General features: G+C 40.4%; 2 protein-coding genes and 1 long non-coding RNA gene across 5 annotated transcripts; 1 reads left to right on the top strand and 2 right to left on the bottom strand.

The window, feature by feature from the left end:
• Positions 1-41,706: 41,706 nt before the first annotated feature.
• LOC142138332 (uncharacterized) lies at positions 41,707-53,651 on the bottom strand. 2 transcript variants are annotated; one of them, XM_075194937.1, is made up of 11 exons: positions 53,548-53,651; positions 48,934-51,113; positions 47,974-48,107; positions 47,258-47,384; positions 47,020-47,144; positions 46,459-46,636; positions 46,108-46,258; positions 45,492-45,559; positions 45,079-45,152; positions 44,212-44,274; positions 41,707-42,662 (listed from the first exon to the last, which is right to left on the bottom strand). In XM_075194937.1, the coding sequence occupies exons 2-11, from the start codon at positions 51,086-51,088 to the stop codon at positions 42,600-42,602; spliced, it is 3,138 nt and encodes a 1,045-aa protein (XP_075051038.1). In that variant the 5' UTR covers positions 51,089-51,113; positions 53,548-53,651; the 3' UTR covers positions 41,707-42,599. The 2 variants fall into 2 exon arrangements, with proteins under 2 accessions (XP_075051038.1, XP_075051037.1); XM_075194936.1 differs by lacking the exon at positions 53,548-53,651 and adding an exon at positions 52,963-52,984.
• Positions 53,252-117,233, top strand: LOC142138333 (uncharacterized). 2 transcript variants are annotated; one of them, XR_012688011.1, is made up of 2 exons: positions 53,252-53,647; positions 117,026-117,233. It is a non-coding gene; the product is annotated as an uncharacterized LOC142138333 (long non-coding RNA). The 2 variants fall into 2 exon arrangements; XR_012688010.1 differs by lacking the exon at positions 53,252-53,647 and adding an exon at positions 110,555-110,742.
• Positions 84,283-86,015, bottom strand: LOC142140584 (uncharacterized). Its single transcript, XM_075198289.1, has 3 exons — positions 85,297-86,015; positions 84,826-84,909; positions 84,283-84,347 (listed from the first exon to the last, which is right to left on the bottom strand). The coding sequence occupies exons 1-3, from the start codon at positions 85,799-85,801 to the stop codon at positions 84,283-84,285; spliced, it is 654 nt and encodes a 217-aa protein (XP_075054390.1). The 5' UTR covers positions 85,802-86,015.
• Positions 117,234-121,896: the final 4,663 nt, after the last annotated feature.

The following is a 121,896-nucleotide window of genomic DNA, read 5'->3' on the forward strand; positions in this document are numbered from 1 at the left end:
CCCACTTTCCCCCCTTATATTTGCCCTCATTATGGAGCCCCTTGCAGCACGCATACGAAACAACCCCGATATCACGGGTATACCAACCTCCACTAGGGACCATAAAATAGCTTTATACGCTGATGATGTCATTTTATCACTGACTAATCCTCATATTACGCTCCCGAATCTTATAAAAGAAATTGACACATACAGCTCCCTTTCCAACTATAAGATTAACGCTGACAAATCCGAGATTTTGAGTTTAAATATTGCACCCGGGGAAACTCAGACACTCAAAACTAACTTCAAATTTAGGTGGCAATCTAAACAACTCAAATATCTGGGCGTATACCTAACTAAATCTTACTCCCAACTTTACGCTGCTAACTTTCCAAAACTCATTAATACAATAAAAACTGACCTCACACAGTGGTCTAAACTTACGGTCTCATGGTTTGGTCGTATAGCCACTATAAAAATGAATATATTACCCCGCCTCCTCTATTTATGGCAGACCCTTCCCATACATGTTCCCACACATGTTCTTAAAAACTTACAGCAATCCCTGTCAAAATTCATATGGGCCGGTCGTAAACCAAGAATTCGACTCCAGCTTTCATTCAAACACCAAAGTATAGGAGGCCTGGGCTTACCAAATTTAATAAAATATTATCAAGCCACTCACTTAGTGCAATGCGTACTTTGGCACTCTCCCCCAAATCGGCGGGTCTGGACACATATAGAAGCTGATTTACTCAACATATACTCACCCTCCTCACTGCTTTGGACCAAGCCCCAGCACAGAACCAAACTCTTAAACCATATCCCCACAGCTAAATTCTCATTATCTATTTGGGACCGAGTGACACGTATCTATGAACTTCGTTCCCAATACCCGCTGCTCGTCCCATTATGGAGATCTCCTGATTTCCCTCCAGGGATAAATCATAAAGCCTTCCATTACTGGACTCGCCACCATCTTCTATTTCCATGGGACATTGCCCCAATGAACATCTTCCCTACATTTGCGGAGCTTAAAAAAAGATACAATTTTCCCAATTCAATATTTTATCAGTACCTACAAATTAGACACTTCTACAACTCCCTACCTAAACCAGCCCTCGCAGCCCAGTGCTCCCCCCTAGAATCATTTTGCAAGCACCCAAACTCAACGAGAGGCCTCATATCCACATTATACCAACTTTTAAATAACTACGGCCTTCCAACTAAAGAACCACATGAAGTCGCTTGGGAAAAAGACACAGGAGAGGCTATAGATCCTAAAGAGTGGACCAAGATCAGAACCAATCTGGCTAAAACCTCTATCTCTGTTCGAATCAAAGAAAATTCATTCAAAATATATAGTAGATGGTACTTGGTCCCATCGCGTCTTCATACGATATTCCCAGCCTCTTCGGACAGATGTTGGAGAGGGTGTGGTTGTAGAGGCTCCCTGCTGCACGTTTGGTGGTCATGCCCCAAGATAATCTCATTCTGGCAGCAAGTCCACAAGTTAATATTCTCCATTACTCATATTCAAATTCCTGACTCACCGCTCTTTTCTTTGCTCCCTAGACCCCTTCCTAATATATCCCGCCCAACCCAAAAACTAATTAGACATATTCTTAATGCAGCTAACTGCCTGATCGCTTCGCACTGGAAGAGCCCGATCCCTCCCTCACTTACTATGACCATAAATTTTATCTGGTCAACATACAGATTGGAAAGTATAACCGCCACCCTCAACGATACCCCTATTCAATTCAAAGCTGTGTGGAACCCCTGGACATCCTTTTATGAAGCAGAACCGCCCCTATCTACCGTTTGACATTCATTCATTAATTTTAACTTATTATCTATTTGCTTAATTTTGATTGGAGACGACTGACTAAATACGCCATTCTCTTGCTCTAGCTACCATAGACAAACTCTCTCATCCTCAAATCTTTTTTTTTTTTTTTTATTATTTATTTATTTTTTCTCTCCCTCATCAGATACCTCCCTCCTCTTCCCCCCAAACCCCCTGTATGTCTACCCTCACCTACAAACTATTTCTCTCTGTATTCAATACACCAAATTTACATCTAGATTTTACACCACTTCATTTGTTATATGCCTGCAAATGTTGTCAACATGTTATCCTCATGTATTTATGTTCTTCTCCATTCATACAACTCTTGGCTGATATTATATATGTAAAATCCTGTTTAAATAAAAAATAAAAAACTTTGTTTCAAAAAAAAAAAACCTTTATATTTTCTAGTGATGTTCACTGTAATCATTTATGTTCCGTGTGACTATTTACTCCCTTTGTAACAGCTGTTTAGCTCTCTCCCTATTTACAACAGCCCTCTCTCCGATGCACTGCACTGGCTGATTCAGCTTTCTTATATGCAATCCCTCTACTCTCATTCCTTCCATACCATATATCTTTTTCCTTCTCACCATCCTTCCATGCACACATTAATACACCCTACTTACCTCCACCTCCCTCTCTCCAGCAACTTGGCTCAACTCTTATCTTCATTACTTCCATCCAATAGCCACTTTTTGCCTGCCTGCACATTCAAAGGGCTCTGCTCCCCACACCGTCTCTTTTTTTATTTTATTAAATAAAGTATTTTTATTGAGATTTTCACAACAAACCAACAAGTAAATACATACTAACTAATTACCCCATTTGTCTAATCATGTAAAATGTGCCAGTACAAAACAAGATTGTGCAATAAATTGTGAACAGGTTAATCAAACAAAATACATATATAGTATAACAATGTATTACAACCTATAAAATTGCAATCTGTGTCATTTAACAGGTTGTCAGCAAATTAAGATATCACAAACAGTTCTAAACACATAACTACGCAGGGCTGGAAGCTAAATGCAATATTAATGACTTCCTAACCAAAACAGATCACCCTCATGAGGATGGAAAACATATTGTGACTCGTACCAGTGGTGTCAAACCTTGTGGTATTTATGCATGGCTTTACGGCTTTCATACATAACCCGCTCATGCCTCCATACTGCCGTCACCAGATTGGTCCAATGGAGGATATAGGGGGGGTCAGAATCCATCCAACTCCTAGCTATAACCACCTTTGCAAAGGAAGTCAGAGTGAATACATATTTAAAGAGTGAGTTGCCTAGGTTCTACTCGAGTGTGATGACAAATAGGCAGACCTTGGGACACAGTGGAGGTGAGACAGGAATCGTGGAAGAGATGCAGTCCCATACCTTATCCCAAAAAGACTGGACAACAGGGCACATCCATAACAAATGCCAGAAACTACCAGGGGCAACCCTGCATCTATGGCACTTAGGCCTATCATGTCGACTTATCCGGCACAGCCTGTTTGGGGTCATATATACGCTGTGCAACATATAGAAGTGTATTTGGTGGAAACCGGGACAAGAAGTAGCATCTCTGGTACCCCTTATCACCATACTCCACTCATTGTCAATGAATGCACCCAGATCAGCCTGCCATTGACCTCTGGGTAAGTCTAGGCCCCCCGGGGACACCTGGGTAACAATAATGCATACAGAACAGATATTGTACTACAGGAACCCACAGAGCGCAATACATTCTTAACAGGAGAATCTAAAAGTTGGGACAAACCCATTGGAAACTGCATGCTCAGGGCATGACGTAATTGCAAATAATGAAGAATGTTGAGTTAGGCATCCGAAAAGCAACTTTCAACTGTTCGAATGATTGTAAATGACCATCTGTAAATAGTTGACCAATGGTATACATTCCAGCCCTTCTCCAAATCAAATTACCCTCTAACTTCATCAGTATCCGTGTCCAGCCCCTCATCCATCAGTAGACCATGTACCACCGACCAAATCATAGAGGCATGCCATATAATAGGAGTGACAGGGCCATATTTAGTTAACATACTGGTCCACGGGAAGGGTCCGTCTGCTCGCCCAGAAAGTGCCCAAGAGCAGTGTCCCAGGATGCGCAAAGCCATAGAACCAGGTGTGTAAGCTGGGAAGCCATGTAATAGATTCTAAGTGGGGTATTCATTTGTTCCTCCGGGTGCCGCCCGAATGAGCGCGTTAAAACTATTACCGTTTATACGGTAATTACTCGCTCAATTTCAGCTCGCAGCTCCCTGAGCAGCGAGCTGAAATTGAGCGAGTAAATTACCGTATGAACGGTAATTACGCGCAATATTACCATATAAACGGTAATAGTTTTAACGCGCTCGTTCCGGCGGCGCCCGGAGGAACAATTGAATACCCCCTTAAGATTGGGGAGCTCCTCCTGAGTTTTTGGTCCTGCATAAAGTATTAAAGCGTACCCTCGCTCTCTTACCTCTGCAGACCAGCAAAATTAAATGCTTATTAATTTTTTGAAACACGTGAAATGGTAAGTATATAGGGGAGTGTTGTAAGGATTATAGATATTACAGTTGTACAACCATTTTTATAAGGTTAATCCTACCAGTAACCATGAGAGGAAGTTTCTGCCAGCTATGGGATTTATTTTTAAGATGTTCAGTAATCGATTCAATATTTAGTTCCACATAATTGGACGCCTGGGCCATAATCCAAATGCCCAAATACTTGAACCTGGAGGTCCACAGCACTGACCAACATGATACACTGTCCACCCCAGGTGGAGGCTTTCAGCCCAGTGGAAACAGCAATGATTTGTTCCAAATTATCTTAAGGCTTGAGAAAGTGCCGAAACCCTTGATCACTTCTGAAAGGAGAGTCAAGGACCTATCAGGGTCCTCCAGGAAGACCAGCATGCGGTCTGCATACAATTCTATGTCGTCTGTGAACTTTACCATCTTGATGCCTCTGATGTTAGTGTAGGAGCGGACCATAGATGCCAAAGGTTTAATCGCTAAAGCAAACAGAGCTGGCAATAGTGGACAGCCCTGACGAGTCCCCCGACCCAGACCAAACCGGAGGGTGGTAAAGTCATTAACTGGTACCCAGTGGAGAATAGAGCAGCAGGACATGGCTGAAAAACTGGGGTCCAGCGCCAAAATTTTCAAGCACCTGCCAGAGATAGGCCCACTCGATCGCGTCAAATGCCTTGGCTACATCTTTTTGGAAATAATGCCAAAAAGATCAAACACAGTCCCCAATATATTTTATGTTTGAACCACAACATATAGATATTAGTATTGGGCAGATAAAAAACACCTTTTGCGCATACTACTTGTCGGTAAGACAGATATTAGTAGTTATTTCTAATCCGTCTGTTTAGATAGAGTTCAATAATAAACGCCCATAAAAGTATAAATATAGCATGAATATTATGATTTTTTTATTTCTCCTTTTTATTTTATTTTTTATATTGTATTTCTTATTATATTACATATACGCTGTGGATCAAGTAATGGTGATGGCCATCTAACTAACCAAGCCTTTCCGATTACTCGGGTGTGGAGAGATGTCAAAGCCTATTTCAAGATCATGGATTATAATTATGCCTATGAGACCTTTAAATAGCAGTTGGCTCCCCCTTGGAATTAGCTTTGAGAAAGTCCTGATCGTGACAGGACGAAACACGTCAGCTAGCTACCATCTTTTACTTTTCAAGATACTCCAAGTTTGTTCTGCGGAGAAGGAATGAATTAACAACACCTTACTATTTCTCCGTGTGGTGGAATGGACAATTGTTGCCAGCAACCCCTGGATATGTAAGAAGCCTAATACTTGCAGCGGAAGTGGAGCTCGACATCCACGGTTCCCACGGGACGACTGGCATTCAGTCGAGTTGGCTGTGTGTGCGTCACCCCTCTGGAGGATTTGGGGTCTGGTAAAGAACTCTCCGGGTATTGTACTGTACATGCACAGGATTTATCCGTTTGTTAGAGACTGTGATTTGACATAAATATCGGAGCGGCTGGGATTCAGGAGGACACGGCCGTTAACATCTATATGACATTTCACTGTATGCATAAGGAACTATTTACCAATTTTTGTGTTTTGGATCTATAGGGTTTTTTTTGTTTGTTTGTTTTTTCTATTTTTATTCCATTTTTATTTTTATTTTATTTTTAATTGCATGTCATGACACAATTTTTTGATGCGATCTGCCTTTTTTGCCCGGGCATGCCTTCAGGCATTATCTCTATGTTTTAGGGAGACACACATATATTTAGGAGTCTAAGGTTGTCCCTGTTTATATATGTTATCAAGGTTGCAGTAGTCGAGGCGGGAGATGATGAGAGCGTGTATGATGGTTTTGGTGGCATCTTGTGAGAGGAAGGGCCGGATGCGGGTAATGTTACGCAGCTGGAAGCGGCAGGTTTGGGCTAGAGTTTTGGGCTCTTTATGAATGTTTATAATATGATTTGTATTAAAAGAAGAAAAACATTAGTTAATGAACAAATAATTTGTAAAAAAGGAGAACGCAAATTTATTTTTGCAGGGGGGCACCAGACATGCTAGCACCGGCACTGAGTGGGGGTTCAATTTCCAGAACTGCAAGCCCCTTTCAGGTCTGAGATCACAATCAGCCAGGATTGGGGAGTGGTTCGGGATGCCACGGCGAAGGTTTTCCACCCCTGAAACCAAGGGAACCAGATTTCGAGACACCAAGACTAAATCTATCCTTAAAAGGCAATGGTGAGAATTAGAGTGGCAGGAGAAGTGTCTAACGCCCGCGTTCCTAAATCTCCAGACATCCACCAGCCCCATGTTCTCGATGAGTTTCCAAATGAAGTGGGCCTACTAGGCACAGCTACCAAATCCTCACACTACCTATCGCCGGCCACATCAATCACATTATTAAAGTCTCCTAAGCAAAGGGGTATCTGGAGCTAAGGCCACAAATGCAGCTCCCTTACACAGGACATCACTACTCTACGGGGTGGGAAGTAAATAGCAGGGACTGAAAGAGGGGTGTAGTTAAACGAGGCTCTGAGAAAAACGAATCTGTCCCCTGGATCAATTTGGACTTGGTCCAATACAAAATTAAGCTGTTTGCGGACCAGCGCGGAGACCCCTTAAAAATATCTGGAATGAGTGGCATGCAGGACCGGACTCGCCATCTGGCACTTCTGGCAAATGCCAGAAGGGTCGATGGTCAGATGGGCCGGTCCCAAGCAGTCGGTGCTCTGACCGCTCACCAACACTTCCTGGTCATAGAACAAAATGTGCTGCACACAGCACTGGGCGCAGCACATTCCGATCTGCACGGGTCCTGCAAGGCAGTTGTCGAAGAGCGGACAGACGATAGAAACAGACAGACAGAAAAGAAGCTGAGAAGGTAAGTACACAAAACTGGGGGGGTGAGAAGAGGAAGGATGCCACACTGAAAATGGGGGAAGGGGGATGAGAAAGGGTGCCACACAAAAAACAGGGGGGAAATAGAAAGGATACCACACAGAAAATGATGGGGGAGGAGGATACCACACAGAAAACAATAAATGTACACTGTTTAATGTACTTATTTGTATTACTCTCTTTATGAATGTTTATAATATGATTTGTATTAAAAGAAAAACATTAGTTAATGAACAAATAATTTGTAAAAAAGGAGAACGCAAATTTATTTTTGCAGCGGGGCACCAGACATGCTAGCACCGGCACTGAGTGGGGGTTCAATTTCCAGAACTGCAAGCCCCTTTCAGATCTGAGATCACAATCAGCCAGGATTGGGGAGTGGTTCGGGGTGCCACGGAGAAGGTTTTCCACCCCTGAAACCAAGGGAACCAGATTGCGAGACACCAAGATTAGGATTTGGGCCACTACTGTGTGGCATAATATGATTTGAGGGCACTATTGTGGCATAATAATGTCTCCCTTCCAAATTCTTTTATCAGCCATTTCATCAAAAACAATTCAGGGCTTCTGCAATCTGCCCACTCCGGCAGCCTGACTAATCTAAGATTGTTTCGTCATCTTCAGGCAGCATTGGTTAACATCTGCAGCTAAACCCGCAATCTCCTCACACAGAGTCCTCAAGTATCTGTACTCAACATCCCCAACTCTCTGCTTGATCTTCTGTAAGTCATGGCGTATGAGCGAGAGGTTGGCCTGCACCTCCCCAATCTTGTCCATAATCCTCTTCTCGGAGGATGTAATGGCCGACAAAACCTGTTGCAGAGAGGAGGGATCTGCTTATAATGGAGGCTCTGTGTCCGCATAAGGAGGAAAGGGCTGGGAAGCCAGAGGCGGCAAGGAGTCAGCCTGGGAACCATGCCCAAGATTCGATTGGTAAGCATACTTTTACAATTTGTCCGCAGCCACAGCAGCGTGTCTCGACTTGCCCATAGTTATGCTGTAAGGCACTTTGATGAGCCTGAAGCACAATCCACCACTTTCCCACCGCTGTGTTGAAAGCTCCCTCTAGTGGCGTACAAGAAAACAACCCAGATTATAGACCCCAGTGCTGTATGTACAGAGTTGAGAATTGGACATGAAGATAAGTCTCCAGATACTGCTACAATACAAAGGCCAAAGGGATAGACTCCTTTGCTGGTTTGGTAAAATGAAAAGGATGTTATCAGGTATATATTAGGGAATAAATAAGCAACCCTATTGTAGATATGCAATTACCACAGTCCAGAGTGGCTTGATTAGGTATAGGTGTGAACATTCAAGAGCCTTTGAAGCCCCTGTAGATAGATGTGGTGCATTAATATAGTGACAAAGTGGAGTCACCCATCCTCCCAACAGGGACAAAAGGAAAGTACTTCAGTCTGGATATTGCAATGTCAGTGACCAATTCTCAACATCTTTGCCCATTATTAGAATAATGGAATCAGTCAGAGCAGGCTGGTGGGATACTCACTGCGTTATTCAAACTTGTAGAAACACCTGCAGGAGGAATCAAGCCATATATGTGCATCCATTAGTGTCCACTAAATGGCGGTGGAATGACAGTGGGTAGTATCCTTTAATGTAACAAATCCCCCTTCCCCTCCAAACCACACTCGATGTGCCACTGTGGTCTCCCGCTGCCCTAGAGAGTGAGTGGTTAAGTCAGTGGAAAGTGCAGGTCTCCGTTCAGTCAGCCATCATCAGTTTACACCACATGCAGGGAGCTGGTCTCCGTCTATCAGGGGCTGCAAAATGGCACCTGTTCTCCACTGCACAATGGGGAGTAACTGTGCAATCTACCGCCGGAACCAGGGAAGCGACAACAGGGGGCAGACCCAGGCAGTAAATAAGAGGGGTGATGAGCCTCCAAACCGCAGTCACCATGCTCTTCCTCCGTCCGTGACGAGTTAATGGTGGCACCTGAGACAACACCTCCTCGCAATAGGCGGGCCCAAAAGTTGTAAGTCACATGCCCTGGACTCCCAAAGTCAGTCAAACCAGAGGCTACAGGTAACGGGGATACACCATACTTACCTACTTTCTTCAGCTCTCTTCCGGGAGCCAGCCAGTGGAGGGGGGCGTGAGGGGGCGGGGCGGCCAAAATCGCGTCATTTCGGCCCCGCCCCCTGTGACGTCATGACGCAAATTGCGTCATTTGACAGCGGGGGGCGGGGCTAAACGCCGCGATTCATCGGGAATCGCGGCGTTTGGGATCTAATTCTGCCCACTTCACTAGGAAGTGGGCACTTCCTAGTGAAGTGGGCAGAATTCGGGAGATTGCCACACTCGCCCGGGAGTCCGGGAGACTCTCGCAAAATGCGGGAGTCTCCCGGACATTCCGGGAGAGTTGGCAAGTATGGGATACACTGAGCCGCTCTGCCAGCAAGATCTGGGTCACAAACTGCAGGATAACGAATAGTTGAACAGGATATTATGGGAGCCTAGGATCCACACTTCCTACTCCATACTAAGCTGAGCCATGCCCCCTTTACACACCGTCTTTACTTGCCAGCCTACACAAACTGGACCAGCACCCAATCCCTCATTCTTACCCATGTCCTCCTCCTGGCTGCTGGTGACATTTCCACCAACACCAGGCCTCACTTAATGCCCACTACCTGCTTTTGCTCCTCATTTCACCCCAAACTTTTCCTCCCACCATGTACCACCAAACCTTCAAGCTCATTTTTGGCTCTAGTAATGAAATACACTCCCCGGCGCTCAAAAAGAAACTAAGTAAAAATGGGATAAGGATAAATGCATTTATATGTAGTAAGCATAAATGTAAATACATTTAAAAGTGAATACCACAAACAGATAAAACCACATATAATGCATAAATACACACATGTCATAAAGTATGAAAATTGTATTATGTCTGCAGACAGTACTACACAGCAATATACAAAAATGAGTAAAAAAAAAAGGGGGGGGGGGGGGGAAACAAGACAAAAAATAAAATCCCCCAAAAAATGGTAGAAACAAATCTAAAATAAAAGGGAGATGGAGTATTTATAGAGATTGTATGCTCTAGATAGAGATGCCAAATCCCTAATGGGTCTGCAACGGAACTTCCATGCAATGCTGCCTGAGATCGTCAAACAATGATCCCAAATACACTTAATCCTAGGCGATCAAGAGAAATTGGTATCTCATTTTTGGCTCTGCATTTCCCTTGATCCCCTTTTACTGTGCACTCTAGAAAGCTTGCTCTGTCTGCAACAAACACATCTATCCATGACCCACTCCTTTCTAATTACCTCAACCTCCTTGCCATTACTGAAATTTGGCTTCCTCTCTCTGACACTGCTTCCTGTGCATCTCTTACTTGTGTAGGTCTCTCCATCCTCCTTACTTTTTGACCTGTTGACTGACAAAGTAGTACAGTAGACTTTATGTCCCCTGAGTCATTTCTTATTTCTTTTGATGTCTATACCATCCAACTCTTCTCTCCGCTCCGTCACTAAGCAGTCATTTATTACCCCAGGCGGTTCTCCCAATTCCTTGACAACTTTGTGGCCTGACTTTCTCACTAACTTTCCACTGACTTAACCACTCACTCTCTAGGGCAGGGGTGGGGAACATTTTTTCTGCCAAGGGCCATTTGGATATTTAGAACATCATTTGCGGGCCATACAAAATTATCACTTAAAAATTAGCCTTACTTGGTCAAACATTTAATTAACTAACTCCTAATGTGATGGTTTGAACTGCTTCTCTTTGGTGAGGCATGTGATGTTAGCTGGCATTAATTATGTTGCTACTCGCAATTGCTTTTCCAGGTTTGCATCGATCAGTCTGGAGTGCATTCGACTCTTTGCGATGGTAAGTTTTGAAAAGAACTGCTCAGCAGCAGTAAGTTGTTCCAAACACAGATGCATATTTCAATGCATGTCTCCTCAAAGTGGGAATTCATCATTGCTTATGTAACGTTTATAGAATTCAGGCAGTAGGAGGTTATTGTACCTAGCTTTCAGCTCATCAGCGCCTTGCAGCTAAATGATTTTTTTGTAGACACATCAGCTGGTTCCACAAAGATGCTCAATTCCATTTGTTTACTTTTCACGTCCTTGAGTCTTTCATTAAATGCCTCAATTAGTCTACCAATTAACTGCCAATTTTCACTCCTTGTTAAAAAAAAAGGCCTTGATAAATGGAAGCTGAAAAACACTGAATAAATATGGGCTCTGAAATATGGCAAGCTATGCAACAGTCAAGCACCCACCCCACTGTCAGGCTCCCCTCCAATAGACCCTATACAGGTGCCAGTTAAGAAATTACATTGGGCAGCAAGTGTCAGCACAGAACCTATAATGGCCCAACTAACAATAAAGGTGACAGCCTCGGTTGCACTAGCGGTATTGGAGGGGTGTGGTGTCCTAAATGGCAAAAGGAGTATTGCAGCCTTGCCCTGTTGGGTCATCTCCACAAGAGGTTTTCTTGCGATGCTGACCAGAGTCCCGATGCCTCCTGAGGGGAATACCCCACGGTCGCTTCTTAAACTGTCTTACCTGGCAGGCCTGGGTTATGACTAGTGGTGTTGTCAGCTCTGGAGGTGCCCCGCCACCCAGGGCAGCTCTACTCAGTTTTACAGACCATACAGGTAACGGCAATGCAGCGGTCAGATACAGGCACAGGGTATCCTGCAGGGGGAGTGTTATCACAGGGACTTGCCTGCTCTAGTGAGGCTCAGTGTCCAGGGTCTGAGCATGGCAGCTACCGATGGATGGGACAGCTGTAGAACTGAAGCTACCCGAAAACATAGAATTATTGAATTTCGAGTTCCGCCTGCGGTTGCCTTAGCAGGGCCAGACCAAATGATTTCAAGAGCCTTATACGGCCTTCCAGCCAGACGTTCCCCACCCCTGTTCCAGGGTATTTCAACATCACCATTACTAGAGACTGAGACTGCTGCCTCTAAACATCTCATGCTTACATCTTCCTTTGATCTTTTCCTGTGGATGTCATCTCCTATCTATTGCAATGGACAACACCTTTGTGTTCTCTGCTCCATCTCCAGCTTCTCCAACTTGACCTTCCCACTCTCTGACTAACCACCATTCCTTCTGCCTCACCTAGCCTCCGCATACAGCCATACCTAAACACGCTTGTCCAATCCTCTTCACAGCCTTCACGATTCTTCTGTCCTATTACTACCTGTCTTGCACTTTTTCTGCAGGCTCTTTCTACAACAACACACTCAACGTAGACATAGACAATGCAGGTCAAGCTACCACACATTGGGCCTGATTCATCTTTGGATGTAAGTCCATTTGGGTGCTGTATCTTCCGTGAAATAACTATGCACATGCACGAGAACCAAAATGAACACAATTGCAGGCAAACCATTTCTGAACACAAATGACTCTTACAACGCTGGAATGGGGGAGGGAAAGGGTGGATGAACGTAGACAATATACAGTACAGTTGCACCATAATAACAAAAAAAACATTAATAAATAATGGCGCTCCTAAAAATTTGCTGCCCAGTACATACAAAAGTTGGAGGGTCCACTCTCTTCTAATATAATCTACATGAAAAAGAACGAATTTGTACTTACATCTAGCGCAAACTTTTGTAGCACATCAGAGTTGAAGACACTTTACCCGATCTGAGAGTTTCAGACAAATCTTGAAATCTTTAATTTTTACACTAGAAATCAAAATGAAACATATAATAGTTGTGAAGAGCGTTTTGTGTCTATCCAATAACGATTGTCGAATCTCGATTTGTGTTTCCAACGCACAAATATTTATTCTCAATAAGTAGCAGAATAATTCAAGCGAAATAATAATAAGTACAGCCGTTACTTATCGCAGGCGCTCTGGATCCAGTGTACAGTCATTCAATCCTGAAGTCTGTGGACAAGAAGTCTGTTCACTGGATGTGAGGCTCATGCTTATATGCAAACAGAAATACAGTAAAACAATGCAGATGATGTGGCTTGCTTCTATTGGTCCAGGTTTAAGGAAGGTCCAGGGGGTTGTAGATCATAGGCTGGTTTAATCTAAGGAATCCAAAGGTGGAGGTCATCTCTCCAGGGGATGAGCTCTGTTCTTCCCGCCATAACTCCAATTACAACCAGTTCATTAACATTTTTCAGTTAGAATCATATTAAAGGTTTATTCCCTAACATCAATAACTAGAGTATGCAATGTGCGATCTCTTCGCCGAATGCACCGGGCAGCTGCTGATGTAAAGGGGATTAATATTATATCAAACATGAAACATTTCCCTTAACCTGAACCATAGGTTTCACTAGTATGAATATACCTTCTTTATTAAACATGAATTCTACTATATTTCGACATAAATGACTATGTGTTGCAACTGCAATTAATGTGTCCTATTTACAAATGTTTATGTTTGTGCGAATGTGTGTAAAAGTGTTGAAACTGTTTATTGCCACGTGTTGCGGCTGGATACGCCCTTTCACGCCGTAGCGTGCTCTACGCATAATTTCAGACAAAAACAATCAAGTTTGCTCGATATTAATTGAAATGACTTTATCCAATTAGCTGACTTTGACAGCTACACCCTTTGATAGTACACCAAACTATCACATGATAACCGTTTCAAGTTCAGGATTATACAATATTTCTTCACAGACCAAGATCTCGGTATCTCTCACCACCCTTTCAGTCTCTTTCTCAGTGTTACTCCTAGGAGACCATTTTCCACACTTCAACAGAGTAGGAACACATTTGACACACAAACCAATTGCTAAGATGACACCAAGTATAATTAGAAGGAGCTTACCTACACTAGCAACCATTTCCTGTACCCACTCCCCTAGACCGGAGAACCAATTTACAGGGTTCAACCACGAGAACCAACCTGCCACCTTTTCCACGACATCATATAATGAAGAATTATGATTCCTTCGAAATTCCCATTTCAGTTGCAGAATTTCGTCCATCTTCCGGTCTATAACCTCTTTGGGGTCATCTGTATTATTGGTGATGTACGTGCAACACTTGACACCAAACTGGGTAGCCAAAGTCACACAGTATCCAGCAATAATAGAGGTAAGATAATTCAGTACCAACCTATGTTGCACCAACTACTTCTTGTACGCTTGTAGCTCCCTTCCAGTATACCTGAAAGTGTCATCATACATCTCGGTGATGTTATCTATCAATTTAGCTAGGTCTTAAATATATTTAAAATTTAACGTTCCCCGAGCGGTCCTGGTGAGGTCTAGAGCAACCATAACTTGAAAACCAGCAGTTTCACTAATCAATTTTGTAGCTATGGGCTCTTCACCAGGAATCAGATTTCTCTTGTGACGGTGTTCATACTGTGTGTGTATGTATGGTGATGATGTAGTCTTGTGAATACCAACCATTTCTTCATGAGTAATAGTCATGATTTCCGGAACCAGTTTAGCTAAGAAATACAAACCCTTGGAACTCGGAACCCAGGAATAAGCTTTCCTCCCACAAACAAAGTACACATCATCAGGGAGAACATAAGGAACAGTATGCCCATTAATTATATCACATAAGGTTTTGACAAAACTACCCATGCCTAGTGTCTCCATTTGTTCAAGACACGTGTCCGCATGGATGACATTCTTACAATTACCTATAGAGACCTTACCAATGGATACTTTCTTATGATTAGTTACACACCCTAATTTGTGGTGTCCATCAACAGTCCTGCTTATTGGTGACCTTGCAAGTCTCCCTCCAACATGAGTGTGGTGAGCCATTGTCTTATCTGATAGGTTAGCTTCCCAATTCTCCAGACGCTTTGCATGAGAGATGTTTAGGCACAGTAAAGATCTGTCTAAGGAGTATTGTCGAAGCTTCAGACTAGGGGACCTAGTGTTATTGTACCTCCCTTCTATGGGCCTCCCTCCCCTCAATTTGACTACCTCAGAGATGTTTAGTGGGAACGGCACTAGTCCTACGTTATGCTGTCCCTAAGGCACGTGTGAGCACACCCAGCACTCAGTTTGATTTAGAACTTTACCCACTAAGGAGTGATAATCCTCCAGAGGATGCCCGCCCATGTCCAGGGTACTGGTGGACTGGCATCGCTGGATGCACGTCTCTTCAACTAGGGAGTCACAGAACTTGCAGATACAATACTCATCAGACAATAGCCCCTCACACTGTTTCCGAGTTCCCAAGCTAGCAGACCTTTTCATAACCCCTGGACTAAGCTTGATAATGGGCTGCTCTGGGTATTCTACTAACTCCATCTCATCCGTATTACTACCAGAACCTGCCTCTGTCCTCCATCCTCCTTCGCAAAAATCTAATGTCCTAGAAAAAGTAAAAACAAGGAAAATCCTGGAACAAAAGAAAAACAAAAACCGCCACTCCATCGCTGGAAAGATAGTTCTGAGGCAACGTCTCTGGTTCATGTGTCTTGACTGCAGGCTTTAGGTCTCCCAGAACAGGTTTACGAGTGACAGATCAGTGTCATCGGTCTCAGCTTTATCTCGCACTTTCTCCGGGTTCCTGACTTTCCTACAGTGGGTGGAATGGACCCAAGTGTCTCTCTCTGCAACCTTCAGTGATGTGGTACTGGTCAGCAGCACTTGGTACGGGCCTTTCCAAAGGTCTGTTAAACAACCTGAGCGTAAGAAATTGCGGATCATAACATCGTCCCCAGGTTCAACATCATGACAGTTCGTTTCTGGCATACCAGGTGACAGCATTTTGAGTTTTTGTTGTTGTTGTTTTAGCTGTCTGCTCATTTTGATAAGATATTGTACAGTCACTTCATTATTACACTTTAAGTCGTCTTGCGGACTCACGATCAAATGAGGTTGTCGGCCGAACAGTATCTCAAAGGGGGACAGATTACGAGGAGGTCTAGGAGTGGTTCGGCTGCTATGGAGGACTAGTGGCAAAGCTTCAGGCCACGCTAACCCAGTCTCAGCCATTATCTTACCAAGCTTGTTATTAATAGTACCATTTACTCTTTCCACCTTACCACTGGCTTGTGGTCGGTAAGGGGTGTGAAGTCTGCTACTGATTCCCATGAGTTTACACATATTTTGGAAGATATCACCAGTAAGGTGGGTACCCCTATCACTTTCAATGATTCTAGGGATACCGAACCTACACACAAAATCTTGTACAATTTTCTTTGCAGTAAACACAGCAGTATTAGTGGCTGCCGGATATGCTTCTACCCAACCGGAAAACACATCAATACATACTAACACATACTTTAGATTCCTGCAAGCTGGTAATTGGATATAGTCAATTTGTATTGCCTGAAAAGACCCGTCTGTAGGAGGGATGTGGGATGGCTCAGTTGGAATAGTTTTCCCGACATTTTTCCTCAAACAAGTAAGACATGACATTGCTTTCTTACCAGCCTGAGAGGAACCAGTACATAGTTCTCCCGTCTCTGTCTGTCTATGACAACTCCCGGCTGTATAAAACGTAAAATCGACATTTTCTAAGGGGGTGTCACGTATGTCGGGCCTGGTAGTAAAGGTCTGGTTCAGGTATTCCATACAATCATGCGTATCAGTACTCTTGCCAAACTCATCATCACCAACCAGGGTCTCCTCACCTCCCACCCTTTGTGTCTCTCGAGACACATATGGAAGGTATGTAGCTGGATTTAAGGTGCTACATCGTTTGATGGTGATGTTTGAGGGTGCCATCAGAGCTAGTACCCATTTTGTGAATCTAGCTGAGGAAACATGTCTGGTTTTAGCTGAGTTTAACACAGCTGATACAGCATGGGGTGTATAGACAGTTGAATCATGTCCTAATACTACATCCACGCTCTTACTTACCAGTAGAGCTGTCGCTGCTACACTTCTGAGACATGTTGGGAGTGATCTTGCCACAGTGTCCAATTGTGCACTATAGTATGCTACCGGTCTGCTAGCGTCACCATTTTTCTGTGTGAGGACACCTGCTGCACAACCATCAGCTTCCGTACAGTATAGCTCAAAAGGCTTTTCATAATCAGGTATTCCCAATGCAGGCGCTCTAGTCAGACTATCTTTGAGATTAAAGAATGCTTGCTCTGACTCTTCTGTGTGTACGACACGTTCTGGTTTTGAGGAAGAGACTAGCTCCTGCAATGGTAATGCCAGAATAGAAAAACCTGGGATCCAGGATCTACAGTATCCACACATCCCCAAGAAGGTACAAATTTGCTTCTGGCTCTGCGGCAGAGTCATGAGTTGTATGGCCTCAATTCTGTCAGTCGTCAGATGTCTTAGCCCCTGGGTGAGACAGTGCCCTAAGTATTTGACCTTAGTCTGACATGGCTGTAACTTGTCCTTTGCCACTTTGTGCCCTGTTTGCGAGAGATGGAGCAACAACAATTTAGTATCATGTAAACATGACATAAAAGAATCAGAGCACAACAACAAATCGTCCACATATTGAATTAGAACAGACCCATTGCTAGGCTGGAAAGTTTGTAAACAGTCATGTAAGGCTTGAGAGAAAATACTGGGGCTGTCAATGAACCCCTGGGGAAGTCTGGTCCATGTATATTGCACCCCCCGGCAGGAGAATGCAAAAAGGTATTGGCAGTCAGGGTGAAGAGGGACTGAGAAGAAAGCAGAACATAGATCAACAATGACAGTGAAATGACTAGCAGACCGTGGAATCTGTATGAGGATGACAGCTGGATTAGGCACTACGGGGAATTGGCTCTCAACCACTTTATTAATTCCCCTTAAATCCTGGACTAATCTATAGCCCCTCCCCCCACTCTTCTTCACAGGGAAAATGGGACTATTTGCTATGCTGGATGAACGAATTAAAATTCAATTGCAACAGCCTCTCTATAACAGGATATACCCCTAGTTCCACCTCTGGTTTTAATGGATACTGTGGGATTTTTGGAGCTATCCTACCACTTTTTAGATTTACCATCACAGGAGCTACGTTTGCCATTAATCCAGTGTCTTGTCCATCTCTGGTCCATAGTGAACCCGGTATTTCCAGCAACATCTCCTTTACTTGAGAAGGACTCTGTTCTATAACAGTAGAGTGCAACATTAACCTTTGAGGGGTGTCTAATATATCCTGTACCTCATGCATGACCTTCTCTAGTATATCTAAGAACACTCCATCTGGGGTACAGTATATGACACATCCCATTTTACATAACAAGTCTCTTCCCAGTAAGTTAGTAGGAGCCGCCGCAGCCAACAGAAACGAATGCTTGGTATGCAGGGGCCCGATAGTAACTTCAGTGGGCTTAGATAAAGGATAATGTAACACTCTTCCCATTACCCCCATAGCTGGAATAGTTTTACTGGTCACCTGTAGATTGAAAGGAGAGGTTATCACAGATCTGGTCGCCCCTGTATCTACAAGAAAAGTTTGTTTCCTACCAGCTATGTCAACTATCATTGTTGGTTCTTCTCTCAGACTCTCTGTTAACCTCACTGGCTGTAGACTACAGGTATGACCTGACCCCTAGCGCTGACTATCGCTTTCCCGCACAGCATTTGCTGCTATAATATGCGCAGGTAGGTGTGAGTCTTCTAATCTCTGTGAATCCTTCCTTGGAGGATATTTATGTGTCCCACCTCTAGGGTTGTATCTGTCATTTTTACAATCCCTCCTAAAGTGTCCTTCTTCATTACAGTTGAAACATCTGATCAATCTATATTTCTTATTATGTGGGTTGTATGCTGGTGGTCGTGTATGCATTCCCTCTAGAGCCTGTATACTCACCGTCATCAACCTATCACTCTTCTCTTCCTTTTTCCTAAAGATATTTTTATCATGCTCCACAGCACACTCCCTAAGGGAATCTACTGTGATGCCTCTCCAATTAGGTAATGAGGTTTGTACTCTGGTTTTAAAATTTTCCCTAAGACCATCCATTAGTACTCCTACAGCTACTTCCTTGTGATGTGGGTCCTCACCTATGTTTGATATCCCAGTGAACCGTGTTATCGCTGCTATAGCTCTAATAAAGTAATCTGCTGCTGTTTCACTATCTTTCTGCTTAATGGTGAAAATTTTACTCCAATTTACTACTACTGGAAAATAGATGGCTAAATGTTTGATAATTTGTTCTATATTCTCTTGATTCACCTTATCTGTCAAGGTATTATCTTCCTCCAACGAACAATCTTTAATAAATTTGTACGTTAGTATTGGGAGGAAGACATGCTCTCAACACTACACGCCAATCCTTATTGGTTGGTTCGTGTGCATTTCCTAAGTCTTTAACAGATTTTGGACACTTTGCCAACTCTTTTCTAGGATCTGGGAATTCATTCATAGTGGAACGTAATTCTGATCTAGTCCAAGGACAATGCATTGTAACATTTCTTAAAGGAACTACACCATCCTTATCCGCCTTCCCATTGGGAACTGATATTGTGCGGACTGGATACGTACCCATCGGTTCACTATCTTCAGGATTAGCTACTTCAGTACTTTGAATATTATCTCTTCTAGTGGTCACACTACTCTCACCTATCTCAGCCATTGCCCCCTTTCCATACTTACGCTGAACCTCTAACATATTAACAGCATGGGCAATGGCTGAGATTACCGTGGGTTCATCCTCTTCTTCAGAAACACTTGCTTTAAACTGACTTAAAACAGGATATAACTTAGCAATTTCCTTTTTTTCATTTTTAATAACGGCTGTACTTACTCCTCCCGCCACACAGGGTGGCGGGGGCGCGCTTGCGCTGAGTTCTCCACGCTTTTCAACGGCTACTTCCGTTGTGCGCGCGCTTTTCGTCACGCCTACTTCCGCTGTGCACTCGCTGCTCTGCCACGTGTTACCTTCAATTTGCCACAATTTTAAACTATCATTATGTTTATTTCTCACTTTCGTTGATTTAATCAACCACACTTTATCTTTTACACTATTTAGTACCACTGCATTAAAACTCACTATTGTTGGGAAAGGCATAATAAACTCTTTGGTCATGTCGACCCACGTGTCACAATACGCAGTTGCGTATGCACCATATTTCTTGCACATAAGAAACCGTGCTGAACCAATAGGCCCTTCCTTAGGCAGTACACTGGCCATCTCTAGCGTATGCTTAGCACCCATGTTGAACAGTACTAGTCTATGCAGACCACACTTCCACAAATACTTTGAACCCTTTGCTACAAACACACTACCGCTAGAGATCTCTTACTGGCCGTGCACGTATTTGCTCAAGCCGCGTCCACTGGCTTCCTCTCGTACCAAACGAGGACCCCAACACAGAAAATATCACTGTGGGACCCAAGGGCTATCAGCTCCTCGATACCCTGGCTAAACCACAAAAATCTGTTGAGTTTATTACAACTGGTAGCACAAAGTCGATACAATCAACCAGCCTTTCCAATGTAATTCCTCCCCGCTGCCTTCCCAAGTTACAATCATGGCTTTCCTTGCCGTGTGGTCCGATCGCAATGCTTACAAACACTAACTATAAAAAAACATTGTGATTACTATTGGGAGCGCGCGCGAAAACTTCCTTTGTTTTTGCTCCCGGTATACCTGCCCCGTATTCCGCCCTTCAGTTGGGCAACCTGCCTCGTCAGACAGCAACTGAGCACCTCAACAATAAACAGTGTATCTACGTTATAAAATCACACACTATACACCTTTTCTGCGCAGAAAATCAAAAGTTCCCAACAATAGTAATAATGTCTCAGAGACTTTCACAAGTAATTATACTATACACATATAATAACTATCAAAACGATTGTTTAACCATGTGACAAATCTACCGGAAGTTCACATACGCTAAGCAGGAAGTACACATATGCTATGCAATACAATATATCAAAACGCAATATGACAGAAAAAGAAACAGTTTCTCTTTTGTCCCTAGATTCTAGTTAGCGCACCTTCAGATTATGCAAAACGGACATTCGGTTTCACAACACAGAGTAAAATTCAGGTTTTGAACACATTGCGTTCTTACCCGTATATGACGCGTCTCCACCCTTTGTTGAGGAACCGAAATCCCTTGGTCTTGCGTATCATCCGGCAACGAAACCTCCGCCGCGAGCCCCTAAATTGTTAAGAGCGTTTTGTGTCTATCCAATAACGATTGTCGAATCTCGATTTGTGTTTCTAACGCACAAATATTTATTCTCAATAAGTAGCAGAATAATTCAAGCAAAATAATAATAAGTACAGCCGTTACTTATCGCAGGTGCTCTGGATCCAGCGTATAGTCATTCAATCCTGAAGTCTGTGGACAAGAAGTCTGTTCACTGGATGTGAGGCTCATGCTTATATGCAAACAGAAATAGAGTAAAACAATGCAGATGATGTGGCTTGCTTCTATAGGTCCAGGTTTAAGGAAGGTCCAGGGGGTTGTAGATCATAGGCTGGTTTAATCTAAGGAATCCAAAGGTAGGGGTCATCTCTCCAGGGGATGAGCTCTGTTCTTCCCGCCATAACTCCAATTACAACCAGTCCATTAACATGGCTGTTCTCTCAATGATATATAATAAGCATTCTCTCCAAGGAGGTAGTATAGTCAGCAAATGTGCATGCCTGCTCACCAGCCATACATCAGCAGCATACTGTAAACACCATAACTCTCCTCCACAAAGTGGATAGGAAAAAAAGAATAATGCACTATATGGTGTAGTATTTCAAAGAAACCAGCATTTAATAAAAAGTAACATATAAAATGCACACTCACATTGAGTAGTTATAACATAAGCTTATCTGTAATTAAGGTAACAGATATACCATGTCCTCCGGTACAACAGGAACCTCCCACAGTCTCCGCACAGAACAGCCGTTTATTAACTGTATTCCAGTCGCTGGACAAGATATATGCAGATAAGCAACCTTTATTCCTTGTGGTGTGTATTCATTAAGGTGATGGGCTATCACTAACACACTGATCTCATACCTGTTTTTTCTGTCTTTTAATGCTTACCAACTGGACTTATACCTGTGGTCCTTAAGGATCGTCCAGGAAAATTGAAGTATTGAACTATCTTGAACTATAATATTTTTCCACTGAACTTGGGTTATATACCCCTGGTAAGGCACCATATTGTGCCATATTCTGTACTTTATACACTCTATTATCTTGGACTTACCAACCATTTCTAAGGAAGGCTGCCTCCATACGTGGAAGAGGTGTTTATGTGGACTTGTCTCTATATACCTATACAATACTGTTGTGAGCGCCATTGTTTATTACTCCTATTGTATACTATTATCTTTTCTGGTTTTTGTTTTAACAAGGCTGCACTATCAGATTGTAAATTTTCACGCAAATATGTGGAGAAACACAGACAGAATCTCTCAGAGAACTAATCGGTGTCAGAAAATATTTAATGAAAATATTGACCCATTTGACTGTACATCTGATCTAGATAGTCTATTTTGGGATGTAGAAAAACTACTGGTGAGAGAAACACGTATCTGGTGGGATGTGAAGGGTCTAGAACACTATATAGCAGTAGACCGCATCCCTAGGGGTCTACGTATTAACAAATCCCCCACCTTTGGTACCGACAATATTGAATTTATGAAAGAATGGGACCAAGCCCTACATAATTGTTCAATTAACTTAATGAAACTCATTTTCCATGAAAAAAGGAAGTTGTTTCATCAGGTAGAGGAAGAAAATAAAATTAAAGACTCCCTGTTAGAACCATTTAAGGAGAAAGAGGATTATCATATTAACGAACAGGTACTTAACAAAAAACTAGAAAGAGTGGAGACAGAAGTGATTAGAACTAAAGAGAAAAAGTTTATGAGGGATAAACACGACTACGATAACAAAAATATTAAACAATGGAAAAGACACACCATACAACACAATAACAAGAACACCCCCTATCCTGACAGTGCCCCTAAAACAGATACTAACTGGAAAACAGTTCAACAAGGATGAAAAAGATCACGATCTAGTCCACAGTACAATAAACATCGCCCCACAGAACACTTGCCCCTTAGGAACAGATTTGTTACATTGGATAGGGTGGATGCAAGTGACAGCGATGATGTTTTGTCTTCTGTCCGAATGCTACACGAGAGAGGGGGAAACAGGAGACATGTAAGAGAGAGTATAAATGTAGCCTCTACACTAAAACGCAGGCACACGGAAGAAGGGGAAAATGAGGGGGCATCCAGAAAGACAAAGAGAAAGTACAATACATCGACAATGGAACGCTAAAAAGCAATGGGATCTTTAATTTGTCCAAACAACAATTAAGTACATCAGAATTTTCATTACTTAGCAAAGGTCTCTCATTTGCCCCTACCACAAAACCTAGTAAGTTCCAAATGTTTATAGATATCAACAAATTCACAAGGAAACTTACGTTGAAAAGACATTTCGCTAGAAAAGAATCTGCTCTAATCTCAAATTATGAGAATGCGTCTAAATCAGGCCTTAAAGCCTATCTCAAAATTTTATCCACTTGAGTCCAGAAGCAGCCATATTGATCTGTTTCAAGAACTTGTAGTGAAAGATCTATGTCAGACAAACTATAAGAACCCGAGTAATCCCAATTTATCTAAACAAGAAACCATAGCCATGGAAACTCTCAGTAATAACAAAGAATTGATTATTAAACAAGCAGACAAAGGGGGCGGAGTTGTGCTGCTAGATAGATCAGCTTATATTGAGGAGGCTGAGAGACTCCTAAATGACGAAATATCGTATATGAGATTACAAAAAGACCCAACGGACGATTTTGTATCCACTTTGAGAGAAACCCTCTTAAAAGGATTACGTAAACACATTTTAACTAAAGATGAATATCAGTATCTCCTGGTTCAGAACCCTATTATCCCTATATTTTACTACCTCCCGAAAATACATAAAACTCTCAATAAACCCCCAGGAAGATCCATAGTCGCTGGTATAGACTCCTTAACATCCCATTCTTCTGAGTACGTAAATATATTTCTCAGTAAATACGTAACCAAATTAGAATCCTACCTGAAAGATACTACCAGCGTACTCAATATTTTCAAAAACTTTGAATGGTGCTCTGGATACACATGGCTTACTATAGACTTACAATCTCTCTACACAGCGATAGAACATAACAAGGGCATAAGCGCATACAGGGAGTTCTTAGACCCTGACCCCGATCTATCGGAGGAACATAAAGATTTTATATGTGAGCTAATTCGTTTTATTTTAACTCACAACTATTTTAAATTTTTAGAGACCTTTTACCTCCAGGTGTGCGGAACCGCAATGGGGACAATTTTTGCCCCGAGTTTCGCTAATCTTTTAATGGGGAGCTGGGAACAAACATACATTTATAATCCAAATCCCTTTTCTAAGAATATTAAAATCTCAGGAAGGAGATGATGAATCCATTGATTCTTTTCTGACATATATTGGAAACAATGACTACAACCTTAGATTCACTGCAAATCGTAACAAACACAACATCAAATTTTTAGACCTGGTCCTGACGGGTTCGGACAATAAAGTCGAATCCCGAAATTTTATGAAAACAGTTGATACGAATAGTTATCTACATTTTAAAAGTGGCCATGTCAGTAGATGGAAAACAAATATTCCCCTTTCACAGTTTTCTAGAATTAAGCGTAATTGCAGTAATGATTCTGAATGCAAAACTCAACTTTCCCTTTATGCACAACGTTTCCAAGATAGAGGATACCCAGATAAACTACTATCAGAAGCTTTGATGAAAACAGAAGAGACAACCAGGTCTGATTTAATGCAGTATAAAAACAAAGAAATAAGAACAGGCTATGTCCCGTTCATCACAAACTATAGCATGTGTGAACGTAGAATTAGATCAACATTGAATAAACATTGGGAGGTTCTGAGAATGGACCCCATCCTAGCCAACATTCCTCCTCTGAGACCTGATATTGTCTTCCGAAAGAGCTGAAACCTTAAAGATTCCCTAGCCCCTAGTATGATACCTGAAAACAACCCCAGTATCAGGAAAACATTCCTTGAAATAAATGGATTTAATAAATGTAACCACTGTAACATCTGCAAATACACAAACCCCAACAAGAAAGTGTTCTACAACTATGACAATAGTATGAAATATGATATTAAACAACTCATGAACTGCCAGACACCCTCTGTCATTTACCTGTTGGAGTGCTCATGTGGTCTGAAATACGTGGGCAAGACAAAAAGACCATTGAAATTATGAATACAGGAACACATCCAAAACATAAAAAACAGAATAGAGTCACACTCAGTGTCCAAACATTTAATTAGCACCCATAATTCAGATCCGAGTTTCCTTACTTTTAAAGGTATTGAAAATGTCCGTCTAGGGAGTAGAGGGGGTGATATCCAGACCAAGCTATCTAGACGCGAAATGTTCTGGATCTTCCAACTTGGCACTCTGGCTCCCGCTGGTTTTAATGAGGGTTATGAAATTGCACCGTTTTTATGAACTAATTTATTTTTATTTTTATCATCATTGTATATGTCTGTTTTTAGTATTATCTACCTCACTGTAATTTTATTGCCTCTACTATTGTAGATATCCATTTGGTCCTTTTTTATCATTATATGCTTTGTTACTTCCTATGTATATATATATATATATATATATATATATATATATATATATATATATATATATACGCCCTATGAGGGTAGTTACCACATGTGTTTACATCCATTCACTGTATTTATATTTACTGTATCTATTGATTATCATTATTGTTTTTACCATATATTGTCTCAACTATATAGGGTCACTGTCACGGGCACTAGGAGTTGCTTACCCGAGTTTCACCAGATGGAACTCTGCTAGAGAGGCGGGGTTATGGCACGCACCTCAAAGCAGGCAGGTAAATGGTTGGAGCGACACAACAGCAGGAGAGTAGAGATAGTCTGAGGAAGTCAGCGACTTGCAGCTATGGTTAGAGGAAAGTCAGCGACTTGGAGCAGTAAACTGGAGGCTGAAGATAATGTAAACACGAGGAGTGGACGTGGATAGGTGATGGTAGGTAGAGGAGGAGTCAGTGGTCTGCGTACAGCAAGCTGTACCACTGTAGTGATGGGAAGAATAGTACTGGTGCAGGTAGGTAGCAGGGTAGTCGGTGGTCTGCGTGCAGCAAGTTGTACCACTGCTATGAGAAGGAATGAGGACTTGTCCAGGTGCAGGAGAGTGAAGTTGAAAGGCAAACTGTGGCTGTATGGAAACAGCGCGAGTAGAGCAATGTCTTGTGAGGCAGAGATGGAAGGCACAATGAATAGTCTGTATGAAGTAGATGCCTTGCAGTGAGGAGAAGCTGGTCACAGCAGATATGCACAATAACGCTAAGTAGTAGCGTGAGGAGATATCGTAGCTTGAGTGAAAGCTTGTCCTAAATGAAGCAATGCAGTAACACAGTCTATATGGGTACTTGTACCCTGTGCAGCAAACAACAACGGATACAACTGGTATGCGAGCAATAGGCAATAGTCAATAGTCAGTAGAGCATACCCAGTTGTGTAGATCCGGAATCAGCTGAGAAGTGAAGCATTGTAGCGGTATGGGAACCGCCGCTGAGTTGAGCAGGGAGCAGCGTGGAAGCTGAAGCACGAGTAGAGCTGGAAGCAGTTTGGAAACTGTACACACGAATAGAGCTGGTAGCAGCTTGGAAACTGCACACAGGAGTAGAGCTGTAAGCAGTTTGGAAACTGCACACAGGAGTAGAGCTGGAAGCAGATTGGAAACTGCACACAGGAGTAGAGCTGGAAGCAGTTTGGAAACTGCACACAGGAGTAGAGCTGGAAGCAGTTTGGAAACTGCACACAGGAGTAGAGCTGGAAGCAGTTTGGAAACTGCACACACCTATAGAAGTTCACTGGGAGTGAGACTTCAAGATCAGGCCCCTACCTAAGGCTGCAGGTACCTTAAGTAGGGAGGGGTGAGTGATCAATCAATCATATTAGTGGTCAGGTGTAGTTGTTAAAGGGACCTGCGCATGCCCAGTGCGACAGGATGGCGGACGGCCGCGGTTCCACACAGGTGTGAGCGGGAAAGATGGAGAACCACGTACCAGAGTGGAGGCACTCACATTCCGGTGAGTGACAGTCACTATCACCCTACTGATCACTGTGATACACATACTAATGTTTATTTGTCTATATAGACTTTTCTGTATAAATATCCCCCCACTGTAATCATCCTTGTTGTTATACACACATATCCTGTATCAAGATGGCCGATAATGAAGCCATACTATTGAATATTCCTTCACCAAGATGGCCACCGCTATATACCACGTGACCTAGTATAAATTTGGGGCTCCGTGTAATGGTCATCTCTATCTATTGTTTCACTTCTATCCACGGTCACACTTATACCTTACTATCTATTGCCTGCCTTTTTACAAAATTGCGGCAGTACTGTAGTCGCGCATGCGCAGTAAGTCCGTTAGGACGCGCATGCACAGTAGGATCTATGCTATGCACATGCGCAAAATGGCGCAGCGCATCACTATAAATACCCCTCCAGCTAAGATCACTTATACTACCTCCTGAGGAAGTCCTGCTAAGGACGAAACGCGTAGGGGATCATTCTGTTCACTCCTGGGTTATATTTGGATCACCATACCATTAGTAATTCCTGTGTGGAGACTGTGGGAGGTTCCTGCTGTACCCGAGGACATGGTATATCTGTTACCTTAATTACAGATAAGCTTATGTTATAACTACTCAATGTGAGTGTGCATTTCATATGTTACTATTTATTAAATGCTGGTTTCTTTGAAATACTACACCATATAGTGCATTATTCTTTTTTTCCTATCCACTTTGTGGAGGAGAGTTATGGTGTTTATAGTATGCTGCTGATGTATGGCTGGTGAGCAGGCATCCAGTTTTGCTGACTATACTACCTCCTTGGAGAGAATGCTGATTATATATCATTGAGAGAACAGCCGTTTATTAGCTGTGTTCCAGTCTCTGAACAAGATATATACAGATAAGCAACCTTTATTCCTTGTGGTGTGTATTCATTAAGGTGATGGGCTATCACTGACACACTGATCTCATACCTGTTTTTTCTGTCTTTTAATGCTTACCAACTGGACTTATACCTGTGGTCCTTAAGGATCGTCCAGGAAAATTGAAGTATTGAACTATCTTGAACTATAATATTTTTCCACTGAACTTGGGTTATATACCCCTGATAACGCACCATATCCTGTACTTTATACACCCCTATTTTACTGTACAAATAAAGAGTCTGAGGGACCTCTGATTTGGAACAGAATCAGAATTACTCAGCATTATATCATACAGGTGTTGTGTATTTTTTCTGTTCACCAGTCGACTGAAATTCAAGGGAGATCTGACTGACATTGAAGGGAATTGATAGAAGTATCGGTGAACCCCGATACCCCAACAAGTTCTTAACAGGAAACACCAGTAAAAATCTTGTGTTCTTCAAAGACAACTTGTCCCTACAGGACTTATGCTTACAATGTTTCCAATTTGAAAGAGCCTTCAATAAAGACAGATTATCTCTCTCTTCTCCATTCCAAAAACCACAGCTCCCAGACTACTCCAAATCAAAGGCAATAGTATATGTCCAATTTAGATTCTCCGGTAGTCAGGTCGGTCCCAGCTACCTATCTTTTTTTTTTTTGTGTGTGTGTTTATCTCCATCTTTCTCGGGATTTTCTCCTGTCCAAAAAAGATTGGGAGAATGGGCCTGGAGCACCTATATCCTATTCATCCAAAAATCTTTACCTCTTATTCACAAAAATTGAATTTGTGCCTTTAGTCAAGTGTCTTTGAGGGCTATCAATCTCTTCACATCCCCACTCATCATTTTTATGGTCTCTTCTTTATCTTTGCAATCTCTTCTCTTTCGGATAGTCTGCTTTTTATTTATTTGTATCCAGACAAGAGTATTCTCTCTTCCCATTGTTGTTCTCCCTAAACTGACAATGGGTTTTATACTGGTCATTTTTTGTCCATTCTGATTTTGTAACCTGTTTCCTATGTCTGTGGCTATTTCTATATACTCTATCTTTCCATTCTCCATGATGTTTATATAGATCATCTTTCTTTTCCTCTAAAAAAGCTTTTTTATCTCTTTGGATTTTTTTTTATTTCCTATTTACAAGGTCTCTACAGTCTTTTTCTATCTTTCTTTCTATCTTTCTCTCTATCTGTTTACATTCTTCTAATTCTCTAAATGGATAAATGGACTTTTCCAAAGTCTGAATTTCCCCTTCCAAAAAGGCCATTTCCTTCCTCCTATCTTTTAAGATAAGCTGTATTAATGAAAATGAGCAGATATTCAGAAGGGCTCCATCATATGCGGACCTTCCCCTCTCCCCTCCCCCACCCCTCTAGCTGTGCTTTGAGCTCACTGAGTTACTGTGCTTATTGTTTACTGTGCTGTGCTGTCTCACCTCGTATTGTAATTTCGTTTCTACCTGTACGGCGCTACAGACACCTAGTGGCGCCCTATAAATAAAAATTAATAATAATAATAATAACATAAGGAATTATTGATAATTTATATGCACATTTTGTGGACATTAAAGAGTAAGACGAGGCAAGAAATAAACACTCTAGAATCTCGACTCTGCTCTTTCTTATCCAAACACAAATTAAACCCCTCACCTGATCTATTCACTCATATAGAAGCTGTCAGAGGTCAGCTTAACACACACACTTTCATGATATTTCAATATAAAAACATTTTTTGGGCCATTTTTGCTACATTTTTATTTGTGTATCAAGGGTTATAAAGAAAAGAATGTTACTAACTGAAAATGCAAATTCGTCTGAAAAGAAGTATAATTTGTGTGGGTACTGCACAGAAAAACGGCTCATAATGATGTTGGAATGTGATCAGCCCAAAAGTTCTAAAACAGGTTCAGCACACGAATGAAAAAACACTCAGTAGTGAAGGGATTAATGTCCAAGAAATGGAAGTGTTAGATTGTTACCTTAGTTCTAACATGAAAGTGCTAAATTTTTCATTCATATTGTACCTTCATAAGTTAAAATATCTTGGCGTCCATGTAACAAAGCAATATCACCATGCTGTTACTTTCCAAAATCAAACAAATCTTGGGACTAGCAAAACACATTAGGCATATCAACACAATAGAAATGAATGTCCAATAGAGATTACTATATCTCTTTTCACCCTACCAGTGTAAATCCCACCTCAAATGTATAAATTCATTCAACACATTATCTTCATTATCTTCTTGTTCAAGACTAAATATCTTGCAAGGATTCACTCAAGGAGGCGGACTGGGTATCCCAAATTTTAAAAAGTATTTCATAGTGGCACAAGTTGCCCAATGAGTTCAGTGCAACACGCCTTGATGTTGAAAGGTTTTAGCAATTATTGAAGCAGAGACCACCAAGCTGACATTGCTCTCTTCTCTCCTCTGGTTACTGTGATTGCACTGTCCCGATCTGATGGAAATTCAGCCAGTGGTGGATCTGCCACTGAAAGTGTGGGACCACCCGAACAAACTGTAAGCTCCCGCTCCACTCCCTTTGCCAGTGACCCTAATTTTTAGTAATCCAGTTTTTAAACTGGGATACATCTCATCGTTGTCTGGCTCATGGCTGGCAGATGGCATTGGGTTCTTAAATGATCTAACAAACTCTCGGACACTCCTGAAACATATATATATATATATATATATATATATATATATATATATAATGGTGGAAAGATGAGGGCACCCCAAGAGACATGTTCCATCAGTGGAAAAGATTAGAGCATGAAGTAAATTGAGGTAAATTATCACCGTCTTCCAGTGGAATGGTTGTTCTAGTAGACATACTGTCTATAGTTGCATTTACTCTTGGAAATGACTGTTTTTCCACCTGAGACAATTGTTTGGAAATCAATTCTTTCACCACTTGGTGTACAGGAAAACCCCTATTTTTCTTTAGATGCTCTTTACGAGAGCTATGAGTTGTGGTAAAAACTGACATTTCACTCATCCCCATAGACACACATATATATTTGAGAAAGTTTTACACATTATCCAGAATAAATAACTTAGGTGTCTCTTTAATTTTTCCTGATTCATCACTAGATCATTCTTCCTATATGTATATTGATAAGAGTCCTCTGCGCCACTGAGTGTATTCACATATATACAACTTCCAATATCAGATGGTAAACGAATGCAATACAGCAAATTGCATTGTAATTAAAAGAGAGAGAATACTTAAATTCAACTGGTGAGATGGTCCACGTGTCACACTGTGGTGGTTACTTCTTCCTCATAGGTATACAGTGAAACATGACATGTAAAAAGAAATACAAAATGCAACATAGTGCAACATCATTTAAGATAATACAAATAATTCAGCATTGTAAGGAATCCAATTGATTATTTAAACAGTCAAACGTGAATTCATATAGTAAGTTCCACTGTGTTCCCTCTCCTTTGTGGTTCTACTTACTAGACAGTAAATATACATTCGCCTTAAGTGCTCCAATGCTTATGGAGTATGATATAAGTTAATCCTTCACCGTCCAATTTTTATGTGAGAACACTTACAGGAAAAAAAGAAAAATCAGGCAGGGTATCAGAATATCTTTGTTTCTTTCTTGCATCAGGGATAATCCCTCGCGATATGTGGAAAAGGCAAAATAGAACAAATGTAATGTAATACCATTTGACACTAGAAAATATTTTTATTTGACATGGTGGCTGACATGGCAGCTTAAACCGAACATACAAAAATGGACCACAAACATGTATAGATATAAAAATAAGGAATAAAATAAAAAAAGAGGAACAATTGGGTGATAGATGGACCCCTACCAGATAGAAGTCTGAATGAGCGTATGATGGTAAATTCCCAGGAGTCTGCTCAAGCTTTGTTTCTCTGGTACTTCAGATGGTAATACAAGGATCCATTCTGTTCCAAAATAGACAGCCCTTACAAACCAAAGCGTTTCTACCTCTTAGGTCAGGTCTTTATCAAGGACGGGGCTGTTATAATTTGGCTCCCTTTTATACAGGAAGTCACTCAGATACAAAGTTCATAGGTCATATATTCATTCACAAAAATAATCTTCACATATTGTTTTAAAACAAATTTGCAATGCGTTCCAAATGTAAAACAAATAGGCGTAGCATGTTATTTGTCAGCAAACATACATCACTTGTTTTCCCAAAGGACGATTGCCCTCCTGTTGTTTTTATTCATTTCCACATCTCACACCACTCTCTTACGTCCCTTTATTATATAGATAATAAAAACTTCTGTACTGAAGAACGGAAATGTTTACTAAATATAAATATAAGGAGTGAGACGCTATTTGCGTTCCACTACTTGCTTCCTGTATAGTCCCAGTCTCTTTTTAAATTCCGTCTGTTGTCTTCTAAGGTTAACTTATTTGGGCCGAAGGTGTGACTCATATTGCGTTACTTACATGCCTTCCGAGATCTAACAAATCATAACTGAGGCTTGGAATGCATATGCTTTCCAATCTTAACTTCCAGTTTATCGGAAGTATATCTTATTTCTGCACTTATATATCTAAATTGCGTTACTTGCGTGCCTTCCGGGATCTAAAAAAATCATGACTGAGGCCTGGAACACATATGGGTTCCAAACTCAACTTCCGATTTATCGGAAGTATGTCTTATTTGTATATCTAATCGAAAAAGATCCCTTCCAAAATGCCCTTTAGCAAGTAGGTGAGGGTGGGGGAATGAATATTCCAGCAGTTAACAAATAAAATTAATAATAACAATATTGGTGCCTAATGAACTATCTTTATTACATATATTACTCATCTCATGATCAATATATCTTCTATAAAATACATATCTGCATTGAACATGCGGAATCATGTTCAATAAACCACATCGTCATTACAGTCTAAAACTTCTACATATTTGCATAATTTAAATGGGGCTTGGAGTATAAAACCCCTTTGGAACAATAAAATTGATAAAATACATATAGATATAGAAGGATGGAAGTAGTCACAGATATATAGAAAAAACATGGTTACAATGAGTCATACATGCAACTAATGTACCCCACATGTTTAATTAAACAGAATAATATGCAGCTTTGGTAACTTGTTATAACCCACATTATTTAAATGAGATGATTGAATGACATGGCCTAGGAAAAATAGATACAAAATAGAACAAAATAAGAAAACATAAAGAATAGGTTTATATCAGCTGGTGGATATTCAATCCAAGAACCATTTAAGCTCAAATTCTGCATTTAAACCATTGGGACTTAAAGTATTCAGATTATATATCCAGCTCATTTCAGATGTTGCTAGTTGCTTCTTAGAATTCCTAAATTTCCAATTAGGAAGTATCATTTGAACACCCCAAAAGTCTAAAATACTCTTGGGGGAACTGTTATGACACGACTTACAGTGGGAAGAGACAGAATGTGTTTCCTTTCTAATGTTGTATAGATGTTCTGATATACGTTTTTTTAATGGTCTTGTTTTTCCTACATACAGTAGGCCACATACATTTCAAAATATAAACAACATTTTCGTATTGCAAGTAATAAATTTGTTGATTCAATAAGTTTTACCTTTATGTGAGAATTCATTAATATTTTGAGTCTCATTCTTGATCATTTTACAACCCATACAATCTTAACATCTAAAAAACCCTTTTGTTTTAATAAGCTTTTTTGGAAGATTTTCTTTTTAATGGGCCTCTGATCAATTGATCTTTTAATCTTGGTGCCCTTTTGTATCTAAATGTTGGTTTTTCTGGAAGTATTTTATGAAGAATTGGGTCTTTATGTAGGAGATTACAATGTTTTTTTATGATTTTTTTCAAAATGTTTATATTATTGCCCATATTGGGTGGTAAATGCAAATTCTTTTTTTTTTTTTTTTTACTTTTTATTAGAAAGGGGGGGTATACAGGGACCAGAGGGAGGGATGGGGGGGGGTAAATGATTCACGCATCAAGTAAGAGAACGAATGTGCTTGCTTAGGAATATCTTTCCATGTCTAGATTCCACTGGAACTGGAGTGGAAATTGATTGTGATATATGGCCCATGGGGTTCAAATTTTGTAGAAGGAGACGGAGGAGCCCCTCAGCACACTAGTAATGTGTTCCATCTGGTAAGTGTGCCAGATCCGACTGCAGACCATCTGGAGTGTTGGTGGTGTGGAGTTTTCCAAGAGGCCGCTATTTGACATGTGGCAGCACTGATGATGTGCCTAAAGAGTTTGTGAGCAGATTTAGTGAGGTCTGGGATGGGTAGTGGTAGTAAGATATGTTTAGGGTCAGGTGGTATAAGATCATTTAGGATTGTTGAGGCTAGAGCAAGAACTGCTGCCCAGTATGGGCGGATCCCAGGACAGTCCCACCATATATGCATGAATGTTCCCGTCTGACCACAGTTTCTCCAACAATCAGCGCTGGTCTGTGGATATATTTTTTTTGTAATCTCGAAGAGACATAATACATCTATGCAACAATTTGTTAGCATTTTCTTTAATGCAAACATTTATAGAACAGTGAGCCGTACCATCAAATACATCCGACCATTCTTCCTCATCCAGTACAGTTCCCAGGTCAGCCTCCCACTGCGTCTGAAAGCGATCCTTAACAGTGGCAGAAAGTAAAGTATTAAATACAATAGAAATGAGACCTTTGGAGGTTGGGCCCGAAAGACATAGATTCTCAAATGTGGAGGGTGGTCTGGAAGAGAGTTGAGTTTTGACTGTTTGATCGTAGTGCCTAATCTGAAGATACTGATGGAACTGTCTCGGAGCAAAGCCACACTGTTCCAAAAACTCCGAGAATTGTGGAAATATTGCTGTTCTGGTTATATGGTTGAGTAACAGCAGTTTGCCTCTGCCTGCCCATTCCGTATACATAGAGCGAGATAAACCGGGCGTAAAGGCTGGGTTAGACCATAAGGGTACTAGAATCGAAGGAGTAGGAGAGAGGGAAGCTAAGCGATTGCATCTAGACCAAATTGATAGTGATGGGGCCAGGACTGGATGGGCTCTGACAGAGGCCGGGCGCTGTGTGGCTGGTAGCCATAGTACAGAGAAGATCGGTGAGCCACCCAGTATCTCTGACTCTATGTCCACCCATATCCTAGTTCCAGGGGGAGAATGCCATTGTACACACTGGGCCAGCCTCGCAGCGTAATAGTAATTGCGGATGCTAGGGAAGCCAAGACCACCCGCCGCGGGAGAGTGCTGTAGAATGCAAGCAGATATCCTGGGTCTCTTGTTCGACCATATAAACCGCATTATTAAAGTTTGTAACATTTTCAGAATAGAGTGGGGGACCCTGATAGGGAGAGTGTGGAATAGGTACAATAACCTTGGGAGCAAATTAATTTTCACAGACGTTATCCTTCCCACCCAGGATATCATGAGTTTGTCCCATGTTTTTAGATCTTTTTTTTATACAGGCTATGAGGGGGGGTAATTAGCTTGGTAGATATTTTCCACCTTTCTGGTGAGGGCTATGCCCAATTATCTTATGTATTCGGAATTCCAGTGAAAGGGGAAATTTAATTCTAGGAGTTGCTTTAAGTTAGGGGGAATATGGAGGTCAAGGATATCTGTTTTGGCTGTGTTTATCTTAAAGTTTGATATTGTGGAAAATATTTCAAGCTCTTGAAATAGGTTGGGGAGAGAGGTTAGAGGGTTAGTTAGAGTAAGGAGAATATCGTCCGCATAGAGGGCTATCTTATGGGTACTGGAAGGTAGTTGTATCCCCGTTATATTAGGATTTATACGGATTCTCATAGCTAGGGGTTCTATCACCAAGGCAAATAGAAGGGGAGACAGGGGACACCCTTGTCGGGTTCCGTTTCGGATAATAAAAGATGGAGAGGAGGCTCCATTCACCTGTACTGAGGTCGAAGGGTTATGATACAGGGCTGACACCCCTTTGAGGAAGCGGTCTTGGAAGCCATACGCAGCTAAAGCCTGCATCATGAAGGGCCAGCCAACGCGGTCAAATGCCTTCTCCATGTCAAGTGACATAAAAAGAGAGGGTTGTTTGTTATCATTAATATTTTGGATAAGATCTATGATCCGCCTAGTATTGTCCGCAGCCTGTCGACCCGGGACAAACCCGACTTGATCTGGATGCATTAGCCTGGGGAGCACGGAGTTAACTCTATTCGCGAGAATTTTAGCATATATCTTGAGGTCAACGTTTAGAAGTGATATGGGGCGATAGCTGCTACAAAGGGAGGGGTTCTTACCTTCTTTTGGGATTACTGATATCCGGGATCGGGTCGTCGCCGGGTCAAAGGAGGCTCCGTCAAGGATGGCGTTAAACCATGTGGTGAGTTTAGAGCTAAGGACACCTGCAAATTTTTTATAGTATTTGGCTGGGAAGCCATCTGGGCCTGGAGCAGAGGACACTTTCATGCCACGTAGGGCAGCAATGGTTTCCTCCTCCGTTATGTCTAAATTAAGGAATTCAATCTCTGCTTCAGAGAGCCGCGGAAGTTGACAAGAGCGTAAGTAAGCATTTATTCTGTCTTCTAAGTCAGGGGGGGGGGTGGAGATGAGGCGTCTAAGTTATATAACGTCGAATAATACATTTGGAATTCCTTCACTATCTGACTCGGGTTGTATGTCACTACACCCTTTGGGTTTTTAATTGATGTAATCGTATTACGCGTACGTCTCTGCCGCAGCCTCCTAGCCAGGAGAGAATCTGCCTTATCACTCTTTTCGTAGAAGAGCTGCTGGGTCCATTTAAGACTACGGGCTGTTTTTTTGGAAAGGACCGCACTGAGCTGGCCCCTCACTGCCGTCAGTTCTCGCAGGTGCGATGGGTCTAGTGAGCCCTGATGTTGAGCGAGGAGGGAGATAAGTCTAGTCTCTAGTGTAACTATCAGCTCTTTCTCTTCTCTGTGTCAAGCAGAGGCAATGCTGATGAGCCTTCCACGGATTGTGCATTTATGCGCCTCCCAGACTATGGATGGTGATAAATCAGGGGACTCATTCATAGCAAAGTAATCATTAAGTGCCTCCGCTAGCTCCAAGCATGTCTTAGGGTTAAGTAAGAGGGTGACATCTAGCCTCCATGTTAAGCTTTGTTTGGGGAGATTTGCTATTTGTAACTCAAGTGATATCCCCATATGATCTGTCCAGGTAAACGGATGAACCTCAGCTTTACAAAGTTTGCAAATTCTTTTTTTATGTTGATCCTCTTTTGAAACATTTGTACCAATAACTCTCTTCTTTTTGAGTAGATCTTCCCTATTTATTGTCATTATTCTACCTCGTGCCTTTTGTGTTTCTTCTACGGTATATCCCCTATCTCTAAATTCAAGTTCCATTTGATCTAATTGATCATTTGATATTTTGTCATCTGTACATTTTCTCTACACCCGTAAGAATTGGCTGTATGGTACTCCCTGGAGCCAGCTCTCATGGTGTCCACTATTTCACAATAAATAGGAGTTAACATCTTTTGTTTTTATGTAGCTTTTGGTTTTAATTATACCTTGTTCCACATACAAAGTAATATCCAGAATATTAACCAGTTCTTTACTAATGGTAAAGATGAAGACTATATTATAAGTGTTATTATTAATTGATATTGGCAAAAGGAATCCAACATCTCCAGATCTCCCCTCCATACAAAGAAAACATTGTCTATATACCAATGCCAGGACACCAGGTTTGCCCCAAATGGGTTTTCAGTTCCCAAAAACCGGCAATCGCAGCTAGCCATAAAAAGATTGGCATAGTTTGGGGCAAATCTGGTGCCCATTGCTGTCCCAGTTCTTTGAAGATAATAACCTCCATCAAAGTAGAAATAGTTGTTATTCAAAATAAATGTTATACCTTCTATTATGAAATCCATCATTCTATTAGAAAAATTAGCATTTTCCAAGTGGGATTGTATGGCTTTAATACCTATATCATGTGGTATAATGGTATACAAAGCAGTCACATCTGCTGTGACTAGTATATAATTTTCTCCCCCCTCCACCTGAAATAGTTTATTAAGAAAATCTCCAGTATCTTTCAAAAAGGTGGAAGTTGAGCTCACCAACGGTTGTAAATATGAATCGATATGTGATGATAGATTTGTGGTGATACTATTAATCCCAGATATAATCGGTCTTCCTGGGGGATTTTTTATACTTTTGTGAATTTTTGGCAGAATATAGATATGTGGAATAGTTGGTTCTTCTATTATGAAATAGTCAATCTCTTCTTCAGTTAAGATATCCCTATATTTGTCAATGACATTTTTAAATTTCTCTTTCATGGAATTAGTAGGATCTTGCTTTAATTGACAGTATGTATTTTGATCTGATAACTGTCTTTCTATTTCTTTATTATAATCCTCCCCCTTTATCAGCAGGTTTAATAGTAATAGTGTCATCTTTTTGCAATTTTTCTAATGCCAATTTTTCTTTTCTAGTTAAATTACATGTATTTCTTTAATTTTTCTTCTCTGAACCTAACATGGTCTTCATCTCATCTGTAATAAGCCTTTTAAAGCTTTCTATATAAGACCCTTTCATGTGGGTTGGATAAAACGTTGATTTTTTCTTAAACTTATAATTTTTAATCTCAGTTTCTGCTTTAGTTCCTACGTCTATATAGCAGTTTTCTTTTGATCTTACAGATAAAATAAATTTTTTAGCATGAGTTTATCAATATATTTTTGAATATCTATATATGTCGTAAATGAGTCTGGCATATACGTGGGAGAGAATTTTAAACCTTTCAATAAAAGTGAGATCTCATCGTCAGTCAATATTTTCGAACTTAAATGATAAATTTGGCTCTCATTATCTTGATTTTTAGCCCTCTCTTCCTTTTCACAATCTGTTATATTGGGGTTAGTTTTTTTCTTTTAATTTTCTTATAGGATGGGCTACCACCTCTTTTGCCCCTTTTGATGGTTTTCTTAATTAGTAACGTCTGGGGTTGATCCAGGATTTTTTCCATCTCTTCATGGGAAATGGACTTCTTTCTTAAACAAGGCCTTCACTCTCTTCTCTCAGTATTTCATATCTATTTTTGATGGGAATATTAATATTTTCTCTTGTTTTATACAGATCATTCCTTCTAAATCCATTTCTCCATGATGGATAAGAATAATGTTCTTCTTTTTCTTTGTAAGAGTCCCATTTATCATTCCTATATTTAAATTCTGTAAATCTCTTAGGCCTGATGGGACTTCTTCTCCTATAATTATAAGAGATTTCTCTTTGCTGTTTCTTTTCCCTTCAGTTTGATGGTACTGTGTCACAAATTTCAAACTTATATTCTTTCATACTTTCTCCATCTTCTATCTCACTGTCATCTATATCTGTTTCTATATTGATTGCTTCTACCTCTATCTCTCTTCTCTTTTGCAACTGAATCTCTTTTATATTTTTTCTGTTTCTTGTGTATTAATTCTTTAGTGTTTTTCTCTATCTTATATTGTACACTCTCTTTCAGATCTTCCAAATCTTTAAAAGATTTAATCAAGGTCTGTAAATTTTGGATTTCTTTATCCATATCAACCAGCTCTGCTTTTCTCTCTCTGACGATAAGATTCATCAAAGAGAAGGAGCAATCCCCAAGGATAGAATTCCATATTGTTTTAAATTGCTCAGAGGAGGACTCAAAGGAAGGTGCCTTAGTGACAATGAGTCCCTTCGGGATAAGGTGATCAACTTGATATCTCTCTAAAGTGGTCATTTCCCACCATATTTTATTTTCTTTCAATAAAATCTTTTCTAATTTGTTTTAAAACAATATGTGAAGATTATTTTTGTGAATGAATGTATGACCTATGTATCTGAGTGACTTCCTGTATAAAAGGGAGCCAAATTATAACAGCCCTGTCCTTAATAAAGACCAGACCTAAGAGGTAGAAACGCTTTGGTTTGTAAGGGCTGTCTATTTTGGAACAGACCGGATCCTTGTATTACCATCTAAAGTACCAGAGGAACAAAGCTTGAGCATACTCCCGGGAATTTACGATCATTCGCTCATTCAGACTTCTATCTGGTAGGGGTCCATCTATCACCCAATTGCTCCTTTTTTTTATTTTATTCCATATTTTTATATCTATTCAAGTTTGTGGTCCATTTTTGTATGTTCGATTTAAGCTGCCATGTCAGCCACCATGTAAAATAAAAATATTTTCTAGTGTCAAACGGTATTACAATACATTTGTTCTATTTTGCCTTTTCCACATATCACACTGAGGGATTATCCCTGATGCAAGAAAGAAGCAAAGACATTCTGACACCCTGCCTGATTTTATCTTTTTTCCTGTAAGTGTTCTCACATAAGAATTGGACGGTGAAGGATTAATTTATATCATACACCATAAGCATTGGTGCACTTAAGGCGAATGTATATTTACTGTCTAGTAAGTAGAACCACAAAGGAGAGGGAACACAGTGGAACTTACTATATGAATTCACGTTTGACTGTTTAAAGCAGGCCTGTCCAACCTGCGGCCCTCCAGATGTTGTGAAACTACGAGTCCCAGCATGCCCTTCCAGCTATCAACAGGTTGTATACTGGCAAAGTATGCTGGGGCTTGTAGTTTTACAACACCTGGAGGGCCACAGGTTGGACAGGCCTGGTTTAAAGAGTCTATTGGATTTCTTACAATACCTTTCAAAAGTGATTCCAAGACCGATAATCACACAGACAAAAGTGCATAAATAACCAGGCTGCCATCAGAGGGGTACTCTTGTACCGGGCCCGGGGTCACCAGGGGGCCCGGCGGCTCTCTTATATATTCATATTCATTCATTTGTTTTGTTTTTTTATGCATGTTGTTTGTACTCTGACCACAAGGGGGCGCCCCGACGGCCGACAGTGAAGCAGTCCTGGGCCGAAATGACGCGATTGGCCTCGTCCCGCCCTCCAAAATGGCGTGGTTCACCGAGAATCACGTCAAATGACATGATTCTCGGTGAGATTGGGATGCGGGAGAAATGCCAGCTTGCCCGGGAGACTGACCCGAATTTCGGGAGTCTCCCAGACTTTCCGGGAGAGTTGGCATGTATGATATATTCATAAACAGACAGTGTTGATTCAGGAGATTTCAGTTGAATGTTTGGCAGAGATATATGCATCGTTTTTGTTCCATCATATCCACAAACAGATATCCTGCTAAATGTCCATTGGATAAATTGGGAAGTAAACATGTCTTAAAGGCTTCCCGGATGTGTACAAACTCTAGATGCATTGTATACTCTGCTTGATGATTTGTACATACTTGAATGTTTCAAACTGCAGACAGATCAAGTGACTGAGAAAAGATACAAACCTGGGTTTGCATGTGTTTCATTGTGAAGAGGCAAATAAAGGAAGCCTTTTATTCAAATGGGTGCTTAAACACTCATCTGTTTTTACAAAATTCTTTATAAGTAGAGTCTTTACATTTCTTGACCGTTTTGCATATGTGTTTCTGGCCATAGTAAAATCCTCAAAGAATTGTTGGTCTAGTCAATGTGATACAATAGAAAGTGGATTTTCAATGTTTGACACATTTTCAGTAAGACACATTTAATACAGGCTTTAATGCTTCCCATTCAGTGCTTTATTTTTAATTTTTTTAATTAACCCCACTCACAACAGATTCAGGAAAATATGCATTTTACAATTCCTTTCCATTGGATTTATATTACTTTGACAGGTTTAAAAATCCATTTGTCATGAAATAAAAAAAGAGCACATCAATTCATTACTTTTTACAACTGTACAGCAGAGAAACATATCATTTATAGATCACATAACCACTAGACAATAAGGCAAATCTAAACACACCACACATTTCTGCACAGGATATCCATGATTTAAAAAGCATCAATGCATTTCTGTGCCACAATTTTTAGCAAAAGTGGACGAGTAGTGTGGAAATTGCAAAGTTCCCTTTATTTTCTCCAGTGTTTCGATACAAAATATTAGTGATCTCTATTTATATATTTACAAAGATTTGCACGGCTACAAAATAAATTACACATCAGGCTTGGCAAACAGGATGCTTCACAGACTGTACATACAGGGCAATACACATTTATGTTCTATTTAACTCATGACACTCCTTTAGGCATTTGAAACATAAGCCTCAAATTAGATCCGACTCCTAATTAACCATGCTACTGCTTATCTGATGCTTGTGGAGTTCAGATTTTACCAAAATAAAAAAAAACACTTATTTTTCTGGTAAAATGGTGCACTTTCAAGAATAACACTAGGAGGGAACACCAGCAACAAGTCTCAAAGCTACACAAATAAGGCTTTCTAGGCAGTTCTAGGAATTAGAAGTTTTATTCGGTTAAACATTGTCATGTGTTTATTTTGCCTGAAACGTTGCATAGACAATTGTTGGATCATTAGAAACAGGAGGGCAAAAATGATGTGTCTGCATGCCGAGCCTGATACAGTACAAAAGATGGCATTATGGTGGTTAATGGCTATCTACCCACTGGGCATAGCCTCTTTCCACGAGTGTCCTGTTGATGGAAACCACCTAGAAAACAAATATATAAACTAGGTTATCAAAGGTGTACAGTCTGCACAGAGAAAATGTTACAAAATATAATCAAATGAAACCGTGGTGAAAATATGCAAAAATGCACAGCAGTCCTCCAGTTTCTACATACTACAGAATTCATTTTATGAAGATTTCATTTGGGTGTCTGCAGAGGTTCTCTTGGGGTGGGAAAATATCGACCTTGGCAATTTTAAATCGGATGGCATTTCTTCATAGGTATATTTTCTATTGGAAGTACATAAATATGCAAACCAATTTAAACAAATAAAACAAAATTGACAGCAAGTCATTTTAGACCCAATGTCTTATTAATGCACTGAAGACAGCATATCCAGAGACTTAAAAATTAAGTTGCAGTTAAAGGAGTGCCCCAAATAAGTTTTACTTTGAAGTGACATGTACCTGCAACTAATGTTCACACCACTCTTGGAGTAATTTAATCAATGGAATAAGGATGGGCACAGAAATAACCACCTGGCAGACAAATTATAGCACTTACACAAAATACATGCTCTGTATTGAAAATGATCCCCAATGTGTAATAATTTTTGGCACAACAGGCAAGCAGTAAGGTAAAAGCCTAATAGAAAGATTACTTTTACATTAAGCAGCACACTGAGAAAAAAGTTTCACCAATTTCTAATTTTAAGTTTGTGCAGCACCTTCGCTTTTTAACACAGGAATAGAAAGACTAAAGCACAACATAACACAAAGTACACAACTGTCACGCAAGGTTAAGAGTTAGAGGAAGAAGCCTAGAGAACCTGCCAATTTTAAATTTGTTAAATATACCAATGTTTGTCCATTCATGACCAAACCAAATTTGTTTGTGACCATCTCCCAAGTTCACTTGGACCAACTCCCTCGCTAGAGCATACCACATTATCCCCAATATTCTTTTTAGCGTGGAGCTGCTCTAGGCATCAGTTTTCTCAAACATCTGGATCTGTTTGCCAAAGTAAATTTTATTTTGGGTTAAATGTTTTGAGAACATGAAGGCCTCTTACTTGTGATTTTTTTTTTAAAAAAAAGGTCTCCTATTAGATAACTATAAAACACTACAAGGGAGGAACAATGCAAGTGGCATTCAAAGGTAATGTGTGAAAGGCTCCAGAAAGTCCCCTTTTTCTGAGTGGAATATTTGGCATGCATTAAATGCTCGTATGACAGGCTTAAGAAGCTCACCATTACCTTTTCATAGCAAGTGACTTCAGCCAGAGGAAGTCAGTTACTGGCCATGGTGTCAAAATGACATAACCAAACCAGGTAAATTGTTTTATATACATAATCTGGACACCATTATCACATCAGAAATAGTAGAAGAGAGCTGTACAGTGGTTTGTGTCACTGACTTCACATATAGCAACAGTACAAAACGGAATGCACAGTTGCTTTTTCCAACAACAAAAAGGACAACCCTAAAATGTCAAGGGAAAAAAAATACAGCAAATAGAAAATGACAGCCGAACATATAAACAATGGAGACAACAAGCTATACTTTTATTTATTTTTTTATAAACCTCACCTCATCAGCCACACTCCATAAGTGTACAAGCGGGAGTCCTGTTGCAGCATCATAGTTTGTTACCTGTGAAATAGAAAATATATGGATTATAGGGACCATGAGCTATTCTAGATCATTTGAAAGTCACTTTCAGCCAAAATAATCTGAGCAGCATCATTTAAAACAAGCCAATCAATGTTCACCCCCCAAAATTTTGCCAGCTGGGTGGCATTAAGAAGCAGGCAGGTGGGGGCAGTTGTAATTCTTTGCAATAAAGTTGAAAAATATTGGAGGTTATTGCCCACACCTGCCAGGACTGGTGGCAAGTGGTTAACACACTGCTGGCTGTAGTGCTCACATAGTGTTATACTAGGAGAAACAATGTTTTTTTCTTTTATAAGACACTGTTGGGCTCCAAGAGCTGGCTGACAAGTAAAAACAGCCAAGTGGAGCACCCGGGAAGTAGGTCCTGGGGAGAACACTGCCAAGAAGAGTGAAAGCATGATTGGGCCAGAAAGACCTTTTACAATTTTAAGCCACTTTACTCAATTTATGCCTTAATACATGTGTTGGTGAAAAGCCATGCAGTCAAAATTGTGTTTATAGTAAATACAAAACAATAAAGCAATGGAACCACTTGTAAACAGTAATGTACTTTTTAACCTATCCGCCGATTTTTACAAAATGAATAGAAGCCAGTCTGTTAAATGTAGAATTCCCCAGGATCTTTCAAGAAGCCAGGGAAGCTGCATCTTCACTGGCATCAACAGAAATAACTTCCAAAATTTACTTGCCAATCATTTAGGCACATTGGCTACTTGTCTCCTGTTTTTGTTCAGCATTATAAAATTTGTAGCGAAACTAAACAAAAATAAGGTAATAAATTACCTGGGCGAGCAGAGCTGTGCCTCTTGTAATGTCATTTGCAGCTTCGTCTGCCTCTATAGAGAAGTGATCCTCGTCTAGCAATAATAAGAGTCATTTTAGGTTAACAAAACAGGTGCTTTACACATTTTGGCAAACAATTAGCAGACATTTTGAATCAAAGCGTTAAAATGCAGAAAAGCATAGAGTGTTTGAGTGCTGCCTGCAGGAGTTCAATGCTCAGACATTCAAATTAGATTTTGCACTTTTTGATTACAAGAATATTACATTAGAGTCTGTGAAAACTACGCATGTGTACAGAATTGGACATTGTGGTTGGCCTCAAAGATGCTCCCTTGTTACAAATTGCTTATAAAGCTTTTAAGAAAACACCCCCCCTTCCCCCCCAAAAAAATAAAATAAAAATAAAGATTTACCTTGCAGTGGTATCACATTGTCAAGAAGTATTTCCGCTCCCTGGAACGGTAGGGTAACAAAATCAGACCTGAGGGGGTTAAAAAAAATATATAAATATATATTTTTAGACAGACCAGCATTAAGGTTTTTCTCTAAATAGTGAATAAAACAACGAAAAGGAAAAACACCACGCAGTAATTAAAGCCTAGTCAGTAAAATCAGTCACATCCCGGCTTGTTCCACTATTAACCCACTAGGGTAAGCTGCTGCATCAGCTTTTCAGGCAGTTCCTGGATTGTATTAAAGGGATCCAGTTGGATGTCAGGGAGCTGATTGTACAAGCATATGTAGCTCATACAACATCAAGCAAGCCAATACTAATGCTTAGGACTTGAGATCTGGATGTTTGAACTAAAGTATGTTACGCCACGACAGGCTCACTTACACATCGAACAGTCATAGCTGAAAAAATACCAGTGAGTTGCATATACTGATGTGAAGTTTAATACATCATTTGCATGATTTACATCTGTAAATACCTACAAATAACACAAAGAATAATGTGGACAGCTACCATTTCAAACAAAGAAATGGGTTCTGCTGACAAACCACACTAGACAATGTATATGTACTGACCTAATCTGCCTGATTAGTGCAATTTTCACTCGGTCATAGCCACCATAATCAACGTATCGTAGCTCAACTTCTTCAGATTCACTGTGGTACGCCACCACCTGTGCCCTCCACCAAGCATGATCGCCAATGGGTGCTGCACAGATTACTCCAACTGAAAGGAAAATAAATGTTAAGTACAAGGATACGCTAGCATAGTTCACTAAAATGTTGTCATTTTCTCAGAAAATCGACTGCATATAGCATAATATATCAACATGTTAAAAAGAGTACCACAAGCTTGATGATCATGAACACTGTAAAGTGAAAAACATCCACAAAAGTAAAATACAGACCGAAGTGCAGGGTACTTACCTTCAACTGGAGTTGGCAATGTTGGAATGCCAGACTGTGTATAGCAAAGGGACATTAGTTGGTCCAAGCCACGGAGTGCATGAAACGTAGGGTGCGCATGTTGTTGAACGAAGAGGTGCCCTGCGTTCACCACATTGACCACAATTACTTCAACTGTAACTCTTTCTGGCAGCATCAGCTGGGCAAAAAAAAAAAATAATTATAATATATATCTATACCATATTTGCAAAATGTAAGTAAAGCTGGGCACAAGAATATAAAGACACTGGACATAAAATTAAAGAGCATTTATTGCTAGGAGGCGATTGTAATTCGAGGCGACAACATTTCTCAAATATGAGCCAATAATTGGAATTATACACAGGCTGTTTGCATAATACATACACACCAAATGAAAATGTATGTAAAGTTTAAGAAATAAGCTACATATATACAATTATATACAATAAATATACAATTTCCTTGGACCTTCTACTGCTAAGTTATGTGGCAACAACAAAGTATGCAGACAGCTAAAAAACAGAATGTAAAATATCCAAAACCCAGACAAATAAATCTTACCCAGGATGTCATCGGAAGAGAGTGTAGCACCACAGATGGAGGAGGTGCATAGATGTTCGTGAAGTTTAGTTCTTTGAACTTCTTGCCAATTAAATACAGGGCTCTGTCTATTTGCTCCTGAGAACCTGTCAAATGACACTTTATGAAACAGCATATACAATTTTACATTATAAGACATTGCAGCAGAAACTTAAAATGAAATTCAAACATATTGCCAATATAACACTGATAGACTTACCTTCTATGTGGCAGATTTGGTAATAATGCGTGTAAGGCAAAGTTGAGATGTAAATTTTGGCACCGGACAACTCTTTAAGGAAGCTTACAAACCGACCTTGCTTCCCAATCAATCTTCCAACCAAATGCTTCAAGGGGATTATAGAAAGAAATTGATATTAATATAAAAATATGTCCACTCTATGGTAAGACTAGAGAAACTAGTGAAATATTAGCAATTGCGGAATCGGGTGGTAGTCATTATTTTGGCTGCTATAATGACAACAGTTAGCCAGACGTAAAAATTCTGATTAGTATAATGCCTACAAGGAGGAAATAGAGACTTACCATATAGCAGACATACAAGATTCCCCACCATCTTAATAGAGACTTTCTAAAACGTCTCCAGCTTCAATGACGTCAGTTACAATGGCCACAGCGAGATTGACAGTTTTAAAGCAGCAATGGGCAGACCCGCCACCTGTATAATGTAATCCAGGTGTTGCGTCCACCCATTGCCGCTTTAAAACCAGCAATCTCACTGTGGCCATTGTAACCGACGTCATTGCATCTGGAGACATTTTAGAAAGTCGCAATTTACATCTGCCAGCAATTAAGCATGTGGGGAATCGTGTATGTCTCTATTTCCTCCCTGTAGACATTATAGTAATCTGAATTTTTAAGTCAGGCTAACTGTTGTCGGCATTATCACAGCCGCAAAAACATAACACTCATTACCTTAGGGACTTCAAATTCCCAGATGACAAATTCAGCCTTTTTTGCCACATTCTTATCGTTTACATCCTGAACTTGCTCAGACTTCCCCAGAGCACAGCCACTATCCACAGAATCCATGCTATTTACATCTGAACCTGCAAAAAGCACAACTAAAATCAAACACAAGCTCAATTACAGGTCAATCAAATGGCATAACAGAATTTGTTTTTAAAAGTAAAAAATATACAAAAAGAAAAACCAGTTGCAAGCACAGGGTGAAGTTTTATCACCTACAAATGACTAGTTGGCACATGTCCTCATGCAACATTCAGTCAGGGATTTTTCAAGTGAGTGGCCAGACTGGCTTCATGCTGTGTTCCAGATGGAATGTCACATGAGCAAACCCACTCTGAAAATTGTTTAGTGCAAAATCCCGGTCAAAACAGAGCAAGAAAATTTCACATGCACACTTTGTGGCATTTGAGCAACGCAAGGTTTAGGCACTTGGAAAAATAATCCTGATAGCTGCACAATTTTTTTTTTTTTTTGGTCTCCTGCCCCCCTCACACAGGGCTTAGTTTGGAATGAGAAGCCAGGACATCCATAAAAAGTTTGCCAAGGCCATAAAAGCAACCCCCATGATTTATTTTTGGTTCCAAAAAGTTAAACATATGTAGGAACCTATTTGACATAATTTGTTAGTTTGGGTGAATTGGGAGTCTGGCAAAATTAGGGGATGGGGGCTGCCCATAAAAAAAAACATGGACACAAGGGAGACATATTCAGCTTGCATTTCATCTTTCAAGCAGCATTTTATATTGATATATTATCTCAATTTACTGGGCAAAAAGTTGAAGCAGCATACATATAATCCAATAAATGTATGTCAATTACAGCTAGACAACACAAACTAATAAACAAACACTATTCATATCCATTTCCATAAAGCTTTCATGAAAAGGCTACAAAAAGATACCTTACCTCCTGAATGATACACTTCTGTGTCACCAGTCCAAGGGCCTTCATTTTTCATATCCACAGAACTACTTTTCACATCTCCATTGCCGTATGGTACACTCTTGTTTTCCACTGCACCAACATTTTTCGATCTCTCACTTGACACATTAACATTATCCCTTGATAGTTCAATGCCCGATGAACTCAATGACTCATAAGAGCCAACGCAAACACTTGACAGTACGGTGCTTTGTAATGGTTCCTCCACAATGATCCCATCTTCTGACGTACAGACACTAACACTGGAATCCTCCATAGCTGCTTGAGACTCATCAAAAAACTCTGACATTTTATGAACTGGACTGAAGTTTGCCAGCGATTGTGAGGGGTGCGTTGGTATATCACCTGTCATTAGTCCATTTTTAAGTTCTTCCACTTGGGACTGTTCTGTCTGTGTAGCTTCACATGTAGAGCTAATTTCAGTCAAACTTCCACTTTCTCCATTAGCATCTGTCCCATTTTTGTCTAGTGCAAACTGCTGTCTTTGGGAATCTCTTTGTAGAAATTTTCCATTTTTCTCATCAAGCACCTGGCAAGTACCAGACATATCACTTGCTGAGCCAGACATGATTTCCTGTTTGGCAGCTACAATTACTTTTGAAATTATGTTTATAGCCAGTTGTTCAACTATTTTGGCCTCATAGTCTCCAAAAATTGTATTGGGATTGCCTTCTTCCAAACAGTCCACTACAGAGCCTGTAGTTTCATACTGTTCATTTTTCCCCAAGCACTGGGAAAAGGCATCCAATATATCTGCACACTTACCCTCCCTCACCATTTCCATTGAGGAAGATAGGTCATCTGATGTTGGTAAAACATTACCAGCAATTTCACAGACAGCAGAGTCACCATGTTCAAATCCTTCTGCTTCCATAGGACACCACTGATTTGACTTGGGTTTACTCCATGCTATCTGCTCTGCCCGAATACTTTCTAAAGATGGATAGCTACCCTGTTCTGCTTCTTCTCTGGATTCTACTCCTGTCTCATTGGCCACTGACTGAGGGCACTGCACTAGAAGAGACATTTTAACCATGGTTTCTATTTCACCAATACATGGCTGGACACTTTGTTCTGGGGAACGCACAACAAGCAACTCTTCTGATAGATTATTATTTAAAGCTTCAACCTCAGAGCATGTTACACTACAGACAGCCGATGTTGCTTTTGAACCAATTAAAGTTTCTTCCGTCACCAAGTGGGGTTGATTTAAGGAGGCAGCAGGCTCCATTACTTGAATTGTAGCCAAAGTGTGCTCCACATCTGTAGAATCGCCATGTGATACATCTGCTGAACATGATGCAAAGTCACAAGTTGCAGTTTTAGTTGTTTCCTTATCTGTAGTTTGTAACAGTTCAGGTTTTCCCAAGCACTGGGAAAAAGTATCCATTTTATCAGTAGCATTATTCTCGCTCAACATTTCCATGGAGGAAGATTTTATACAGATATTAGATAGCTCATCTATGGTTTGTAACACACTTCCTGTAACTCCACAGGTGGCAGAGTTATCATGTTCAAAAATGTGTGCTTCCATAGGAGGAAACAGATTTGGCTTTAGTGGCTTACTACACTCTACCTCTTCTGCCTGATTGCATTCTGAATAATGAGCACTACTGTGTTCTGTTTCAGAGTCATTATCCACGGACTGAGGGCACTGCTCAGTTTGCATCTCATCAATACATGGCTGGGCACTTGGCTCTGTAGAAGACACAACATATAATTCTTTATCCTGTGCTTTATCCTGGGATTCTGGTAAAATGGAGGAGTCCAGCTCCACATTAAGTGTGGAGGTCTCACTCTTCAGGCCATCAGCCTTGCAGTCGGACAGTGTTTCAGAAAAGGAAGCTACCCTTTCTGCTGAGGGTGTAGAGCATGTAAAGTTAGACAGAGAGGCATGTGTTTCACAGGACAAATCCACAGGTTGTGTCCTTGAACTGCATTGAGTTTCATTTAGTTCTTTAAAGACATCCTCATCTGTTTGCAATTCTGTAAGGGAAATTATATGGTTCGGTTTCTTATCAAGCCATTTTTTTTTCCGAGAAAAGAACCACCAACATCCAACAATAGCCAGCACTCCAGGCACGGCGCATGGGATAATTATGCGCAGGTTTAGGGGCATCTTTAAAAGTACCCCACAACGAAACCTGTAAAAGAAACAAACCATTAAAATACATCAAAGTAATCTTATGTGCTTACCTAGGCTACCATCCAAACATTCTGCAACAAAGTATACAAGCAGAGGGAGAATTATACAAACACTGAACAAAGACACATGCTCAGATATCAGGCAATTGACCAGCTATCACTGTGTGGCCCCAAACGCATGCATAATGGCAGAATAGGACTGAAACATAATAGCTCTGACAATTATGGACATGTCCATAAGTGTAGTGGAAGATCATCACGATCTGCCTGTGTATGCAGACATTTTAAGACTGCACCAATAGGACCAGATTTGGTGCGATTGGGGGCCTGTTACCGTGGTCAGAAGCTGACCACACAAGCAGATAACACTTACCTGCCAACAGGCCTTGTGATCCAATCGATTCTTAGATTACGCATTGCGTGCGTGTCACTGCAATACAGCAACTAGCTGGTACGACCCTTCAAGTTCAGTCGATTTTACATTTGTGATAAGTAGCTTTTTGATATCAACACAACTTTTGTTTAAGGTTTAGTCTTTAAGCTTAATGTAGATTTATAGAAAACTGGGTAAAACAAGTCTCAAAGAAAAGTAAAACGTGCACAATAAAGCTTGTGATTTTTATGATATAGCACTGGTAAATTAAACGCAACTTAAAAGATTAAAATTATACTAAAATGGAGGATAACCTGAAGCTGGTGTAAAACTGCAGTGGCAAAAACAAAAACAAACAAAAAAGTAAACATCTAACATTATGCACCTTCAATGAACACTATACACAGCTACCTCATGGAGGTAAGCAGCTACAGAAACATGCCACCCCCCCCCCCCCCCCCGCTTCAAGTGATTCCATACTATAGATAAAATTACACTATTTTCTTCACAAGTCAGACAGTCTTGCAAATAGAGTTTCTGCAATATAAAATATGCTATTAAAATATTTGCTAGTTTACCACTTTTCTTTACTCTTAAGATATATATTAAAAAAAAAAAAAAGAAGAAGAAAAGAATCAGATGTCTACTTGCAAAGCAGTTCACCAGCTGTCATAAATTTGTGGAAAAACAGTCTCTGCTAAATAAACATTTGTAAAATAGAAAAACCGAATACTTTCCAGAGAAAGGAAGCTCTCAGCAACAATGTGCCGTTTACACTCGAGAGAAACAAAACAGAAAACCGCCAACATTCTGAAAAGGGCTACATAGTGACAACTAGTAGTAATTGTTATTTGACACTTAAGGCAGACACAGGAAGGTGAGACATTGCCAAAGACATACTTCATTAACTTATACTACAATTTCACAAAAGAACATCTTCAGGGCTGTCAAAACACAACTATAATCAAATGCCATAAAAGTGTATAATAAAGCACAATTCTATTTCACACTACCTGCACCAATAAGGAAGGGCGGTGATGACCTTTGAAACCGAAATCTAGTTCGAGTTTGGGTGACCTTGGTGAGAGCACCTCAGATCACACTTGCAGGGCTGTGACATGGTCTCATTCAAACTAAAACTAACTGCCACAATAACTGGTGCACGAGGCGCGTGTCACTATCACTAGGCAACGTCAATAATAAACTTGGTGTAAGTTTTAGATAAAGTAAGCAACGTGCTGTTCACCATATACATCACTGAGTATTGTCTGAAGCCGGGTGCACTCCCACACACCGCCGCACCACAATTAGGAAAGTTCATCCTTTACAGCTGTTCAAGTGGATTGGGGCTGAACACAATGTCATCAGTGGCACACTTGGAGGGGCTCACAACACCGCCTCCCAATGTACTCATATGGGGTATTTCCCTCACCGGCCATGTGACTGAGGTCACCCCCAAGGCCTCATTCACTTACTCCATGTATGGGCCAAGGATCCCCAAACCTCCATATATAAACGTATAAATATACAAGTCTATATATAAATAGATTCTAAGCATGATGGCAACTTCTATTTTTAGAAGTCAGGCCGACCATCACTCCAGATTGCCTGTAATACGCTGGACATCCCAGCGTCACCCGCCGGCCATCGTAATGACATATACACAGCATGCACGTGTAGAAAGCTCACACCCGGAAAATCACAGCACCCAGCTACTTTGATTGACACCACTCTCTGCCTGTCCTGTGTACTGTCGCTGCACACACGTGGGCGCCGGAGAAGGACACACGCCGTGGAAAGAGGTCACCCATATTGCAACGGCATGTGTCAAACATAAACAAGACACCACTTCCCCACCTTCACACACCCGACACTGTCCAGCGGGCAGCATTCACCATACGGATCGGCACCCTTAATATACACGCTACAAACCTTAGGAAAGCAGAGAAGAACACCCAGCGCAATACATCAATGAGCCTTCTTGCAGTCAATGCATTACCAAAACCTCATGCTCTCCCCTGTGAATACTTAAACCTGGAGCACAAAGATCTGTGACTTACCTGAGCCGAGTGCTTGCGGCTACTGACTGTTCCAAGCACTGTCAGAGGGGCGTGCCTGCTCCTTTCCACGCCTCGACCAATCAGCGGCCAGTTGTCAGAGGTACGTCACAAAGAGCAGGGGGCCAGAGCAGGGCCCAACACAACACACATTAGTAACAGGGAGACCTGCCTGGATTAGAACTTGAACGTATTCCGTCACTGTGACGTTGCTTCCTTTTCCCATCCTGGCTCTTTTACAAATCATGGATTTTTTTCAATTGGGCTATACCAATTTAACGTTTAAAAACATTGTAGTGACAGAGTTATAGCAGAGATGGCTATACAGACATGGTCAATAATGTTTAAAATATTTTTTTAAAAATATGTCTATTATTAGGAAAAAAAAAATATTTGATTTTGCTACAATTGCCCATACATAACTTTTGAAAATAATTTCAGGGAGATTCACCATGTGAAACTAAGCTGTTGCTTGCAGCACTGTTCTAGGTGATATGTCCTGCTCTCTCACAGGGCTGTGTCTAACTCTAGCTGCACTCATGGGCAAATCTAGTGTCTCTCAGGGGTTGTAGCAAGGCTGAATAGAAAATTTATTTATTTTTTTGTTTATTTTTTTATTTTAAATTAAATTTCATGGCAATACCGTAGATAACCAAGGAGCGCAGCAATAAATTTACTAAATAAAGAAGTCTCCTATGCAAAAACGTTGCCCCAATCACCTGTGATAACATTGGTGAATAAATAGAGCAAAGTAAAAAACAAAAAGCTGTATTTTTATTAAGTGAATCCTGGCAAGACTTTCAAATAAAAAAATAAAATTCTTGTATGGTTACCTGATAGACCATTTTAATATCACAAGCTATATAATAAATACTTCTGTATACATATAAACTCTCTATTTTATTTTTCCACTTGTTCTCTTTAACTCTCACTATTACTACCTCTGTTGTCCCATTTATTTATTAGTCCTTCAATATCTTCTGTTTTTTCTTTTGATAAATAATTTTTATTTGACTTTCAAGAGTGTCACGAACGCCCAGCCTGTACCTGATACAGCAATCTGAACAGCTGGCCGTGACTGGCGTCACTTTAGTCACTTAGCAATGAATACACCTTTTCTGCCACCACAAAGGATTTATTCTGGTGTCTTTACGCTCACCAGAACCACTTATTAATGTTTCACTCTTAAATCATATAAACATGTAGCACGAGCCCAGAGAGGCTCATGCTACATAAGTTCACAAAGAATCACGGAGAACACACTAGATTAAATTTAAAATGGGTTCCAAGGCTTAGTTACAATAATTAATAACAAGACATACAATATATTTAATTACACAAATACGTTTCAGAAAATAGAATAGGAAAAAAAATCAGAATTACTACCTACTAGTTAAGGCCTAGTGTGTGAGGGAAGACATCTGAGAAAAATGAGACATTTCAGTCTTGATAGACCCCTCATGAAAATGCACACATTATTGTCTAAGGCAGAAGATTTTAAACCCTTCTTACAGGCTATTCACCCCCCACTTTAGGAATTACATTTTAAATTAAGTCAGATTGATTCCCAAAATGACACAGAGCTTTCCAAAGTGAATTATCTATCACTAAGATATATGTTTGGGCACCTGTTACGAGCCGCGGCGGTACTCACAGCCACCGCGGCTCGCTTCTGATGCCCTCTGACATCCCGGCCGTCGCATTGACGACCTTGACGTCATTTCCGGAGTCCACCCGACCGTTGCTAAGGCAACGTTTGGACGCCAGCAGTAGCAGCACCGAGTCCCGGCGGCTGGGGACAGCCGGGTGCGTGCGCTGTAGGGGACACAAGCCTGTGGGCTAATTTGATGAAAGCATGATTAATTAAGCAGGGGCTGTGTGTGTGGTTTCAGAGCTGGGCTCTGGTTGGCTGATGCTGGTATTTAAGGCAGTGAGGTCTGCAGCCTCACTGCCGGTTATAGCTTTTCTGCCACAGTCCTGCTTGTTCCTAGGACCTGCCTATGTTCCTGTCCCTGTCCCGTGGACACTCTATTGGATTTCCCGTGTATGACCCCCTTGCTTGGATTTGGACCCTGCCTGTTTGCTTGTGACCCTGACCTTTCTTGCCTGTATCTTGACCTTGCTACCGTGCCTGTGACCTCTGACATTGGCTTGTCTATTGGATTCACTGTCTGCTGCCGGCCCTTGACCCTTGCCTGGACTTCACTCCGCTTTCCTGGGTTCTCCCCAGCCAGTACGCACTTCACGACCCTCTGCTAGTCTGCGGCCAAGTCTGTCCCCACCACTAGGGGCTCCAGTAAACACCTGACTGGCAGAGCAGACTCCGGGTTGTGCTGTACCGGCTACAGGGGTTCCTAACAGCACCTCAGAGAAACTCATTATTTTAATTTTAATTTTTATTATTTAGATTTATTTTTATTTTTTATTTTATTTTATTTTTGCACAAATATTATATTCGATTTTATTTTTATTTTTATTGTTATTTTATTCTATTCTATTTCTTTTTATCCTATTTTTCTTTACTTTAACTGATACTGTGTTATTGCCAGGCAATTAAACAATGATAAGGGGTAAATTTGAGCCACACCCCTAGATTGAAAGGGGTATAAATTATGTCCAAAAGGAACCAAGAGTTACTTGCCCTGAGGAAGCCCAATTATATGGGTGAAACGCATTGGCATCAATATATTCATTTCTATGTTACATCTTAGAAAATTACGAGCTCGTTTATCCAACTAACACCTGACTGTATAAAAACTTTTTGGATTCCGCGCATGCGCGAGATGAATTTAGTGAAAGACGCAGACTTATGACGACCCGTCACCTGCGCGAATACCCGACAGGTCACAGGATTGGAAAGGACCGGACTTACCAGGGATTTATCCGACTACAGCGTAATATATTCCATAAGAGCCTGTCAAAGACTGGATTGTCTGGAAGCGTTAAGGGTGAGTGGATTGTTGTACCCTGTATTTACACCATCACCTTTACTGAAAATCGAGACAATTCCACGGACACCACATTAAAGTCAAAGGAATTACAATAAAGACTGTATGAATTGGACATTCCAACGGTGAGCGGGTTGTTCTACCAATGTCCTGCAGCAACTTCTTCATTCATGACTGTTTATTGATCTGTCAGTCTGTTCCTTATCTATTAGAACCAATATATATGTTGTAAACTTTTTTATTCTCGCACTATATAGATATAGAGAATTTTTAATCCTGGCTCTATACTTTTTTATCGAATGCCCCTTATATTGAGTATTGGACTTTATTATTATGTCTGCATACGCATAAATGTTTTTATGCATATGTTGCAGAACGGTTATTAATTAACCTTTATATATCTGTTGTATTATATGTACAATATTACAATTTGGCATCAGTGCACTGATCTTTTATATGCATTTCTATATTACCTTTGCATACTGACATTGATATATATGTTTTAAGACATTATTTTCAGCAACTATATTAAATATATTCTATATACTTTCACTTTGCTTCTATTATACTTTGCGCCCAGAATTTTATTTTGTTCTTTATCTAAAATAGGGGAAGGGACATCCCCTTATCTTATCTGTGAGCAGCATTGTAGAATACTATTTCCAGCAGCGCATATTGGAAAGTGTGTTTTATGTATCATACTCATGAGGCCTAGTAGAGTGGAACAAATGGCACTGTTACAGAACTGATTTAGTTTATGTATTTATTTATTTATTTGCTACTGTTCATTCCTGGCTGAGATGTGAAGTCCTTGATTAGAGTCCCCTGTTGATAGTTGCTAATAGTAGCAGTGTCACTTACCTCTGGCAGGAGGCCCAGATTCTCATTTTCCTGAACTCATATGGCAAAGGCCACTGCAATCCTTCACTGGCAGAAGGCCCAGAGCATATTTCAACCTAGCAATGAAAGAGTTACAGATGTAATCAGCTAGCCCATCATAGATGAGAGAGTTTTAAAATGGCCATTTTGAAAAGAGGTTATTTGGAATCCGTATTGGCAAATTTTACAGAGGGAGGATGGCCTATATGGAACGCCTATGGAATTTGAAATTGATGGAGGGAAGCCATTAGTGCTTATTTCGGGACTGCCAAAAGGTAGGGCATGCTACTTCTTTATTTGTGCAAGTGAATCTGCCAAGCACAAGTTGCATTCTCACTTCTCACTTGTAAAAGGGGGCTACACATACATTTGTGGAAAATGTTCGTCATGGAAAGTGTAAAAACCTCATTATGACGTCCAACCTATTTCCATGTCACGGAACAATAAAACCAGAATCGGAGCCTAAGTACCCCAGGTAAGGAACTTGGGAAACATGAAACAGGCACTAGTTTAGAGTAAAGGTGATGTTGACATAGGCGGGGAAGTATCTCCTTAAAATGTGAAAGATGGGAAATGAGATCTTGGGAAAGATCAAAATGTCATCAAGATGATTAACCAATGATTAGTATAGTAGGTCTCAAAATATCTCGTTAACAAAGGCCTGGAAAACTGGTGGTGCATTGCACAGGCCGAAAGGTATAACAAGATATTCATAATGCCCATCCCGGGTATTGAGAGTAGTTTTCCATTCATCCCCTTGGTGTATATAAATGAGGTTGTATGCTCCTTGAAATTTAGTTTGGAAAAGATCTTGGAAGCGCTGATCCGATCAAACAATTCTATATCAAGATAAGAGGTAAAGGGTACTGGTTCTTTATGGTGATGGAGTTCAACTGACGATAGTCAATGCAGGAGCGAAGTGACCCATCCTTCTTTGTAACAAAGAAGAAGCAAGCTCCTGCTGAAGAGGAGGATTTTCTGATGAAGCCTCATTCCAAATTCTCAGAAATATACTGGGATATGTCTTAGATCTCAGGGAGAGTGAGAGAGGATAAATTCTTCCCTTGGGAATGGATTTTTCAGGTATGAGGTATATGTGACAGAACCAAGGGTGGTGTGGAGGAAGTTTCTCTGATGCGGTTTTATTAAATACATTGCAGAAAGAAGCATAAACTGCTGGCAAGGTAGGTTCCTGAGAGATGATATGACAAGAAGTAGCGAGCTTAATGATCCTAACACGTGTAAGGCATTGTTTATGGCACAGAGATTCCCAAGAGATCACTTGTGCATGGTGCCAGGCAAACTGAATTGTGTGAATTCTGAGCCAGGGTAATCCCAGAATCATGGGATTAATGGACTGAGGCAATACCAGGAAGATGATCAGCTCCAAATGTACAACTCCTACCAGCAGTCGGACAGGAAGGGTGACACTGAAAATGGAGTTGTTGGAGACACGGTTGTAATCGACAGAGGAATAATGGCTGCAGAAAGGTCTGCAGAGGCAGGTGGAATTGTGAGACTAATGCGGAGGAGATGAACCCGAGTCCACAAAGGGAGATGTTATTATAGAACCACTAGGAGTATCCAAAGTGACGCACATCACAAATTCAGATCTTCTTGAAAAAGAGGGAGTAGACCTCCAAGCCTCTAGTTCGGCCTCCCTATTACCAGCTAGGAGGAGACATTTCCCAATCTCTTGGGACAAGTAGTGAGGAGGTGTCCAGCTTACCCACAGTAGTAGGCAGAGTTTGTTTTTAAAATGCCTTTCACGTTCTTCAGGAATGAGACAAGACCGGACAATTTGCATGGGCTCCTCAGGAGAGAGTACTGAATTCTGGAACCAGGGTGCAAGGTGCGGGGTGAAACAATGAGAACGATCTCTCTTGAGTGTGTTCTCTGTTGTGTAGGTCCACTCTAATGCACAGAGAGATGAGGGAGTCGAGATTAGAAGGAAGCTCCCTGGAGGCTAGTTTGTCTTTAATATGTTCAGAGAGTCCTTGCCAGAAAGTTGTTACCAGTGCCTCATTATTCCACTGTAACTCAAAGGCCAGGGTATGAAACTGGACCACGTACTGGCCCACAAAAATAGTGCCCTGGTGAAGATTGGATATATTTGCTGAGTTACTAGTTGAAACATGAAGGAGCTGCTTGCCACATATATGGTAATATTGGACCATGACCCTGGCCAGCGTCAGTGTATTAAGAATTTACATTCCATAAAGTAATTTGCTCAAGATACATTAAGAAAATAATAATGATTTCCCTAAATGTCTTTTTATAAAATGACAGTAGAATCATAACTAAGTTTTTATTGTGGGGAGGAGCCCATAAGGGTCCTCTACACCTGCCAATCCTTAACAAAAGTAAAAATTAATAAGTGAAGGTGAGAAACAAGAATTGAATAAATAAATAAGTGCAGAGTGATCATCATCATCATCATCACCATTTATTTATATAGTGCCACTGATTCTGCAGCGCTGTACAGAGAACTCATTCACATCAGTCCCTGCCCCATTGGAGCTTACAGTCTAAGTTCCCTAACATACACACACAGACAGACAGAGAGAGAGACTAGGGTCAATTTTTTGATAGCAGCCAATTATCCTACTAGTATATTTTTGGACCCTATCTATAGCTGGGCTTAGTATAAAAATTGCTCCTGCCCAGCTCAAAGGCCTGGGCAAAGGAAGTGAAGTGCAGTAAAATACATTTTGGGAAAAATATGCTATCTGCTATACTCTTTCAGTGAGGTTACCATCTACAAGTGATTTTCATGCACTCCTGGTTTGCTACTCCAAGGGCACATAGATTCCAGGCTCTCTCAGCTGCCCAGGCCCCAGGCCAGAGGGCAAAGTTAGTCTGTCCATGAGAAGAGGGACCTTTCTCTCACCCTCCTAGGACGGGTTGGGTACGAATTGATGACACTGAAAATAACGACAACCAACAGAACTACACGAGACTCCCTACAAGTCCATTATTGCGACAGCTACATAGTAGGCACAATGTAAAACAGAAGCGAGCTATGCCTCCACATAATATAAAGACATACATAAATTCCCTACTAATTTTAATTAACGATAGCATGAATGACTATACTAAAGGTGAACGACAGTGCTAAATGTCTACACATGAAATGCCTACTGAGAAATATTACCTTCAAATATAAAAATCACTACAAAAAAATATCCGACAATAAATATTACCTACACTATATAAATAGGAGACTGCTGCATACTATCAAGAAAGATCGTGATTATATTACACTCTCGACGTGTTTGCCGATCTGTCATTTCCATACAAGGCAGGTGAGTATTGGGGCATAGTTCCTCGGCATATTTGAAATATCAGCGCCTGAGAATGGTTCCTTCATCCGATATAGATGATTCGGATATGCACTGATATAATTCACCGGCCGCGGTTTTAGGATTACAGCCTGTGTCCAGCTGATCGGCATTGGATAGTGAATCATTTGTATCTCAGCGTCTTCATCGCTTATAAGATCTATGAGGAGATCCTTCATTATTACCATCATTTCGGATGTTCAATCAAGTGACATTTATATTATTTGTTTTGGATCACGATACCAAATACACACACCGATCAGAGACTTCACCACATCACGCTATTGATGCATTCTACAATTGGGTGAGATCTCTCCTATTATATACCATCTGATAACACAGGAATTGCTCTGTACTCACTGATTTATACAGTGATAAGGTGTACTGGCCAGACACCTATACAAATCATACACGATAGAGGTTATTGCATCCAGCGCTATGTCTATGTGTTTATTGTGATACATATCACCAGTTATATTTGTTATATCATTAGCATGTCATACATGTGAGTTCTGCCATTCCATTTTTTATATATTCTTTTATATATTTTATAATCCATTAAATTACTTTTTATCTTCATTGGACGCACCCTGTATATTTATTCTGTTCTATTTATGTTTTGGAGATTGGCAATCTCATACAGGGGATGCGACAAGAAGATATGTTATACCATAGAACAATAATATATTTTATACTGAAGTGATATATACGGTTGTAGCATAGTAAGCGTATTTGTCTTTTAGTTACACTACATAAATGCCTACCAAAATACAAATGACTGAAATAATAAATACAAAACCGAAATTACTACTAAATGTATTCCTGCATCCTATATTAACGACAGAACATTAATGTCTACATCAAAAATCACTACTGAAATATAAACCCTACACATTATTTTGGTAAACAAACCCAAATTGATGATCTATTACTAAAAATAAAAAATTCATTTACTCACGCAAAAAAAAGGTGTATGAAAACGGTAAGAGTGAAATCGATATCATTAATAGTTATGTAATTCCATATGTACTCAATTACTACATCATATATTAGCTTTATCAAACATTACAGTCTCTGTATCTTTTTTAACATATTTAGTTTATTATTGACATTTAAAGGTGTTAGGACCGTAACAGTTTAACATAACTTTGAACTTAGATGAACAAATATACTTTTCCCGACCATGCATGCTATTCATACTTACCAACTTTTGAAAGTTGGCTTCCGGGAGCCTGCCGGGGGAAGTGGGCGTGATGGGGGTGGGGCTCCAAAATTTGTGTCATTTTGGACCCACCCCCGTGACGTAATGATGCAAACGCATCATTTTACAGCAGGGGGCGGGACCAAACGCTGCGATTCCCAGTGAATCTCAGTGTTTTGGACCTAGTGAAGTGGGCAGATGCGAGAGATTGCCACACTCTCCCGGGAGTCCGTGGGACTCTCGCGAAATGCGGGATTCTCCTGGACATTCCGGGAGAGTTGGCAAGTATGTTGTTATTACTATATGTTGTCATGTATTCTGTAGCCGTGTTTGCTACTAGTCTTTTCCGTCATACTCACAAAGAATTACGCCAGTTAGTATGTTTTTAATATCAATAATAGGTCAGATGTTTTGTTGTGTTCATAATTGGTATTTAATTAGACCTTAATCTTTTGTTCTTGGAGGAACTGTTATTTTTAACCAATATTTTATTTTAACTGACACCGTTTATGATGTATAATTGTCTATGTTTATGTTAATTCAGGTGTAAATGAAAGCAAATTGATGTATACCTTGTTATGTATATATTTTAAAAAATAAATATAATTATTTTTTATTATTATATTCTCAACCATTTTTAATCATATTGTGCAATACTGTTATATACATGTTATTATAATTCTTTCATATTTTTACATTTAAATTGTTTTAACTGTTTCACATACAACCAATTATGTATTATTTAAAACATAGTTCATTTTCTCACGTAAGCATTGCACAGACACATTCTTTTGTATATGTGGTAATTCATTGTTAATTTATTAATATTGTCATTATTAAAAAACAGTAGGTTTAATGTTGTTAATGTACAATTCACAGATCACATCCATACATTGGCCAGATAAATCTGTTCTTCTCAATTCTTCATTTCCACTTTATTTTTGAAAAACAAAAAAGGACATTGTTAGTATAAGAATCTGTATAAAAATAATAACAATATTCCTAAACATACTTTAAATGTAAATTTCCTGTTTAAAACACTTCAATCACTGTAACATCTAAAATTTGTAAGCATGACTACAAAAATATATATGTTCTATCATATAAGATAAGTACTTACATTTGATTAGGAAATGGAAGGCCCTATGCCATCACTCCACGATATGCCAGTTATATTCATAGATAGCAGTGATGGACCCCGTTTTGTCTTTGTAACAGTTTTCTGTATGGAATAGAGAATATAATAACTATATAATTCTTCTTTATTGTACATTGGATCCTATAAGACAAACTCCTAATCGTCATCCAATTTAATATCTGTCCTAATAATGTGTTTAAACTTAAATACATTCTTACTTAATAAAAAAAATAATTATATTTTCATAGTCAAATTTAATACATATACTCACCCTGGTTGTCGTCCATAATAATTTTATGTTCATATTCTTCTCCATATGTATTGATTAATACTTCAATGTAATCTTAAAGATACTTGCTTATTTGCTGTGTATTTTCTTGTCTATAAGCAAAAAAAATGAAAACACACAATTTAGTTGAAAATTAAGGAAAGTAAATTGGTCATTAAATACTTTGCATCCACTGTATTTTACAGATCCTTTCTATTGTTGAAATGCTCATAGGCCTTAGGTAATTCTTATTCAGCACCCTCCTCTTCTTAGCATACAACATGTCCTTTATTTCCTAGGTAGAAAAAGGTGTTAAAGTAATAATTTAATTTCTTCAGCAAAGGAAACTTTAAGAATAAAATTATATCATTGTTTATTTACAAAAGAAAAGCTTGCGCTGTGATAATATTACTCTCATTTTCAGTCTCTAAAAATTCTGCCCGTTCACAGACCAGACAATTACTTTTAGTACCAATAAAAGTAGGTTTTACTACAATTTACAAATGTCATATTACAATTGGCTGAGATGGCATATAGGCGTGTCTTGGTCCTTTTTGCTCCTCTGGATTCAATGGAGATTTTGGAGAAAATCTTACAAGTCTTTGTCCACCATCTCTGATTACAAACATCTGTTCTTTGAATTAACTCCTTCATTCCTGTTCATATCCCTCTCATGAGCTCACACGCAAGGATCCAATTGACATAATAAAACCACATCAAATATAAATGATATACTAAAATAAAATAAAACAATGTAAATATTTTCATGTTAATAAATTGGCTTCATCCAAAATAAAAAATCTTTGACAGTCCCCGGTTTGATAGTTCTCTAAACTATCACACAATATTATGATTATGAGGTTTAATTTGTTCATACAGTTCTATAATTTCTTCCCCTGTATTATTCACTCTCAATTTCTCTACTGTTTTCTTACAAAATTTCAACAGTACTGATATACATTTTAATACAAAATAGATAACTAACAATATTCCTAATATAAAAAGAAGAAATCTTCCTAATGAATGCATCACCGATTGAAACCATTTACCAAAACCTGAAAAATTATTATTATATATTGTTTTTAATCTAATAATGAAAACCTTGTATCTACTGCAGATAATGCCATGTTATGTATCTTTGCAAAATCTCTCTTTACTTTTACTACTCCATCCATATAATTATCTTCTCTAGATTATGTTTTATTTGTCAAAAAGGTACAACTTTATGTTTCATACTTCATCTGTAATGTTACACAATAACCTCTTGTTTGTGCAGTAAAATAATTTAAGACCAATCTATGTTCTATTAACTATATTTTGAAAACTTGAAGCTCTTTTGCAACACAACAAAAGGTTTCATCATACACATTTGATATTTTATCAATCAATGTAGCTAAACCTTGGATATAAAAACCAATTCATATTTATATGTGCAATGCCTATAACTTTTAATGTAATCTATACTTGTACACCAGTTGATTCACTCTTTTCATCACTTCTTTCCTTTCTTTTATAGTCAAATATCTATTAAATACTTTTTCGATACAATTTTCCTTTAAATCATTTTGTGTAAATACATTAACAACTGGAATCACCTAACCTAGATAACATATTCTACCTTAATTCAATGGTATACACTTATATGCCTTACTTCCATATTTGTAATATATTATCTGATAAAATACATGGTATTGCTACATGTAATATATCTATGTATACAATATCTATAAACTTTCCGTACTTGTTTTTCTCTAACTGCTCTTTACAATCACCATCTTGTAACATTATAATATTGTATTTTCATGCTACTGTTCCCAAAGATCTCTTTGATCCAACATATCTAAATTTTAGATTTATTTTTAAATGCAGGGCTTTTCCCAATTTTACCTAGATGTTCATTTCTTTCATCTATGGGTCTATTAATAAAATAGATACATATAACACTTTCAGTCAATATATGTGGCAACAATTTTAAGTAAAGAGGTCGTGTTTCATTATATTTCCCAGCAACTGGTCTTCCCTCTGGCAAATTAAGCAACTCTGTAAGATTTACAGGTATTGGCAAAAATTCAACATATTGGTGTCCATGTAGTGTATGTGTACATATCCAACAATTAGTTTAATTGCTCGTCCTATCATACCATTGTACACATTTTCAGGAGGTTATTACAATGTTGACATATACATATTTCAGTTGACAGTCTCTCATTATAATCTTCATGTTCATCACCAATTACTTATCTTTTAATTCTATCTTATATGTGTCATCATTGTATGTGTTATTAGTTATGAGTAGAATGAATGATGAAAACAGTTCTGATTCTCTAATTTTACGACTATATGATCAAAACCACTACCGTATCTTACCATCAGGTCCTCATAACCAAATGTCCATAAAAAAATAATATAAGGTATAACAATAAAAATAAATCATGCCTATAGCGGTGACAACAATAATAAGGATATTTTCCTTTGACTTCTGGGTCAGATTCTTCTTCCCGAACCACATCTTTGTCCAAGTCCTGAAACAAAATTGTTATATATGGTTCCAAAACTTTATTATTCTCTGCGTCTTTTCAGGTCACTGTCGGATCGACTACCTTCTTGCAGTGGGATATGTGAATCCAAGTATCTATTTCAGCAACTTTCAATGCTGTGGTTATTCCCATCGATCTGTCAAATAATTAGAACATTAAAAATTTCTGACGATAACATTTTCCTGGTTGTATATACTGACAGTTCTCAATAGGCATTTGTAGTACAATCAGTTTCAAAGTCTCTTGTTGCTTTTGTAACTGCTTACTCATCTCATTCAGGTACTTAACAGTTACATCTTGAATGCATTTTAAAAGTCTCTTGCGGGCTGATAATAATATTGGGTTGTCTTCTGAACAAAATCTCATATGGTGAAAAAATTGAATGGAAGTCTGGGAGTGGTTCTGATAATATAAAATATTAGATATAAAACCCTCTAACCAAATCATCCCTGTATTCTTCATCCCTTTACTCAGTGTATTTTATATACCATTAAATTGTTTCAGTAACTTATTTTTTTATTCTTAGTAAAATACATTTTGTAAAAACAAACTTACACATTGAAATGTGTACCACTGTCTTTCTCAATCATTGGTAATATACCATATCTATAAACAAATTCATATACCAATTTACTTGCTGCAAATACTGCAGTGCAACTTGCAGTGTAATTACACTTCTATTCCACTTAGAAAACATGTCTACAAACATTAGTACATACTGTAGATTATGACTTTTTTTGGGGGCATTTGGATGAAGTCAATTTTATATTACCTGGAATAAGTCTCTGCAGAAGGGATATGTGATGGTTCTACAGATATGGCTTTACCTGGATTCTCCCCTCAGGCAAATAAAGCATGAACCAGCCTATTTACCTGCATGAGAAGAGAAGCCAGGTGCATACCAGTAGGCCTCAAGTCCACACATACCATCCTTGTCTAAATGAGTCAGACAATAGGCTGCTTCTGCCAGTGCTGGTAGGTAAGCCTTTGGGGCCACTGATCTATCTTTACCATCTTTCCATGTACCATTAGTATCTTGTACACATCCCTTCAACTTCCAGTTGGGCCAATTCCTGTAAATAACAAAACTTTTACATTCTTATTAATTTCTGATCAGTAATTAACTGAAACAACAACAAATTCAAGTCCTGTGAAGAAATGTTAATTAGTAATGGACTTCTTACTACACCTATTGTAACTTCATCTGTTTTATTACCTAATGCAATTGATCAGTATTACTTGTGTGATCTTAACACTTAATAACTACCTGCAATGATATCTGAATAGCATCTAGCATCTTCTTCACACATTGAAAATGTGCTATCGAAGTACCTACTACAGTTAGACAATCTCTAAACCACCACAATGCACAGAATACATATCTACTATCTGTGTAGATGTTTAATACTTTTGCCTTGCACCAACACACACACTGTTGTGAGTGCTACTTGCATATCCTATACATAACTTTCCAGTCTCATTTTATCTATGATAGCTACCATCTGTATAAAAAATTATACCTACTCCTAGTAAGTGTGCATCCTCAATGTCAGATCTAGCAGTAAAGGTTCTAGTCCAAAAGTTCCATACAGTCATAAATAGGCATTAATTCATCGAAAATTTCATATACTTATCAGTACTCTCATTCACCCTCTGTGCATTCCTATGCACACCAATTAAGAATGTTATGCACGTTTTGTAGCTATCCAATAACGATTGTCGAATCTCGATTTGTGTTTCCAAAGCACAAAGTGATTTATTATCCAAAAGTAGCAGAATAATAATGCAAAATAAAACAAGTACAGCTGTTACTTATCGCAGGCGCTCTGGATCCAGTGAACAGTCATTCAGGTCTGAAGGCTGTGGTCAAAGAAGACTGGTCACTAAGCCCAGAGCCCCTGCTTATATGCAGTTAGAAATACAGTAGAACAATGCAGATGATGTGGCTTGCTTCTATTGGTCCAGGCTTCGGGAAGGTCCAGTGTACTGCAGGTCATAGGCCAGTTCAAACCAAAATATCCAAAAGTGGGGGTCATCTCTCCAGGGTATGTGCTCCGACTTTCCCGCCAAGAATCCAGTTTCAACTAGTCTATTTTTTTACGGTTGGTATCACTTTAAACATTTATTCCCTATCATCACTAACTAGAGTATGCAATGTGCGATCTCTTCGGCTAATGAACCAGACAACTGCTGATGAATAGGGGATTAAAATGATACTAAACATGATACAGTTCCTGCAACCTGAACCTTGGGTTTCACTAACATGCATATAACTTATAATATTTAACATAAATACTGTTATATTTTGACATAAATAACTGTGTTGCAACTTCAATTCATGTGTACTAATTACAAATGTGTGTGTTCGTGTGAATGGGTGTAAAAGTGTAAAACTTCTTATTTCCACGTGTTGCGGCTGGATACACCCTTCCACGCTGTAGCGTGCTCTATGCGTAATTTCAGCCAAAGACAACCAAGTTTGCTCGATATTAATTGAAATGACTTTATCCAATTTGCTGACTTCGACAGTTCCACCCTTTGATAGTGTAATAAACTATCACCCAATTACATTATCGAGGTCAGGATTGTACTGTACCTCTTCACAGACCATGATTTCAGTATCCCTCATCACCATTTCAGTCTCGTTTCCAATGTTTCCCTCAGAAGACTGCTTTCCACATTTCAACACAGTGGGAACACATTTGACACACAAGCCAAGTATAAGGAGAAGGAGCTTACCTATGCTAGCAACCATTTCCTGTACCCACTCCCCTAGACCAGAGAACCATTTTACAGGGTTCAACCATGAGAACCAACCTGCTACCTTTTCCCCAACCTCATACAATGGAGAATTATGGTTCCTTTGAAATTCCCATTTAAGTTGCAGAATTTCATCCATCTTCCGGTCTATAACTTCCTTGGGGTCATCTGTATTATTGGTGATGTACGTGCAACATTTGACACCAAACTGGGTGACCAATGTCACACAATATCCACCAGTAATAGAGGTGAGATAATTCAGTACCAGTCTATGTTGCACCAACTCCTTCTTATACGCTTGTAGCTCTCTTCCAGTATACCTGAAAGTGTCATCATACATCTTGGTGATATTATCTATCAATTTAGCTAGATCTTGAATATACTTAAAATTTAAAGTTCCCTGAGCGGTGCTGGTGAGATCTAGAGCGACCATAACTTGAAAGCCAGAGGTTAAACTAATCAATTTTGTAGCTATGGGCTCTTCACCAGGAATCATATTTCTTTTGCCACAATGTTCATACTGTGTGTGTATGTATGGTGGGGATGTGGTCTTGTGAATACCAACCATTTCTTCATGTGTAATAGTCATGATTTCAGGAACCAGTTTACCTAGGAAACACAAACCCATGGAACTCGGAGTTACCCAGGAATAAGCTTTTCTCCCACACACAAAGTACATGTCATCTGGGAGAACATAAGGAACAGTATGCCCATTGATAATATCACACAAAGTTTTGACAAAGCTACCCCTGCCTAGTGTCTCCATTTGTTCAAGACACATGTCAGCATGGATAACATTCTTACAATTACCTATAGAGACTTTCCCAATGGATAATTTCTTATGTCTGTTTACACGTCCTAGTTTATGGAGTCCATCAACATTTCTGCCTATTGGTGAACTTGCGAGTCTCCCTCCAAAATGAGTGTGGCGAGCCATTGTCTGATCTGACAGGTCAGCTTCCCAATTCTCCAGTCATTTTACATGTGAGATATTTAGACACAGTAAAGACCGGTCTAAAGAGTATTGCCGAAGCTTCAGACTAGGGGACCTAGAGTTATTGTATTTCCCTTCTATGGACCTCCCTCCCCTTAATTCGAGGACCTCAGAGATATATAGTGGGAATGGCACTGGCCCTATGTTATGCTGTCCCTGAGGCACATGAGAGCACACCCAGCACTCAGTTTGGTTTAGAACCTTACCCACTAAGGAGTGATAATCCTCCAAAGGATGCCCGCCCATGTCCACATTATTATTGGACTGGCATCGTTGGATGCATCTCTCTTCAACTAGGGAGTCACAGTACTTACAAATACAATATTCATCAGACAATAGCCCCTCACACTGTCTCCGAGTTCCAGAGCTAGCAGACCTTTTCATAACCCCTGGACCAAGCTTGATAATGGGCTGTTCTGTGTATCCTAATAACTTTCCCTCGAAATCCATCTCATCAGTATCACTACCAGATGCTGCCTCTGTTCTCCTTCACAAAAATAGGGTGTCCGATAAAAAATTAAAACAAGAAAAATCCTGGAACAAAAGAAAAACAAAAATCGCCACTCCATCGCTGGAAAGATAGTTTGGGCAACGTCCTTGGCTCAGGTGTCTTGACTGCAGGCTTTAGGTCTCCCGGAACAGGTTTACGAGTGACAGATTGGTGTCGTCCGTCTCAGTTTTATCTCGCACTTTCTCCGGGTTACTGACTTTCCTGCAGTGGGTGGAGTGGACCCAAGTGTCTCTCTCTGCAACCTTCAGTGATGTGGTACTGGTCAGCAGCACTTGGTACGGGCCTTCCCTACGGTCTGTTAAACAACCTGAGCGTAAGAAATTGCGGATCATAACATATTCCCCAGGTTCAATACCATGACAGTTTGTTTCTGGCATACCAGGTGACAGCATTTTTAGTTTTTGTTGTTGTTGTTTTAGCTGTCTGCTCATTTTTATAAGATATTGCACAGTCACTTCATTATTACACTTCAAGTCGTCTTGTGGACGGTATCTCAAAGGGGGACAAATTAAGAGGAGGTCTGGGAGTTTTTTTGGATGCTATGAAGGACTAGTGGCAAAGCTTCAGGCCACGCCAACCCAGTTTCAGCCATTATCTTACCAAGCTTGTTCTTAATAGTACCATTTACTCTTTCCACCTTACCACTGGCTTGTGGTCGGTAGGGGGTGTGATGTATGCTACTGATTCCCATGAACTTACGCATGTTCTGGACGATATCACCAGGAAAGTGGGTACCCCCATCACTTTCTATGATTCTAGGGATACCGTACCTACACACAAACTCCTGAACAATTTTCTTTGCAGTGAACACAGCAGTATTAGTGGCTGCCGAATATGCTTCAACCCAACCAGAAAACACATCAATACATACTAACACATATTTGAAATTCCTGCAAGGTGGTAATTGGATATAGTCAATTTGTATTACCTGAAAAGGTCCGTCTATAGGAGGGATATGGGATGGCTCAGTTGGTATAGCTTTCCTGACGTTTTTCCTCAAACAAGTAAGACATGACATTGCCTTCTTACCGGCCTAAGAAGAAAAACCAGGTGTACACCAGTATGCTCTCACTAGTTTGCACATACCTTCCTTACCCAGATGAGTCAGACCATGTGCTGCCTCAGACAGGCTTGGGTAGTATGCTCTAGGAGCCACGGGCCTACCTTGTCCATCTCTCCAGAGTCCCGAGGACTCTTGTCCACATCCCTTCGCCTTCCAGACCGCCTTTTCCTGTAGGGAACACAAATCTTGCATTTCAATTAATCTCTGCGTGTCTAATGTCTGAAAAATCATCATAGTCTCGGTTGATACAGTTATAGGTTGCAAAAAACAAGATACAACAAGTGGCGCTTTGTAACAAATCACCAATAGTCCAGCAAACAAAAAGTCTATGTTCTTCTCAATAAACACTCCCCATGTGCGGGTGGCCGCCAATCTTCCTTAACCAAGCGGTGTAGCATGGAATCAACCTATAGAAGAAAAATGGAGGAGGAGGCGCACAATAGTGTAGTATGTTGGTAAAATGTTGGGATCACACAGAAACCCACAATAGGACCGGAAACACCAGTGGAGAAGAAACCAGCAAATGAATGCTGTAATCAAACACCCAATGTAGAGATATAAGTTACAACTTATTCTCAAATAATGGTGGCTATATTCGCAGTATTTCCATATAATGTATGTGAAGTTATAGGTTGCCCTGCTGCCCATTTAGCAGCTTTGTCCACGCTGTTGTTGCCCAATGACACCTTCTTCAAGAGTGTGTTTTACATTTTATGACGGCTACTGTCTTGGGTAACTGTATCGCTGTCAAAAGTCCTTTTATGTGTTGTGAGTGTGCCACTGGCATACCTACTGCTGTCGTAAAGTTTCTAAGACGCCAAAGGGCCCCAAAATCGTGCACTACCCCGAAGGCGTACCTAGAGTCAGTATATATATTAGCTGACTTACCCTTTGCCAACTCAAACGCTCTCCTTAACGCTACTAGTTTGGCCACTTGGGCTGAGTGAGGTGGGCCAAGGGGTCCAGCTTCTACAACATCCTGATCGTCTACAACAGCATAACCAGTACATAGTTCTCCCGTCTCTGTCTGTCTATGACAACTCCCGTCTGTATAAAACGTAAAATCTACATTTTCTAAGGGGGTGTCACCTGGTTCAGATATTCCATACAATCATGCGTGTCAGTATTCTTGCAAAACTCATCACCTACCTCCCACCCTTTGTGTCTCTCGAGACACATATGGAAGGTATGTAGCTGGATTTAAGGTGCTACATCGTTTGATGGTGATGTTTGAGGGTGCCATCAGAGCTAGTTCCCATTTTGTGAACCTAGCTGAAGAGGCATGTCTGGTTTGAGCTGAATTCAACAGAGCTGATACTGCATGAGGTGTATAGACAGTTGAGTCATGTCCAAATACAACGGCCTCGCTCTTACTTACCAGAAGAGCAGTCGCTGCTACACTTCTTAGACATGTTGGGAGTGATCTTGCCACAGTGTCCAATTGTGCACTGTAGTGTGCTACCGGTCTGCTAGCGTCACCATGTTTCTCAGTGAGGATACCTGCTGCACAACCATCAGCTTCCGTACAGTATAGCTCAAAGGGCTTTTCGTAATCAAGTATTCCCAATGCAGGTGCTCTAGTCAGACTATCTTTAAGGTTAAAGAATGCGTGCTCTGATTCCTCTGTGTGTACGACACGTTCTGGTTTTGAGGAAGAGACTAGCTCCTGCAATGGTAATGCCAGAATAGAAAAACTTGGGATCCAGGATCTACAGTATCCACACATCCCCAAGAAGATACAGATTTGCTTCTGGCTCTGCGGCATAGTCATGAGTTGTATGGCCTCAATTCTGTTCGTTGTCAAGTGTCTTAGACCGTGGGTGAGACAGTGTCCTAAGTATTTAACCTTAGTCTGACATGGCTGTAACTTGTCCTTTGCCACGTTGTGCCCTGTTTGCAAGAGATGAAGTAACAGGAATTTAGTATCATGTAAAGATGACATAAAAGAATCAGAGCACAATAACAAATCATCCACATATTGAATGAGAACAGACCCATTGGTTGGTTGAAAGTAGAGATGAGCGCACTCGGATTTATGAAATCCGAGCCCACCCGAACGTTGCCGATCCGAGTCGGATCCGAGACAGATCCGGGTATTGGCGCCAAATTCAAATCTGAAACTGAGGCTCTGACTCATAATCCCGTTGTCGGATCTCGCGATACTCGGATCCTATAAATTCCCCGCTAGTCGCCGCCATCTTCACTCGGGCATTGATCAGGGTAGAGGGAGGGTGTGTTAGGTGGTCCTCTGTCCTGCTATATCTCGTGCTGTTCAGTTAAGTTCTGTGCTGTGCTGTGCTCAGTCCAGTGTCCTGTGCTCTGTCCTTCTGAGGTCAGTGGTGCTGCTGGGTCCTGTGCTGTGTCCTGTTCAGTCCAGTGGTGCTGTGTTCTGTGCTCTGTGCTTCTAAGGGCATAGTTATTTCCCCAATATTCCCAAGTGTTTAAAAAAAATGAAAAAAAGTTATTTAAAAAAAATACAAAAAACTAATTACATTTTTTTTAATTACAACAAAATTTGCACAACCAATCCAGCAGTATATAAGCCCATTGGTACTGCAATATTACCAAGTTCACTGATTCAGCAGTGTATAAGTCCAGTGGTACTGCTATTACAAAGTTCACTGATTCAGCAGTGTATAAGTCCAGTGGTACTGCTATTACAAAGCTCACTGATTCAGCAGTGTATAAGTCCAGTGGTACTGCTATTACAAAGTTCACTAATTCAGCAGTGTAAAAGTCCAGTGGTACTGCTATTACAAAGTTCACTGATTCAGCAGTGTATAAGTCCAGTGGTACTGCTATTACAAAGCTCACTGATTCAGCAGTGTATAAGTCCAGTGGTACTGCTATTACAAAGTTCACTGATTCAGCAGTGTATAAGTCCAGTGGTACTGCTATTACAAAGTTCACTGATTCAGCAGTGTATAAGTCCAGTGGTACTGCTATTACAAAGTTCACTGATTCAGCAGTATAAGTCCAGTGGTACTGCTATTACAAAGTTCACTGATTCAGCAGTGTATAAGTCCAGTGGTACTGCTATTACAAAGTTCACTGATTCAGCAGTATAAATCCAGTGGTACTGCTATTACAAAGTTCACTGATTCAGCAGTATAAGTCCAGTGCTACTCTCCTGTGCCGCATATAATTTTTAAAGGCTTTGCCGAGTGTGTGTGGCTTAGGGGTACGCTCTCTTGTGCTACATATAATGGAAAACCAAAATTTGGAGGATAAAGTAGGGAAAGATCAAGACCCACTTCCTCCTAATGCTGAAGCTGCTGCCACTAGTCATGACATAGACGATGAAATGCCATCAACGTCATCTGGCAAGCCAGATGCCCAATCTCCTAGTACAGGGCATGTAAAATCCAAAAAGCCCAAGTTCTCAAAAAATAGCAAAAAGAGAAACTTAAAATCATCTGAGGAGAAACGTAAAGTTGGCAATATGCCATTTACGACACGGAGTGGCAAGGAACGGCTTAGGCCCTGGCCCGTGTTCATGACTAGTGGTCCAGCTTCACCCAAGGATCTAAGCCCTCCTCTTCCCCCCCCCCCTACAAAAAATTTAAGAGAGTTATGCTGTCAGCAACAACAACAAAACAGCAAAGAACTCTGCCTTCTAAACAGATGACATCACAAATCCCCAAGGCGAGTCCAAGGGTGTTGTTGGTTGTGAACCCTGACCTTCCCATCACTGTACGGGAAGAGGTGACTCCATCCAGCATTTGCAGCACGCCCTCTGCATATGCTGGAAGGATCACCCACAGTCCATTTACAGATTTGGCTAATGAAGGTGTGAATGTTGTACACCGGGAGGAGGATATTGATGTAGCTGGCGCTGAGGAGGATGTTGATGATTATGATGCAGACAGATACCAAATTGCCTTTCTCAATTTCTATTTATATTCTAGATTATATAATGGCTGAAAAGTTTTTTGTTTTACTCCTAGTGGAGAGGGGATCTGATGCAGACAGATACCAAACTGCCTTTGTCCATTTCTTTGTATATTTGAATTTCTAGTTCTACAGTCTATGCAGGCTGCTTTATTTATATTCAACTACAAGTGTAGGGCGGGGGGGGGCATAGATAGCCACCAAAGTAACGTGGTCCATTTAATTTCACTTTCTAGCTCCACAGTCTGCAGCCTGCTTTTTTTATCTTCAAAGTATTTATATTTACAAGCCTTGCAATCTAAATTAACTAGAGGTAGTGACGTGGTAGAACTCCAAAAGGCAGTTTGGAAGCCCCTGTACAAACTGGCTCTATTTTTTAACTGAGTTGTCCCCCCTCCAGTGTGTACTCAGAAAGAGTTTTTAGTGCAGCGGGGAACCTGGTCAGTGAGCGGCGAAGGAGGTTGCTTCCTCACAACGTTGAAAAAATGATGTTTATAAAAATGAATAATCAATTCCTCAAGGAAGTACAGCACTGCCCTCCAGACAGTACAGAGGGACCTATGGTTGTGGAGTCCAGCGGGGATGAATTGATAATGTGTGAGGAGGAGGAAGTACACACTGTAGGGGGAGAGGAATCAGAGGTTGAGGATGAGGACGACATCTTTCCTTAGTAGAGCCTGTTTAGTTTGTACAGGGAGAGATGAATTGTTTTATTGGTGTGGGGGCCCAAACAAACCACTCATTTCAGCCACAGTTGTTTGGTAGGCCCTGTCGCTGAAATGATTGGTTTGTTAAAGTGTGCATGTCCTATTTTAACATCATAAGGGTGGGTGGGAGGGCCCAGGGTGGGTGGGAGGGCCCAAGGACAATTCCATCTTGCAACTATTTTTTTGGCATTATGTAACCATTCAACAATCGTTTGCCATGTTCAAAAAGTAAAAGAAAATGCCAACAAATTCAATAAATAAAGTTAAATGCCCTGTCATTATTTAAAACAAGAGGTTTTGACGTGCTAGAATTAGTGCAGTGTTAAGATGTTATAAACACTACACTTGGAACTTGGAGGAGGTATTGTGGCCCCAGTATCAAATTGGGTACCGGGGCCACCCCACTACGCAGTCCAGATACTTGTTTGGTGGAATTCAGACCAGTTGAGGGTGTATTTATTTTATTGTGGCCCCAGTATCAAATTGGGTACCGGGGCCACCCCACTACGCAGTCCAGATACTTGTTTGGTGGAATTCAGACCAGTTGAGGGTGTATTTATTTTATTGTGGCCCCGGTATCAAATTGGGTACAGGGGCCACCCCACTACGCAGTCCAGATACTTGTTTGGTGGAATTCAGACTAGTTGAGGGTGTTTTTATTTTATTGTGGCCCCGGTATCAAATTGGGTACCGGGGCGACCCCACTACACAGTCCAGATACTTGTTTAGTGGAATTCAGACCAGTTGAGGGTTTTATTATTATATTGTGGGGACCACTCTATACCACACTACCACTCTATACCACTCTATTTAATACTTTAATTCTATTACTAATTCCCATAAAGAGGAACTGCCGCTTCTATTTAATACTTTAATTCTATTAGTAGTTACCATAAAGAGGAACAAAATAAACAAATTTTACCAAAAGTATAAAATGACTTACAAACACTACACTTGAAAGATGGTGCCTTTAAATGAAAAAGTCAGTCTTCATTGCACGACTATGTGCAACAGGGACAGTTTTTTGGTTTACAAAGTCAACCAATAACACTTCGACCCTGTCTGTCTTTAACATACTTGATGGGATCTCAATGACGAATGGTCTGTACCATGGTTGGAGGAGGTATTGTGGCCCCGGTACCAAATTGGGTACCGGGGCCACTCCACTATGCAGTCCAGATAGAGGTGTATCAGATATTAAACAACATTGACTGTTGCTGCAAAATTTTTAAATAATATTGTGGGGAACACTACACTACGCAGTCCATAAACTTTTTGGGTGGAATTCAGACCCGTGTAGGGTTTTTTAATAATATTGTGGTGACCCACTCCTCTACGCAGTCCAGGTACATTATTGGTGCGAATCATACAAGTTCAGGGTTTTTAATTTATATTGTGGTGACCCACTCCTCTACGCAGTCCAGGTACATTATTGGTGCGAATCATACAAGTTCAGGGTTTTCTTATTATATATATTGTGGTGACCCACTCCTCTACGCAGTCCAGGTACATTATTCCATGCGATTCATACCAGTTGATGGTTTTCTTATTATATATATTGTGGTGACCCACTCCTCTATGCAGTCCAGGTACATTATTGGTGCGAATCATACAAGTTCAGGGTTTTTAATTTATATTGTGGTGACCCACTCCTCTAAGCAGTCCAGGTACATTATTCCATGCGATTCATACCAGTTGATGGTTTTCTTATTATATATATTGTGGTGACCCACTCCTCTATGCAGTCCAGGTACATTATTGGTGCGAATCATACAAGTTCAGGGTTTTTAATTTATATTGTGGTGACCCACTCCTCTACGCAGTCCAGGTACATTATTGGTGCGAATCATACAAGTTCAGGGTTTTTAATTTATATTGTGGTAACCCACTCCTCTACGCAGTCCAGGTACATTATTCGGTGCGATTCATACCAGTTGATGGTTTTCTTATTATATATATTGTGGTGACCTACTCCTCTACGCAGTCCAGGTACATTATTGGTGCGAATCATACAAGTTGATGGTTTTCTTATTATATATATTGTGGTGACCCACTCCTCTACGCAGTCCAGGTACATTATTGGTGCGAATCATACAAGTTCAGGGTTTTTAATTTATATTTTGGTGACCCACTCCTCTACGCAGTCCAGGTACATTATTGGTGCGAATCATACAAGTTCAGGGTTTTTAATTTATATTGTGGTGACCCACTCCTCTAAGCAGTCCAGGTACATTATTCGGTGCGATTCATACCAGTTGATGGTTTTCTTATTATATATATTGTGGTGACCCACTCCTCTAGGCAGTCCAGGTACATTATTGGTGCGAATCATACAAGTTGATGGTTTTCTTATTATATTTATTGTGGTGACCCACTCCTCTACGCAGTCCAGGTACATTATTGGTGCAAATCATACAAGTTCAGGGTTTTTAATTTATATTGTGGTGACCCACTCCTCTACGCAGTCCAGGTACATTATTCGGTGCGATTCATACCAGTTGATGGTTTTCTTATTATATATATTGTGGTGATCCACTCCTCTACGCAGTCCAGGTACATTATTGGTGCGAATCATACAAGTTGATGGTTTTCTTATTATATATATTGTGGTGACCCACTCCTCTACGCAGTCCAGGTACATTATTGGTGCAAATCATACAAGTTCAGGGTTTTTAATTTATATTGTGGTGACCCACTCCTCTACGCAGTCCAGGTACATTTTTCGGTGCGATTCATACCAGTTGATGGTTTTCTTATTATATATATTGTGGTGACCCACTCCTCTACGCAGTCCAGGTACATTATTGGTGCGAATCATACAAGTTCAGGGTTTTTAATTTATATTTTGGTGACCCACTCCTCTACGCAGTCCAGGTACATTATTGGTGCGAATCATACAAGTTCAGGGTTTTTAATTTATATTGTGGTGACCCACTCCTCTACGCAGTCCAGGTACATTATTCGGTGCGATTCATACCAGTTGATGGTTTTCTTATTATATATATTGTGGTGACCCACTCCTCTACGCAGTCCAGGTACATTATTGGTGCAAATCATACAAGTTCACTGTTTTTAATTTATATTGTGGTGACCCACTCCTCTACGCAGTCCAAGTACATTATTCGGTGCGATTCATACCAGTTGATGGTTTTCTTATTATATATATTGTGGTGACCCACTCCTCTATGCAGTCCAGGTACATTATTGGTGCGAATCATACAAGTTCAGGGTTTTTAATTTATATTGTGGTGACCCACTCCTCTAAGCAGTCCAGGTACATTATTCCATGCGATTCATACCAGTTGATGGTTTTCTTATTATATATATTGTGGTGACCCACTCCTCTATGCAGTCCAGGTACATTATTGGTGCGAATCATACAAGTTCAGGGTTTTTAATTTATATTGTGGTGACCCACTCCTCTACGCAGTCCAGGTACATTATTGGTGCGAATCATACAAGTTCAGGGTTTTTAATTTATATTGTGGTAACCCACTCCTCTACGCAGTCCAGGTACATTATTCGGTGCGATTCATACCAGTTGATGGTTTTCTTATTATATATATTGTGGTGACCTACTCCTCTACGCAGTCCAGGTACATTATTGGTGCGAATCATACAAGTTGATGGTTTTCTTATTATATATATTGTGGTGACCCACTCCTCTACGCAGTCCAGGTACATTATTGGTGCGAATCATACAAGTTCAGGGTTTTTAATTTATATTTTGGTGACCCACTCCTCTACGCAGTCCAGGTACATTATTGGTGCGAATCATACAAGTTCAGGGTTTTTAATTTATATTGTGGTGACCCACTCCTCTAAGCAGTCCAGGTACATTATTCGGTGCGATTCATACCAGTTGATGGTTTTCTTATTATATATATTGTGGTGACCCACTCCTCTACGCAGTCCAGGTACATTATTGGTGCGAATCATACAAGTTGATGGTTTTCTTATTATATTTATTGTGGTGACCCACTCCTCTACGCAGTCCAGGTACATTATTGGTGCAAATCATACAAGTTCAGGGTTTTTAATTTATATTGTGGTGACCCACTCCTCTACGCAGTCCAGGTACATTATTCGGTGCGATTCATACCAGTTGATGGTTTTCTTATTATATATATTGTGGTGATCCACTCCTCTACGCAGTCCAGGTACATTATTGGTGCGAATCATACAAGTTGATGGTTTTCTTATTATATATATTGTGGTGACCCACTCCTCTACGCAGTCCAGGTACATTATTGGTGCAAATCATACAAGTTCAGGGTTTTTAATTTATATTGTGGTGACCCACTCCTCTACGCAGTCCAGGTACATTTTTCGGTGCGATTCATACCAGTTGATGGTTTTCTTATTATATATATTGTGGTGACCCACTCCTCTACGCAGTCCAGGTACATTATTGGTGCGAATCATACAAGTTCAGGGTTTTTAATTTATATTTTGGTGACCCACTCCTCTACGCAGTCCAGGTACATTATTGGTGCGAATCATACAAGTTCAGGGTTTTTAATTTATATTGTGGTGACCCACTCCTCTACGCAGTCCAGGTACATTATTCGGTGCGATTCATACCAGTTGATGGTTTTCTTATTATATATATTGTGGTGACCCACTCCTCTACGCAGTCCAGGTACATTATTGGTGCAAATCATACAAGTTCACTGTTTTTAATTTATATTGTGGTGACCCACTCCTCTACGCAGTCCAAGTACATTATTCGGTGCGATTCATACCAGTTGATGGTTTTCTTATTATATATATTGTGGTGACCCACTCCTCTACGCAGTCCAGGTACATTATTGGTGCAAATCATACAAGTTCAGGGTTTTTAATTTATATTGTGGTGACCCACTCCTCTACGCAGTCCAGGTACATTATTCGGTGCGATTCATACCAGTTGATGGTTTTCTTATTATATATATTGTGGTGACCCACTCCTCTACGCAGTCCAGGTACATTATTGGTGCGAATCATACAAGTTGATGGTTTTCTTATTATATATATTGTGGTGACCCACTCCTCTACGCAGTCCAGGTACATTATTGGTGCAAATCATACAAGTTCAGGGTTTTTAATTTATATTGTGGTGACCCACTCCTCTACGCAGTCCAGGTACATTATTCGGTGCGATTCATACCAGTTGATGGTTTTCTTATTATATATATTGTGGTGACCCACTCCTCTACGCAGTCCAGGTACATTAATGGTGCGAATCATACAAGTTGATGGTTTTCTTATTATATATATTGTGGTGACCCACTCCTCTACGCAGTCCCGGTACATTATTGGTGCAAATCATACAAGTTCAGGGTTTTTAATTTATATTGTGGTGACCCACTCCTCTACGCAGTCCAGGTACATTATTCGGTGCGATTCATACCAGTTGATGGTTTTCTTATTATATATATTGTGGTGACCTACTCCTCTACGCAGTCCAGGTACATTATTGGTGCGAATCATACAAGTTCAGGGTTTTTCATTTATATTGTGGTGACCCACTCCTCTACGCAGTCCAGGTACATGTTTTGGTGCGATTCATACCAGTTGATGGTTTTCTTATTATATATATTGTGGTGACCCACTCCTCTACGCAGTCCAGGTACATTATTGGTGCAAATCATACAAGTTCACTGTTTTTAATTTATATTGTGGTGACCCACTCCTCTACGCAGTCCAAGTACATTATTCGGTGCGATTCATACCAGTTGATGGTTTTCTTATTATATATATTGTGGTGACCCACTCCTCTACGCAGTCCAGGTACATTATTGGTGCAAATCATACAAGTTCAGGGTTTTTAATTTATATTGTGGTGACCCACTCCTCTACGCAGTCCAGGTACATTATTCGGTGCGATTCATACCAGTTGATGGTTTTCTTATTATATATATTGTGGTGACCCACTCCTCTACGCAGTCCAGGTACATTATTGGTGCGAATCATACAAGTTGATGGTTTTCTTATTATATATATTGTGGTGACCCACTCCTCTACGCAGTCCAGGTACATTATTGGTGCAAATCATACAAGTTCAGGGTTTTTAATTTATATTGTGGTGACCCACTCCTCTACGCAGTCCAGGTACATTATTCGGTGCGATTCATACCAGTTGATGGTTTTCTTATTATATATATTGTGGTGACCCACTCCTCTACGCAGTCCAGGTACATTAATGGTGCGAATCATACAAGTTGATGGTTTTCTTATTATATATATTGTGGTGACCCACTCCTCTACGCAGTCCCGGTACATTATTGGTGCAAATCATACAAGTTCAGGGTTTTTCATTTATATTGTGGTGACCCACTCCTCTACGCAGTCCAGGTACATTATTCGGTGCGATTCATACCAGTTGATGGTTTTCTTATTATATATATTGTGGTGACCTACTCCTCTACGCAGTCCAGGTACATTATTGGTGCGAATCATACAAGTTCAGGGTTTTTCATTTATATTGTGGTGACCCACTCCTCTACGCAGTCCAGGTACATGTTTTGGTGCGATTAAGACCAGTTGATGGTTTTCTTATTATATTGTGGGGACCACTCCACTACGCAGTCCAGAAAGATACCTCGTTGCAACGTTTTGGACTAATAACTATATTGTGAGGTGTTCAGAATACACGGTAAATTAGTGGAAATGCTTGTTTTTGAATGTTATTGAGGTCAATAATAGCGTAGGAGTGAAAATAAGCCCAAAAACTTGATTTTTTTACTTTTTATGCTTTTTTAAAAAAAAATCCGAATCCAAAACCTTAAATCCGAACCAAAACCTTTCGGCAGGTGTTTTGCGAAACAAATCCGAACCCAAAACATCGAGAAAATCCGGATCCAAAACACAAAACACAAGGGGCTAGATTTACTATCAGGCGTGTTTGTAAACCCGCCGACTTTCGGCGGATTTGGCGGCGGTTTAGCCATCGCCGGATTTACTAAGGCTAAACCCGCCGCTTAAACGGCCAAAAATTATGTTTCCAAACCCGCCTCTGTATACATCGCCATGACGGTTTCAACAATGTTCAACATACAAACAGCTGGATTTACTATTAGGGAGTTTATAAAGCCGCCGGAAAACCGCCATTCAAAAGACCAAAATGAAAGCGCTGCTTGTGAGCGGCGAGATTGTTCAAACAGTGTGCTGTTTCAGATATTTGGGCAATCAGAACAGAAGGAAAAGGGCCATTTCATGTTCAAAGTTTTTTCCTTTGGGATTGTATATGTTAAAAGGCCAGTGTCTTGTAATTGCAGTGTTGTTTTGGTTTCTTTTTCTCTTGTGTCTTTCCACCATGCAATTTATTTACTGATTTAGTAGAGGGGTGTTATAGCGTACCTTTGTACTTTGGTAAACTAGGTTCAGGTTACTAGAATAATCTGGTTGGGTGGCTATGTATGCACCTGAAAAGGGGTTTGATATTATCCTGGCTGGCTGTTTTATACATAATCTAGCAATACATCAACTTACCCCACCGATTATTGCAGTAGACAGTGAAGAAGAAGGGGTCCGTGTCACATCTGGTGATGTGCAGAGCACAGAGGGCGGAAGGGAGATTAGAGACCGTCTAATTGCAAACTACTTTACGTGTAAGTACATAGTATGAAAAACATTTTTTGCTCAAAAATGTGTTTTATGTGAGTGCAATTTTTATATTTTATTTTAAATGTTTTGTAAATTGGAACCTTTAAAAACAGGATAGTGTGTACTCCTCATGTGGTAAATATGAACATCCCTGGATTGTGACAGTCAGAGGTCAATGTTTAAGTGAAATTAGTGCATAGTTTTTAAAACATCAGTATACTCTTGTTTAATTAGCAGAAAAGAAACACTGACACCATAGAAATTTAACTGCATTTATTGCAGAACACAATAAATAATAACGTTTAATGCTTACGCAAACTTGTGAAAACATGAAGCAATAATAATTATTGCACTAGCGATGTCTTTTTGCAGGCATATCACAATGCTTGGTGCCACTCTCTCCCCTCCCTCGCCCACCCCTGGTGCGAGCACCTCTCCTTGGAGGAGTACTCTGTACAGATGTGCTAGGCGTACTAGCGGTACTGGTGGTGGCTGAAGAGATAGGTGCCGGTAAACGGGCTACAATTTCTGAATGTAGTTGCCCTGCCAGCCGGGTCACATTGGCATTCCCCTCACGTACTGTGGAATGTAAGGCCTCCACAGCCCCAGTCATTTGGGCCAGCTGCACATTGGTCTGTTCTAAAGCTGTTTGCCAGACGGTTGATTCCAGCAGGGAGTTGACTATTGGAGCGGTGTATCCGCCTCAACTGGGCCGCAATTTGGGACATGTGGCGAGTTTGCCTGTCCATGAATAATGTCTGTTGCTGCTGGAATGCGCCAATAGACAGCGCCATTTCTCTGGCTGGGTCCATAGGTGCAGGTGCAGGTTGGTGGTGTGATGGTTCAGCAGGGCCAGGTGAAACTTCCTGGAGGCCAGACACAGGGGCATCCACTGTTACCAGGGTGATGGTTGTTAGATCCTCTGGCTCAGGGGACATTTCCAGGGACTCCGCTTAGGTGGCTGGTATGAAGAGGGCCCTGTGTATGAAAAATGACGGTAAGTATATAGTATATAATATGTTTGTATATTGCATTCTGAACACTGGATAGGAAATAATAATCTTTAGCAACTACAGATTCTTTCACAATGTTTGCATTCCTGATTTCTAGTCCTATGCTACCTGCTTACGGATGCACTTATTATCCTTTTAATACCCATTATCATTTGGACTGTGTAGTACATGCTGGGTTATTTTGACTAAACTGCATGCTATCAAAAGTGGAGATGTTGCCTATAGCAACCAATCAGATTTTAGCTGTCATTTTGTTGAATGCAATAAATAAAGTAAAGGTATATTCTGATGGGTTTCTATAGGCAACATATCAGTTTAGTAAAATGTAGCCCTAACTTCTCATTGCAAACAATAAAAAGAAAAAAAAAAAAACCATTGACAGCAACATTTGCACAGAAAATCAAGTAACTCCATTATTTCTCTCCTAAACAGAAATCACGCACCTGCTTGCTCGTCTGTGCCCGAATCTCTCGCTGAAGGTGGAGGTGTAGGTCTGGCACTGGGACTGAACTGCGGTCCTGGCGATTCTGGATGTATTAGAAAAAGCATACAATGTATTTCCAGAAAAAAACAATTTCCAAATATACTGTTTATTGCACAAATGTGTTTGCAATTTTTGTATATTTTTTTCTATGAGAAAAAAAAACCTTTACAAACTATTAGAGGCAAAAATACACTTTGAAAATAAAAAAAATAAAAAAATAATAAGAAAAAACGTTTGCAAAGAGAACAGCAGTTTTAAAAAGAGAACAGCAGTTTTAAAAAGAGAAAAGCAGTTTTAAAAAGAGAAGAGCAGTTTTAAAAAGAGAAAAGCAGTTTTAAAAAGAGAAAAGCAGTTTTAAAAAGAGAAAAGCAGTTTTAAAAAGAGAAAAGCAGTTAAAATACTGTTAGGTTAAAAAAAACAAATAACTCACCAACTACTTGGCCAAAAGAGGGCGAGTCGGTGTCCTGGACATTTATGCCCTCTACAATTTCAGCCGGCATTATCTGGCGCAGCTCCTCCTCGTACGTGGTGTACTCCATACGAAGTGGGGGGCCACCACCCGTGCGCCTTGTCGACCTCCTTTCCTGGGCCATCTTCTCTTTAAGCCTCCTCTTAATATCAGAGAAGCGCTTGCGGCAGTGTGCCACTGTCCGCTTCAGTGGGCCCACCGCGTTCACGGCATCACAGACTCTCCCCCACAGTTGGTGACGCCGCCTTAGAGGAGTCCGGGCTGCCAGGTTCCCTAGGATGACCTCGTAGCAGGGAATGATGTTGTGCACCAACACACAATTCTCATCATGTGAGAAGCGCACATTCCTCCCTGTCTTGGTCTTCCTGCCCTGTCCTGTCTCCTCAACCTCTCCCTCTCCCTCCTCTGACCCCTCAACCTCCATCTCCCTCTCCTCAGCCTGTTCTCCCCTCCTATCTCTGGACATTTTTACCCAGAAGACAGAAAAACACAAAACACTGAAGGACTTACAAACACAAAGAACAAACTACACTACCTACAGACACACTCTCCACACAGTCACACACAAGTAACACAGACAAAGGACAAGTCAAATACAAAAAATACAAGACAGAAAATAAATGAGAAAATAAATGTACAAAACAGGAAAAAACCACAGGACTACTCACACTTCAAACAGATATCGCTCCACCAATCCACCAAACTCCAAACTCCTCTCACAAAACTCCTCAAACCCCTATCAAAGAAAAAGTGTCAGGCCAGTGGTTTATATAGGGCTTGTGATGTCAAATCTCCTGATTTTTAAAATAGCCAATAGTAACAGGCCAGGAGACAGGTGTAATTTTCAAAAAAACCGCCTTTACACAAAAGCGCCGTCATTTAAAGCAAAAGCGCCATGTTCTATTCAAAGCCGCCGGCGGCTTTGAGCATTACATCCCGCCGTTACATCGCCGGCGGCTTCAAATTGAAGCTGAAATGCGCCCATTAGTAAATCCGGCTGTTTGCAATGCAAACACGCCGGAAAACCGCCGCGATGCATGGCGGTTTGAAGCCGCCATGCATCACGCCTGATAGTAAATCTAGCCCAAGACCTCAAAAGTCGCCGGTGCACATCCCTAAGTTGAAAGGAATGTAAACAGTCATGTAAGGCTTGGGAGAAAATACTGGGGATGTCAATGAACCCCTGGGGCAGTGTAGTCCATGTGCATTGCACCCCCCTGTAAGGGAATGCAAAAAGGTATTGGCAGTCAGGGTGAAGAGGGACTGAGAAGAAGGCAGAACATAGGTCAATGACAGTAAAATGACTAGCAGACGGTGGAATCTGCATGAGGATGACAGCTGGATTGGGCACTACGGGGAATTGGCTCCCAACAACTTTATTAATTCCCCTTAAGTCCTGGACTAATCTATAGCCCCTCCCCCCCACTCTTCTTCACAGGGAAAATGGGACTATTGGCTGTGCTAGATGTACGAATTAAAATCTCTTGTTGCAACAGCCTCTCGATAACAGGATACACCCCTATTCCACCTCCGGTTTTAATGGATACTGTGGGATTTTTGAAGCTATCCTACCCAGGGCCGGTGCTAGGGTCCATGGCGCCCTAGGCACTTTGTCAAAATCGGCACCCCCCCCCCACAAAAATCATTGTTGGTTCTTCCCTCAGACTCTCAGTTAACCTCACTGGCTGTAGACTACAGGTATGACCTGACCCCTAGAGCTGACTATTGCTTTCCCACGCATCATTTGCTGCTATTATATACGCAGGTAGCTGTGAGTCCTCTATCCTATGTGAATTTCTCCTTTGTGGGTATCTATGTGTATTGTGTCTTTCCTTTTTACAATTTTTCATGAGATGTCCTTCTTCATTGCAGTTGTAACACCTGACTATTCTATGTTTCTTGTTATGTGGGTTGTATGCTGGTGGTCGTGTATGCATTCCCTCTAAGGCTTGTATACTTGCATTTAAATTTTCCTTTAGACCATCCATAAGTACCGTTACAGAAACCTTCCTATGCTGTGGATTCTCCCTTATATCTGTTATCCCAGTAAACTGTGTCATTGATGTAAGAGCTCTAGAAAAGTAGTCTGATGCAGTTTCACTATCTTTTTGTTTTATGGTGAAAATTTTGCTCCAATTAACTACTACTGGAAAATAGATGGCCAAATGTGAGACAATTTGCTGAATATTCTCTTGATTATCCTCATCTGTTAAGGTTTTGTCTTCCTCCAACAAACAATCTTTTTGTATGTTAGTATTGGGAGGAAGGCATGCCCTCAACACTACTCGCCAATCCTTAGTGGTTGGTTTGTGTGGGTTTCCTAAGTCTTTGACAAACTTCTGACACTTAGCCAACTCTTGTCTAGGATCTGGGAAATCAGTCATAATGGAACGTAGTTCTGACCTAGCCCAGGGGCATTGCATTGAAACATTTCTTACAGGAACTATACCATCCTTATCCGCTTTCCCATTAGGAACTGCTATTGTGCGGACAGGATAAGTACCAACCAGTTCACTACCTTCAGGAGTAATCACAGGAATTGCTGTTTCAGTACCTTCAGCCACTGCCCCTGCTGGTGGGACCGCTCCCTTTCCATACTTGCGTTGAACCTCTAACATGTTTACTGCATGGGTAATGGCTGAAATCACGGTGGGTTCATCCTTTTCTTCAGAAACACTTGCTTTAAACTGACTTAAAACAGGATATAATTTAGCAATTTCCTTTTTATCATTTTTAATAACAGCTGTACTTACGCCCCCTAACGCATAGGGCGGCGGGGGCGCACTTGATCTAAGTTCTCCACGCTTCTCAACAGCTACTTCCGCTGCGCATGCACTTTTTGTCACGCCTACTTCCGCTGTGCATTCGTTGCTTTGCCACGTGTTCCCTTCTATTTGCCACAACTTTAAACAATCATTATGTTTATTTCTTACTTTTGTTGATTTAATCAACCACACCTTTTCTTTAACATTATTCAGTACCTCTGAATTGAAAATACCTATCGTTGGGAAAGGCCTAGCACAATCCTTGGTCATCTTGACCCACTTGTCGCAATACACTGTTGCGTATGCACCATATTTCTTACACATAAGAAATCTTGCTGAACCAATAGGCCCTTCCTTAGGCAGTACATCGACCATGTCTAGCGAGATCTTTAATGGCTGTGGATGAATTTCTCAAGCTACATCCATTCACTACTTCTCGTACCAAATGAGGACCTCCTAACACAGAAATATCACCGCGAACCACAGGAATACCGCAATACCCTGTCTCTTTCACAAATCTGTTGAGTTTATTATCACTGGTAGCACCAAATTGAATAATCAACCAACCTTGCCAATATAATTCCTTCAAGCTGCTCTCCCAAGTCATAATCACGGCCTTACCGTGCGGTCAGATCGCACCGCTTAAAGATACTAATATTCAGCAAACATTGCGATTACTATTGGGCGCACTTTGCGAAAACCTCCTTTGTTTTCGCCCTCGGTATACCTGCCTAATATACCGTTCACCAATTGGGCACCTGCCTCGTCAGACAGCAACTGACACTCTATTCAACAATAGATCAAACCTTAGTGTATTTAAGTCACAAAATCACACAACATACACCTTTTCTGCGCAGAAAATCAACTTCCCAACAATTGTAATAACGTTTCAGAGGCTTTAACAAGTGATTATACTATGCGTGTATAACAAACTATCAAAAACAATTGTCTAAACACGTGGCATTAATACCGGAAGTACACATACGTTAAGCAATGCAATACATTTAAAACGCAAAATGACAAAACAAAGAAACAGTTTTCTCTTTTGTCCCTAGATTCAAGTTAGCTCCTTAGATAATGCAAAACGGACATTCGGTTTCACAACACAGAATGATAATCAGGGTTTGAACACATTGAATTCTTACCTGTATATGACGCGTCTCCACCCTTTGTTGAGGAACCGAAATCCGTAGGTCTTGCCTATCGTCCGTTAGCGTAAGTTCCGCCGCGAGCCCCCAAATTGTTATACACGTTTTGTTGCTATGCAATAATGATTGTCGAATCTCGATTTGTGTTTCCAAAGCACAAAGGGATTTATTATCCAAAAGTAGCAGAATAATGATGTGAAATAAAACAAGTACAGCCGTTACTTATCGCAGGCGCTCTGGATCCAGTGAACAGTCATTCAGGTCTGAAGGCTGTGGTCAAAGAAGACTGGTAACTAAGCCCAGAGCCCCTTCTTATATGCAGTTAGAAATACAGTAGAACAATGCAGATGATGTGGCTTGCTTCTATTGGTCCAGGCTTCAGGAAGGTCCATTGTACTGCAGGTCATAGGCCAGTTCAAACCAAAATATCCAAAGGTGGGGGGTCATCTCACCAGGGTATGTGCTCCGACTTTCCCGTCAAGAATCCAGTTTCAACTAGTCTATTTGCATTTTTACAGTTGGTATCACTTTAAACATTTATTCCCTATCATCACTAACTAGAGTAAGCAATGTGCGATCACTTTGGCGAATGAACCGGACAACTGCTGATGAATAGGGGATTAAAATGATACTAAACATGACACAGTTCCTGCAACCTGAACCTTGGGTTTCACTAACATGCATATAACTTATAATATTAAACATAAATACTGCTATATTTTGACATAAATTACTGTGTGTTGCAACTACAGTTAATGTGTACTAAGTACAAATGTGTGTGTTTGTGTGAATGTGTGTAAAAGTGTAAAACTTGTTATTGCCACGTGTTGCGGCTGGATATGCCCTTCCACGCCGCAGCGTGCTCTACGCATAATTTCAGACAAAGATAACCAAGTTTGCTCGATATTAATTGAAATGACTTTATCCAATTTGCTGACTTCGACAAGACCATAACAGTATTAAAGATATTACACCAACAAATGGTAAGATAAGGAAGAGCCATAAGATCTCATTTACAATTTATGAATCTGGCAGCGAAGACTTGTCATGTTTGTGCAAAATTCATCAAGAGCAAAACAGGATATGGTATAAAAAGAGATAATTTCTGACTAAGTACTAGATATTATACTTTATGAATAATGCTACAGTTGCAACTACTTTTAAACAGATTGACAATGAATGAGCATCTATGTCTAAATTCGTCACTATAATAAACAATAGGTCTTTGATAGTTTCCATGTAAACTCTAGCTACACACCCCTAGAAAGATGCGCACTTGTGATTTATTTAGCGACTAATGCATATCGCTTCTCTGCCTTTTGGCTAAGATCAAGTATAGTTCCTGTCCTAGAAGGGGTGACCGAACGCCCTGGAAGGGATGGGACTTCTTGGTCTGATGCCAGAAGGCCGGTGGTGACTTGGCGGCTCAAGGTTGTCTGTGCCTCTGGGGGACAGGGCCCGGAGGTGACCTGAAAATGCACGGGTGGTGTTGGCCCCACTATCACGAGTAAAGAGTAAGGCACAGAGCACAATACACTAAGAGCGAACCCTGCACCACATTATATTTTCTTGGTCCTGGCCTTTTGGCTGGGCCAGAACAATTTTTACACCCTCCGGCCATTCAGGCTGGGGCTTATGGGCACTTTTTTATTTTTTATTTATTCAACGATGGCACTTATACACAGTATAGCACTTTTTTGTACGGATTTCATTTTTTAGTTGATTTTCGTTTGCACGTTTTGGGTTTGGGTTTGACCCTAAGGGGAACCCCTCTCCCTCAGTTGTCTGAGACTCTCTCCTTATGGGGAGAGTTGAAGAGCCAGTCGCCCGGGGAAAGCTTCGGCCGACCTCATGGTAAATGGGGCTGCCCGAGCCTTGCGGCGGAGGCAGCCCTGAAGACCCTTGCCCTCTAAGGGGCCTTTTGGCTCCGAGGGTCGGGGAGTAAAGGGGCACCCTCTAGCTTCGGCGAAGGGGTGTCCGAAGAATCTCTTTCCTCCAAAGAGGCCTTTTGGCTTTGGGGGAGAGGGAGCAACAGGGCCCTTTCCTTTTTGGGAAGGGTCTAAGTCCCAAGCCTCCAGCGCTGTTTTTTCACGCCACTGGGTGATTGGAGCACGCACCTCGAGCTTCAATAAAAAATAAATAAATATGCAGAATAACTTGCACTCTTTCTGAGGAAAGATGTGTCAGTCCTTGGGTCAAGCAATAACCCAAATACTTAACCTGAAGTGGCAGAATTGCAGTTTATTTCTGGAAACCATGTAGCCATGTTGAGATAGGAATATTAACAGCTAAAATTAGTGTCTACAAAGACTGTAAAAACAAAAAACAAAAGTAAGTTATTAACATATAAGATAAATACAAAATCACAGTGTGATATAAAAGTCTCAGGAGAATCAGACAATAAAAATAATAGTTCAACATTTAAAGTTTTCTGCTGTTCGTCAGAAATCTGCACATGGTTTTTTTTTCTTCAAAGCCCATGGTCCACCCTTCTCTTTCTGCTGGGCACAAAGGAACCTTCCACTATGAGTGAAAGTTGTGGGGGATGGGTCTGTGTTTCTCTGTCTTGACAAAAAAACAATGATAGGAATAATTCTTGTCAACATGTAAAATAGTTACCAGGCATTTTTAGCTGTGGTTCACAATCACATTGAATATTTAAAAATTATTGGGCTATTAATTCTCTGTTTGTCTAACGGTTTTTAATTGAACAGTCAATAATGTATATTTCAAATCTTCCTCTTCTTTACTAATATTAATATATCACGATTAATGATCAACTCTAATTTCCACAAATTCTTACTCCTACACTCTAGGGTTGGAATTTGAAGAATGCTTCTCAATGTTTCTGCTAACACTTCAGCTCCAAACTTTAACAGCCATTTATCTATGCTCTGCTATGTCAACATATATATATATATATATATATATATATATATATATATATATATATATATATATATACATATATATATATACACATACATATACCCATCTAATGTGACATTTTAACCACATCTTATGCATAATAATCCTTAAAAGATTTATTATTCTTTAGCTTAATCATGAAAAGTTTATATTTAATCAACTCACAGGAGAAAATACATAATTAGCAACACAATGATATTAAATATTAGTAATTTTAGTATGATCAAAAGAGTCATTCATGCACAGCATTTAGAATTATCACAAAATTGAACAATGTCCCTGAGGCATGTAAATTTCCAAGAGCCATAATAAATTTCTGATAACCTAACAAATATGGGGTCTTTTTGTTTTTGTTTAAATTTACAGTTAACTATTTCTGATATACTAAAGCAGCCCCTGCACCATCTATTAGTTACTTCTGGTATTGCAGTCACTCCCTATTAAACTATTTGTATTGGGATAATATTCTAACTATTTTATTGTTATCCTGTGTCTTTTCAGACATAACTGTTTCAGAATCACCTAGATCAGATTCAGGTGACTGTAAAACACTTTTATCAGTTCTTAGCCCTTTCACTCTGTCAAACAATACTTCAATATGCCAATAACTTTGTTTTCTGATTTTTAAATTTCTGTTTGCACATTATCCAAAATATTTTTATCAAAGAACCCTGCACTTGGAAACTGCTTATCACAATGATTAGTCATATTTATACAGCCTTACACAAATCACTCAAAACACATTTTTGTTTTGTAGCCCCGCAGTTCTACAAACATATAACATCTTTTTCTATCTAAACCTATGGACAATCTATTTCTCATACTTCACTGAGGATTTATCCCCCACAGTACATAAATCGCTCATTATATTTTATATTCATCTTTATTTTATTTTTATTTTTTTAAGAACTGGACCCTGCAGTACACAAGTCCAATTTTCTCAAGTCGAATGCCTCTCGCAGTGCACAATCAATCGATAGTGGCCCCGCAGTTCCACTATCCAGAAAGTCCATTAGGCCTCACGTCTGAGAGATAGCCTCAATCTCAACACTGTATTCAGCGACTACGTAGATTTATTAACTCTTTATTTTATCTCTTAACTTCTCAACACTCATTAACACACACTCATACTCAGATAAGCAGTTTACAAAGCAGCTTCCCCTGAACTCAGGCAAATATTTTATATTGCCTACATTCCAATAACAGAAATACATATGATGTACTGTTTAGCAAAGTAGCAGACAGAAAAATTTAACACTTTAAACTCCTACTTTTAAATTCTAAAACAGTTACTATAAACAAAAATAATAAGCTAAAAGTTCTCATTTCTGCAACACAAATTACATTGGGAAAAAAACACAAAATAACCAGTTTGCAATCCATGGAGTACATTCTTTTTCTATTTCAAAAGATCGGCAATAACTTACCTTCCTTTATAAAAGAGAAAATCGTCCACCATACATTTCAAAACTAGAAATCCAAATGTCCCAAATGAATCATGTTGAGAAATCTCAGCGATTGCCTCCAATTTTGTTAAAGTAATAATTTAATTTTTTTCAGCAAAAGAAACTTTTAGAATAATATTATATCATTGTTTATTTACAAAAGAAAAGCTTGCGCTGTGATAATATCACTCTCATTTTCAGTCTCTGAAAACTCTACCCTTTCACAGACCAGACAGTACCAATAAAAGTAGGTTGTACTACAATTTACAAATGTCATATTACAATTGGCTGAGATGGCATATAGGCGTGTCGTGGTCCTTTTTGCTCCTCTGGATTCAATAGAGATTTTGGAGAAATTCTTACAAGTCTTTGTCCACCATCTCTGATTAGAAACATCTGTTCTTTGAATTAACTCCTTCATTCCTGTTCATATCCCTCTCATGAGCTCACACGCAAGGATCCAATTGACATAATAAAACCACATCAAATATAAATGATATACTAAAATAAGATAAAACAATGTAAATATTTTCATGTTAATAAATTGGCTTCATCCAAAATAAAAAAATCTTTGACAAAGGTCACAGTTAATATAAAACTAGCATTAACAAGTAGTTTGTAACATGTGGTAGCGCAGTGCTCAGACATAGCTCTAAGTACATACTTACGGGCAATTTTTGGGAGGGCAGCTTGACATCCAGACTTGTTTGAAGACCACCTCGGGCACACGATTTCCTACAGGAAAAACAACATTTTAAGCAAAAAAACATCACTCAGCGGTTCATTTTGGTCACGCTGCAGTCAACATTGCTCATGCTCAGACATTCCTGTAAGTGCAGATTTACAGCCAATTTTCGGGAGGTCAGCTTGCATTCCATATATTTTATTGGCGCAACCTACTTGTTTATAAGTGGTAGTTATAAGTGGTAGGCGATCCCTCTTAATAATGTCATTAGGTCCACTGTTTCCCTATGGCCTATGCATGTTTGTAATGCGGTCATTTAGGGAGAAGGTAAATTAATTACTTGTCCTTTGGATTATATAGAGATACTAGATATATGAAGGTAACGTTAAAATTCAAAAGACATGAGCTCAGTATTATTTAATCTAAAGGACTCCATGATGGTTGCTATGGTAACGGTTTCTACGAGTATAGTAAAATCGGAAGGTTTATATAAGTTAATAAAAAACCCATATGAAATAATAGAAAGTGATTGATTAGGAGGGTAGTTTAATAAGTATGAGAATTTGAGGACTGTACAAACCAAAAGTGTAGAATTAGTTACCATGGCAACCGCAAGATCCGACATACGGAAGTCAGCTTTGTAGAACTAGCGATCTATCTGATTGTGTAAAAAGTAAGGAGATCAACACTGGACCATATAGTCTACTTAAATCATATGCATTATTAATTTGATCTTTTATGTGGGAATATCGGAGCTTAAACAGTTGTCATGGTAACCCATTTTTTACTATTGGTATTTCTCCTGTGAAGTTATATGTAATCCAATATGTTATGATATGCATGTATGTATCAACACTTAGGAATATGCTAATTTTGAGTAAAGTAAGGCACCTAGATCGAATTCTTCTCTTTTGAGCACATATGATCCAGTAAAAGGATACAAGGGAAGATTCAAGTCTTTTAGTGTGAAAACTCGTTTTAAAAGGAATGATTATGCCTTCATTATCCAAGTTTGATGTAAGCATATTACCATAAGGGGTGTGTTGGAACCTGTGGTGATTGACTTCATTTCTGCTACGATTACACTTTAAGAATTGGGGTGTTCCTTTTTTCCCCACTTGGTGAGGTATTGTGTTTTGGGCCTCTATATAACCCTATCTAGACATACTTCACTATTATTATGTTTTTCTTTTCCTACCGGTACTCCTACTTGATGAGGATGAAAAGTTAAAAAGAGAGAAGAGGAATACGCGACCTTCTGTAGTTTTTCCAAATTTTCATGAGTCGCATACAGTAAAATGTGTTCGTTTCCAAATGTGGTGTCCTTCCGAGAAATTGCTCTCCATTTCTTTTAAATTGTCGGGGACATTTATTTCGTTTATAGACATTGGCTGTGCCGGCATGTCAGCGAGTCTCACTCTTTTCACGGATTGCCTGAGAGCAGATCGATTTGGCATGTACACTGTGACATGCTGGATGATCTGTGCCGGGCTCTCCATCATATTACGTGCCCGTTCCCTGATGTTGTGTCTTGCTCTGGCAATATCAGTTCTCTCTGCCCACGCTGCGTGGTTATCTTCAGTGTGTGAGATGAGCTCACGGCTATTGGCAAATTCCACGTTGATGGCCCATGCACGACAACTGCCATTCTTAAACTCGTTACAACACCAATATCACCTTTCTCCACGCTGTTTGTTCTTGGTGAAAAGAAATCCATCAACGTTGAGTAGATTTCCACCTTTCTGAGATGGCACTAGGGAAACAGATGCAATCGCCATAATTTTGGTAGTAGTATAATCCGCGTCTAAACAATTTCCTCGAAATTGCAGAGATTTGTCACAAAGGGGGATAACAGCAGAATGGAAAGCAGGTATCCCAAAGGGGTATATAGCAAAATCCGTTCTTTGTTAAAGAGTCAGGCATAGCCAGGTATACAACACGAATTAGCAAGCTTATTCAGTAGTAATAAGTAGCGATCTGACCTTGGTCGGAAGAAGTTTTTATAGGGGCAGATGTGAGGTTGGAATATTTACCTACATTACGTAATTATTTACATTATGAATGAATGTCTGAATTATAGCCCAAAGTTGCAGATGTCAGACTGTGTGTCTCTGCAGTAATTTACTGTTTGTTATTAATTTAGTTAACACTTGTAACATATATACCGTCAATTGACATGGTCGCATGAACTTTATTAGCTTGTAAATTTGGCGACAGGTTTGCAGTTTGTTAATACGTGTAGACTGTAAGCCACAGACAATAGGAATTTCTTAACAAACAATGTGGGGAATTAGTATAATAAATTTAACTGTTGAATCAGATGCCATACATGTTTGTAATACAACGTTATTCCATATGTAATAAATGTGCTTTCTACAGCAAATTTAACATTGTGTTTTTATTTAATATTAATTACAACTTTGCAATTCTTAATTTCACAATAAAAGACACATTCATAACACTGGTGGGTTACTGACCATGTTATGTTAATAAATGTTACTATCAAAGTTATGTAGCGTGTTTTAGGTGATTTTTATACAGGTTTTTAACAAATATATAATTCTTGCAAGTAATGCCCGTTCTTGCAAGGCACACTATAGAAGTTATACTGTTTAAATTTTATTACTATGTAGGTTATAAACTTTGTGATTCTGACTAAATTTATAAAGTGATTGTTGGTCAACTTATGTCATAATGTCCTTTTTTTGACGTTAAAATATATATTTGTGTGTTCTGAGTTTTTATTTGAAAATTTACAAAGTATATTATACTATTTATCAAGTCAACCAGTAAATTAACCAAAAATTTATATTATATTGTAATTAGAGATGGGCGGGCTCGGTTCCCCGAGATCCGAACCCGCCCAAACTTCACCTATCCGAGTACCGAGTACTCTGGCGCCAATTCGGAATCGAAATCGAGGCAAAACGTCATTGTGACGTCGTTGGATCTCGGAGCTTGGTTCTCGCGATATTTGAAATCCATAAATACCTGCCTCCACAGCAATCCATCGCCATTTGACAGAGGGAGAGAGCAGGGTTAGGTCGCAGGCAGCATTAGAGCAGGGACAGAGCAATTATTCTATACATTATTCTTGCAATTATTCTTGAAATTCTTCTAGCAATTCTTCTAGCAATTGTTATAGCAGGGAGAGGAGGATAGAGTAGGAATTTTTGCAAACATTACTAACTGTTTGGGGTTTCTATTTTCTGGCTGCAGAAAGTCTTATCTAGCAGCACTATCTATTTAATATTTTACACTACAAGTGTTTTGGGGTGTTCCATATTCCTCATTGTGAAACAACAATTATTCTGGTGCTGAAAGTATTATCTAGCAGCACTATCTATTTAATATTTTGCACTACAAGTGCTTTGGGCTCATTAAAATGGATTCAAAGCAGTCCACATATGACCAGGATCAGCAAGCAGGTGCTGGCACCAGTCCTGATGGTAGTCTTCCCTGTACCTCATCTGGTAAAGCCTATGTAAAAGTACATAGTCAGGGAAAAAAACACACACACAAATTTTTTTTTAACCGCGTTGAAGTGAAAAAGAGGTGTAACTGATGAAAAGTTAACTGCCGAGAAAAAAAAATTGACAACATGCCATTTTACACACGCAGTGGTAAAGAAAGAATGATGCCTTTGCCTTTCACTATTAGTGTGAGATCTGAAAATGTTACAGAGCCTTCTTCTTGTAAGCTCAGTCATGAGCAAGCAAGACCAAGTAATTCGGAGTCCAAAAGTTGTGCAAAACTACTGTTACGTGTGAAAGCCGAGCTGCAAGAAAACAGTAAGGCATTAGAGGAAAATGTTTGCTCAGAATCAGAAATTACACCAATCCTTGAGGAGAGTCCATCCACGAGGTGTATGTGTAATCGTGACCATTCTGATAGTGTACCCTAAAGAAGGGCCCTTTCAGCATTTCTGATGATGTGTGCCTGAACAGCCCAAGTGTAGCCGGTGATACACCAAGTGAGGATGACACTTTGGAATTAGAAGAGGATGAGGGGGAGATTTGGGTAGCCGACGGGGGCACTGATTAGGATGCGGTTGATTGTGTAAGTCCTGCACCAGTGGCAGCTGTGTGGCACCAGTGGCAGCAGTTCTGGCACCAAATTGCACTTTCCAAACACAAGCAGGGATGACGCGGTGGCAGACTACAACAGTTTGACATCTGGGCTGGTTTGAAAGATTTTTCAAAAAATGTGTGACCTTTCCCATAACTCCAGCCAATCCTACTGTTAACATGCAAAGGATGGTGGAGGGCCTAGCAGGGATTAAACTGTATTTTTCCTAATTTGCACTAATAAGGTATATTACACCCAAAGACCAGTGCTCAATTGCTAAGAGTCATTGATGAAGAGGAAGACAAGCAGGCTTGTCTGTAGAATTTGCAGGCAAATTCTACTGTGTTATATAGGTAACTCCCAAAGAGAAGAGCTCCATTGCTAATTGTAATTGCTGAAATAGAAATAATAGGGCTGACAGTCTTGGTCTAAATCTGCAGTTACATTTTATTGTACCATAGCTCACTCAGAAACAGAAGAGGTGGCAGGGTTCAGTTCTAATCTCCCTCAAACAATACTAATTCATCCCCACTGGAATCCACCATCATAGAAGTCTGTGTACTATGATGTAATTGCCGATAATGGCCTTCCAAATGGAATTAGTAGTTCATTTTAGGGCAGAGCTGTCACGATTTTTGGCCAATTCTTTTACAGCAGAGCAAATATCAAAATGTTGTGCAGACTCATCTGCATCACCACTGGTTGTCTTGGGAAAGCAACTTTTGTTCAACAAGCAGTTGCCAGAGAAACTGAAGGAGAAGACATCATTACAAGATGTTAATAGCTCTTGGATCCTGGTGAAGCAAGTTAAGTAGTTAATCTACAATTAAAATATAGTTAGCACATTTACTTTGTTTTATTTCATCCGTTAAATTTGTGTAGATCCTTCTCAAAATGTATTATTAAGGCAATCACTTGACTCAAGCTAACCGTGTCTGCACTCTCTTCACAGGTGACTACTTCGCTGGACTAAAGTACATTCCCCTCAAATGCTAGTCTTCTTGCAGCTGCTGCATTCTCCTACATGCTGTTGCAGAATCCAGAAAATGACAATAAATTTTTCGGGACACAAACAGCATATCCTGCATGTCATTTTTTAAAAGTTCTGTAACACCAAGTTGATTGTGTGAGCAAAACAGGATATGTGATGGAATTCCACCCCGCTGTAATGCTTGAACAATATTGGTGTTGTTATCAGAAATTACATATCCTCAGGAGAGTTCAAGCAGGATTTCCCATGTTGCAATGACATCCCTTAGTTTTTGTTACAGATTGTTAGCTGTATGCCTCTTAGTGAAGCCTGTCACTCACCGGACCGTGAGTGCCTCTTCCCGGACATTTAGGAACCGTGGCCGTCCTCCATCCTGAGGGACTGCGCATGCGCAGCCCTTTCCATACCTCCAGTGTATGTTCCTTTAACTAAATTGGCAGATCAGGCAACCTCCCTATATTAAGCACCTGTGGTCAACACCACGTTGCCTGATCTTGGAGTCTCATTCCCCATGAGTCTCTGAAGGTGTTCCTGTGTTTCCTCGTTTATTCAGCCCAGCTGATTCCTGTGGTTTCCAAACCACTTCTACCTCTGTGGTTTCCAAACCACTTCTACTACTGTGGTTCCCATACCACTTCTACCATCTACTGTTTCATCGTGACTGTGAGCTGATTCCTATCCGCTGCCTCCGTGCACTACAGTCTTCTAATCACTTCAACTCTACCATGCATCATTGGGACTGTTAGCTGATGCCTATCCGCTGCCTCCGTGCACTACAGTCTTTCATTCACATCCACTCACCTGTTCATGATTGTGACTGCCAGCTGATTCCTATCCGCTGCCTCCGTGCACTACAGGCTTCAACCTGCAACTCGTCTGTGTTTCATCATCGTGACTGTTTGGCTGATTCCTATCCGCTGCCTCCGTGCACTACAGTCTTCAACCTGCAACTCGTCTGTGTTTCATCATCGTGACTGCTAGCTGATTCCTATCCGCTGCCGCCGTGCACTACAGTCTTCAACCTGCAACTCGTCTGTGTTTCATCATCGTGACTGCTAGCTGATTCCTATCCGCTGCCTCCGTGCACTACAGTCTTCAACCTGCAACCCGTCTGTGTTTCATCATCGTGACTGTTTGGCTGATTCCTATCCGCTGCCCCTGTGCGCTTCAGTCTTCAGCTCTTGTCTACTCTCCCGTGTTTCCTTGAGTCTGCTGCCACTATTGCTACCCGCTACTCTCCGTGACCAACTGTTCCAGTTCAACTCTGCTCCGGTGTCCCATCGTTACTGCACCTGCTGGTTGCTATTGGCTACCTCCGTGTTCCCGCAGAGACCCGCTGCTGTTACATCTCAGCGCTACTCATCCATCTACTGCTGATCCGCTCTCCACGCCTTCCTGTGTTCCCTGCTGGTCTACCTACCTGTGCTCTGCACCTGCTAGACCACCGCTTCACCCATCCAGGGACTTTGGATCCTGCCGGCCTCCTGCCCTTCAGGTATCGCTGCACTCCTGTCAGACTGCTTCTCCTGAACCACGGTATGCATACTTCCCATTGACTGTGCTGTGTATTGCATACCTTGCTGGACTGTGTTGGTTCTCCTCTGGAGTGTACTATCTGCTGACTCTATTGCCATCATTGACTGTGTTATCTCATGCTGGATTACTTCAAGAGACTTTCTATATTGGCAGTGTTGTTCAGTCATTTATACATTTATATTGTGCATATTACTGTGGATCAAAGTCAAGGTGCCCGTGTATATATTGTGTTGCAGTCTCTCCCCGTGCACCTCCTCACATATATATTCAGTGGTACAACTTGCTAGTGGCAGACCACTGACTCCTGTTTACAGTTTCACCCGTTCCAGTATCCTCTCACATAGCAGTGGTACAACTTGCTAACGCAGACCACTGACTCCCCGGATACCTCCACTTGGATTCCATTCCTTCACTCAGACAGCGGTACAACTTGCTATCCGCAGACCGCTGACTCTCATCACCTCCTCGTTTCTGTTGGACATTCCTCCTCACTATAGCAGTGGTACAACTTGCTACCGCAGACCACTGACTACCTTCACGTGTCCTTTGTCCATACAGTTCCTCGTGTATTACTACTTCCATATTGCCAGTGCTGCTAGTCATAGACTTTCCTGAGCATCTCATCATCTGCTATTTCCTGTTCCGTGATCACCCTGCTACCAGAGTACCATATTACCACCTATACTGCTCTGGTAAGCCTATCACCTGGTGATCCCTGGGTAAAGACTCCTAGTGCCCGTGACAGTAAGATCAGGCCATGACAGACCCAGATACGGAACCTACCGCTAAAGAGATGCTGCAGCATCTGGTCAGCCATGTGGAGCAACAGGATGCTCGCCAACAGCTGTTACTTCAATGTTACCAATCTTTAACCTCCAAAGGAACATCTGGACAGACCGTTACAGCTAATGTTGAAGCTCCTGTGCTTTCCTCCGTTTCCCCAGTGCCATCCCAGGTGTCTACAGTTCCTACGCTACACCTGCCTACTCCGTCAAAATATGACGGGGACCCCAAAACTTGTAGAGGTTTCCTTAACCAATGTTCAGTCCATTTTGAACTTCAACCTCAAAATTTTTCTACCCATCGTTCCAGAGTGGCCTATCTTATCTCATTGTTTTCTGGACAAGCCCTGGCTTGGGCCTCCCCTCTGTGGGAGAGAAACGATCCAATTCTACAAGATAGTGCCAAATTCATTTCCACGTTCCGAAGTGTGTTCGATGAACCAGGTCGTGTGACCTCCGCTGCTTCCAGCATTCTTCGTTTGCGACAAGGCTCCCATACAGTAGGACAGTATGTCATTCAATTTAGGATCTTAGCCTCTGAACTTCAGTGGAACTCTGAAGCATTAGTTGCCGCCTTCTGGCAGGGGCTCTCCGATAAAATTAAGGATGCACTGACTACCCAAGAACTTCCTTCGTCACTAGAAGATTTGATCTCTCTTTGCCATCGTGTAGATATGAGATTTCGTGAAAGAGAGTCTGAGAAAACAACGGCTGTCAAAGCACCTCTTCGTTCTAACCCTCAATTTCGTCCAGCTCCATCCTCTGCGATTCCCATGGAGATAGGACGTTCCAAATTATCTTCAGAGGAGAGGAAACGAAGAGTAAAGAATAGACTCTGTATCTATTGTGCTGATTCCACGCATATGCTCAGCTCTTGCCCTAAGAGATCGGGAAATGCCAGGCCCTAACTAGTTCTGGAGAGGTGAAGTTAGGGTCCCTGGAGTCCTCTCCATTGTCTATGAAATCTAAAGTCTGCGCTTTCGATGTTACGATTTCCTTTGCTACCAAATCCTTTGAGTCACAGGCATTGATTGATTCCGGAGCAGCAGGAAATTTCATTTCTAAATCACTAGTGAATCAATGGTCCCTACCAGTGATCACTTTAAAAACACCCATTACTGTGACGGCTATAGATGGATCACGCCTCATCAATGGTCTCATCACCCAGAGTACGTCTCCAGTAACCCTTCAGATTGGTGTACTACACCATGAAGAAATTTCGTTTTTAATTCTTCCAGTTACGACAAGTCCGATTGTCTTAGGCCTTCCATGGCTTCAGTGTCACTCTCCCCAGATTGACTGGCGCACCCCTCAAGTTACGTCTTGGGGGTCTGAATGTCACCATCGTTGCCTCTCTCAAGTTATTCCTCTTAAAGTACAGCAATCTTCCATCTCATCTTCCTCCCCGGGACTCCCTCCTCAGTATGCTTCATATGCCGATGTGTTTGATAAAGCTCAGTCTGAACGTCTTCCTCCTCATCGTTCTTGGGATTGTCCGATCGACCTTCTACCTGGCAAGACTCCTCCCAGGGGTCGGGTCTATCCTCTCTCGTTACCTGAAACTCAAGCCACATCTGAGTACATACAGGAGAATCTCCAGCGTGGGTTCATTCGACCTTCCACCTCTCCCGCTGGAGCTGGGTTCTTCTTCGTCAAAAAGAAGGATGGATCATTACGCCCTTGTATAGATTTTCGTGGACTCAACGCCATTACTATCAAGAATCGGTATCCTATTCCGCTGATCACTGAGCTATTTGATCGCATCAAGGGAGCTCGGATATTTACTAAGTTGGATCTTCGTGGTGCCTACAATTTAATTAGAATCCGTTCCGGTGACGAATGGAAGACCGCGTTTAACACCAGAGATGGGCATTACGAATATTTAGTAATGCCCTTCGGGCTGTGTAATGCCCCCGCGGTTTTCCAGGGTTTCATCAATGAGATCTTCCGGGACTTATTATATGTATGTGTCGTTGTCTACCTGGACGACATATTGATCTTCTCACAGGACCTGCCTTCTCATCACCAACATGTGGCAGAGGTCCTCTCCAGACTACGGAAGAACTCGTTGTTCTGTAAATTGGAGAAATGTTCATTCGAGTTACCCCAGATTCCATTCTTGGGGTATATAGTTTCCGGAGTTGGCCTGAAGATGGATCCAGACAAAGTAAATGCTGTACTACATTGGCCTCAGCCAACTACTCTTCGTGCCATCCAGCGTTTTTTAGGTTTTGCCAATTACTATAGACGCTTCATTCAAGACTTTTCATCCATTGCATCTCCCATTGTGGCCCTAACTCGGAAAGGGGCTAATACTAAGCAATGGTCATCTGAGGCTCTCCAAGCCTTTCAAATCCTCAAAGAGTCCTTCTCGTCTGCTCCCATTCTCCGACAGCCTGATGTGACACTCCCCTTCTTCCTAGAAGTAGATGCCTCTAATGTGGGCTTAGGAGCTATTCTCTCCCAACGCTCGGAGCAACAAAAATTACATCCTTGTGCCTTCTACTCTCGGGGTCTTCTGTCCGCAGAGAAAAATTATACTATCGGGGACAAGGAGTTGCTGGCCATCAAAGCTGCATTAGAGGAATGGAGATACTTGTTGGAAGGAGCTTGCCATCCGGTGACGATCTTCACGGATCATAAGAACTTGTCATATTTGCAATCTGCTCAATGCTTGAACCCTCGTCAAGCAAGATGGTCTCTTTTCTTTTCCCGTTTTGAATTAATTATAACCTTCAAACCAGCCGCTAAGAACAAGAAAGCTGACGCTCTATCTCGAGCTTTTGTGACGTCCTCTGATGTAGAAGAGGTTCCCAACCATGCTATTCTAGACCCCAAATGTATTTCTCTGGCTGCTTCATCCACCAAAATGCTACCATTTGGGAAGACCCTCGTGCCTCCTACTCTGAGGAGGAAAATCCTTTCGTGGTTCCATGCCTCTCGTTTTTCTGGACACGCCGGTGAACACAAGACCTTTGAGATTCTCTCTCGTAGTTACTGGTGGCCTTCAATGAGGAGAGACGTCAAAGAGTTTGTTGCTTCCTGTGATTTATGTTCTCAGTTCAAATCCTCCCGCAGAACTCCAGCAGGGTTGCTGCGACCACTACCCATTCCATCCAAGCCTTGGACCCATATTAGTATGGATTTCGTTACTGATTTGCCACCAAGTAAGAATCACAATACTATTTGGGTAGTGGTAGACAGATTTTCGAAGATGGCTCATTTCGTCCCTCTGTCCGGTTTACCTTCCTCGTCTACTCTGGCTGAACATTTCATTAAAGAAATCTTCCGCATCCATGGATGTCCGTCTGAGATTGTGTCGGATAGAGGAGTACAATTCGTTTCCAGATTCTGGCGGGCCCTTTGTAAAACCTTGGGCATACGATTAGCACTCTCATCTTCTTACCATCCGCAATCTAACGGACAAACAGAACGAGTCAATCAAGATCTTGAGACCTTTATTAGGATGTTCTCTTCAGCCAACCAAGACAACTGGGTAGAATTGCTCCCTTGGGCTGAATTCGCCCATAACAACATGTACCATGAGTCATCATCCAAAACTCCATTCTTTGTGGTCTACGGTCACCATCCGTCTTTTCCGGAATTTCCTGCCCTCCCGCCCACCCAAGTTCCTGCTGTGGAGACTGCTTGTCAGACCTTCAAAAATATCTGGTCTCAGGTCAAAACCTGTTTAAAGAAGACATCTAACAAATATAAGTCTTTCGCAGATAAGAAGAGGCGGGCTATTCCACCACTAAAAATTGGAGATCGTGTCTGGTTATCTACCAAAAATATTCGTTTGAAGGTTCCATCTATGAAATTCGCCCCTCGTTTTATTGGTCCATATAGGATCATTCAAGTTATCAATCCAGTATGTGTGAAACTCCTTCTTCCTAAGAATCTTCGGATCTCCAATGCCTTCCATGTGTCCTTGCTCAAACCTCTCATCATCAACCGTTTCTCGACTCCTCCCTCAGCACCGCAGCCAGTTCAAGTTCATCAGGAGGAGGATTTCGAGATTACTGAGGTATTGGATGCAAAAATTTCGCGAGGAGTCCTCCGTTTCCTCGTTCATTGGAAGGGCTTTGGTCCTGAGGAGCGCTCTTGGATCAAAGCTGAAGATCTTAATGCTCCTGCCCTTTTGAAGAGGTTTTATTCCAAAAATCCGGACAAACCCGGTTCCAGGCGTTCTGTGCCCACCTTTAAAAGGGGGGGTACTGTCACTCACCGGACCGTGAGTGCCTCTTCCCGGACATTTAGGAACCGTGGCCGTCCTCCATCCTGAGGGACTGCGCATGCGCAGCCCTTTCCATACCTCCAGTGTATGTTCCTTTAACTAAATTGGCAGATCAGGCAACCTCCCTATATTAAGCACCTGTGGTCAACACCACGTTGCCTGATCTTGGAGTCTCATTCCCCATGAGTCTCTGAAGGTGTTCCTGTGTTTCCTCGTTTATTCAGCCCAGCTGATTCCTGTGGTTTCCAAACCACTTCTACCTCTGTGGTTTCCAAACCACTTCTACTACTGTGGTTCCCATACCACTTCTACCATCTACTGTTTCATCGTGACTGTGAGCTGATTCCTATCCGCTGCCTCCGTGCACTACAGTCTTCTAATCACTTCAACTCTACCATGCATCATTGGGACTGTTAGCTGATGCCTATCCGCTGCCTCCGTGCACTACAGTCTTTCATTCACATCCACTCACCTGTTCATGATTGTGACTGCCAGCTGATTCCTATCCGCTGCCTCCGTGCACTACAGGCTTCAACCTGCAACTCGTCTGTGTTTCATCATCGTGACTGTTTGGCTGATTCCTATCCGCTGCCTCCGTGCACTACAGTCTTCAACCTGCAACTCGTCTGTGTTTCATCATCGTGACTGCTAGCTGATTCCTATCCGCTGCCGCCGTGCACTACAGTCTTCAACCTGCAACTCGTCTGTGTTTCATCATCGTGACTGCTAGCTGATTCCTATCCGCTGCCTCCGTGCACTACAGTCTTCAACCTGCAACCCGTCTGTGTTTCATCATCGTGACTGTTTGGCTGATTCCTATCCGCTGCCCCTGTGCGCTTCAGTCTTCAGCTCTTGTCTACTCTCCCGTGTTTCCTTGAGTCTGCTGCCACTATTGCTACCCGCTACTCTCCGTGACCAACTGTTCCAGTTCAACTCTGCTCCGGTGTCCCATCGTTACTGCACCTGCTGGTTGCTATTGGCTACCTCCGTGTTCCCGCAGAGACCCGCTGCTGTTACATCTCAGCGCTACTCATCCATCTACTGCTGATCCGCTCTCCACGCCTTCCTGTGTTCCCTGCTGGTCTACCTACCTGTGCTCTGCACCTGCTAGACCACCGCTTCACCCATCCAGGGACTTTGGATCCTGCCGGCCTCCTGCCCTTCAGGTATCGCTGCACTCCTGTCAGACTGCTTCTCCTGAACCACGGTATGCATACTTCCCATTGACTGTGCTGTGTATTGCATACCTTGCTGGACTGTGTTGGTTCTCCTCTGGAGTGTACTATCTGCTGACTCTATTGCCATCATTGACTGTGTTATCTCATGCTGGATTACTTCAAGAGACTTTCTATATTGGCAGTGTTGTTCAGTCATTTATACATTTATATTGTGCATATTACTGTGGATCAAAGTCAAGGTGCCCGTGTATATATTGTGTTGCAGTCTCTCCCCGTGCACCTCCTCACATATATATTCAGTGGTACAACTTGCTAGTGGCAGACCACTGACTCCTGTTTACAGTTTCACCCGTTCCAGTATCCTCTCACATAGCAGTGGTACAACTTGCTAACGCAGACCACTGACTCCCCGGATACCTCCACTTGGATTCCATTCCTTCACTCAGACAGCGGTACAACTTGCTATCCGCAGACCGCTGACTCTCATCACCTCCTCGTTTCTGTTGGACATTCCTCCTCACTATAGCAGTGGTACAACTTGCTACCGCAGACCACTGACTACCTTCACGTGTCCTTTGTCCATACAGTTCCTCGTGTATTACTACTTCCATATTGCCAGTGCTGCTAGTCATAGACTTTCCTGAGCATCTCATCATCTGCTATTTCCTGTTCCGTGATCACCCTGCTACCAGAGTACCATATTACCACCTATACTGCTCTGGTAAGCCTATCACCTGGTGATCCCTGGGTAAAGACTCCTAGTGCCCGTGACAAAGCCGTTGATACACAGAGCAGCCTACTTCTGAAAAATGTGACGTACTTGGGTACATGCTGCTGCTGTCCCTGCTGGTGAAGGCGAATGACCAACCCAGTAGGCTGTCACAGTCATATAATCTTTAGTTTGCCCAGTTCCGTTTGTCCACATATCTGTGGTTAAGTGTACAGTGGGTAGAATGGCATTTTGTATCCCAGTAATTACATTTTTAGGAACCTTCTGGCACAGGTGAGTAATAGCTTTTCTAGTAAAATGGTATAGTGATGACATTTGGTAACAGGGACACAAGACCTCATTTAAATGTCTTAAACCAACTGTATTAATAGTGGATATTGGAAGCAGGTGTAATACTAGCATAGTCCACATGGCGTCTGTGATCCTTTTTGCGACTGGGTGACAGGTTTCATACTTGCTTCCTCTTGCAAACGATTGTTTAACAGTCAATTGTTGCTTCTAGGGATATTGATGATGAAGGTGTTAGGGGTGTAGATTGCAGGTGCTGGGATGTAGATGAGAGAAGGGAGGTAGATGATGCTGGACTGCTTGTTCTTATTTTTTTTAACCTAAGTTTCTAATTTTCCCAACAGCTTTCCATGAACTCACTTCAATTGCCGTAACATGGATGAGGATCCTAGATGGTTAAGGTTTTTTTAACAAATTGCAAAACAAAACCAAAACACGCAAGGGCAGTTTTGGCAAAACCAAAACACGAAGGTTATCCAGATCCAAAACCAAAACACGGGGGTCAGTGACCATCTCTAGTTGCTAAGGTGCTCGGATATTCTCACATGGAGTTTTCTTATCGCTCTACCGATATATTGGAGCCCACAGGGGCATTCCAGAAGATATATAACCCCAGTACTATCACAGGTAATACAGATACAGGTACGGATTTTATATGTTTCCCCAGTGCTATTGGACTTGAAGGTTTTTATGTGTTTGGTGTTTCTAATATGACATGTTTTGCATGCTTGACATCTATTACAATAATAGAACCTGCTCGCATTTTCCTTCAGCCAAGTGGTTTTATTTGTGGTCTCTGGGGGAATTGTGCTACTAACGAGCTGGTTTCTAAGATTGTTAGACCTCTTGTAAATGAATCTAGGTCTCTTTGGTAGGATCTCCCTCATCTTGCCATCTAGTAAGATGTTCCAGTGTTTTCTAATGATTTTTTTCTATTTTCTTGTAGTCCTGGCTGTGCCTAGTTATAAAGGAAATCTGTGTATTGTCTTGTGTAGATTTTGCGTTTTTGCTGAGACCCTCTCTGTTCATGCTCTTTTTGATGAAGCTGCACAGCGAAACTAGTTGGATACTAACACCCACACTTTCTGAAAGTGCCTGTTCAGCTGCCACGAAGATATCCTAACCCTGGAAATAGTGAACGGTCTTTTTTGTTCTACATTGCCGCATGCGCACTAGTCCTAGCCGCGGCTACTACTGCTCTACAATCAAAGCTTCCACATCTGGCTACTCATATGCTTTGGACCACATGGAGGGATCTCCAAAAGAAAAATCTACGATTAACATCTATCTGCTGAACTATCAGCGGGATATTGAGGCTAATGTTACACCACTTGCCTTTTTTATCTACCCAAACTTTTGCATCTATACTGATATATATCCAAGTATAAAGTACTGAACTATTTAAGATCTTCATAAGATGCTATATATGCACTTATGGGATATTGTTTATGGATGTTTATTTAGGGTGCTATCACTATAGCAGTGTTATATACCATTACACCACCACATGTGCATTTTATAATAAATTAAATTGTACAGAAGGTCCATGTCTCTTAGTCATATAGTTATAAGACATAGGCACATCTCTGATGTATAATCTTTGTGCCAAGGGCATACAACATTATTGATCAGAGATTTACCGCTCAACTTCTCAAATTGTCAAATTGTCTGTCCCTGTTATGTACAAACAGAAATGTGTATAATGTATACATGTGTATGTGTTTTAATGGCTCAAACATGCTCTTTTGACATTCTTGTTTCAAAAGACAGTATCTTTTAACTCCTTGTTTGTTCAAGTAAGACACCATCCTATTTCATTGCATCTTTACTGCTTTGTTAAGAAAAATGTTTTGATTGAAGTTAATGCTTTTCTTTCGACTTTAGTATTTTCAGGTTGGGGGATATCATCATATCCATCTGGGACCATTTGCATTGTGCCAAATTGGTTATAACATGTTCACTCTGTTAAATATGATTTTTTTTGATAAGGCCTCATAAAGCCTTTGTTCAGCCATTTTTTTGTAACTCGCATAGAAATATTATTTGCTAAAAGAGATTATTCATTTTTCTGCTGATATGAAGTTTTACAAGAAGTGAGCCCACGGCCTTGAGGTTTAAGCTGACAGAGAACTCCTGAAGTTATGTATCAAGATATGAGAACAATAAGTAGCTTCATTTTTAGCTTGTAGTGTGGGAGCTGTGCCCATGACGTTGGATATGGCAGATAGAAGATAAACCTCCAGCTCCCCTTGAGATAAGAACAATAGACTCATCTGTCCTTAGAAGGGGGAGAAAGTAAACACCTCAAGAATACGTGAGAAAGTTAATCAGCAGCGCATTCCATAGACTATTGTATGCTTATGACGTAGGATTCATTTATTCAGTAGGCTGTAAAAACTTGTATCTTTGTATCAATAAATCAGAGAATATTCCTTGTATACAGAACTTGGTCTGTGTCAATTCTCTCCATCTGATTGAAGCGCTTCCAGATATACTTGACACCACAGGCAAACTTGGATCAGAATTTTAGATCTAACAACTTGGAGGTCCCACCGAGATTCGCTGTCCAGCAGGCTACAAGACAGACAACGGAGGTTTCCCAGGACATTGAAAGCCAACGTCCGCGGTCAGTAGATTTCTACTCGTTGGTTTTCCTATTCTGAGTCACCTCATGTCTGTCTGAGGCACCTGACAGGCGAATTTGTGAGTCTCAAGTATCATCTGATTAATATAATACAGTACTAACCCAATTTGTTTACTGTAATTGTATTGTTGATTAGATTTTTGAAAGATGAGTGAATTTTGAGTGCATATGTTTCTGCCTATTGTATGATGTATAAATGATAAAAAGTCAAATAAGATGTTGATCATAAGACCTCACTTCGTGGTTGCTACTGAGGCTTGCCCTTGTTTTACGCGAACTGTGATAACAGTTACGTCTTAAGACTTCCTAGCTCATACAGGGCTGAATTAAGTGACGGCTAATAAAACACGGTAGAAGTGTTAAGAAAGTCGCCCAATGTGTCTGGTCAGGGTCCCCCGCGGAGGGCTGTCTTTGTCTGAACAATAGTTGTTGAAAGTTAGTTCCTAGATTTTTAAATACTAACAAAGCAGATGGACACTGAATTCCTATTTTTTGTAATAGTGATTGTTTTGTTTATTTTGGGTATAATATACATCTTTTGGAAAGCACATAATGGAATAGAGGGAATTAGAGAGTTACTGTTCTGAACATTGGGTAAACATTTTAGACACCATCCCCAGAGATATATCAAAGAAGTGAGATTCTGTAATCTGCCCAAAGTGTAGAAGAATTCCAAAAGACCTTCAACCCAGATACTGTCAAAGAAGCTATTTTGCACGGACATCCAGTACAAGGAGTCCACAGAACGGGACGTTCATTGCAAGGACAGTCCACAGAAACTAGAGAAGAGTCCCGATTTGGACTCAACAGAATACTGTCAATATGTAAAATATAGATAGTAAACATATATATGACAGCAGCTCCCTCATAGATATGATGCACAAAGATTTTAGAGAAATGGGGGAGTAGAAGGTCTGCAGGGAATTTTTCAAGAAAGCAAGGATAGCCAAAGAAGGAATTAATATGTGCGGATGGATAAACGAGGGAGTTGCAAGTGGTAATGTGACAAGAACAAAGGGGTACTGAGATAAAACCCCAAGAGATTGTTTGAGGTGGCACAGAAAAGTTGAGATCTGGAAAGTCGCAATATATGTGGATATGCTAAATGCATTAGAAGCTGAATGATGAATCAACTGTTCAAAACCTGATCCAAATGATATAGTGACCAAAATAATGAATCAAGTAGGTTGTGTATAATAAAATGTATGTTTGATGCTGCGCAGCTGAAAGAGTGAAATGTGCCCCCCCCTCCCTATTCTGTGTAAAAGACTTCAGTGTGTTGCGATAAGAAGCACTCTGTATTTTGTTATCTGACAATGTATGTAAAGTTGATAAAATGTGTCTGCGGTGCTGAGTGATAATAACATGTTGAAGCCAACTTGTATTTAGGAAATTGTACAGAAAAGGAGAGCGCAAATGCACCAAGCATAAAATCAAAATACATTTTATTAAAATCATATACATACAATCAGTATATCAATAGGATAAGACATATAGCTAATGAGCTGATGTCAATAGCAACTAACTAATATGCAGCTGTGAATCAGCAGACTAGATAAGTCAGAAAATATCAGGAATAATGGCCAGAAAAATATAAAATATATGGTACCATACGTAGAAAAATGTACTTCTGTAACAGATATCCAAATCATGGAATAGCAATTGTGCCAGTTATGGACTCCTCTTATGGCTCAATCGGTAGCAAATGATTGTATTCCCTGTATCAGTGTCCAGATATCAAGCACCGATAGGTGTAATTGAGCACCACAAAGTTCAAACAGGTACCTAGCTTTTCTCCATGAGCCAGAGGATTTAAACCATCAAGATTATTCACAGTCACGTGTCTCCAGCCTGATATACATGGCAATCCACAGTTAACTGAATTCGGCAGTTATGTAGGTCAACCCCGGGGTTGTAGACTGGCCAGCATCCAGTGAGTGGTCTCAGATATCAATCCTGACGCTTTTCCCGGCGTGTCGCCGCTTCATCAGAGGTAAGTATGATATGATAGAGAGACCCAACAGCACCTATTTATATACGCAAGTCTCATCACATGAAACTAGATCACATGATCATCAGCTGACAGTCCGGAAGTGTCCGACAATCTGGCTTTCATTATGGAAATATCCGAACCTCAATAGTTCGAGTCACATGGCCGGAAGAAAATAATTTTCATACAGCGCTTATCCATCTGTATGTAAACTCAGGTAAACAATTCTCCTACGGATTGTAACAATTTAAAACAAGACAAATTCCCACATTTAATGACTTAATTAATAAGTCAAACCTAACATGATCCACAGAACTAACACCATAGATTTAAACAACAAGGTTATAAATTGTACTTGAAAATAAACAGCACTAACAAAAATCCTAAATTCAAACTGGATATATGGTAAGTAACCAGATAAGTTTATATTATTACAATTAAATGCAACTAAAAAATTGTAGTTAACGACCCAAATATACAACAATCCTAATGTCATGCACAAGAATAATCAGCCTAGATAGATACATATCTGCAGCCTGGGGATAAAATAATAATAAATACCCTGCTGAAGAAATAGATAACATACCTAAAGTCTCAAGGAATAACCTAAATCTGGACAATTAAATATTATTGAGTTCAATAGTGTCGTTGAGGCCAAACGGTATTAAAGTTTTTAATCTGAAGATCCAAAATGCTTCACATTTGCAAAGAATATTGAAACGACCCCCCCCCCCCTAGTTGTTAAATTGATCTGTTCTATTGCTTGTACTTTTAGACCTTCTATTTTGCCTTTTTGACAAGAATTAATATGTGACAATAAGCTATGTGACTTGATAGCCTTGATAATATTACGGCGATGTTCTAAAAAACACACATTAAGTGTCCGGATCGTACGTCCCACACTTGCAGTTAATGAGGTATATCACATAAGTGGAACGACAATCCAGAATTTTCTCAATCTCAAAGCTCTCTCCTGTTGCAAAGAAAATCAAGGACGTACATTTATGATTGGCAAGTAGGCAGGTGGTACACCTGATTTTGCCACATTTATAAAACCCATTGGGTCTGGTCGTCAGCCAACTCTCTAAAGACGTTTTCAATGGAACAGGTTTATTATCTATATTATTTTTAAAAAAAACTGGGTGATAATTTGTTTTTAAGATTCTTTGATTTCCTAAAGATTGTATTACTATCTCTATTGACATGTTTCCCTATGCAATCATCAAGTTCTAACAAAGCAGAACTCTTGGTTATGATATGCCTGATCTCTCTTGCATAACTATTATATTTGGTAATAAATACCATAGATTTATCAGAAACAGCCTTATTAGGACATGTGGCTAAAAGACAATCCCTATCAATGCCTAGGGCTTCATTATATGCCTTTTGTTCACTCGCTTCTGGATAGCTCTGTTCAATAAAGGCTTCAAAGAGTTTGCCAGAGTGTTTATTGAAATCTTTCAAATCCGTACAGTTTCTTCGCATACGGAAAGACTGACTTTTGGGTATACTATTTTTCCAGGAATTAAGATGGCTACTCTTATAATGAACATATCTATGTGAGTCAACTGGTTTGGAATAACTTTCCGTTACAATAGAACAGTCTTCTATACGCAGAGTGACATCCAAATAGTTAATCTCAGCACAATGGACATTCCTTACTGTTGTGAAAGAAGTGACATATAACACTTGCCGAGCGCACTGTGTATTTTCTTCCTCCCTTTCCTTTTATCCCTAAGAAATCCATAGTTAGAAGACAAAAAGGAAGCACAAGAGGCCTCAGAGCCTCTCATGTTCACGGATATATGTTAAGATCTTCAGACAAGGGGAATCTGAATAAAATGTATGTTACAAGTTATTTAAAGGTCCAAGGGACACCAGAGAGTGGAGTTCATTGATATTAGCAGGAGGAAAATAGATTGCACGTTATTTTCCTTTGCTGTAGGCTGTAGGCTGTAGATGTGTACTAGTCTAGAAAGGAAAGCCAGGTCTGGAAGAACCAGACTCACGCCAGTAATAATGTAGAGAACATTAAACATAATGAGAAAAATTCTAATATGAAAGTTTAACCCAACCAAATAAAGAAAAGAGCAAACCATGACTGTAGGGGTTTATACCCAATACAAAAATGTATTTGTGAGTATTGTGGCCCAACTTATTATTACATTTACACAAGACAATAGGTTAATATTGGACTACCCTGACAGCTTAGTCCGGAGGGTACTGCCTGACCCTAAATATTCAAGCCCAAGGTTGCACCTTTTTAACTAAAGACACAGATGATCCAGAGAAAATAATTGATGAACACTTACAAAAAATAAGACATGAAATACAAATGTTTAAAGGAGCATACTGGAGATGCTGATCTAGAAGGATAGTTTTCATGGCTGTACCTGACCGATTGGGTCAAGAGTATAGGAGTATTGGTATCAGGTCTTATACATGTTGTACTTCAAGGACTTTTACTAATCCTTATTATTATTATTATATATACCAGTGTTGGCTAACCTGTGACACTCCAGGTGTTGTAAAACTACAAGTCCCAGCATACCCTTCCAACAATAAGCTTCTATTTATTGGCAAAGCATGCTGGGACTTGTAGTTTCAAAACACCTGGAGTGTCACACTGATATATACTAATAAAACTGGTGATGTGGCTTATTAACAAGTGTATTAAAGCTAAGTGTTTCTCTTCCAGAAAAGAGTTCCCACACCTGTCTTCACACTGATTAGATGGGGTGTACAGTACAGTGGTTAACCTTGTGGAACTCAGAAACGAAGAACCTTTTCCTTGGATTCCACATGCTCCTTAGTGAAGCCTATCCTTATGAAGTAGCACTACTAACTCCCAGTAATGTTACACTTAAACGGTGCACAATGTTGAATCCTTCCGCCTTATTGCAGCAAGTTTCAAAAGATAGGATAAGTACCTGTATACAGTCAAGTCCATAAATATTGGGACATCGACACAATTCTCATATTTTGGGCTCTATACACCACCACAATGGATTTGAAATGAAACTAACAAGATGTGCTTTAACTGCAGACTTTCAGCTTTAATTTGAGGGAATTTACATCCAAATCAGATGAACAGTGTAGGAATTACAATGGTTTCAGTATCCCTATAAGAGGATAGAGATAGACTTTATACAACTTTCCAAATGCTCGGGCTATGAGAATGTGCTAGTCTGTGTCGAATTCTTTAGTCAGTGACCGGATGCATGGCTGTATAGGAAAGCAAATGCTAAAGCAGTAGCCAAGAAAATTACAAGTGAGGTAATCTGCTGATATGGGGTACCAGAGGTCATTGTAAGTGACAGAGGGATACACTTTACAGGGCAAGGATTCCAGTATCTGTTAAAAGACATGGGAATCATATCTGCAATTCACACCCCCTACAGACCCCAAAGTTTGGGATGTGTGGAGTGCCTTAATGGTACACTGAAATTAAAAATGCAGAAAATAATGGCTGAAACAGTTCTGCTTTGGATCTCATGTTTACCTGCACTCAGTAAGAAACACTCCTAGGAAAGGCACAGGTTTAACACCAAATGAGATACTATTTGGCACAGCAAACAGAACAGGTTGTTATTTTCCACAGCAACTGCAGCATGCACATGGTGATTTGTTGAACTATGTTGCTTTAATATAGAAACAACTAACTAAAATACATAGTCAAATGTTCTCTTCCATTCCAGACCCTAATTTTGATACAGGTACCCATAAACTGCAACATGGGGACTGGGTGGTCGTGAGAAAGCATGTCAGGAGAAGTCTTGAACCCAGATACAAGGGTCCTTATCAAGTCCTGTTGATGACTCCCATGGCAGTGAAAGTACAGGGAAATGACACCTGGATACACGCATCACACTGCAAAGTCTTCAAATCAGGGGAGTCTTGTTCTGATAAACAGAAATGACTGTCTTATGGTATTGATATGTCTTGCCAGAATAGTTGTGACTGAAGTAGGGATCAAGGCCTCCCTAACCCAGTATGAAACAGACAGATAAGTGACAAATTGCCTATGCCACTGTGAGAAACATATGGGAAGGAGTGCTCAACAATTTGCACTCATTCGAGAGTAAACTCTAAAAATGCCTTTGTACAGATGCATAATCTTATTGATAAAGTTGTCAGTAATGATTCATGATATTGGGAATATTGGCATTACTAGCAAAGGGTTTTGCAATCCTGTTGATCATATATGTGATAATGAAACTAAATATATGGCTGATTAAGAAGTTACTGACACTTGACTGTTGTCTCTCCAAAAAGGGAACCACTGAAAATCCCGAACCTCTGATGATCACAGAAATTACAGCTGAGACCAGACCAGACGATGAGTGTCATGAATTATTTGGACTAGCAAAGCCAAAGAACTGCACAGTTTGCAACAAGAAACTACTAAAGACTGAACGAAGAACATGCAATGCCTGCAGAACTACTATAGACTCATTAACTACCTACTAAGAAACCATCTGTTCTAGACGTGGACATTTGCCAAATTGTATCTCCTCATAAATCAAGTTAGGACAGGAAGGATCACAAGCTTATTACTAGTGGGGGATGAGTTGACAGCTCTCTAAGAGGAACAACTCTATGCATGTGGCCTTCTACATGTGTATACGCACCTGCTTAATCGACAGTAAGAATGTGGTTCTACAGATAGGCTAGATAGATAGGAGTAAAGGCGAAAATTTAATAAAAGATGGAAAATGTTAAATATGATTTTTTTGTTAAGGCCTCATAAAGCCTTTTTTCAGCCATTTTTTGTAACTCGCATAGAAATATTATTTGCTAAAAGAGATTATTCATTTTTCTGCTGATATGAAGTTTTACAAGAAGTGAGCCCACGGCCTTGAGGTTTAAGCTGACATAGAGAACGCCTGAAGTTATGTATCAAGATATGAGAACAATAAGTAGCTTCATTTTTAGCTTGTAGTGTGGGAGCTGTGCCCATGACGTTGGATATGGCAGATAGAAGATAAACCTCCAGCTCCCCTTGAGATAAGAACAATCGACTCATCTGTCCTTAGAAGGGGGAGAAAGTAAACACCTCAAGAATACGTGAGAAAGTTAATCAGCAGCGCATCCCATAGACCAGGGGTGGGCAAACCAGTCCTCAAGGGCCATAAGCAGTTCATGTTTTTTGGATTTCTTTAATCATGCACAGCTGAGTTAATCTATTTGGCTGGGTCAGTAATTATCCCAGCTGTTTCTACAGACAGAAATCCAAAAAACATGAACTGTTTATGGCCCTTGAGGACTGGTTTGCCCACCCCTGCCATAGACTATTGTATGCTTATGACGTAGGATTCATTTATTCAGTAGGCTATAAAAACTTGTATCTTTGTATCAATAAATCAGAGAATATTCCTTGTATACAGAACTTGGTCTGTGTCAATTCTCTCCAGCTGATTGCCTGTGGTGTCAAGTATATCTGGAAGCGCTTCAAACTTGGATCAGAATTTTAGATCTAAAAACTCCATCTAATGTCTGAATCTGTCGTGCCAATCAAGTATGGTTCTCATTTCTGCACAATTTTTTTGGGTAGTCTAGTGATTCAGGATCTCTTTTCCACAAGTTCAAAAGTGCCGTTTATAATCATGTTAAGTGAGTAATGTTGTTCATGATACTGCCTCTATGGATGATGTCATCAACCTAAAAACCTTCATCACCCATCAAATAATTGGTAGTGTATAGTTGATATTTTTTTTACTTCAATTTTGTTTTACTTTTTATTCTGGAAGAGTTCATTTAAATTCCATATTATCCACTATCAACCCCAACAATTTAAGTTGCCAGGTTGGATGATGGTCAGACTATGATCCTGTGTATAATATACTATTCAGTTTATTCTTGTTAAGATAATAATTGAGGAACATATAGGGCCTGAATCATTAAGAAGACAAAGCAAAAAAAAAAAAAGTAACTTTGCACCCTGGCAAAACCATGTTCCATTGAAGGGGGAGGTAAAATATGGGGACAGATTTATATTTGAGGTAGTACATGTCCTAGACCAACTTTACATTTCAGTGTAAAAATAAAGCTATCAGGTATTAGTGTGCTACAGGAAAAACAGCAAGTATTTTCCTTACATGCAAAATAAAAAAAACTCATTTGCACCCCTTACATTGTAACATGGTTTGTCCAGGATCAAATGGACTCCTTTATTTTGTCGCTCCCATTACTGACTCAGGCTCATGATCTCATGATGCTACAAACAGAACAAATAAGCTAGGTGTTTACATTTGGTCTAGAGGCAGAAAAATGCCATTGGGCGTTTGCAAACGTTCAAATATTTTTCAACCACAACTATTAAACAAATATAGCCTAGCAGACAAAAACTCACAATAAGGATATTACATGTCTGTCATCAAATCACATAAGAACCAGAACTATCTATATGAAGTAAATAGAGTCAAGGAGAGGCACCTTGCGCCCCAGCATTGCATAGGAAGGTTTATCTAGCTGCTATCAACCACAAAATGTTAGTTTCCAGGTTTAAGGAAAGAAGGATTATATGATCGTGAGGAAAATATACTATTCAGGCTACTTTATTGCAACTCCTTAAGTTTTAATTTTCCAGAGAAAAGAGAACTAAACAATACAAACAGGTTGTTTGCTTTCTAGACCTGAATGGAAATACCCAAACATTGAAATGTTTTTGTCAATGTGAGCAAATATAATCAATCATTCCTTGTTCTGCCGTAGGCTTCAAATATGTCTCTATTGAGATTACCTCTTCCACCATTGATTTTTCATTTCCCATTTGTATCCGTCTGGAGAGGCTAGGCGATTAGTGAATTTCCAGAAGACTGGGATAAAGATCTAAGCATAGTATGTAACCAAGATAACACATCTTGTATTTACTTTATGCTTTCACTATTTGCTTCTCTGTCTCCACTCTGTACATAGCTGCCCACACCTGTGCTCCAGACACCAACTATCCACTGTTTGTAAGCTGCCACACTCACATGGCTATTTATTGCCTTATTCCTGTGATCATCTGTATTGTGGGATTCAGTTCTCATCTTTGGAATGGATATTTCTTTCAACTGCCTTGGATTTCTGTCAGCACCTGGCTTTCTTTATAAATTCTGTCCAATGATAATACAGTCATGGCCAAACGTTTTGAGAATGACACAAGTATTGGTTTTCACAAAGATTGATGCTTCAGTGTTTTTAGACCCTTTTAGTCAGATGTTGCTATGGTAGACTGAAGTCAAAGTACAAGCATTTCATAAGTGTCAAAGGCTTTAATTGACAATTACATTACGTTTATGCAAAAAGTCAATATTTGCAATGCTGACCCTACTTTTTGAAGACCTCTGCAATTCACCCTGGCATGCTGTCAATCAACTTCTGGGCCATATACTGATGGTCACCCATTCTTGCCTAATCAATGCTTGGAGTTTGTCAGAATTCGTGGGTTTTTGATTGTCCACCCGCCTCTTGAGGATTGACCACAAGTTTTCAATGGGATTAAGGTCTGGGGAGTTTCCTGGCCATGGACCTAAAATTTAGATGTTTTAATCCCTGAGTTACTTAATTATCACTTTTGCCTTATGACAAGGTGCTCCATCATGCTGAAAAAGGCATTGTTTGTTACCATTCTTAATTCATGGCTGTGTTCTTAGGCAAAATTGTGAGTGAGCCCACTCCCTTGGCTGAGAAGAAACCCCACACATGAATGGTCTCAGGATTCTTTACTGTTGACATGACACAGGACTGATGGTAGTGCTCATTTTTCCTTCTCCGGACATGCATTTTTCCAGATGCCCCAAACAATCTGAAAGGGGATTCATCAGAGAAAATTACATTACACCAGTCCTCAGCAGTCCAATCTCTGTACCTTTTGCAGAATATCAGTCTGTCCCTGATGTTTTTCCTGGAGAGAAGTGGCTTCTTTGCTGGCCTTCTTAACACCGGGTCATCCTCCAAAAGTCTTTGCCTCACTGTGTGTGCAGATGCACTCACACCTGCCTGCTGCCATTAGTGAGCAAGCTCTGCACTGGTGGTGCCCTGATCCTGCAGCTGAATCAACTTTAGGAGACTGTCATGTCGCTTGGACGCCCTAAAGCCTTCTTCACAACTATTGAACCTCTCTCCTTGAAATTCTTGATGATCCGATAAATGGTTGATTTAGGTGCAATCTTACTAGCAGCAATATCCTTGCTGGTGAAGCCCTTTTTGTGCAAAGCAATGATGACCAGACGTGTTTCCTTGCACATAACCATGGTTAACAGAGGAAGAACAAAGATTTCAAGCACCACCCTCCTTTTAAAGCTTCCAGTCTGTTATTCTAACTCAATCAGCATGACAAAGTGATCTCCAGCCTTGTTCTCGTCAACACGCTCATCTGTGTTAACAGAGAGAATCACTGATCTGATGTCAGCTGATTCTTTTGTGGCAGGACTGAAATGCAGTGGAAATGTTTTTGGGATAAAGTTCATTGTCATGGCAAAGAGGGACTTAAATTGATTGCAATTCATCTGATCACTCTTCATGACATTCTGGAATATATGCAAATTGCCATAAAAAAAAAACTGCAGCAGCAGACTTTGTGAAAAATATTTGTCATTCTCAACTTTTGGCCATGACTGTATTCTGCTATGGGATGTGATGCTTGCAGCAGTGCTACTAATATTCCTCTTTACTGACCTTCTAATTATACCCTGATTCTCCTTGTCTGCTGCCTGTCCTTACCTCTTGGCTCACAACATACTGTAGTTGTGATCTGTTATGGGCCTGGCACAACTTATCTTTGAATTCATCTGCTCTAGTGTAATTTCTCACCTCCTCAGGGTTGCCATGTAAGACCTGATGGCTGACTGGATCCTGGAAGGCTAACTGAAGTTTTCCAGGTGGCCACATGAGGCAAAAAACTCAACTGAACTGAATTAGCGGATGACTGTTATGCTCCGATTTTTTACCTTGGCCATGGTATTTCCAAAAATTCTAGATTGTAGCCTTTTTGGACCATCGCTAAGGCACTAAACTGAAGTTGTCGATTTCAAATTTTTTCAAAATTTGCTTAATCTTTTCTGGCTTTTGGACATCTGGATACTGTTGTCAGCATTCCATAGCATAGAGGTCTTTTCTCTTGAAAGTCTGGCTGTACCATGTGTTCCATTTCCGTTTAT

This window comes from Mixophyes fleayi, chromosome 2 (assembly GCF_038048845.1).
Source record: "Mixophyes fleayi isolate aMixFle1 chromosome 2, aMixFle1.hap1, whole genome shotgun sequence".
NCBI classification, from domain to species: Eukaryota; Metazoa; Chordata; class Amphibia; order Anura; family Limnodynastidae; genus Mixophyes; species Mixophyes fleayi.

Excerpts from the sequence above, each read along its gene's own strand:
- LOC142140584 (XM_075198289.1), bottom strand. The coding sequence starts at position 85,801 with ATGTCCAGAGATAGGAGGGGAGAACAGGCTGAGGAGAGGGAGATGGAG. Across the intron at positions 84,910-85,296 it reads CTCTTTTGGCCAAGTAGTTG|AATCGCCAGGACCGCAGTTC; the intron begins GTGAGTTATTTG and ends TAATACATCCAG. Across the intron at positions 84,348-84,825 it reads GGGCACAGACGAGCAAGCAG|GGCCCTCTTCATACCAGCCA; the intron begins GTGCGTGATTTC and ends TTTCATACACAG.
- LOC142138332 (XM_075194936.1), bottom strand. Across the intron at positions 46,637-47,019 it reads CTCTTCCGATGACATCCTGG|CTGATGCTGCCAGAAAGAGT; the intron begins GTAAGATTTATT and ends TTTTTTGCCCAG. Across the intron at positions 46,259-46,458 it reads ATTGCCAACTCCAGTTGAAG|TTGGAGTAATCTGTGCAGCA; the intron begins GTAAGTACCCTG and ends TTTTCCTTTCAG.